This window comes from Pinus tabuliformis, chromosome X (assembly GCF_031772625.1).
Source record: "Pinus tabuliformis cultivar Carrire ecotype Pingquan chromosome X, CPIR1, whole genome shotgun sequence".
Classification (NCBI taxonomy): domain Eukaryota; kingdom Viridiplantae; phylum Streptophyta; class Pinopsida; order Pinales; family Pinaceae; genus Pinus; species Pinus tabuliformis.
Genome location: NC_142308.1, coordinates 1,651,700,616 through 1,651,844,794, shown reverse-complemented (window position 1 = coordinate 1,651,844,794; position 144,179 = coordinate 1,651,700,616).

The following is a 144,179-nucleotide window of genomic DNA, read 5'->3' as shown; positions in this document are numbered from 1 at the left end:
AAGTCTCACCCGAATAAGTATTGGGAGATACTAGAACCAAGTTTTTGCATCCAGAGGCCTGTGTGATGGTTTCGTAAGGTTCTTGTAACTTAGATCTGCCTCCGCGCATACCTACTCCTTCCGACTATCAGCTACTGCAACTCTATCGAAATGACCTTCAAACCTTTGCAAATGTATTTTATTTTACTTAAAAAGCATAAGAGACATAGATTCACTACTTCTATGTAATAAACTGTATATTCTAAAGCCTTTATGACCTAGATCTACCTTCACACATATCTATCCTTTCTGAGCAGTTAACTACAATATATTTATTTAACAACTTCCCCAACTTCGCGAAGGTGGTTAGCTATACTTATTATGCATAAATATTACAGATCCATCTGTTTCATGTAGAAATTAAGAATTAATTCACATAAAATAGATCATATAGCAAAAATACATAACTTAACAGAATTAAATAAACAAGTCATAGATGCACAGATTCGGCTAAAAAATAGTCTTTATTAAGAGGTAAACATTCAAATACAGAATTTGTATCCCTGTGCACCCAGTTGCAGGGGCCCATGCAGTTAGCTGCAGAGTTGCCAAGGTCTCTATGCAGTCAGTTGTAGGAGACTTCCCCTTTTGCCTAAGTACATGAAAGAAACTTTTACTACCTTAACATCTTTCCTGTAAAATTATTTTCTATCAAACGTTATGTCCCAAGACTTGATAAGACTCAACTATATATAACATTTTCATTACAATACCATGGTTCAGACCATGGGTGAGTCTCAAAACGGACCTATCACCTGCCCATACAAGGGACTAATGCCCCTTTGACTCTCACTTAGCTTCGTGCTCCACTTCCTCATTTCGTGGAGATTTTAAATTCTTTCACAAAAAATATTACAAAACATGACTTTAAGTGACAAAATTTGACCCTAGGGATCCCATCCCAGCAGGTCAGCATGTCACTACCTCCCAGAATTTCACAATTTCTAGGCTGAAGCCTAGTGTCGGGCTAGATTGTGTAATTCTAGAGCCCAGTAGTTAGCCCAGTAGGATTGTGGACTTTCTGGATCAAAGGCTTGTTCCCCACTAGAATTATGCAATTTTTAGAGGGAACATCAAATCCAGAGATTTGCCTATTATAGACCTTTTTTGGCACTGCAACCCCAATCATGCATATCCATAAACTAAGGGCTCCGAAGTCCCTAAAAGTGTTGCTTCACACCCTAAAGGAACAAGGTCAGTTGATTACATCATCTCCCAGAAGTTCTCCACTAGAAACTGCTCAGAACTGGTCAAAACTGGACCATACAGGTTGCTCAGTGCTAAGGGTGTTATGCATCCCACCTACCCAGTGTAAAGGGTGCGATGCATACCGAAAAGCCCTTCTGTAGGGTGCGATGTGCGAGAGCAGACAAATGGTAGAGATAGTTTGCAAGGTGGATGATCATAGAATATTCCAGAAACTTCTCCTATGACACTTGCCTCTCTAAATTCGCCCAGGGATGAGGAGGAGATCATCAATCTCCAAGTGGAATCAAGAACTATCAGAGAGAGGACTGATGAGCCCCAAAATTGGGTAACTTATTGGGCTCATTTTGCCTAATTGTCCATGTTCAATCCTCCATTTTTCATATATTATGCATGTTTTTTAGTATGTTTGTGTTATTTGAACGAATAAGGGTGGTCACTCCACCTAGGAGGCTAATACGTGGTTATTTCAGGATTTTTGGACAAATTTTGGAGCAAAACCAAGCAATCATGGGTCAGCTGGCAGCTAAGCTTGAGGTGAGGATTCGTAGGGAGGTTGTCTCTTGCATTAAATGGCCTTCCTCGAAATCTCCACCCTCAACTCCAAGCTCCACAGGCCACCAAAACGAGTTTTAAAGGCAGCCAAGCAGTTTTGGGTAGAGTGAATGTTTACTAGCAGTTGGGACAACTGAGTCCCTTGAATCTAGGAGGGCTGCAAGCACCCTCGTATTGTACAAATAGGAAGGCCTTAGCCTTCGTAGTTTACTTTTGGAACTATTGGTATTTTTGCACTATAGTGCTGTCATTTTGCTCAGCCTGTTTTCTTGTAGCTACTGTTGTACAACTTTCATATGATGATTATTTTTGAATAATGAGAAGCAGATTTACTTGGCACCAGATCTGAGTTCTTTATAGGAGCCTGCAACTCTTGGGGTTGGGCCGAACCCGAGTGCTAAGGCCTCCTTTATGTATTGTTAGTTGTTCTTTATGCATTTGCAAAAACATTTCTGTTAAGTAGATTAAAGTTTGTTGATTAGCTAGGTCACTGTTAATGGTTAGAAAGACTTTTGATGCTCAGATTTAGTTGATAGGTTGTTAACAGGGAAAATCTTCAAAAAAGGGCCATAAAACACCTCTGGTTTCACCTCTCCCTCAGTGGGATCAGGAGCTGGGACCGAGGTAACTTTGCTGCCCACAAAAACATTGATTTTGCTTTGCCATGCAATCACTAGTGTTTGGTTTTCATGTGTAGAAGTTGGTTACAAGTTCAGAATTTTGCTTGCTTATTTGCATGAGTTAGAATACATGGTTTCATTGTAGTTCAAACTTCTGTTCATTCTCTTTACTGACAGCTAGCACAGATTAAGTCAACGTAACTAGGTCTTTGAATTTACAAGTCTTTGTTGCTTCAGATTGGAAAAACAACTTGCAGAGCACCTGTACCACTCCTTCACCTGCTTATTCTCCATCAGCACCATCCACTCTACCCTCTACTCAGAATCCTTGCCTCACGTTGCCATTTTCTCCCATAACCCTAGTTTTGTGTAACATTGCTTCAGTCTTCTTTGAACCAAATCCAGCCATCTACACCTGTCCAGAACTCCATCCACCACGTCCTGGACCATCTCCAACCCTCACCCTACCTCCACACTCACTCCTTCACCTTTTCCTCTCCATCCATCCACCAAAATCTCACTTCTGAACATCCTGTAGCAAATCACAGACATCTTATAGAACCCCTGCAGACTTCCTGTAGAGGCTCACGAGTGAGGTTTCTTGATATCCAACCTCGGTGAAAATCTATGGAAGGGTGTTAGGGACCCCTTAGGCCCTCTCTGAACCTTCTTGACCTCCTCCAAGAATTTCTTCTCGCCCATCCACCTCTGCACAGCCAAAAACAGTCAGATCATATGCATAACAACTCTAGCAACTTATTCAAAAATACAAAAAGATGTTTTTTTTGGATGTTACTATAGAAGTAGCTTAGATACATGTATTTACCTTCTTAGAAGTCAATGGCAGTTGTTTCAGTAGCTTGCATCCTCTTTCTTACATCAGTAGGGTTAGCTGGTAGAATTAGGGTTTGCTAAGATTTACGTTTCCTGTTAGCTTTCTAGTTTCTTTCTGCAAGTAGATTAACCTTCTTTAAGTTAGCTTTCGTCCATCAGTTAAAAAGCTTCTTCTCAGAGCTCATAGAAGTTGGCTTAAGCCCCTAGCGGACTTGTGCCAACTGATCAAGTGACAGCTACGGCAAGAGCTAGTACTTGTGCATACAGCACCGTCGCTTCCAAGTTTGTTACGAACTACCGGATTGATAAAAGTAAAGAAGGGAGTCCCAGGAGTTGTAGCATTATTGCTGCAATACTAGAGCTCACCACTTTTTTTGGCACCGTTGTTGGGGAAGCGTCAGAGTATTTGTGATTGCTGCTTTTCTTCTATTTTCCTACTCTCGCCTTCTGCTAAGTAGTTTATTTCATGTCCAGTCTGCAATTTCATTTCTGCAAAAGTAAATTAGACATTTCCTGCTTTCATAGATTAACCTTTCAATTCTGCAAGTGTAAAATAGAATTTCAATTTTGCAAGTGTAGTCTAGTATTTCCTTCTCGCAACTTGATTTCAGCAAAATAGATTAGTCTTTTCCTGCTTTCATTTCAATTCCACATTATCATTTCTGCAAGATAGATTTTAGTTAGTTACAATTCCATCTATTTCAGTTTTGCAGGTACAAGCAGAGAAAAAAGAAAAAAAAAACCAAAAATCTTTTCATGCCTCATAGGAACAGAGATAATACTAGAAAATTCCTACCCAACACCGCCACCACTTCACTGAGTCACCCTTCTCTCTTCTTTGGTGGCAATGATCCAGAAGAACCTATAGGTGAACCTCCTGAGATATACGAAGATCCTATAACAAAAGAAGAGCAAGAAACAATTCCTTTTGAGACCATGGCTGACAACAGAAATGGTAGAAACGATGACAAGAGAATAGAAGGTAGCTTCCCCATCCGAGAGACTAACAGGGACATGAAAATGAAGAACATAAGTCCCTCAGCCTTACCTCATTTCCATGGATTGACCACTGAAGACCCTGATACCTTCCTGTTTGAGTTTTTTGTCCTTTGTCGAACTTATGACTATACATAAGACGAGCAAAAGTTGAAACTCTTTCCCTCTACCCTCAAGGAGGCAGCATTACGCTGGTTCATGGGGTTACCTGGAAATAGTATCACTACTTGGGCTGAGATGCAACAAGCCTTTAACAACAAATATCAGGATTACTGTAGGTCAAAGGAAACCAAGGGAGAAATCTTTCGGATGACCATGGGAAATGATGAGTCTTTAGAGGACTACGAGGAAAGGTTCCAACTCAGCTATAAATGGGCCAGGTGCACACTTGACCCTGAATCTCTAAAGTTGGTTCTCCTCTGAGGAGTCCCTGAAGACCTTCTAGATACCCTTCACATGCTAGCTAGAGGAGACATCTACCAACTACCTTATGAGGACATAAAAACTGTGTTTAGAAACCACTCTAGGGCAGCCAGGAAAAGAGGTAGGGGGAATCCACTTTTAGCTAGTACTACCTTCTCCAAGCATGAGTTTGCTAATCAGATGGAAGACCTCAAAAGTGAGATGAGACAGACCATTGCCATGCAACTTGATACTTTCCGAATCCAACAAAAGAAAGAGGAAGCTGAGAGGGCTTTGGCCATTTTGCACCGCAATAGAGCGATGACAAAATATGGGGTATCGGTCTGGATCTGATAGCGAGTATAGACGTGTCTAAGGGCGAGTATAACCCAATAGGTCACAGTGTCAGATTGTGAATTCGAAAACACAGGTTCGAATCCCGTTATTCGCCGCACCCCATTGTCGACCAGGCCGCACCAAACAACTCACAAGGGCCCCCTATCCTGGACAAAGACCAGGACAACAAACCTGTCCTAGATGTACGAGGAAGCACCCTAAGAATGAGCGTCCATTGCACTCAGTAGAGGTATGTTTCATTTGTGAGGAGGACCACCGCACAAACCAATGCCCAACCTTACCCGGATTCAAAGCCATGTACCAAGAGACTGAGGCACCCACTGAACCTCTCTACTTCCTCAACCAAAGGAGGCCGCATGGACCCAGACCTTACTAGCATGGGATGCAAGGGACATCCCAAGCTTATTATAGCCCCAACCAATCTGCTCACATGCCTTCTTGGGGTCCCCCTGCTCATCCTTCCTGGTCTGCACCTCCTCTGTGGTCTTATCCAACTCAATACCATACTCAACCCACTGCTCATTCGTTTCACTCTTATGCTTAGCCACAACCTCAGTGGAATGCACCTCAATCGGGGTGGAGGCCCCAATCCAACTCTCCTCCCACCATTCTGCCTTCACCACTGGCTCAGCCACAACCATTACCTCCTACTCCTCTAAGACAACCCCAGATGCCTTCTCAACCGAACCTGAACCCCAACAATCGACAGGCCCAGCAGGTATACACTGGGGAGACAACATGTCCCACCTATGCTGTGGAGATCCAGGAGATCAACCTGCGATTCGGGAAGACCCTTCCAGATCGCCAACCTCCTCCCCCAGAGGACGAGGAAGACAAACAGGAAAGTGAACCCAAAGCCATTCCACCCTTTCCTGAGCGACTAACAGTAACCACACAACCAAACCCAGAGGAGACTGAACTTCTGGGGGAACTGAAATGGTTGTGTGTGAAAATATCACTTCTCCAGGCCATCAAAGATGTACCGATATACAACAAATTGATTAAGGAGAAGTGTTTTAGGCACCCAGGCAGGAGAAAGAGAGATGCCTCGACTATCAATGTCATAGGACAACTATCCGATCTAATGTTGGGGCAAGTAATCTGTCCAAAGTATTTGGACCCTAAGAGTCCTGTAGTTGATGTCCACATCAATGGCACCATTATCCCCCATACCTTGATTGATCTAGGGGCTGCCATTAGTGTGATGACCAGGGACACCATGCTTAAACTCAACCTTCAGAGTTCCTTAAGGAAGACCTCGACAGTCCTACAGTTGGCAGATCGCTCCACCGTGACTCTCGAAGGGATTGTGGAGGATGTCTTGGTATCTATTGACTCTTGGGAGTATCCTACAGACTTCTTGGTTCTTCAGCCAGAGGCAAAGCTTACTGGATACCCCCTCATTTTGGGAAGGCCTTGGTTAGCCACTGCGGATGCTTACATCAGTTGCCGAGCTGGAAACATGACCATAAAAAATGGTCCTATGTCCAAGCAGCTAGTCCTATACCCTCCTGCCCAACCTCTGCTAGAACATGACTTACCACTCTGGTTGGAAGAAGGAGATGAGGATGAGGTCTACTCTGCACCCTTGTGCACAATAGAAACCACTAGGGGAGGTCCTCAAACTGAGGATGATTTGATTGAGACTTTGATTCAAAATCCACCTCCCAGTGCACTGTCCTTAGAGGAATTGGTGGAAGATACCCAAGCCAGCACCTTAGTGGACCTCTGTGTGACTGATCCAACCTCTCCCAGAGTTAAGAATGTGGAGTTTGGTCCCGAAAGAACTTTAAAGATCAGCTCTTCCCTATCTCCTCCCTAGGAGAAGGAGTTGTGTAGCTTACTGAACAATCATTTAGATGCTTTCGCTTGGAGCTATAAGGAGATGAAAGGAGTCCATCCTTCGGTCTGTACCCATCACATCTACATCAAAGAAGATTGTAAACTAGTCAGGCAGCCTCAGAGGAGAATGAATCCAGCCCTTAAAGACATTATCAAAGAAGAACTGCAAAAACTATTGGATGCAGGATTCATCTACCCTATCTCCGATAGTGAGTGGGTTTTGCCTCTAGTGCTTGTGCCCAAGAAGAACGAGAAATGGAGAACCTGTGTAGATTACCAAGAACTTAACAAAGCCACCAAGAAAGACCATTTCCCTTTGCCTTTCATAGATTAAGTATTGGATGGACTGGCAGGGAAGAAGTTCTTCTCTTTCCTAGATGGGTTCAGCGGGTATAACCAGATCCAAATCAGCCTGGAAGACCAAGATAAAACCACCTTCACCTGTCCTTGGGGTACCTTTGCCTACCGAGTCCTTCCCTTTGGGTTATACAACGCTCCTGCCACTTTCTAGAGAGCAGTATTAAGCATCTTTTTTTGAGTTGGTCCATGATTCGGTAGAAATCTATATGGATGACTTTACTCCTTATGGGTCCAACTTCCAAGAAGCATTGACTAATCTAGGAAAAGTTCTAACCAAGTGCATTGAGATGAACCTGTTCCTCAGTCCCGAAAAATGTGAATTTCTGATGACTGAAGGGACTGTGCTAGGACATACCATTTCTCGCCAAGCGTTACAGGTGGATCCTAACAAAATTGCTATCATCCAAAAGGTTCCACCTCCTCAGAAGGTAAGAGATGTTTGGAGTTTACTAGGCTTAGCAGGATATTATCGAAGATTCATTAAAGACTTCCGTAAGCTAGCCTCGCCTTTGTTTGGACTCTCAGGGAAATATGTTGAGTTTAAATGGACTAACAATTGTCAAGGGGCACTGGACGAATTGAAAGATAAGCTGGTGTCCGCCTCGATCTTGTGAGGTCCAAACTGGGCCCTACCTTTCCACATCCACACTGATGCCTCGAACAAAGCCATAGGGGCATCCTTAGGACAAGTTGAGGAGAAACTCCCATATGCCATATACTTCGTCAGCAAAAACTTGTCCAAGGCAGAAATGAACTATACTGTAACTGAGAAAGAGTTCCTGGCTGTAGTCCATTCCCTAAACAAGTTCAGACACTACATCACTGGTTATCAAATATTTGTACACACTAATCATGCTGCGATTAGATATTTAATGAATAAGATTGATGTCAATGCTCGTATTATTAGATGCTTACTTTTGTTACAGCAATTTGATTTGACGATTGTCGACAAGCTAGGTAAGGAAAATGTTGTTGCTGATTTCTTGTCTAGATTGGACTTGCCTGCAGGTGAAGAAGGAACAGTGGATGACCAGATGCTGGATGAACATCTATTTGCTATCTTGGTACTCTCTCCATGGTTTTTTGATATAGCAAATTACTTGGTCTCAGCACAGTTCCCTCCGCATCTATCCTCAAAAGAGAAGAGCAGAATTGTAAGGAAGAGTGCCCCGTTCACTTGGATCGGGGGCAACCTGTTTAAACTTGGCCCAAATCAGATCTTGAGAAGTTGTGTTAGGGAGGAGGAAGTCTTTGACATCCTCCTAACCTATCACGATGGACCTTGTGGAGGCCACTTTGCAGCAAAAAGGACTGCCTTTAAAATTCTACAGGCAGGTTACTATTGGCCTACTCTTCATCAAGATGTCAGAAGATACACCAGCTAGTGTGACTGATGTCAGAGGATGGGGAAACCGACTCTAAGAGATGAAATGCCTCTCCAACCTCAAGTGACCTTCGAGCCATTTTAGAAGTGGGTCATGGATTTTGTGGGTCCTATCAACCCTCCTCCAAAGCAACGGTCTTACATCATTGTGTGCACCGACTATCTGACCAAGTGGGCAGAAACGAAGGCAATCAAGGCAGCAACAAAAGAAAAGGTGGCTGAGTTCTTGAGGGAAAATATCTTCTACAAGTTTGGCTACCCAAGAGAGTTAGTCACCGATCAAGGAAGCCAGTTCACCTCCAACCTGATTGAAGAATTGCTTGTGCGTCACAAGATCAAGCACAAGACTTCCACCCCCTATCATCCTCAAGCAAATGGGCAGGTGGAAGTCACTCTTAGAGCATTGGAAGGGATTTTGACTAAGGTTGTGAGTAGCAGCAGAAAGGATTGGGCAGATCACCTGGTTGAGGTCACCTGGGCCTACAACACCACATGGAATACTACAACCGGTTTTCACACCTTATGAGCTGGTCTACGGGAAGAAAGCTTTGTTTTCCATAGAGTTCGAATATAATACATTAAGGGTGGCAGCTCAGCTGGACCTAGATTTCAGCCATGCTCAATGTGAAAGATTATTACAGCTGAATGGATTAGATGAATAGAGAATGCAGGCCCTCCTCCACTCAGAAGTAGTTCAACTCCAGAGGAAGATATGGCATGACCAGCACCTTAATGAAAAGCAACTCCAGTCGGGAGATTGGGGGCTGTTGTATGACTCAAGATACAAGGATTTCAAAGGAAAGCTGAGTACAAGATGGTTAGGACCATATACAGTGGAGAAATGCAATGCAAATGGTTCAGTCCTTATCAGGACCATTGATGAGGAAGCCATCCCCATGCTTGTCAATGGGCATCGGCTGAAAATCTACAAGAAACCCCTTTAAAGGTAGGAGTTCATTGAAACTGTGGAAAAGTCAGTGTTGGTAATAGAGCAGGGTTCTGCCTCTGTTTCGGCCACACCTTGATCATCAAAAAAAAAACAAAGAGGAATAAAAATATCCCTGGACAAAAACCTCTCTGAGCCGGCCAGGGTAGGCAGTGAGGGTGAAAACCTTAGGGAGGCGCCCCTGCTGTCTCTCAGAAAATAAAGAATTTGAATAAAAAGATCCTTGGGTGAAAACCTCTCTGAGGTGCCCAGGGAAAATAGTGGGGGTGAAAACCTCATAAAGGCACCCCTACTGTCTTTCAAAAAAAAAGGAAAAAAGAAAAAGAAAAAGAAGAAAAAACAAGTCTGATCTTCGAAATTATTGCAGGTTGCAAGGATTATAGTGGAGATGAAGAAGGTCGCACAAAACAAGGACAGGGGTCCATCCCAAGCTACCAGACACTCCCTCCATGGCCACTCACTTTTTCTAGGATTTGGACACATTCGGGTCAAGATTCAACCTCCTACAGGAAGTTTCAGGGCTTTCTACAGGAAACATCTTGTAGAACCCTTGGGCAGGAAAAAATTGATTCTGGAATGGGATTTAAAGCTTGAGGTTTGGTGATGAGGACTGCAGCCACACCTCTCTTCCATCCATCACTGGTTTCATCACTTTCCATTGCCATGCAGTGATCTGGTCATGAATTCCTACACAGTCTTGCAAAGAGCTCCTTAGCACACTCAAGCGTTCAAAAGCTCGCACACTCTACCTGTCAAAAGCTTAAATAGGACCCTTCATCCGTGACTATAGCCTTGCCCGTTTCAACATGCAGCCCAGGAGGAGAAGCAGCTACAGGATGTCCTACAGGAATCCTGTAGCAGCTGATCCGCCTAGAATACACACTATGGAGTCAAGAACAGTTGAAATCAACACAGGAGGCATGCAACCAGCTTCGTATAAATGTGAACACCTCCTTGAAAGCTAAGAAAAGCAACATTCACCACCAGAAGACCGGGTCCTGAAAGCCTTGCATCTAGCATCAGCCAATGAACGAAGGAATTCCAACGCCTGTGAACGAAGCAGCAGTCAGCAAAGCCATCGTTTCACGTCCAGAAACCTGCGAAACATGTCCACAGCCACACAGGTAAGTGCCTAACCTTATTTCGTCAAATTGCATAAGATATACTATGAACACTGCATATCTGTGAATGGCGCGGATTGAACGAATGCAATGGCCAGTCAACTGGCCACCCACAGCCAGTAGAATTTCCTCGTGGGATCCAAACGAGCTTGGTTACACTCGATTCCGCCAAAAGGACGTGGCGCTGACACGTGGGAAGTGTCCAGTCGGGGAAAATCAACAGATTTGCAGTGAAATCGGCGGACTGACAGGGATGACGACGGGTAATGGCGGAGATAGACATTGGCGGTGAGAGACACGCCGGGGAATGATGGCCATGACGTTGTCTAACGACTTGGCCTGGACACCACACCCCCGGCGCCATGAATTGCGCCGTATTCCAAAATCATTCGGCTAGAGCACTCACATTAACTACTGTCATTTACGCCTACAACCGATTTTCAGCAACGTGAGCGTCCTCCTCCTTTGCAGTTCGTTAGCCCAAGTTTCTCGGCCCGGTTCAAAATCTTTCCGTGTCCCAGGCTTGCTCAGAAGCACCGTGACGTCCTCCAGAAGCCGGAAAAGCTCTCTACAGGAAGGAGCTCTACAAGAAGCACAACATTCCCTCCCGGAGCAAAGAAACCCGTATCTTCTGCGTCGGAATTGGAAATTTCGAAGAGAGGTAGGCACGAAAACACCACTCCCATGCTTGATATTTCAAAAGGTGGTGAATTAGCTTGTTTGAAGTGGGAAAAATTAAAACCAGTCTGCCTGTGGGTCAAGAATAGTGGTTTGCTTATATGATACACGAAATTTCTTTCAAATGATGCTGCATCACATTTTCCTCCACGGTTCCTGTTAGCCAATTCTCTCCATGAACGATAAACCGTTGTAAGGCTCACCTGGGCACATATAAAAAAAAATTGTGACTATTATGTGGATGGAATAGAAAAACAGGCTCTGCACCCTATCTATGAGAGACTAATTTCCTTTTAACTAGTTGAGTTTTGGGCAACAGCTGTAGTATAACCAAGAAATTGGTGAAAGGGGAGATACAAACAGCGGAGAAACCCTGTCCTAAGAATCAAAGGAGGAAACCATATCAGAATTTCCATTCTAACCAGAGCTCAAGCCAAAAACATAGTGTTTTCATCATGCCAAGAGGGTTTATCAGAAAGGAACCCTCAGATTCCAGAAAATTGAGGGAAACTCCCAAGGTGGTAGAACTGTTTACCCATGCCGATTGGATGACCTTCTGTGACAGAATTCAAGGTCACGATGATGAAATAACATAGGAGTTCCTAAGGTACTTGCAGCCCAAATCAAAAACACTAGCCACTGTAAATTTTAGAGGATTGACCTTGAAACTCACCCCACAACTCATTAGTCTGGTCACTGATTTGCCATTGGGGATACCCTGGGATAAAGAGGAAAGGAAATTGGGCCAGAAGGCCAAAAAGGAATTCTTCCTACCGGAAGAACAGTTTTCAGAGGATAAGAATGGGGTCTGGAGAGCCAGCCTTCAGCCATTTTGGAGCGAGGTCAGCCTTCAGATTATGAAATATATTACCTGTGAGGGGCGATTTAGTATTGTGTATGGTTATCACTTCCGCTTGTTAACTGAGCTCAGGGATAAGATGGATTTGCCCTTAGAACAAAAATTGAGCATCCCATACTTCCTCCTACAGTCATTGATTGAATGCGGCACAAAACTGAAGGAGGGGACACCATACCAGCTGGCTCATCATGGGCTTATCAAGCTCCTAATAGAAGATGCCCTCCATACTTATACTGTCCCTATCTCCTGGGAGATTTTCCGTAACATGTCCAAGGATGATGATATTCAGACTCTAGCCGAAGAACTCACTTCATCCAGCAGTGACGAAAAGGAGCATATTGAGGCAGAGAGAAAAACTAAGGGTAAGGAATCTAAGGGTAAGAAAACCTAGGGCAAACCACCACAGGAAAAGCCACAAGTAAAGCAACAGGAAAAGCAAGAGGAAAAGCAAGAAAACAGACAAGCTGCTGAGGCCAAAGCTGTGGGTGGAGTAAAAACACAAACGCCAAGGGAGAAGCAGTTGCAAACCCGGGCAAATAGGACTGAAAAAGTCAAAACAAGTAAGAGCACACCCAAGGCAACCACAACACAAGTCAAAGAGAAGGCACCCCCATCCAAGCAAGCCAAATCAGTAAAAACCGGTTCTACAGGAAGCCAGAAAACGGTCACTACAGGACTTTCTACAGGAAGTATGGGAAAAGGGCAGTAAAAGGAGAAATCGCCCGAGATTTTAGCTAGGGAGGCAGCAGCTGTGCTGGCCACCCTAAGCACATCTCCCAAGCAGAAGGAGAAGTGAAAGAGGGAGCTTCCACTATATTTTAAGGTGAGAAGGAGCGTGAGGATTAAAACTGGCAGACCCTAGCCACCGTCCAAAGAACCAATCACCATTGTAGACACCCCTACCACACAAAAGGAGAGGTCCCCCTCCAAGGCATCCATCACTTATGAGCGGGGAAGCCCGAAGACATCCACCTGGAGGGAGAGAATGAAAATGTTGGACACAAAAGCCTCTCTACAGGATGCTGAAACGATTCTACAGGAAACATTGGCCAGGCTCGAGAAGACCGAAGAAATGGAAGGTGAGGTAGCCAAATCACCACAAAAGGAAGAAGAGGTAGAGCACATTATGGAACCTAGTCCCCAGCCCAGCTTGGGCTCCTACTATAACTTCTTGGAGGCCGGAAAGATCATTCCTCAAAAATTCGCAGTGCCACTTTTCCTTGCACTAGAAGAAGAGAGAGTGAGGATCCACACTTGGATGAAAATTGCTAAGTCCAAGGGAGTGGCAAATATAGGTCCTCTGGAGGAGCAGCTCAAGGAGGCCAGAAGAAAATTGGCTATGGTACAACATGTGGAGAGCAACCAACGGGTCAAGCTACAAGAAGAAAATGAGTTGCTCAAACGACAGCTACAGTCACAGGGGCAAGGGGAGGAAGACAGGCCTCATATCTTGGGAGAGAAACAGCAACAGGAGGGGCCCACAACAGCCACAAATACCCCTTATGAACAACAGAGAAAGGAAGGGATGTCGACTGAAGTTGAGGCACTGAACCAATAGCTATAGGAACAAGAATTGCAGATACATTCTTTGAAACAACAGGTGCAAGAAAAGGAGGACCAACTGGCCTGCATGGCCAGATGGGCAATGAAGGCTCTGCAGTGCAGGCAGCCTACCAAATCCTATGCCCTATACCTCAAGGACCAATGGTTACAGTTTCGAATCAATACCTTGGCTCAAAGGGGCATCACCCCTTTTCAAAATTATCATCAGTTTGCAGCTCTATGTGGCAGTAGTTCATCTAAGGATAGGGCCAAATTATCAGAGTTCTACTTGCACAACTTCGCCCTTCCGGACATGAACGCATGGGATCCCAACACGGTGATAGGAGATGTCTAGCTTATGGCCATGGCCTCTTGGATGAGCCATGAGGAGAAGAGAGCAGCAGAGGTCCGCAGTATCATAGGCAGAGAGCTCAGTGAGCTTCTCATGATCAGAGTTGAGCCGGATGACCCCTCAGCAGTGATAAGCACCCACCAGCACTTGGCCAATAGTCCTCAGGAGCTATCGGAATACATTGAGCAACAGGCTCAACCCATTGCCCACTTTGAAGACATGGAGAGGCTGTTGGGAGAAAACTGCATGCATGCCTGCACAAGGTGGTGGAACACACTGCCTCACAGCTTGAATATAAGGGAATACCACTCTCCCACTAGGATGAGGGAGGCCTTGGTAAGGGTACCTCTCTACAAACAATTGATGCAGAACTTGCAGGCCAATTGGATTGGCTTGAAATTCAGTCCTCCTTTACTTCTGGGATTGCTAGAAGGAGTGAAGGAAGAGGAGGAAGGTAGACAATGGGAGGAAGTGGAAAGCAAGGCAGGATTCCACGACCGGGAAGAGGATATCATAGCAGAGGCATGGAACCTGAGGGAGGCGGTCAAAGCCATCAAGGATGATGAGCTAGACTAGTTGCTCAGAGGATGAGCAACCGATTTAGCAGGGGGGTGATGATGAGCCCCCAAATTGGGTAACTTATTGGGCTCATTTTGCCTAATCGTCCTTGTTCAATCCTCCATTTTTCATAGATTATGCATGTTTTTTAGTATGTTTGTGTTATTTGAACGAATAAGGGTGGTCACTCTACCTAGGAGGCTAATACGTGGTTATTTCAGGATTTTTGGACAAAGTTTGGAGCAAAACCAAGCAATCATGGGTCAGCTGATAGCCAAGCTTGAGGTGAGGATTCATAGGGAGGTTGTCTCTTGCATTAAATGGCCTTCCTCAAAATCTCCACCCTCAACTCCGAGCTCCACAGGCCACCAAAACGCGTTTTAAAGGCAGCCAGGCAATTTTGGGTAGAGCGACTGTTTACTAGTAGTTGGGACAGCCGACTCCCTTGAATCTAGGAGGGCTGCTAGCCCCCTCATATTGTACAAATAGGAAGGCCTCAGCCTTCGTAGTTTACTTTTGGAACTGTTCGTATTTTTGCACTATAGTGCTATCATTTTGCTCAGCCTGTTTTCTTGTAGCTACTGCTGTACAACTTTCATATGATGATTATTTTTGAATAATGAGAAGTAGATTTACTTGGCACCAGATCTAAGTCCTTTATAGGAGCCTGCAGCTCTTAGGGTTGGGCCCAACCCGAGTGCTAAGGCCTCCTTTATGTATTGTTAGTTGTTCTTTATGAATTTGCAAAAACATTTCTGTTAAGTAGATTAATGTTCGTTGATTAGCTAGGTCACTGTTAATGGTTAGAAAGACTTTTGATGCTCAGATTTAGTTGATAGGTTGTTAACAGGGAAAAGCTTCAAAAAAGGGCCATCAAACACCTCTGGTTTCACCTCTCCCTCAGTGGGATCAGGAGCTGGGACCGGGGTAACTTTGCTGCCCACAAAAACACTGATTTTGCTTTGCCATGCAATCACTAGTGTTTGGTTTTCATGTGTAGAAGTTGGTTACAAGTTCAGACTTTTGCTTGCTTACTTGCATGAGTTAGAATACATGGTTTCACTGCAGTTCAAACTTCTGTTCATTCTCTTTACTGATAGCTAGCACAGATTAGGTCAACGTAACTAGGTCTTTGAATTTACAAGTCTTTGTTGGTTCAGATTGGAAAAATAACTTGCAGAGCACCTGTACCACTCCATCTACTTATTCTCCATCAACACCATCCACTCCACCCTCTACTCAGAATCCTTGCCTCACGTTTCCATTTGCTCCCATAACCCTCGTTTTGTGTAACATTGCTTCAATCTTCTTTGAACCAAATCCAGCCATCTACACCTATCCAGAACTCCATCCACCAAGTCCTGGACCATCTCCAACCCTCACCCTACCTCCACACTCACTCCTTCACCTTTTCCTCTCCATCCATCCACCAAAATCTCACTTCTGAACATCCTGTAGAAAATCACAGACATCCTATAGAACCCTTGCAGACTTCCTATAGAGGCTCACGAGTGAGGTTTCTTGATAGCCAACCTTGGTGAAACTCTATGGAAGGGTGTTAGGGACCCCTTAGGCCCTCTCTGAACCTTCTTGACCTCCTCCAAGCATTTATTCTCGCCCATCCACCTCTACACAGCCAAAAACAGTCAGATCATACGCATAATAACTCTGGCAACTTATTCAAAAATACAAAAAGATTTTTTTTTCGGATGTTACTATAGAAGTAGCTTAGATACATGTATTTACCTTCTTAGAAGTCAATGGCAGTTCTTTCAGTAGCTTTCATCCTCTTTCTTGCATCAGTAGGGTTAGCTGGTAGAATTAGGGTTTGCTAAGATTTACGTTTCCTGTTACCTTTCCAGTTTCTTTCTGCAAGTAGATCAGCCTTCTTTAAGTTAAATTTCATCCATCAGTTAAAAAGATTCTTCTCAGAGCTCATAGAAGTTGGCTTAATCCCCTAGCAGACTTGTGCCAGCTGATCAATTGACAGTTGCGGCAAGAGCTAGTACTTGTGCATACAACACCGTCGCTTCCAAGTTTGTTACGAACTACCGGGTTGATAAAAGTAAAGAAGGGAGTCCCAAGAGTTGTAGCATTATTTCTACAATACGGGAGCTCACCAAGGACACTAATCAAAATCCCAGAAGATGACTCACCCTGCTGCAATCATCTATATATGGATCCCTCATCCCAGAGAACCAGAGGCTGGAATTTTGTATCTTGTAAGGAAGTGCTGTTGGTTTCTTGGTGGAATATCATAGTGTTTGGTGATATAAGCTTTTCATGAGGTGAAAGAAGGGCTTTCATGCTGGAGGATGACGCTGGGTCAGAACAATTGGCTGTAATCCTCTTTGCTATTCTTGATATTAATAAAGCTATTCAAGTTTTCCTCCACATTCTTGTATGTTTGATGATATATGCATTTGTGTGGTCAATATATATCTGGTCCTATATTGTTTATGATTGTAGATCTATGTTCTTCGATAGTATTATGTTGCTTTGATTCCACAGGTGCTCTTTGAAGCTGGGTAGACGAAGGAGAAGCAGCAAGGATCTGTCCGAAGGGAGAGGAATCGAGCAAGGAACCAAGCGCAAGACTGAGGTTGGTTTCCTTCATTCCCCTCTTATCTACTTCTCATAAAGGAAAATGAAAGTGGTTTTAGTTTGTTTGTTTCTAAGATAGCTACCAGTCTTAGTGGGACTAGCAGCTCTGAGTGGACACTAGATTTCCCGATAACAAAATGACGACTCCACTAGATATCGCCTCGGAAGTAAATGCTGTATCGACTGACAAAGGCAAAGAAACCAAGAAACCAAGAGGCAAGAAGAAAAAGAAAGGGAAAAATAAGAAACAGGATGAGTCGTCCCCCGAAAAATCTTCTGCAAACCCTTCTGGAGATAGGAAACCAAATCATCCATGCCTTATATGTGATGAGGATCATTGGACAAGAGAGTGTCTGTATAAAGCTGAGCTTAGAAAATTCTTCAAGAATTCAAAAACCTCGGCAGTATTGACTGATCCGTTTCCAAATCCAGGAACAAATCTGGTTGCTACTAACAATGTTTCCCCATCCCAAGTGCTAATGTTGTCAGTTTCGAAGTAGCAAAATGATGCTTTGATATCGACAAGGAATAAAGATTATGGGAATCCACAGTTGTTGGAAAACAAGGCCAATGATCAACCCAATAGTTTGACAACAACTTCGACCGAAGTTGTGCCACCCATCATTCCTGAACTAATGATAAAGCCGCCAAAGGGAGTAGTACACAAATCGACATTTAATCCTCATGCTAGAGCAGCATAACATTATCATATAGTGGAGGATCTGGCCCAATCGCCATCCGCTATGTCGACACTTGAGGTACTGCAAAATTGCCCCTCTCAAAAGCAGGCTTTATTATCAGCGATAGGTGGGATTGACCCAACGAATTCCAATCTTGTATCCTTTAATCACAAAGAATATGACCCTCAGTTACCAGCTCAACTAGCTTTCCTTATTCAAGTGAAATCCCTCAACAAAACTGTTCATTGAACAATTATTGATGAGGGGGAATCTACATGTATTATGATGAGTTGCTGGAAAACTTTAGGATCTCCTCCCTTGTCACGATCTTCGACAACATTAAAAGCATTTGATGGATGAACATACACCCCATATGGGATTTTAAGTAACTTGCAAGTCGAACTGGGAGGTAAAATAGTAGAAAAAGATGTTGAAGTAATTGACGAAAACCTTGATTACAACATCCTACTGGGAAGGCCCTGGATATATGCTATGGCAGCCGTTGTGTCGACGTACTTCAGGAAGATTGCATTTCCATTTTAAGGAGGAATTACAATCGTCGACCAACAGAAATTTCTCCCCAACAATTCAGAACTTACGGGAAGCATTCTGATGATCCACAGAAGCCCTCATTTGCTTCAAAATATCAGAGTAGGCCTACTAAAAGACCCTATATTAATGGGGACTTTTGCCCTACCGCCTCCAATCAATCTGGCGGAAGTGGCAACGGTGGAAACCTGCAATATGATATCTTCTATTCAAAAGATCTCTAAAAATGATATTAACATGGATCATCTGCAGGTATTGCCTCCAAGCCCAATAGAAATCTTGTAGCAATCAATGTTTTCGGCATGGGAGGCAAACCCAAATCAATGCTCATCAAACGTTTGGATAGATAGGTCTAAGGAATATGGTACCCCTTCAGGTCCTTGGTCGCAAGTAAATTATACAGATGAAGGAATTGTTCAGTCAATGATGATTGACGGGGCACCATGGGAAGATCACCACCATCGTTCCCATCTTCTGGACTACAAAGAAGATACTCCTAGTGACCTTCATCATCCCTCAGTCTTTGATTTTCTATCAAATACTGTAAACACGGTGGATTACGAGAGAAACTTGTCCAATATTGAAGAGACTATCGCCATAAATATCTCGACCAAAACAAATGTTGTAGAGAATATTCATGTCGGCAAATCTTGTTCTCCTTCAGAACTTGAAATAGATCACACTCTTTTTCACAAATTCAGAGATGTCTTTGCTTGGTCGTATGATGAAATGCCAGGCATTGACTTGAGCACTGTTGAACACGAAATTAAGATGTATCCAGATGTCAAACCGGTACGACAACGACTATGGTAGGTGCACCCCAAGAAAGTTGCTGCCATCAAGGCAGAAGTTGAAAAACTTCTCCATGCTGGTTTTATTTACCCAGTTCCTCTAACCAATTGGGTATTGAATATTGTTCCTCTAATGAAAAAACAAGGAACGATTAGAGTGTGAGTCAATTATAGGGATGTAAATCAAGCTTGTCCGAAAGACAACTACCTGACACCCTTCATTGACCAGATAATTGATGAATGCACCGAATGTGAAATCTTTTCATTTATGGATGGATTTTTCGAGTATAATCAAATAAATATCCACCCACAGGACCAGTCAAAGACTGCATTTATTTGTCCGTGGGGCACATTTTCATATCACAAGCTACCCTTTGGTTTAAAGAATGTAGGGTAAACATTTCAGAGGGCAATGAATTATGCCTTCCATGACATCAAAAACATCGTTCAACCATATCTCGATGATCTTTTGGCTCATTCGCAAAAGCGGATCGATCATCCGTAGCATTTGAGAGCGATATTTCTACGTTGCCGACACTACAAGATATGACTCAATCCACACAAATGTGTGTTTTGTGTCAATTATGGTCGTTTACTTGGATTTGTGGTCTCAAAGGATGGGATTCGTCTCGACCCATGTAAGGTTCAGGCAATCATTAATTTGCCTCCACCTTCAAATTTGCTTCAGATTCAGAAACTCCAAGGGAAAGCAAACTTTTTGAGGAGGTTCATTCCAAATTACGCCGAACTTGCTAAAGGTTATACTCGTCTATTGAAAAAAGAAGCACCCTTCGTCTGGGATCAGGTCGCGTAAGCTTCCATTGATGCTTTAAAGGAATTCCTAATAAAAGCATCATTAATGTACACTCCTGATTATCAAAAAGACTTTAACCTGTATCTGGCTACAGCGGATACGGCCGTCGCAATGGTTTTAGTTCAAGAAGACAATGGAATTGAACATCCTATATATTATTTGAGTAGAAACTTAAATGATACAGAAAGCAAGTATTCATATGTTGAAAAGATAGCTCTCGCAGCTGTTCAAGTGATACAGCGATTTCGACATTATGTCCTCTTTCGAAAAACTACCATTTTGTCAGATTGCAACCCCATGACTTATATATTGTCGCGACAGTTGCTGGGGGGAAATATTCAAAATGGAAAGCAATTCTACAAGAGTCTGATCTAGAATTTATAAAACCCAAATCAAAGAAATCCCTGGTTTTCGTGGAGTTACTATGCGATCTCCCATTGTTGTTCAACGATGCAACATCAGAAGAAGCAATCATGGATGAATCTTTGTTTCTGATATCTTCAAGCAATCCGTGGTATGCAGACATAATAATCTATCTCTAAACCCAAACATATAGGTCTAATACCTCGCACTCAGAACAACGACGCTTTCGATAAAAATCAAAAGACTACATGATCGTCGGTGATACACTTTACCATCGTGGTGTCGATACAGTTCTGAGGAGGTGCCTCACCCACGAGGAGGCCGAAAAAGTCCTGAATGATTACCATTTAGGCGTGTTTGGGGGGCATCAATCTGGTTACGCGACGGTGAAAAATATTTTATGAGTAGGATACTTCTGGCCAACAATGTTCAAAGATTGCATAACCGCAGTCAGAAGTTGCCATGCATGTCAAATATTTGATCAAAAAACTAGAATACCACCCACTCCTCTGCAACCAGTAGTTGCTGTTGGGCCATTTTCCAAATGGGGCATAGATTTCATGACATGTAACCCCACCTCGGCCGGGGGGCATGGGTATATCATAGTCGTAGTAGACTATTTTACTAAATGGGCGGAGGCGATGCCTACATTAAACAACAGCGGTGAAACGACTGCCCTCTTCTTTTTCAATCATGTAGTCTCCAGATTCGGCATTCCACAAGCCATAGTCACAGATCATGGATCGCATTTTTGCAATCACATGATGGTTGAATTGGCTGCGAAATTAGGTTTGTCCCACGACAGCTCTACTCCATATTATCTGTAGGCCAACGGACAAGTTGAGGCAATCAACAAGGTCCTGAAGCGGATGCTGCAAAGGATGATTGGAGTCCATAAAATGAGTTGGCACCTGATCCTGTACTCAGCCTTATGGGCATACCGGACATCAGTGAGGAATGCAACCGGGTTTACACCCTTTCAACTGGTGTATGGCCTAGAAGCAATCTTACTGGCTCAGTGTGAAATCTCATCCCTCAAACTCGCGGTCGACCTTCTCCCCGAAACTTCAGAAGAGGAGGCTCATTTCTTGGAACTAATCCAATAGGATGAAACCCATCGTGATGCTGCTCTGGCTAATGAAGCCCATAAGAAATGAGTCAAGGCATAGTTCGATAAGAATGTCAAACCCCGTGTCTTCTCAGAAGGTGACCTGGTCTTACTTTATGACCAGGAATCTGATAAATTGGGAGCAAGTAAGTTCAAGTCTTTATGGATGGGCCCCTATATTGTTAAACATGTATTAGCAAAAGGAGCCTATGAGTTAGTAGATTATGATGGGATTCCACTAGCACAACCTTGTAAAGGGTTGTACCTTAAGCATTACTATGCTTGACTCAAGATAGTGACCCCTATTCTTTTGTTACATTTTTGTTTTCGCTAAGGGTAATTGTTTTGGTTAAGTGATCTTTTTCTACATTTGTTGCAGATGTCAGACCTATTAGAATCATTTGTTGGATATGTCAATGGAGTGAGTCGTAGTTCGCGGAACCTATCTTCTGTGGCCTGGGCCATCTTCGATCCAAGCGGCGGGTTAGTGAGTTTTAGAGGGGTGTGTATTGGTCAGTCAACGAACAATATTGCTGAATATAGCAAGTTGATAGAGCTCCTCTCTGATGCCATTACATGTGGCATACACCGACTCATTGTCAGGCTAGACTCACAACTCATCATCCTACAACTCACTGGTAACTACTCCGTACGGAATCCAACTATCTATCGCATGTTCCTAAGGGTCAAGATTTTGGAAAGGCAGTTTGATTCTATTCAATATCAGCATATTTCCAGAAACTTCAACACATTAACAGACTCATTGGCAAATTATGTGTTAGATAGACATTTGCAACATTTATAAAAGAAGCATTTCATCAAATATTTGCATCAAGATCACGTAACCAAAATAAAGCTCCGAAAATCAAAAATATATATATCTATATATATATATATATATATATATATATATATATATATATATATATATATATAAATAACTGTTTATGGTTCATACATAATGTTCTGTAACCAGGAAAAGATCAGTCAAATGACCCAAAACTCAAAATGCTAGGGGGCACCCTAGTCTAATGATGTTGTTGATAACAAGTCATCGCCTGTGCAATCATGTGTAAAAGCCTAGTCAATTGACTCAGCACGCCAGTGCTATGTCACTGCAACCTCAGAGGCAGCTCATCAGTCCTCACATCCAAAATACTGAGAGTAAGGCCTTCGATCTGATCCTGCAATGCTGAAAGAGTCTCGGCCACATAAAGGTGGTGAAGGATAGCCCTCCCCACAGCCTCTCCTGCTGGAGCGACAGCTAGTACTCTCAGACGTACTACTGGCCGAACTGGTCCAATATCTGCATGAGCACATTGTTACACAAAATATTGTCACCGTGACTATTTGCGGTCAATATGGGTTTATCATCATTCATACTGTCCTCCTAAGCAAGTCTCAAACCTCAGCTCTTCATGTCAAGCTTTGACAATGAGAGAAAGACCTTAAAAATCAATAAAGCTCTGGTTCCGCACTTTCTCTCATTGTTGCATGCGGTCCCGCACCCTTTGTTCATGTTACCTGCTGACCTGCCCACTCTATCCATAAAGGAGTGGGTGCAGACCCCTGTGAAAGTCAAAAAGGCGCAAGTTTATTCTTAAAAACTCACTTTGTGTTAATTCTAGATGATTCTAGAAGGAATATTGACGTGGATGGTTTGCTCCTAGGTGGTTCATGCATCCCAAAAGTGAAGGAGCTAATCCCTTGATGAGAGGAGCTATCCCTTTGACGGAGGGCTTTATCCCTTTGAAGGAGGACCTAGTAACTTCCCTTCACTGCATTATAAATTAAGGCATTGGGCTGGTTGCTAGGGAGGTTAGACGCTGAACATTTTTGAGGGTAAATGCTGGTGGAATTGGGACTTCCTAGTTAAGCTTGAGAGGAGAGATCACATACCTTTTGGATTCATTGGGAAGAGAGTGAAAACTTGTCAAAGTAGAGGAGACTTCTTACTAGACCCTGGGAGGAGCTTATATAGCATCAAGGAACAGGTTGTAAAGTTCTTCTTTGATTTAAATTAATACAATCAGATTCATTTTTCTCAACAAATTGTCTTATGTGATTTGTTTCATGAATTCCTTGATCATCAAGTATGCTTTATTATATTGGCTTTTTAGGTGCTATTTAATTTGTGTGCTTGTTTGTGTTTGCAGATTCTCTACAAGGGAGCTCATTTGGATCAACGGAGCGAGGCTTCCACAAACTTGCATTGGACCCAAGGTAGGCCTAAAACACTTGTTTGCCTTTGTTTATAAATTACATATTTAGAGAAAGATAGAATTTGATTGGTTTGTTTGTTGCTAGATATCATTAGATACTAGGGAGGTCGGTCTTGTCCGCAAGAACGACTCATTCTATGTGACAAAATGGTGACTCCACTGGGGACTTGATTTTTTTATTTGCTTTACTTTGACTTGAGAAACTGTGTTTTTGTTTCTATTTTTGGCTTGATGTGTGTGCGATTGGGTAGGTTTAGTAGATCTTGAATTATTTTTTGCTTTTCATACTTTTGGGAGAGGACCACACCTTTTTCTTGTAACACAGTGCGGAGCTATCCACACTTTTGCTTTATACACAGAGCGGTCCCGCACCTGTGTGGATTGCGGGCCTGCGGACCCTGTCAAAAGTTTGAAAAACTTAATATTTTCTCTTTCAGTCAGCTTAGGATTTGTTTAGGTGTTTTTTGCCTCTGCCCAGAACTGCATGTGACTTGTCAGGAACTTTTCTTAGGTTAATTCCATTGGAATTAGGGTTTTAGGTGAAATTCCTAGAAGTTTTGGTTACCGGGCTTGATTTTCATTTTGGTCTTGTAGTAGCTCAGAGCTTAGAAGCTTTAGAAGCCTCAAATCACCTTGGTTTTTACTGGCCTTCTTATGAGTCTGACCATTTACAAAATCTGCCTTTGTTCAGGAATCCATCTTGTGTTTCTCTTTGTGAAACTTCGAAAGGACTTGTGTTAAAAGTTTTGGATTTCATTTTTAGAAAAGAAAACAAAATTGGTTGTTTTTTCACTGATTTGTGATTTTGGACAAATTAGTCCTTAGTTTGCTTATAGCTAAGTAAAACATCCTTGAAAAGACATCTTCTAAGCTTTTACTTCAAATAGTTTTAGGATTTATAGATCTCAAGATTAGATTTTCCATAGTTTTGAGTGTTTTATGAAAATAAAAAAATCTCTTTTGGAAAAAGTTTGATTTTGTAGTATTTGAGTGTTTGAAAGAAAAGGGAAATTTTCATGAGCATAACTAGTTGTCTCGTTTTTTAGTGTATTGGAAAAGACATAAAGTTCTTCTTTGATTTGTTTGTTAGGAAAAGATTTGTTTTTACAAGCATTTGCATTCTCAACTCTTTCCTAGCTAGAAATTCATTGAAGGGAAAAGATTGCTTATCATCTTAAGTGCATTTTTTAGTGATTTCGAGTCGAGTCTTCACACCATAAGTTTCATCTCCGCACCTTTTGACTTAAGAAAAAACCAATAAAAATAATGCTTAAAGTAAAATCTATCTAGTAATCTTTTTATTTCTAGGGCTCTATATCACCAACATAGCTTAGGCTAGTATCTTAGAGTAGGGAGTAATTAACTCTCCAAGATAGTAAAACAAACAAGTAGCTGTATCTTGCGGTAGGAGATAAAATCTAATTGTTACATCTATGCTCTAGGAAAGCTCCTCTTAAAGGAGAAGCATGAGATCATATCTGAACCAGTGTGGGAATCAATCCTTCCTCATTGGGAAAGATAGAAGATATTCACGTATTAAAAACGGTAAACCTCAGATTAACCATTGTCAAGGAGCTTGGGGTCACTTGTTGGTAAACCTTGGATTATGTCAAGGAGCCTTCAAGGGGATTGAGCTTGTTACTCTGCCCTTGCGTGCATATTGGATCGTAGACTGTTCCCCCAGGTATATTTGTTTTTGTTGGTAACCATAGTGACCATATTCTATAGGATTCTTTCCTAATGTGACGGTGGAGGGAAGATCCCACTGTACCTGGAGCAGACGTCAGCTAAACTCACTTGGATTTTTTGGGGGGTTATCTTCACTCGAGACGGTTTAGTGGAGAAACTTGTGCCAGTCTATTCATTAAGCAGGTTTTCGGGGTAACTGTTCCAACTGCCATTTCTATATTGAACTCTGCGACGTTGGATTTCATCACCAACTAGTGTTTTCAGTACGGAAAGTTACTATTTGTGTGTGGTTTGATCTCCTAGATTCTTTAGGCGTGTGATTCAAAATTCTTTGGTTCTTTAGAGGCTTTAGGTGGTTTCATTGAGATTTTTCTTTATTTGTGTGTGAAGTAGTTAAAATATTTAATCGTGGATGAATTACCGAGGAAGTCCTGTAGACTTCGCGGCCAACCTCTTGAGTTTTCACCAAGCCAGGCTGAAGGGTTACAAGCCCTTGTAACTCCTAGAGACAGTAGAGTTAGGTCACCTGAGGAAGGAGAGTCTTCTTTGGTTGTACATCCTGATTATCAAGCTCTAGTAGCAGATTATAATCCGCAATCTGTTTCTATTTCCGAAGTTACTGGTAGTTTTTCATCTACTAGTGATTTAGGTGAGGCTGAAATATCTGAACCTGAAATTGAATTTGTTGCTATGCCAACATCGAGATTTGCCTCTCCATCTTCTAGTGGTCTTGGTTCACCTAGGGTAGAAAGAATAATTACCCAAAATCTTCCTTCTGGACTTATAGCCATTGAAGAACTTGCTACTCCGGAAGAAGAAGGTATCCCTATCCCTGAAAATCAACCAACTATAGAACTTAGGGAGCGTGAATCAATCTTTTACAGTCCACCTAGGAGCAATGCTTGGTATCTTTCATTGACCAATTTTTTGGAAAACCCGAGACTAAGTTTTTCACCACCTCGCATTCCTTATCACCCAACACCTAGGGGTTATTATCCTCCGTTAAATATGTCAAGACAGTTGTCCATGTTTTCTCAATCTCCAGAAACTTTTTTATACGGTGGTCCTTCTGTTCCCTCTGGGTATCAGTCACTTACTAGTACTTTTTCGGGAGCATCTCCTCAACCTATTGAACAAGGGTTATTAACTAGAAATAATGGAACTAAGTCGTTGAGTGTAGAAGATATTCTTATGATGTCAGGTACTATTCCTAATCCTCAACCTCAAGGTGGCTAGTTACCACCTGGGGGCAGCCTCAAAGTCCTCAATTATCGCTTGGGGGGCAACCTCAAGGTACCCAATTTCCACCTGGGGGGCAACCTCAAGGATAGTACATACCTACGGGACAATACGTTCCTCAAGGTCAACCCTAGACTCAATATGTACCTCAAAGTCAACCCCAGTATCAATATGTACCTCAAGGTCAACCCCAGTATCAGTACGTTCCTCAAGGTTATCAACCTCAAGGTCAGTACCCAACTCAAGGTTACCAACCACCTTCCGGTCAATCATTTGTCCAAGGAGCCGAAAATGTACCTTTGAATTATCAACCCTACCCTCAACCCAGTTATGGTCCTCAATATTCTAAACCTGCTATGGGTCCGTACCCCAGAATGAACTTAGTGTGGGATCCATCTCAATCCCAACAGATCTTGCAACCGAATGTGCAATTGTCATCTCAATCTGGACAACCCTTGGTTTCTGGTTCACCCCAGCAACCTGTCCAGTCTACTATTCAAACTTCTGCACCTTCTGTAGTTTCTCAGTCTGGGCCTATTACGCCTCGTACTTCGCCTCAAACGACGGCTGCGACTGCTGCAACATCTGTTCAATCTACCCCACCTACTTCTGGAGTATCGACAACTCCGGTTTCTATTGTTCCTGTATCAACTCCTCAGACATCTTTACCTCAATCTGGATCCACAATTCAGACTTCAGTTCAAATGCATGTAGGACAACCTGGTACAAGTATGGTTGTCACAAGTCAACCTCAATTTACTTATCAACCATACCAGGGACAGTACCAATTCAGTCCTGCTATGCAGTAGCTAGTCTATCAGTATCAACCGTACCCTGGGTATACATATCAACAACCTCAACAACCCTAGTACGGTCCGGTTAATCCTAGTTTTTCGGGAGGATATAATATCCCAAATGCAATTCCAATTCCTAGTTATCATGGATATCCTTCTCCTAGGGATGGTCTCATGACCCAGGGTTTCAGGGACCCTAATCGTTAGTTACCATTCATTGCAACTTTGGACTTGCCTGACTTGTCACGCTTTACGAACGATCCAATTAACTATCTTCCGTTTTAGCCGCCAATGCCAAATAAGTTGCCCAGTGATATTCTTAAGTTTGAAGGCAAATCAGGAGAGGACCCGTTGAACCATGTGATGACTTATCACCTCTGGTGTGCATCTAATTCCATTTTAGATGATTCAATCCGTTTTAAGGCTTTTCTAGCGCACTCTAATTGGTCTTGCGGCCAAGTGGTACATTGAGTTACCGCGAGCCACTTTTTATAACTTTAGTCAGTTAGCTACTTCGTTTTAAATTCATTTTCAGTTTCCAGTCAGATATGACAATGGCACAGAATCATTAACTTCATTAAAGCAGTCAACGTCCACCTACATTTCAGATCACATTCATGAATGGAGACATCGACGAGGTTTAGTGAAAGTTTTTATTCTGGATCAAATCTTAGCTGAATGGTTTGTAAAATTTTTATTACCGAAGATCACTGAGGATGTAGCTAAGGCAGGAGTCGTTAATGAGGAGAAAGTAATTGCTCAAGCTCAGTACCTTGACTTAGTTTATACGCAGTCAGGTATGTTACATGAGAAAATCCCCGACCTTCCTAAACAAAATCAAATAACTGCAGCTCCTTCAGGGTCTCATGTCGCTGATGGTATGATTAGTATGGTTAATACCAAAAGTAAGAAGGAATCTTCTAAGAATTATTCTCCTATCATAAATTTACCAGATTCCCCGGCAAGAGATTCTTCCACGGAAATTTCCGCCAATATTCACGTTGTAGAGTCATCTACAGCCAAATCAAAATCCGACGGTAAGAAGAAAGGGAAGAAGAAAAATAAAACAGATAAAAATTCGAAAGAGAAACCAGAAAAACCAAAATCAACTGATGAGAAACACAAACCTCGTTATCCTTGTCTCATTTGTGACGAAGAGCATTTTACAAGAGACTTCCCTCATCGTGCAGAGGTTGCGAAAATCATCAAAGGTTCCCAAACACCTGCTGTTTTGAAGGATCCTTTTCCTATTCAAGATAGTAAGATGATAGGTTCTTCCTCAAATGCCTCTGAAGAACCCATAATGATGATGTCCCATGTTATGATTGTGACTCGATCGCATGATTATGGAAGTAAAAGTCATGTTGATGGTAAGGAAGCAGAATCTTCTCATTCGAACCCATCAACTTCAACTCCCGGTTCAGATCCACTACAGATCGAGAAACCTAACCCAGACCTAGTAATCAAACCGCCCGCCAAGGGTATACTTCGAAAGTCAACTTTTAATCCACATGTGAGAGCGGCTCAGAACTATAACATTGTTGAAGATTTGGCTATTTCACCTTTAGCAATGTCGGCTTTGGAAGTGCTGCAATCATGTCCATCACAGCGCAAATTGCTATTGTCAGCTATAGGAGCTGTTGACGTTCAGGACATGAACCTTATAATTTTCGATCTAGAAAATAGTACACCGCGCTTACCTCATCAAATGGCTTTCTAGATCCCAGTGTTAGTAAAAAACAGACCTTGTTATAGGACTGTGATTGATGAGGGAGCCTCAACATGTATTATGTCAATACAGTGTTGGAGATCACTTGGTTCTCCTATGCTAAATCAATCCCCGACGATTCTAAAGGCCTTTGATGGCCGTGGGTTTCATCCTTTTGGAATTCTATAGGATTTACCTATAGGGATTGAAGGCAAAATTGTTAATCTAGATGTGGAGCTGGTTGATGCCCCTCTAGATTACAACCTTCTCTTGGGTCGTAGTTGGTCTTACGCTATGACAGCTGTCATTTCGTCGGTCTTTCGGCTTATAAAGTTCCCTCATAATGGAAAGATTGTAACTATAGACTAGCTGACTTACTTTTCATCCAACCCAGCCTCTTCTGAAAGTATTCAGCATGTCGGCAAAACAACTATCCCGTATAAGGATGTTGGAGTAGGACTAGTTAAAGATTCTGGTTTACTGGGAACTTTTCCTTTTCCTCCTATCAACGCATCGTCTTCTACTGCAACCATTCATATGATTTCGTCAGACACTATTGTTTATGATGATCCTTGGATCGTACCTTCTGAATATGAGATAGACTCATTTGGTGATGTTATGCCTTTGAGTCCATATGAAATTGTGTATCAGGCCGTGCAGTCGTTTTCCGACCCTTCTTCAACCAAAATTGACTTAATGAATGTGGTCCATGAGGAATCACTTTCAACATCAAACTCGGATTCAACAACGTTTTCTAAACTTGTTCACACTGATGAGCAAATTCATGAAATCCTGTGTGTCGATGATTTACCATGGGAAGATCTTCATCATAGATCTTCGTTTTTACCTGAGATTGATCATTTTGAAAATGATTTTCCATCTATTTTTACGACTGAATATGTCAAGGAACCTCAGAATCCAATGAAAAATCCTGATTCAGAGTTAAATTTGGGAAACATTTCTTGAACTATTCCTATTGATATTTCAGTTAAGCCTGGAATTGTTGAAAACATTCATATAGGTGCCTCTTGTACGGAATATCAAATTCAAACATATAAGGCCCTATTTCAAGAATTCCACGACATGTTTGCCTGGTCATATGAGGAAATGCCAGGAATTGACCCAGCAAATGTTGTTCATGAAATCAAAACTTACCCGGATGCTAAACCCATCCCGCAACGTTTGCGTCAGATCCACCCGCGAAAACCTGCTGCCATTAAAGCAGAAGTTGAAAAATTACTCAAAGCAGGTTTCATTTATCTGATTCCATTAACGGATTGGGTATCAAATATTGTTCCTGTTAACAAAAAGCAAGGGACAATAAGAATATGTATCGATTATAGGGATATTAATCGAGCATGTCCAAAAGACAATTACCTAACTCCCTATATCGATCAAATCATTGATGATTGTGCCGGCAGTGAAATATTCTCCTTCATGGATGGATTTTCTGGATACAATCAAATAAATATTCCACCTACTGATCAACCTAAAACGGCTTTCATTTGTCCATGGGGGACATTTGCTTATTGCAAATTACCTTTTGGGCTCAAGAACGCCGGGGCAACTTTTCAAAGAGCCATGTCTTACGCGTTTCATGACATCAAGCACATTGTGCAACCCTATCTCGATGATTTACCTGCACATTCATTACATCGAGCTGATCATCTCATCCATTTACGAGCAATCTTTATGAGGTGTAGGCATTATCGAATTAGGTTGAATCCACACAAGTGTGTTTTCTGTATAGAAACGGGTCGGTTACTGGGGTTTGTTGTTTCGAAAGCCAGCATTCGCGTCGATCCCTCGAAGGTTGAAGCTATTGTCAAATTCCCTCCTCCTTCGAGTCTTCGCCAACTCCAAAGTTTGCAAGGTAAAGCAAACTTTTTACGACGATTCATTCCTAACTACACCAAGATCACAAAAGGTTTTACCCGGTTGTTGAAACAGAATACTCCATTCTTTTGGGATGAGATAGCTGATAAATATTTTGATGCATTGAAACACGCGTTGACCCATGCACCGTTATTGCATCCTCCCAACTACAACCAGGACTACTTCTTATATCTCGCCGCCTCGCATTCCACCATTGGAATGGTGTTAGTTCAAGAAGATGAATTCGGTAGTGAACATGTGATATATTACCTTAGTCGCACTTTAATTCCAGCTAAGCTAAAATACTCACATGTGGAGAAATTGGCATTGGCAGCTGTTCAAGTTGTCCAACGTTTTCGTCATTACATTTTACTACGCAAGACTACAGTAATTTCTAATTGCAACCCTATGATCTATATTTTGACCAAACAATTGCTAGGGGGAAAGTACTCCAAATGGATTGTGATCCTGCGGGAGTTCGACTTGGAATTTGAAAAGTCTAAGTCGAAGAAATATTTAGTTTTTGCGGAGTTAATGTGTGAATTCCCGCGTGCTGACACAGAAACTATGGCGGAGGAGCCCATTGCGGACGAATCCTTGTTGCTAATCAGCACTTTAGATCCATGGTATGGGGATATCATAGTTTATCTCTAGACCCAATCCTTTCGACCAGAAATTTCAAGGTCAGAACGTCGAAAAATACGATTCCAGTCCCAACAATTCAAAATTATTGGAGATACACTTTATCGTCATGGGGCGGACTTTGTTTTTTGACGTTTTTTAACTCATGAAGAAGCTGAAAGGGTTCTAAATCACTGTCACTCTGGAGCGTGTGGCGGTCATATGTCTGGGTTTGCCACAGCCCAAAAGATATTGCGCGCTGGCTATTTCTGGCCATCTTTGTTTAAAGATTGTATTAACGCGGTCCGAAAATGCCACAACTACCAAATTTTTGATCGAAATATGTGCGCTCCACCTGCTCCTCTCCACCCTATAATTGCCGTCGGTCCTTTTTCAAAATGGGGTATCAATTTTATTACATGTAACCCTCACTCGGCCGGGGGGCATGTGTATATCATCCTTGCGGTAGATTATTTTACCAAGTGGGCCGAGGTGATGCCTACATTTGAGGAAGATAGCAAAACTGTTGCGATTTTCGTGTTCAATCATATAATTGCTAGGTTTGGTGTTCCACAAGCGATTATCACTGATCATGGGCATCATTTTCGAAACATTATGATGACTAAACTTACAGACCAACTTGGCTTGCGTCATGACAGTTCAAATCCATATTATCCACAGGCTAATGGTCTGGTTGAAGCCATCAACAAAGTTCTAGTCATCATGATCCGACGAATCATTGGGATTCATAGGTCGAATTGGCATAAAATGTTATTTTCAGCGCTTTGGGCGTATTGAACCTGAGTAAAAACGTCAACCGGGTTCACTCCTTTCACCCTAGTTTATGTTCTGGAAGCTGTGTTACCCATTGAATGTGAAATCCCGTCATTGCAAACGGCCATCGAATTAATTCCAGCCACTTCCAAAGAGAAAAAACGTTTGTTATACTTGGCTCAGCTAGATGAGAATCGACGTGATGCTGCATTAGCGATCGAAACTCATGCCAAACGTATTAAAGCTCAATATGATCGAAATGTTACCCCTCGAAATTTTTCAGAAGGAGACGTAGTCTTATTGTATGATCAAGCAAATGATAAATTAGGCGCTGGAAAATTCGTACCCATGTGGCATGGTCCTTATGTTGTTAAGCAAAAGCTGGCAAAAGGGGCCTATGAATTGGTAGACTTTGACGGGGTCTCTTTAGGTAAACCCAGAAATGGTCTTTACCTGAAAAGGTATTATGCTTAAATCTGGGTGTGGAGATTTTTTAGTTAGGTTAGTTTTCTTTCTAGCTGGTGTGTTTTAGTTTTAAAAGTGTGCTTAGCTTAGAGAGTGTTTTTCATCATTATTCCTGCTTATCTTGGTTTTACGCTTGATATTGCAGATGTCGACGCCTCTCCAAACATACATTGGTTTTGCTGATGGTGCTTGTCGTAATACACGGAACATTTCTTCCACAGCTTGGGTTATCTTTTCGCCCTCTGACAAGTTGGTATCTATGCATGGGGTAAGCCTCGGTCAAATAACGAACAACATTTCCGAGTATAGTGCAGTGATTGATTTATTATCTAAATCTATTTCATTTGGGATTCGGAGTTTGATAGTGAGGTTAGATTCTAAACTCGTTGTATTATAGCTTAATAAAGTATATGCCATTAGAAATCCAGTGTTATTAAGATTATTTTTGAGAGTGCGTCTCTTGGAACATGAATTTGACTATATTGAATATCAGCATATTCCAAGATATTTAAATACATTAGCAGATGCAATTTCTTCTCGAATGTTAAGTAGACATTTGCAACAATCATACAAGTAAATTTAAAAACATTTCATAACATGTTTTACAGGATAAGCCGATAATAGTGATATAGTATAGCGTAGAAGTGTGTCAAATATACATCGTCTTCGATCATAGGTTGAAAAACACCTTATAATCGGCAAAAATGATATTACAAAAAGCAAAAAATGTCATATGTGTCTACAATAGGCGATCATCCTATCATTGGTGATGATCATGATAAGAAACCACAGTACGGGCCACCCTACAAAGGAACCTCCTGAAAGGTCCTGGGACCCCAATCACATAGCGCTGTAGCCTAAGAGGAATGTCATCTATGCTGGTCTCCAGAATGTCTACTGTCAAACGCTCTAGATGACTCTCCAATTCGGCCAAGGTCTCTGCTGATTCGTCCTGTGGGACTGGTGCTGCTGCAGCTGGTTGTTTCCTCTCATAGGGCCGGAGAGCGGCTGGTCGCCGTGGACCTACATCTGCATTTGAAACTTTTACTATCAATTTTTGGATGAGATAAAAACAAAAAAATTTAAATTAGAAAATGTTGAAAATGATTTTACCTGAGTCATCCCATTGCTCTCCTGGTGGAAGAGCCATGTCTGGGTCACCACGAAAATCTACCCCAGCGTAAGGAAAGTCCTGAATAGGAAAAACTTGGTTCTCCAACCAATTGAAATACTCAGGAGTGAATCGAACGACCTTTGTCCCCTCCTCAGGATGACGGGCCATAACTACAACCCATCGCATCAGTTTGGGCTCTCGAGGAAGTCCAGCTCCGACAGTGAGATGCTGTGGGACCAACATTGGGACCCTCTCCAGACCAAAGCTCATGACTAAAGCACCATATCCAAAGGTCTTTAGTTATCTGTTCTTTGCTCTAGTTAGTTGGCCTTTTATATTAGCCAACACAACATCGCACCAATTGAAGATGGTGCCTCGAAAGTAGTCTACTGCCATCCGCATTTGGGATCCAATGGCTATATGTAGTGTTGCGCTTCCACAGAGTCTGGTAACAGTAAACACAATCACTTTCAGTTCAGGAAGGGATATGGTTTTGATATCTATCCCTTTGTCTCTAGTCTGGTCATTGCAAAACTCTAGCCGGAGGCTATCAACAGACTGGCCACCTGGCCTAGTCCCGAATAGAGTCAAGTGTTCACCTCTCTTAGGCAAACCAGTCAAAAAGTAAATGTCTGTCGGCTCCATTTCGAGCTGGTGACCACCAATGAAGAAGCACTGCTCCTGTATGCTCCACCTATCTACTAGCCACTGCAAAAGTCCACCTGGGCCCTCATGCCAGGTATGGACCAGAATTTGTATAAGCCGCATGCATTCAATGCATCAATCGAAGGTTTATGATTTATCGCGGTGAGATCTACATCCTCATGCTACCATTCTCACCAATCAAGCATGATGTATACCCTACATTCAATAAAAAGGAGAGTTAGAATATCTAAAAGCAAAATTTTTGGGTGAAATTTGAGAAATTTAGGCTTCAAAACCCTTGCTGCGGGGAACGCACCCTCTTTGTTAGAGACAATGCGTGGGTCTGCACTTTTCCTTCACGGCAGGTGTGGACCCCTGACTTTTTTCCTTTTACGAAAAAGTTGGGGTCCGCAGGTTACCTGTGCTATGCCTGCAGACCCCCGCGCGTGGGTTTCTAACCTAAAAATCCCTTAAAAAATGAAATCAAAGCCTAAAAACAAATTTGAAATGGATGAAATGAAAGAGTAGGATGATGTAGATTACCTGGAGGAGACGGCGTTCGATTCCAACGGACGGATTTTCCGCAATATTCACGGGAAGTTTCTGACCAAAAGCTCTATTTTCTCACCCAGAACTCAAACGGTAAAAATGAATTTACAAAAGCCCTTTTTATAAGTTTTTTGAATAAATGAGTTTTTAATTTGTTTATGTTTCACTTTAAAGAGGTAACTTTTGCAGCATTTTTATCTATTTTAAATAGGTATGTGTAATGTTTGAGTTTTTGTTTAGGATAATGGATTTTTCAGGCAAAATCGGTCATTTTCGACAGAAAAACTTTAGAGTCACCTTTAAGCTCTTTTCTGACTCCTAAAACATGAAAAGATTGCCGAGTTTTTCTTTTTAATCTCGTTAAAACGGAACTAAAAAGATGGTCCACTTACAGGGCTTTTCTGACCGTAAAAACATGAAAAGATTGTCGGGTTTTTGTCGTTTCAAATTCGATATTGGTTATAAAACGACGTGTCATTGATCGCTTTTTTACTTTTTCATATGAGAGGCACTAATTATGAAAAGTACTCCTTGGTCGTAATGATCAAGCAGTTATCTCAAGTATTATTTTATACTTTTTCGGGCTTGGGAGACACAAATTTATGAAAAAGGACAACCATGGAGTCTTCTTAAGTTTTTTCAGACTCTCTAAAATTGAAAAAACGCTGAGTTTCTCCTATACTGGACTCGTTAAAATTTAACAGTAAAGGACCTGTTCAATTACAAACAGGAACGAACCACTCCTTCTTAGGGTTCGAATTTAAACTAAGTTGGACTCATCCGAAGGATGAGCTTATAATTAAGCAAATGTTATCCTCCTCAAGCTTGTCAAAAATAAAGAGGTACTTGCCAGAAATGGTGGGGGAAAAGAGAGAAAAATAAGCCTGTTTGTCATACTTTGTAACCACTCTTGAACACGACACTTTTATTCACCTGGGTTGGGAAATCCTTTGCCTAATAGTTGATCACCATATTGAAAGTCTTCAGCCGGTTTCTGGGTATTAACTTTGGGTCAATTGTCACCAAACCATCTGTTGTGTCGTTATGTGTTCAAGAGGTCAGTGCAAATAAACCATTCATCTGCAAAATATCTGTCATTTATCTTGACCATCCCTGAGTCAGTCCTTGCAACTAAATTTCTTCAAACTTTATCTATGATTTCGTGTTGTGGGCTTGCCTATGACGGATCACTTTCTATCGACTTCAGCTCATTATCTAGAAATCATCAGTACCTTGGGATCTGCATGCCTCAATGGCAAGTTTCTCGCCTTCGACGATAGATTGCATCATTGACCTTCAATCAAACGATTTTGTGACATGTTCGACATCAACACATCTATTCACATCTCATGGATTGTACTGAGTACTTTGAGAGCCATTGACATTACTGGTGGTTTCTCTCACACTTGTTAACAGTTTACATCATTGACTGGTAATCAAGTGGTTTCTACCATGTTCAACTTCGACACATTCATTCGCATGGATAGAATCGTACTATTTTGGGAAGTAGAAATCAAGACCCTGGATCTAGTTTCCACCATCCAGGCTGCAAGGAATTTTGTATTCATTATACAGTGGACTATTCATAAACAGATGGTTGCGTCCATACTGTGTCTACATGTGTCTATACTTGTGATGTATTACAAGATCATTCCTATATCAGAGCAGTAGTTAGTTTTCTAGTCAGTTTTGATCTGAGTATGGGAATGCCTACCTCAGCGATGGTATGATCTCATATATATATTTTGCATTGAATGTTTTAAAAGGTTCCAACTGGGCTCTCCACAAGATGATCCTCAAAGTGATAAAGTACCTCACTCTTCCTAGATCATAAATGAAATCCTCATCTACTACAGACTTCGCACTTTAGGGGGCAATCTATTACACAAAATATTGTCACCATGGCTATTTTCAGTTAGTATGGGTCTATCATCATTCATATTGTCCTCTTAAGCAAGTCTCAAACCTCAGCTCTTCATGTCAAGCTTTGAAAATGAGAAAAAGACCTTAAAAATCAATAAAGCTCTGGTTCCGCACTTTCTCTCACTGTTGCCTGCGGTCCCGCACCCTTTGTTCATTTTACCTGCGGACCTGCCCGCTCTGTCTCTAAAGGAGTGGGTGCAGACCCCTGTGAAAGTTAAAAAGGTGCAAGTTTATTCTTAAAAACTCACTTTGGGTTAATTCTAGATGATTCTAGAAGGAATCTTGATGTGGATGGTTCGCTCCTAGGTGGTTCATGCATCCCAAAAGTGAAGGAGCTAATCCCTTGATGAGAGTAGCTATCCCTTTGAAGAAGGGCTTTATCCCTTTGAAGGAGGACCTAGTAACTTCTCTCCACTGCACTATAAATTAAGGCATTGAGCTGGTTTCTAGGGAGGTTAGAAGCTGAACATTTTTGAGGGTAAATGCTGGTGGAATTGGGACTTCCTAGTTAAGCTTGAGAGCAGAGATCACATACCTTTTGGCTTCATTGGGAAGAGAGTGAAAACTTGTCAAAGTAGAGGAGACTTCTTACTGGACCCTGGGAGGAGCTTGTACAGCATCAAGGCATAGGTTGTAAAGTTCTTCTTTGATTTAAATTAATACAATCAGATTCATTTTTCTCAACAAATTGTCTTATGTGATTTGTTTCATGAATTCCTTGATCATCATGATAAGTATGCTTTATTATATTGGCTTTTCAGGTGTTATTTAATTTGTGTGCTTGTTTGTGTTTGCAGATTCTCTACAAGGGAGATCATTTGGATCAACGGAGCAAGGCTTCCACAAACTTGCATTGGACCCAAGGTAGGCCTAAAACACTTGTTTGCCTTTGTTTATAAATTGCATATTTAGAGAAAGATAGAATTTGATTGGTTTGTTTATCGCTAGATATCATTAGATACTAGGGAGGTCGGTCTTGTCCGCAAGAACGACTCATTCTGTGTGACACACATGAGTTTTGATTAGTCCTAATAGAAGAAAGCACAAGAAAATTATAAAAAGAAATGATAAACAGAGATATGGTCAGAGAATTTACTGATATCACCCCACTTCTCACCAACCAGCAACACCAAATCCGGGTCACCCCGGAAATCCATACCAGCATATGGATACTCGGAAAAAACCATCTGCTCGCGATTGAACCACTCGAAGAAGGTATCAGAAAAGGAAACCTCGGGCTGACCAGCATTTCGGGCCATAAGGTCGACCCATCTCTGCATCTGTGGCTCAGTCGGTGGAGGTAAGCCAAGTGAAATGTACTGCGGCTGCATCAGTGGGATCTTTTCCAAGGCGAAAGCGGTCAAAATAGAACCATAGCTGAAGTTCTTGGATTTTTCGCTTTTTACCTTGGCCAATTGTTCTTTCATCATGGGGAGTACTGCGTCACACCAGTTGAACACCTTTGGTTCAAGGCATTCCAAGGCGTACTGCATATAAGACCTGTTAGCCACATGAAGAGCCGCACTACCAGCCAATCTAGCAAAAGTGAATAGAATGGTCCTCAAGGACCAATAATTGACATCTCGAATGTTGATCTTGCCATCCCTACTCAGCTGAGATCCCTCTCTACAATACCGACGAATATAATCTCTCACGGATTCACCCTCGCAGGCGGAACCTGATAATGAAAGAGGGGCACCACACCTCGATAAATCGGTCAAAAAATAGATGTCCATGATAGTCAAGGGGATAGATTTGCCTTTGATTTGAAACACTTGGTTGGTAGGATCCCATGCATCGAGAAGATATTGCAACAAGTTGATTTGTTTCCTCATGCTAGAGATGCGAAGAAACTTGAACAGGCCACATTTCTGCAGTGAAGTTACCGTAACCGGATCATGTAAAGCAAGCATGTCCTCTTCTTCATGCTCGCGTTATCGCCATGTAACAACCATTTTTCTCCGATGAATCTCTGCAAAACAAGCAAGAGAAGAGTCAAGGTCCTGATTTGGCAAAAAACAGGCAAAAATTCCATGAGAAAACAGTGCAAAAATTTCCCTTCTCGCGCCCATCGCACCCCCAGCAGTGTACTGGGTGAGATGCATACTGACTGGCCAATGGCCAAGCCAGTATGCATCGCACCTTTCGATATAGGAAGGGTGCAATGGAGCCAGGGTGAATTTTTCAAACCCCAGAGGCTCAGAAAAACAAGGAAACATGCACAGAATTCAAAAAGGAAGGAATGCAACTGAAGAGCTCAGGTTTAGCTCCTACTTGGTCTAGACGGCACCGAGAATCGTCCACAGAATCTCCCAGAATCAGCAGGTGAAAATCAAGGGGGAAAAGCACCTCCAGAGCTCCAACAAACTAAAGTTTAAATGAAATGGTAAAATGAAGGGTAAAAACCACTTTTAAATTACTTTTCATGTAATTCAAGTAAAATATTAGTGTTTTAACTTATTTTTGAAACATATATTGTTCATTTCTAATTGGTTTGATGAAGCAATTGTACAGGTAGTACAGCCTTTGAAGGAACAAAGTGATTAGCGGTGAAATTAAATCGACGACCATTATCATGAGCAGTTTTTATGCGAAGTTCAAGCTCGTTAAAAATTAAACCTCAGCAATGAGCAAACGTTTCCCCAGAGTTTAAGCTCATTAAAAAATGAACCAATTTCCGGTAAATAACCATTGTGGATGCATTATCATCAACTTTTGAACACTGGTCGTGTTCTCATCATCACCTCCACTTTGTTTTAGTTGATCATTCACCTCCGTTTGATTGTTTACCCCTTTTGAGGAACAGCTGCAAAGCGTGATCCTGTTAGCCATCCTTGTGACACTACTGTGATTGGAAAATTCCAAACCTTACCTGGAATCAGCTGCTACCCGAAATTATCACTCGTTCCTCAAAAAACAAGTCTCCTTTAAGCTCTTTTCACTTGACTCGTAAAATATGAAAATATTTATGAGTGATTGGCCTCTCCAGCTCCTTAAAGCGACCAGAAGTGTTATCCCTCCTCTAGATTTTAATCTTTTTGGACTTGAGGGATTATTATGTAAAAAGATCGAGTGCTTGTTTTGTTCGGCTCGTTAAAATTACCAAAAATTCATCCCTTTCGTATTATTTTATACTTTTTCAGGTTTAAGGGATTATATGACGAAAAAGGATTATTGGAGTTTCCTTTACGTCCCTTTCAGACTCTCTAAAATTGAAAAGGACCGAGTTATCTTTGTCGTTAAACTCGTTAAAACCGAATAGCGACAAACTTGTCCATACAAACAAGAATGAGTTTCACTGTCGCTAGGCTCGTTAAAACATAGTGACGGGTTTGCCCAAAGGGAAAATTCTAGAACAAGCATATGTTATCCTCCTCAAGCTTGATAAAAATAAAGAGGTACTGGTCAGCAATGACTGGGGGAAAATTGGGAAGAAAACTTGAAGAAAATTTATTGGTAGCAAGTCGCTCTTGAACATGACACTTTCGCTCCACGTCCGAGTCGGGTTGGGTTATTCCGTTCATCGGTCATATCACCATTGGTCCATTGCACCATCCATATTTGGGGTTAACACTACCAATCCATGTCAGTGTCGCTGGTATGTTCAAGAGAAGTCACTCAGAGAATTCACCTGTGTCTCATCCGCTGCAATACATTCGCGCTCCATTCTTTCATGACCGCCACCCTGAACCTTGTATCATCATATCGTTTTCACCTACAAAATCATTTACTCCATTCTGTGTTGTAGATGTAGGATTCATTAAGGCCCTCCTACGATGAGTCGCTTCTTGTTGACATCAACTCATTATCCAAGAAGTCGACTTAGGAACAACCCTTTCAGTACTTTGAATCTTGCATGCCTCAATGGCAAGTTTCTCACTTCCAGCGACAAGTTTACATCAATGGCCTTCGACTGAAATATTTTGCGTGGTGTTCGACGCCAAGTCCCTTTTTCACACCATGTGAATTTTACTGTAGTACCTTGAGGGTCATCATCATTATCGGTGATTCCTCTCGTGCCTGTTAACAGCTTACATCATTGGCTTGTAATCAGGCGATGTCTTTCCATGTTCGACTCCAGAACATCTTTCACATGGATCGACTTATACTCCGAGTGAAGATTGAACGAGTTTGAAGACCCCGGATCTAGTTTCATCCATCCAGGCTACGATATATTCAGGAAAATAAAGACATCAAATGTACATCATTGCTGTGCAGATGATCATCCGAATCAAAGGATGATGGCTCTATTAGAATCATCAGTCTGCCACACGGACGGTTGTCTGTCTTATTTACATGAAAATGAATTTATAAATTTGTGCATGGGAATGCCCGCCTCAGCTAGATCATGAAAAGTATTATTAAGATAATGTATTGTATTGTATCTTATTATAGGTCGCCTTCCAGCTCGAAAAAACTTCGGATCCTCATGATAAAGAATTTCACCCGACATCAAAAGATTAACAACCTCATGCTTTAGGGGGCAACTGTTGTAGAAATTTTTGGGCACTACAACCCCAATCATACATGTCCATAAACTAAGGGCTCTGAAGTCCCTAAAAGTGTTTCTTCACACCCTAAAGGAACAAGATCAACTGATTACATCATCTCCCAGAAGTTCTCCACAGGAAACTGCTTAGAACTAGTCAAAACTGGACCATAAAGGTTGCTCAGTGCTAAGGGTGCGATGCATCCCACCTGCCCAGTGTAAAGGGTGCGATGCATACTAGAAAGCCCTTCTATAGGGTGTGATGGGCGAGAGTGGACAAATGGCAGAGACAGTTTTCGAGGTGGATGATCATAGAATCTTCCAGAAACTTCTCCTATGACACTTGCCTCTTTGAATTCGCCTAGGCATGAGTAGGAGATCATCAATCTCCAAGTGGAATCAAGAACTATTAGAGAGAGGACACTAATAAAAATCCCATAAGCTGACTCACCCCCTTGCAATCATCTATATATGGATCCCTCATCCAGAGAACCAGAGGCTGGAATTTTGTATCTTGTAAGGAAGTGTTGTTGGTTTCTTGGTGGAATATCATAGTGTTTGGTGATCTAAGCTTTTCAGGAGGTGAAAGAAGGGCTTTCATGCTGGAGGATGACGCTGGGTCAGAACAATTGGTTGTAATCCTCTTTTCTATTCTTGATATTAATAAAGCTATTCAAGTTTTCCTCCACATTCTTGTATGTTTGATGATATATGCATTTGTGTGGTCAATATATATCTGGTCCTGTATTGTTTATGATTGTAGATCTCTGTTCTTCGATAGTATTATGCTGCTTTGATTCCATAGGTGCTCTTTGAAGTTGGGTAGACGAAGGAGAAGCAACAAGGATCTGTCAGAAGGGAGAGGAACCGAGTAAGGAACCAAGCACAAGACTGAGGTTGGTGTCCTTCATTCCCCTCTTATCTACTTCTCATAAAGGAAAATGAAAGTGGTTTTAGTTTGTTTGTTTCTAAGATAGCTACCAGTCTTAGTGGGACTAGCAACTCCGAGTGGACACTAGATTTCCCGATAACATTGCCTAATTCAAGAATTTTAGCTTGTGGGTGGGAGAGAAACAAGTTGGCATGCATAGGCTGGCAATCCACTAAGACTCAGCTAAAGCCTATGTACTTGATAGTGGAATACATGCTGCTAAGGATGGCTAGTAGGGAGGCTCCAAAACGAAGCTAAGGGAAAATTTTGGAGGGTGGTTGTAGCCGCTACAATAGGCACCAATCCTCATTTTCCCAGATTGGAAGAAGGAATTTCATGTGCATGTGGATGCGTCTTGTATAGCATTGGGAGCAGTATTAACCCCACTAGGGGCATGAGATATTGATCACCCGATTTCCTTCACCAGTCATAAACTATCTAAGGAAGAGAAGAACTATTCAACCACATAGCACGAAGGATTGGCCATGGTTTATGCACTACATAAATTCAAGCATATCTGCTATGTGTGTGTTGGGCAGCGGATCCCCCCATAGAATGTTTTTGGGGCTTGAAGCCCAAATTTTGGTCAAGTGTAATGTAAAGACCCCGCGAAATGCAGGCGCAGAGTGCGAGAGTCTAGGGTTGTCTGCCATAAGATAATGTAATTTAATGAAAAGTTTGCTGCCTGCCCATGGTTTGCGGACCATGGGATTGTATAAATAGAGTGAGGCTCTAAGTGTAAAGGGAGTCTAAGTTTTGACAAGTAACAGAGAGATGCAAAGGCATGGCTAGAAGATAGAAGGGAAATTTGAAGTGTATTGGGTTGTCGTGGTAGGTATAGGCTCTGCATCTGAGTGCGCAGAGGCCTAGTAGAGTCTGCAGCTGAGTGCATGGACCCTTGGAACTGAGTGCGTAGGACAGAGTCGGGTCTGTAACAGAACTTGAGTATTAATAAAGATAAGATTGATTCAGATTATTGTGCATCTATTTTTAGATCTATATTTCTATGTTCTGGTTATCTTTATGCATTTATATTGTTTTCGAGTACTCTTGCTAATCTGGAAGTTGAAAAAGTAATAAGAATATTGGGCCTGCACAAACTAAGCACTAATATAATAGCACATTAAGGATCAGATCAGATTCATATGAAGGTGCACATGGTTTGCAAAGAATAGGAAGCTGCGCAAAGCAGTGCAGCGTGCAGATTAGGATTACGAACCTCCAGAACCCTCATGAAGACATCCCTAGGGTGCGGAAACCTAGTGCCAGCACCCTCCCATAGTACTTCGAGTGAGACCTCATTCCATGCTCCACGGACTATTACCAAAAGGGCCAGTATTACTAGGATTTTCTTGGCTAAACTCATTGCTGAACCTGGGTCAGGCCCCACGTAGCCAGCAAATGGTTCTGTTGCCGAGACTGGGATCTACCTAAGAGATCTCTGATGTCGTGACACTGGAACCCAACAAAGAAGGAAAATGAAGAGTGGTTGGACAAGAATATTCATGAGTTCATGACACATGAAAACAGAACTCTGCAAGTATCTGAGAAAAGGTGGCTGGATTGCTACGTGTATACGGAAATCCACGAGATCTTCCTCACATCCTTTCCTTCTAAATTGTATGAGTGGATCGCGAGGTTAGCCAACAGCCAGAGAAGGTGTGAGCTCGACCAACCGATAGTGTGGACTCCAGAATTAGTGTGTAGATTAGAGGCATCAGAAGATAAGATCGTGCGAGCTGTGGACCATTGGCTCGACTAGACAATAGGGGGATTTATCACTGAGTTTGCGATAGACACGACCGTGAGCTACAATGAAGTAAAACAACATTTTCTCAAGGGACCGTGAGGTAAGTACATTAAATCTTTGAATACTTGGATTAAGATGCTGTCATGTGAAAATCGGGTTATGCAAATACATTAATGTTTGGAATGACATGGAGTGGAAAGATCTACAAAGGTAGCAGGGAATTAGGAAACAGTGCCTTAATTTCACCATCATGAGAGAGAGAGGAAGAGCTCGCTCGGGTCTCTTCGAGAAGTGTGGTTTGTTTGAGAAGGCAGCGCATTCCACAGTTACCACCTCCACCTATGTAGCCAACACTTCACCTCCTTCACCTCCATCTCCACCCACTCCACCTCCACCAAATCCATAGTTCAGCATGGTGAGCGCAATCAAGCTACCCGTATTCAGAGGAGTAGGGAATGAGGATCCAGACTAGTTTTGGTTCATGGTAAGAGCGGTGTGGGAAGTGCAAGGGTCATGAATGACAACATTAAGAAGGCTACATTGGTAAGCGCACTGCAGGATTGTGCATTGACATGGTATATCAAGCACTCTAATGATCACCCAAATGCAAGAATAGCAGAGATCCAAAATGCACTGAACAGAGAATTTAGCCGACTAAAATCAGAGACACAGTCAATCATCGGGTTTAAAGAGATCATGATGCTTCTAGGCGAGACCCTGTAGGATTTGGATCAGTGGCTGAAGAGTACGCTCCATGAGACTAATATGACACATGGATGTGCAGCATTGCACATGGTTCGTGGCATCTCTGACACCACACCTGAGGACGACACTGTCACAACAGAAACATTCTACCCAGGCCAAAGTGTTGCAAATGGTGATGAGGTTGCATGAGACACCAATACAAGATCCAGGGCTGGGATTTCAACAAATCCACACGCAACTACAGAATCTCTACCTAGATATGCAGAGCTTGAAGCAGGATAGGGCACCACGGCCAAAAGCACACAAGGAAGTATGGTGAATAAAATTCAAGGGCCAGGGCCATGACAAGGACCACTGTCCAGTATTCACAACCTACTTGGTAGGAGGGGGGCCAATGCCATTAAGACTAGAGGCACAGGTAGGTCCGAGTGCGACACCTGCGCTATGGTGTGCGATCTCTCAGATAGGAGGAAAGCACACGACAGATGATTGTTGTTTGTTGTAGAAGTATACACAGACTCCCTAGCAGTTGTTTTGTAATTTTTGCAGGTCAGTAGGCCACGATGAGAGTACTTGTCATAGCTACGATTTAATGATGGACAAGACCCCCACATACAGGATGTAGACAGAAATGCGAGCCCTTGACCCAGCTGCAGGGATGGTGTGCAAAGGATTTCAGGGGCAAGGTCGAGGATGAGGAGGAATGGGGCTAGGAAGGGGACGCAGATAGTTAATTTGTTACAATTGCGGAGCACCAGGGCACTACGCCCGCAATTATACCAACCCAATGAGAATATCATGTTCATACTATGCTCAGTTTGATCATGAAATGGTAGATTGTCCTACGTTGATCACACAGATGCACAAGAAATGGGTAATCCAGCCTCCTCCGACTCAAAATATCCAATGATGAGGTCTGAACCACATGAAGAAGACCCAAATTTGAACATGGTACTCAGAAGTGGTGTTACCATAAGGGAGGATAAGGGGAAGCAGCTCAAGGAAGATACATGGGTTCGCAAGGCTCCTACAAAGGAACCTGAGTTTGACCTAGAATGTGCAAAGGAGATGATCATGGAAGTTAAGAAGAGCTTCACGGAGGCCTCCACTTCAGGTAGTAAGGATCAACCAGAGATAGGGATGGATCCTTCTATGCTTACTACCTTTTTGGAGACATGCATGAAACTGCTACGTGACAATAAGGTAGTTAAGGGACTATAGGAGTTGATCACTAGGTGCACAAGATTAGGGGAACCATGCGTAGTACAAAAACTAGGAAAGCATGCATTGCACACTGGGAGGGAAATGAGATTGAGAGCATAGATTGGCGAGTATGAAATGGATCAGGTAATCCTAGACCTGGGTTCGGACACGAATGTGTTACCAAAGCAGACATGGTAATGCATGGGCAGGACCGCATTACAGTGGTCCCCTATTCAATTACGAATGGCAAACTAATAGAAGATTTTGCCCATGGGGAGGTTGCAAGGGGTAATAATTTATATTGAAGGCGCGAGAACATAGATAGACTTTGAAGTAATAGAGATTGTGGATGACAGTAATCCTTATCTCACATTGCTAGGAATAGACTGGGCCACTGATATGAATGGAATCATCAACCTAAAGAAGCAAAAGATGATATTCGAGAAAAAATCCCTTCGCGTAGTTGTTCTGCTAGACCCAACTGAAGGAGCGCACTACATCGATCCAATGCATGACTATGAAAGCAATGATGAGCTGGATTGTATTTACCAGATAACGGCTCGAGACCAGGATCAGGTGAACCCGACTGCAAATGGGAGAATCTCATGGGAGCGCGACATCTCCTGTACTTTGGATTCAGTTGAAGAAGTAGAATGCTAGAAGAACTAGTTGCATGAAGTCACAACGATGAATTGCAACATGATGATTAGATCATTGTGTTGTGTGACAACAGAGGCAAAGAAACTACCAACATATGATGGGGTAACAACGATGGATGAATTCCTGGAAAAATTGAAAGTGCAGTACCAAAACAGTAGCGGTATGGTGCACTGGAATAGGCACTGCGCGTAACACCTGCATGATGGTGGAGTACACATTAGGAGACCATTGTAAACTGGCACAAATGTAGAAGGCAGATGCGGTTACGGTTTGGAAGTCCCTAGCGTCCAACAAGAGCTGGGTAGCCAGAACAAAGCAAATTGCTCGCCCACTTGTGTCGATGGGTGCAAATGTGTGCTGTGCAAGCACATCCTAGACTAAGGATCAAAAATTAGAACCAAACGTGGCGAAAAAAACCACAAATATTCCATGACGGAGCATTCAGAAAGATATGCAAAGTCATGAAGAGAGTTCACTAGGCGAGACGAACTAACTAGGACCTCTGCGTACCAGTGGTTCAATGGGCCTATAGGGCCATAAGTAAAAACTAGAGAATGGAAATGAACCCAACACTGATGCGAAGAGATGAAACCATAAGAGTAGAGAAGAATCCCCATACAACAGTTCCCACAGTTGGGACAGTAAGCGAGCACCCGGGTAAAGGAATTATGCAGTTACAGGAGACTATTTGGCGAGGGAACTTGAAACTTCATGAACTCGACGTATGAATGAGAAAGAAAAGCATGAAATTGGATAAAGAAATCAGGAAACTGGAAACTGAAGTCGCGCAAGCATGCTGCGCCAAAAAACTAAGCATGATGGGGCAAGGTATAGCCATCCACACTACAGCATTAGAAGAATTTCTGACCCTGCTACCATGGTTGCGACCGCACTTTACTAGACAAAGTAAATAGGGGAGCACACCATCCAAGGAAGAACGCGGTGCACTAATGGACATGAGGTGATTGAGGGGTGCCTGCAGCCCAAGCTAGCAGGAAAACTGAAGCCTTGCATCGGTGGTGCGACCACCTGACTATCCGTAGGAAGCACAGTCTTAGAGCTCCAAGCAGGTGAAAGAGAGCGTGGGACTATAAAAGAGTCTAGGAGATGTGTGAGACAGAGGTTGTGCATCGGATTGGGACATCAGAGGGATCGCGGCCTCTCATAAGGGGTTGCGCTGCTACATGGGTAGGTTAGGAGATGACCATTGGTGTCACTGTTCATGACAAGAGGTCCTCGGGGCAGCAGACCAAGGAAGTGGATAGGGAGGAGGACCACTCGGATCTGAGTACGGCATCAACACAACTCAAGTGGCCATGTTCCCCGGAGAAAATAGTCCCCAGGAAGAAAGGAAAATCCACAAAGACATATGGCGACCTGATCACACTCACAGAAGGTGATCTACTGGATATCAACAAAATGATTCGAGAAGTCATGGAGGATGCGCTCCACGAATTGCGGATGGAGAATAGCACTATGTTGGGGGCATTCAGCATGCAACTACAAGATTTACAGGTGTTAGCTACCTATACCAACAGGTTTAATTTTTCATGATTGGCAGGGGAAATGCCAATATGATCTACTTTGGTGATGCAAAGGTCTCATATTCTTGTGAAAGACACATATCTACAGTTGGTTGATGCTGTCCTACTTCTGAATGGGTGATCCAATAGTCTAAGTTGGGTCATGCCATGTTTCAATTTCTGGTTGTAGATTAGAGAAAGAAATCTGTCCAAACTGTTCAACCTTGGCAGATAAAGTAGTTAGGTAGAGAATGAAGGTTCCCAACTGTTTAATCTGCGGCCTTGGAAGTAATAAGGCTAGCCTTAGATAGAAAATCAAAAGGAAAAAGCCAAAGGAAAAGAAAAGGCACATGAGGGTTTGCAAGTCTAAGTGCACCCTCCTTGAAGTAACAAACAATGCTAGGCAACAGAATGGGTAGGTAGATGGGGTCGCAGAAGCATGATTTATGACATTTCACTAGCCTAAGCAAAGGAAAAACATGGTGTCAGTGCACATCTTCCTATTCAGCAGTTTTGTAGCAGCAAGATGAAGCATGTCTAACTTCCCAATCATCCCCCATCACATTCCTTGCTAACATCCCAATACCACCTTTGTTCATGAGAGAAAACAAACTCATTGATTGATTCTTGTTGCATGAAAGAGCCACATTTCCTGTGTAAAATTCTTTTCATTTTGATCTACTCTCCTAACTAAGTTTTTTCCCTAACAACTTAGTCTTTGCCTCCTCCCATTCCTATTCCCCTCGAATACTAACTACTAACTCTATCTATGCTTAATTCCCTATGTTCCCCTTTCCCTATTACTATAGCACTATGGTGTATAAAACCCCAAAAATATGTATATTCCCTCCCCTTTGGCATTATAGCCATATGCTCAAATATTGGAAAACCATGCAGAGATAAAGTCTTGTTATATGTGGTTGTGTAAAGTCAGGGATTAAACTGACCCCTGGTTGGTTTAATAGCCTAAGCCCTACCCTTTTTCCCCTTACAAACACTTTGAAATGTTTTACCCACATTATCTGCGAAAAACCTTGTAAAAACCCACATTTTCTCTAACCCGCGCTATTTGCAATAAACACCAATAAAACCACTTGTGCCCCTTATCCAAAGTTTTGTTGTAATGCACATTGAATACAAAAAACATTGAAAAACCCATATTTTCTTTGGTTTCCAAAGTCCCGCCCGGGCGCACATTTCGAGAAATACAATTTTTATTCCCCGCCTCGTTGTCGTATCGTCCTTTCATATTTATAACCCGTCGACCGTCGGATCTGGGCTTTCCCATCCGACGACCCATATCAATATTGGGCCGCCCCCGATGTCCGGACTATAGCACCCGAAAAGTGTCAAAGGGTGATGTCAGGGTAGTGCCACGCGTCTCTCCCAGGTTATATCAGGAGGCCGCATGCCAATACCGCCCCCGTACAATAAGCGGTCCGAAATTACCGCTTACCGCTTTCGTTTACCGTCACGCCTACGTCATGCCCAAGTCATGCCAACTCAGCGTCGCGTCAGCACCCGGCCCGCCATCGCTCCGACCTGTCCGCCACCTCATCAGTCCCCGTCGACCACTCACAGGCCGCCACGTCACCTTTCCGTACCCGACCCCACCCGATGACGTCATGCTGACGTCATCCAAAAAAAGCGCCAATAGCCCAAAATGTCCATATTTTCACCAAAATTCGCGTTTTTTCTCACTTTTGCCAAAAGAACTATTTGTGCTCTCTGCATGCAATTTACGACCATTTCGCCGCCAACCTGCAGAAATCGATTTAAAGACCGTGGGCGCCCTCAATTTGCCTGCACTTGCCACCATTGCCAGAGTTCACCAGGTATTTATCCAAGTTTCCCCTCCGCGCCTGGTTTTTTGTATAAATTCACCAAAACAAGTGAGAAAAGAGAGAGAAATCACTGTAATTACCAGCAAATCCCCGGTGACCACCATTTATCTTCAGTTATAAGGTCGAAATTCACCTACAGAAGTCCACATTGAGCCAAGTTTCCATAAATTTACAGTCAGTTTGCGCATTCATGAACTTAAAACCTCTGCTGCACTAATTCACAAGGAAAACAGCTTTGTTAGTCCCAGCATTTGCTCATTAGACTTTCTTGAGATCATTTCAATTTGTTCTCACCATAATTCACCCTGCTTCCCCTACAAATTGCCTTACTTCTGCAAAAAATACCGCTCTATGTTGCTCTACCCAGTGAAACAAGTTCTAGTACAATTCAGAGTACTAATTAACCATGGAAGCACCAGTGGCACTAAACATTCCACCCTTGAATGCCCCACACAGAGAGTTGGAATGGCAGGCCCTGGGTGATAGAGATTACCAGATGATAGAAACACTCTCAATGCACACCAAATATAATATTCATGTACTCAATGAGCTGAAGGCCAAGCACCTCAATGGAACTGATATTCTAGGGATTTTGGATTCTAATTTGCCATTTATAACCTCCCTCAAGTCAATGTCCTTCCAGATTTAATTCACAGATGCAGTGCCAACTATGACCCATGTCAAAGAGCTGTCCTCAATGCCTCGGGTTCAGTTTTGTTCCATGTCACCCCTGAGGATATAAATCAGATGCTGAACTTTCACTCTACAAAGCCATTGACTCCTCTTTCCATGATGGACTTGCTAAAGAAAGGAGGCAAGTTGTCTAGTGCCCAAATCTTAAAGATTAATCAGCTATTCATTGAATCAGGCTCTCAAACTGTGAGGACCCCTGTTGTGGGGAAAAGTATCCAACACGGAATGACCCTATCCCACTCTAAGGGTGATAGTTCCTTAGCAACAGCTGAAGCAAATCTATCTAAAGTTACTTCTTTATGACATGCAAGAGATGAAAGGAAGAGATCCACTTACCGATGTCTTGCGCAAATGGTCGATCCAATCTCCTCTATTTTCCGCTCGCTCCCAGCTCCAAGTCTTCTCACGGGCCCAGCTACACGAGATCCTGCGAACAAGACAAGAAAAGGAAACTACAAGAAGCATGCATTCATAATTGATTCAAGGATTAGCATAAATCAAATACGCAAGTAAGACAATACACCATTGAAACACATGCGAATAGAAGAACCTCAAATGCTTTATTAATATAAGGAAGTAAGGTTCAGGCGGTGATACAACCATAAGAGGTCCAATCCAGCATCACCTTCCCAACGGAAAGAAATCTCCTCTTCACCTCCCTCAAGCAATCACCCAATACTCTCAACTGTAAACCAACAGCAATTCTTTCCACAAAATTCCCGCCTCCAGATCCCATGGGATGAGATCCTTATATAGATTTTTGGAGTGAAGATAAGTCAGCTTGATGTGTGACTTGTTGTCCTCTTCAACTCCAGTTGTTCTTCAATCCTTGAGTCCACTCGGAGTTTCTACCTTCCACTTGGAGTTTTAGAACCTCTTTACTCATCATTAGGCGAATCTTCTGATCCAAGTGTCATTTTGGAAGCTTCCTGGGCACTGGCACATTGAGAAAAGATTCCTCCACATGTCAAAGTACGCCCAGTGCAGGTAGCCTTTGTTGCACTTGCTATGCAGCGCAGGTACACCATAGAGCTTTTGACATTCAGCGCAGATGCTTAGTGGAGCAGCTGCTTTGATCCGAAATTGACCTGTTTTTGAGTGTTTTTCAGTGGAGAACTGATCTGAAGTGCTGTGGTTTGCTGACCTTGTTCCTCTAGGGGTAGGAACAACATGTTTAGGGAATTTGGATCCCTCAGATTATTGACATTTCATGCTCCATGCTGTAAGGCACAAAAATGTCTATAACAGTTGCCCCCTAAAGTATGAGGTCGTTTATCGGGTGAAATGATTTATTAGGAGGATCCGAAGTTCATTCAATCGTCGGGAGGTGACCTGTAACAAAATACAATACAATACATTATCTTTTCATACTTTCTTTTCATGATCTAGCTGATGCGGGCATTTCCCATGCTCAGCTTTATAAATACATTTGCTGTACATAAACAGACGATCGTCTGATAATAGACTGATAATTCTCTGCTTTTAATTATCATCCTTTTAGTAGGATGATCATCTGCTGCACATGTCTATGTTTTTATCTCCTGAATATATATCGCAGCCCGGATGGATGAAACTAGATCCGGGGTCTTCAAACTTGTCCGATCTTCACTCTAGTACAAGTCGATCCATGTGAGAATTTCTTGAAGTCGAACATGGAAAGACATCGCTTGATTACCAGTCAATAATGTAAACTGTTAACAAGCGCGAGAGGAATCACCGATAATGATGATGACCCTCAAGGTACTGCAGCACAATTCACGTGGCGTGAATAAAGGATCTGACGTCGAACACCACGCAAAGTCTCCCGGTCGAAGGTCATTAATGTATACCTATCGCCAGAAGTGAGAAACTTGCCATTGAGGCATGCAAGCTTCAAAGTACTGAGGGGGTGTTCCTAGATCAACTTCTTGGGTAGTGAGCTGATGTCGACAAGAAGTGATCCGTCAAAGGAGGGCCTTAATGAATCCCACATCAGTGACACGGAACGGAGCTAGTGATGATGGTGAAAACGATCTGTGAAATATGATTCAGGGTGGCGGTCATGGAAGGACGAAAGATGATGTATGGTAGTGGATGGGACCCGGTTGACACTTTCTGAATGACATCTCTTGAACATATAACGACACTGATGTGATGGATCGGTAGCATTACCCCATGTATGGATGGTATGGCGAGACCATGGTGAAGGGACCGGTGAATGATAATAACCCAACCCGATATTTACGGAGGAAAAAGTGTCATGTTCAAGAGCGACTTGCTACCATTAAGCTTTGAGGTTCTTCCCAATTTTTCCCCAGTCATTTCTGACCAGTACCTCTTTATTTTTTCAAGCTTGAGGAGGATAACATATGCTTGTTCTATAACCTGCCCTTCGGGCAAGCCCATCACTATGTTTTAACGAGCTTAACGATAGGGAAACTCGTTCTCGTCTAAAGACAAGTTTGTCGCTATCTAATATTTTTAACGAGCCCAGCGACAAAGACAACTCGGTCCTTTTCATTTTTAGAGAGTCTGAAAAGGGTACATAAAGTGGACTCCAGGGGTCCTTTTTCGTCATCTAATCCCTTAAGTCCGAAAAAGTATAAAACAATACAGAAGGGATGAATGTTCGATATCTTTATCGAGCCGAACTAGACAAGCGCTCGATCTTTTTGTGCAATAATCCCTCAGGTCCAAAAAGATTAAAATCTAGAGGAGGGATAGCTCTTCCGGTCCTTTTAACGAGCTGGAAGGCCAAAACTCGGCAAACTTTTCATATTTTACGAGTCAGTGAAAAGAGCTCAAAGAAGACTCGTATTTTGAGGAACAAGTGATAAACAGGGATAGTAGCAGATTCCATGTACAGGTTCGAATTTTCCAATCACGGCAGTGTCACAAGGATGGCTAGGTGAAATCACTCTTCGCAGCTGTTCCTCAAAATAGGTAAACAATCAAGGGGATGTGAATGATCGGCCAAATGAAAAAGTGGAGGTGACGGTGCAAACACGACCAAGGCTTTTTATGGCTGATGAATTTACAGTCTCAAATGGTTATTTACCGGTTCATTTTTTCTGGATGAGCTTGAACTCTGGAGGAAGCTTGCTCACATGCTTATGTTTATTTTTTAATGAGCATGAATTCCGCGTTAAAACTGCTCGGTTCTGCGTTTATTTTTTAACGAGCATGAACGTTGCCAAAACTGCTCGTTTATTTTGCATGCCCCCAGCATCATAATAACGCATGTCTTAGGAGGGTGCCCCCCAAGCTTCATTGCATTCAACTTGGTGGTTGGAATGAAGGTTTACCTTTGAATTTTGAAAAGGGGATTTGTTTCATTTTTTAATGAGGTTGACATAGTAAAAGAACTATCCTCATGACTCCTTGTTTCATTTTTTAACGAGGTTGACACGAGATAAGAACCGTCCTCGGGGCCCACTGTATTTACAGTATTTCCATTAGGGCGATGATCCATGCTGACAAAATGTTTAGGAATCTTCCGAATCCATTAGATATAGAAGATTTCATATTGTAGGTTTCCACTGTGGCCACTTCCACCAGATTACCCGCCGGCGGTAGGGCAAAAGTACCCATTAAGGCAGGGTCTTTTAGGAGACCTACTCCAATATTTTGGAGCGATTGATTACTTTCATGGATCATTGTGTTGCTTCCCGTAACTTGAGAACTGTTGGGGAGAAATGTTTGTTGGTCGACGATTGTAATTTTTCCTTGAAAAGGAAATACAATCCTCCTGAAGTAGGTCGACACAACTGCAGCCATGGCATATATCCAAGGCCTTCCCAGTAGGATGTTGTAATCGAGGTTTCCGTCGATTACTTCCACATCAACTTCTACTGTTTTTCCCCCCAGTTCAACTTGCAAGTTACTTAAAATCCCGTATGGAGTGTATGATCGTCCATCAAATGCTTTTAATGTCGTTGACGATTTTGACAAGGGTGGTGAGCCTAAATTTTTCCAGCAACTCATCGACATAAGACATGTAGATGCCCCCTCATCAATAATTGTTCGATGAACAGTTTTGTTGAGGGCTTTCACTTGAATAAGGAAAGCTAGTTGAGCTGGTAACTGAGGGTCATATCCTTTATGATCAAAGGCCACAAGATTGGAATCCATTGGGCCAATCCCACTTATCGCTGATAGTAAAGCTTGCTCTTGGGAGGGGCAATTTTGCGGTACCTCAAGTGTCGACATAGCGGACGGCGATTGGGCCAGGTCCTCTACTATATTATAATTCTGTGCTATTTTTGCACGAGGATTAAATTTCGATTTGTGTACTACTCCCTTTGGCGACTTTATCATTGGTTCAGGAATGATGGGTGGCACGACTTTGGTCAAAGTTGTTGTTGAACTACTAGGTTGTTTATTTGCCTTGTTGTTCAACTGCTTTGGATTCCTGTAATCTTTATTCCTTGTCAAAGCATTATTCTGTTGCTTTGAGGTGGACAACATAAGCACTTGGGATCAGGAAGCATTTTGATTAGCAACCAGATTTTGTCTTGGATTAGGAAACGGATCAGTCAATACTGCTTGGGTTTTTGAACTCTTGAAGAGTTTCTTAACTTCAGCTATATGTGGACAATCTTTCGTCCAATGATCCTCATCGCATATATGACACCCTGTCGGGGGTTTCCCTTTCCTTTTCTTTTTCTTCTTGCCCCCTGGTTGCTTCAGTTGTTTGCTCTTGTCGGTCGACATGGCATTTACTTATGAGGCAAGAAGTTCCTCATTTGCATTTTGACTAGAGATTTTGCGTTTGCTAGTCACGCCATTACTGGCGTGAGAGTTAGTATTCGATTTAGGAGGGGGAGGAATTGAAAATTCAGGTCTAGGGGCGTCAGGTATTTTGTCGTAGAGCGTGCCCGACTGAGTATATACTAAGTCTAAGTATTGAGCACGAGCAATGACTTGCTCCTCTGTTACGACTCCTCCCTTGGCCACATCTTCCGTTATAGCCGGAAGTAACGACTTTATAAACCATTCAGCTAACAGCTGATCGGGAACGTAAGTTTTCACCATCCTACGACGACGTCGCCACTCATGTATATGATCAGATATGTGAGTGGTCGTTGTCTGTTTGAAGTTGGTAAGGAGTTCTGTTCCCGTTTCATACCTTATCGGTAATTGAAAACCAACATGAGGTTGACACAATAAAAGAACTATCCTCATGATTTCTTGTTTCATTTTTTGAAGTTGGTAAGGAGTTGGTTTCCCCAGCGAAGTCGCCAGTCTGTTGTGGGGAAAAGTATCCAACACGGAATGACCCTATCCCACTCTAAGGGTGATAGTTCCTTAGCAACAGCTGAAGCAAAGCTATCTAAAGTTACTTCTTTACGACATGCAAGAGATGAAAGGAAGAGATCCACTTACCGATGTCTTGCGCAAATGGTCGATCCAATCTCCTCTATTTGCCGCTCGCTCCCAGCTCCAAGTCTTCTCACGGGCCCAGCTACACGAGATCCTGTGAACAAGACAAGAAAAGGAAACTACAAGAAGCATGCATTCATAATTGATTCAAGGATTAGCATAAATCAAATACGCAAGTAAGACAATACACCATTGAAACACATGCGAATAGAAGAACCTCAAATGCTTTATTAATATAAGGAAGTAAGGTTCAGGCAGTGATACAACCGTAAGAGGTCCAATCCAGCATCACCTTCCCGACGGAAAGAAATCTCCTCTTCACCTCCCTCAAGCAATCACCCAATACTCTCAACTGTAAACCAACAGCAATTCTTTGCACAAAATTCCCGCCTCCAGATCCCATGGGATGAGATCCTTATATAGAGTTTTGGAGTGAAGATAAGTCAGCTTGATGTGTGACTTGTTGTCCTCTTCAACTCCAGTTGTTCTTCAGTCCTTGAGTCCACTCGGAGTTTCTACCTTCCACTTCGAGTTTTAGAACCTCTTTACTCATCATTAGGCGAATCTTCTGATCCAAGTGTCATTTTGGAAGCTTCCTGGGCACTGGCACATTGAGAAAATATTCCTCCACATGTCAAAGTACGCCCAGCGCAGGTAGCCTTTGTTGCACTTGCTATGCAGCGCAGGTACACCATAGAGCTTTTGACATTCAGCGCAGATGCTTAGTGGAGCAGCTGATTTGATACGAAATTGACCTGTTTTTGAGTGTTTTTCAGTGGAGAACTGATCTGAAGTGCTGTGGTTTGCTGACCTTGTTCCTCTAGGGGTAGGAACAACATGTTTAGGGACTTTGGATCCCTCAGATTATTGACATTTCATGCTCCATGCTGTAAGGCACAAAAATGTCTATAACAACCCCTCCTATAGGAAATGTCTATTTTAATGAGTTGGGCAGGCTGCTTGTGGATTTGATCAGTTATGTCCTGGGTTATAGATTAGCTGAGGATGCTGATGAAACCATTCTGGCAATGATGTCTATCTTCTCCCCTGGAATGCCTCCTTCTGTGCACTATGATTATGCTGCATACATCGCCAATAAGATTCATGAGCAATTTATGAATCTAGAGAGGGAAAAGGTGTTTAGATACACTTCATACATCTATCACTTGTTCCTATTTTATCAACCTGATGGTTTCCCTATTTCTCTCAAGAAGTTTGATGCTCAGGGAAACCCAAGGTCTGTGGTAGTTTGGACTTCAGTCTTTCACCACACATCTTATTCACCATACAGCTACTGTGAGTTCATAGACCTCTTTATCCATCCAGTTATGTCCTTGCTATTGGGTACCCCTCCTCCAAGATTGACAGATGAGATGCAAAGGATTCTCCAGCTCTCAAAGCCCTACAGCATTGGGGATTGGTACTTTTACCAAAACCATACAGTGATCAGAATATATGGCTGTGAATTGGCCCCATATAGGCTGCCAAGATATGTCCCTATGAGACTCTTTGCCTTAGAATATTTCAGGCAATTTGGAAATGCAGACATGGTCCATTTCCACAGCAAAAACAAGAAGGTCCAGCTCAAAATCAGAAACCAGTTAGGCCCATTTCTTTATAACAAAAGAGAAGAAGGATGGAAAGAAGCAGATAAGATCCTAGAGGGCCTCCAATTGCAAACCAGTTTCCTCTGGTCACCCTATGACCCCAATCATTTCATTAGTCTTAGAAGGGTCAAGTTTAAATTGGCTAGCTATGATCATGTCAGGCTACCCCACATTGAGAAATATGCCAATTTGTTAAGATGGAAAGAGGGCACATTAGAAGAAGCAAGTCCTAGAGAGGAAATACTACAAAGAGAAGCAAAGAAACTTGAGAAAGAAGCTGACTTGGAAACTTGTGGGCAGGTTTCCCCTTCTTATCAAAGGAAACTTGGAGCAGCTGCCTCATCCTCTACAGCCCACCAGCAAGCAGCTAAAACTACTCCTCAGGCAACCAGCAAGGGTAAAGAAAAGGAGATGGAGCAGGAACAGCCACCCCCTACAGCAGAACAGCAAAAAGAGCAGCCAAAGTAGCAAGAAGAAACAACTGAGGCCCCAATATCTACAGAGCAACAGGCTCAAGAGAGTGTGCCTCCTAGGCAAGAAACAGTAGTGGAGGCCTCGGTGCTCCAAACTCCACTGAATAAAGAAAGAAGCAGGAAGAGGGATAGAGAGCAGGAAACTCCCCTCACCACATCCACAAATCAAGGGGAGAAAAGGCAGAGACTAAATCCCCTATCTGAAGAAGAAATGCCTATTGGGCAATCCTTGGGTATGGGCCCCCCTAGCATGGAGGCATCTGCCAGTTCCTTTCAGTAGGAACAAGAAAGAACCCTTAGAGAAGAGGTCAGTTCCTCCAACCAGCAAAGGAGAGCTGAATCAGACATAAAGCAACAATTTATTGACATCAAGAAGAGAAATGAGCCAGTCAGGCTCCAACTCTATAATGACTTGCTTAAAATGGCCCCTACAAACCAGCAGAGGCTTATGTCAGCATATGACATAACAGAGGGGAAAATGACTATGAGTCATTTCATGCCCACTATGCTGCAGCCACAGTCAGCTGCAGATTATATAAGAACTAACCTTGAGGTTCTTGCAAAAGACATCCACCCTATGGACCAGATAGAGCTTCATAAGCAAACGGGTGAGATGGTCTATTCAACTCTAGCAGACAAGACCTTCCTGGCACATAAGTTGCAAAATAGCCTGCACAATACAACCGCCCAACTTGAGTTGGAGAAGGAATCCTCTCAGGCCAAAGACAACAGGATCAGGTCTCTGGAGGACATTATTATAGAGCTTGGGCATGACCCAAAGGATCCCAAAGCTGTACAAGCACTGCTGAAAGAAAGAGATGCAGATATAGCAGCTTTGAGAAAAATGGTAAAAATTCCAGCAACCCTTCACCCTCAAACAGAAGAGGTTACTCAGCAGAGGAAGGACCAAGATGTAGCAGCCATGCTGCTAACACTACACAAACAGTTGGTGCAGACAGAGGGAAAATTGGTAGAAACAGAGGCTGCATTACAGGCAGCCCTGCAGCAGAGAGAAGGAGGCCCAACATCTCAACCCCCTCAGCCAGTGATCAACCTTGAGGAGCCCCCTCAAATCGTCACTCCTCCCATAGGACAGACAGCTGAAACAGCTCCATCAACATCAGCACCAGCAACAACATCAGAACAGGCTCCAAGCCTTGACATGTAGAAGATGATGAAAGAAATTCAGGTTCTAGAGGCCCAGATGGCAGAGCTGAATGAAGCCAAGGAGAAATTGGCCACAGTGAATGAAAAATATGACAAATCTAAACAAAGTGTAGCAGAAAAAGCAAGAGAGGTGAAGGCTCTTAAGGAGAAGATAAAAGAGCTGGAGAAAGAGCTTACCCTTGACAAGGTTGTGGCTGAGATCAAGAAAGTTTTATTGGCCGATATTGGCCAATCAATAACAGATCAATGGCAGTACATAGAAACTATCCATGAGCACATGGAGCTCATAGGCAGGGCACACAAGGAAAGCCAAAGAGCAAGGGCATCTCTAGGCACTATGCCTGAGATAGCCAATAGGATTATCAATGTTCTCAATAACCGCACAGGTCCTCAGCTGGCAGCAATAGGAATCACCAATAGAACTGACACCATCTTGCTGATAAAGAGGGTCCTCACTTTGAGAAATCTGGTGCAGACATTGGATAGAAGGTGCCAGGAGATGCAAACAAAGGTAAACAAATTCACTGATAAATTCACAGCATTGCACAGCCGAGGCCTTCCCAGCTTACTAAACAGCGCAGGAAGGCTACTATCCCATGAGAACTATGAAAAAAGGGTAAATACATTTGCCACCAATCAGATCACTGCAGGATCAAGTATCCCAGAGGAAGCAGGGCCTGCATCTGGGCAGAGCCTCTATGAGAAAGTAGAAAATTTGTTTTTTATCATGAATGAAATCAGGCATCTGTTTGAAGTGCCTCCTAATTACTTCAAATATACTGAAGTAGATGAAACATTAGGCACAATTTTGAGGCATCAATTGCCTACACATGAATGGTGGACCAGCATGATACAGATATTGCTGTGAGCCAACAGGTCTTCATCAAGTTTTTTCATAAAAAAATATAAGTCATCATGTTCAGACAGTTGATACATTCGCCATGACAGTAAAAGAGTGGACTAAGCCAACTCAGCAAACCAATTCGGCCACCAAAACAACCCTGACAGATGCAGATGACAGGGCCGAGAAAGCTACAGCACGATAGAGCATTAAAGGCACATCATTCAGAATTAATGCAGAGCGCTCAACCGACTCAGTGGCCTCCAAAAGTCAAAAAGGTTTCTGACAGAACTAAAGGGCATTCATTGTATCTTTAGAATATCAATAAATTTCTTATCTGTTATTCTGAAAGTTGGTGAACGCATTTATTAATCAAATGAATCAGCGATTCAGATATTTTGTAAAACCGATTGTATATATTTCCCCTCGCCTAAGCTTGCAGGGGTTGTTGATTTTCTTTTGAAAAGAACCTATGCTGTAAATTTCAGAGTTTTAATACAGAGAGATGATGGAATTTCCAAAGTTCTGAGTTGTTTGATGTGTTGCGGTGTGATGGCTTACTGCTACAGGATTCCTGTGTATTTCATGGCACAATAAGTTTTCTCAAACTCTTTTGTTATGTATTTCTTTCTTTCATAATCTGTTCATGCTCTATATTTCACAGTTTAATAGCACAGAAAAAGAATAGTTTCAGGATTTGTTCATTAAAATACCCTAAACTCAATCTATGCTGTTATGGATGTTTTCCTCTAAGTATTAGTTATGAAAGTGTAATTCTTAACTGCTTCACCTTCAGACTAAAACTTCACAGTGACTATTATTCAGGAATTCAAAATCTGCTCCTGGGTGATGTCTCTTTCTCACATCACCAGCTTAGTGAAAAACTCTTAATTGCCTTTCACTGGCTAAGTATATTTCATCATCACAATTTTAAGTTTGTTCCATGACATGTCTAAATGGCCCTACAGTTCTGAGCAATCTTACTCAATACCTCAAACAACCCATAATCACAGACTCCATTGCCCAATGGACTGAAACTATCTGAAGATCTAATCTTAGATACTGAAAGACATCACTCAACCAAAATTTAAACCAAACCCTCACCTCATAACTAGCCTAAGATCCTCAAGAACAAAGTTAAAAACTAAAAGAGAGAGCCCTCTCTGATTACAGGTTGGCTAGAACCTGTAATCCAAAGCTTGGTTAGTGGTTACCCCGGCCGTATTCCCTCAGGAGTCAAAGGGAACAACCTGGGTGTTAACATAAATGGCGACTCCACTGGGGACCTGAATGAACTTTATAACCCCCTGTCTGATTCTTAATACTGTAGATAAAGCCTGAGTGATAGCCAGACAGCCTTAGAAACTGCCTCTGCTTTGCATTTGCAGGAGTACATAAAAGCTGCTTCAGTCAATCTTTATTCAGTATTAAGTTCCATACAGATGTCCTATGCCTGATCAGTCCTTGTCAAATATCACTATCTCCGAGAGAATTCTCCTAAAGAAAATCACAGAAACTGGTTCCTAAGAAGAAAACTCGCTACACAAGGTCAAACCCAGACCTAGATCCATCACCCGAATTCCAAAATCCAAACTTGATTTCAAGAAACCTCAAGAGACACAAATCAGAAGGGACTCTATCAGATTCAAGTTCTGAAGCAGGTCTTCAAACTAACATTCCAACCCCTGCTAAGGTTTCTCCACATCCTCACACCACTGTCCCACAACCTCCTAGTTCTTCATCCACTTCACAAGGTATCTTTTCAGCCACTCCATCAACTACACATACCCCTCTCATCCCCTTTCCCCCACTTGTCCCATTCATTCCTGTTATCCCTATTGTCCCACCAAACATGGCTAATAGATATGCTCCACTGCAGCTACCTGCCAATCCAGGGCCTATGCCTCAAGATTACCAAAGCAAGATTTCATATTTTGATGGTACTGGCTCTTATCCAGCCCTTCAACATACTAAGAAAATGCAGGACTACTTTGAAAATTATGAAATAGATGATGATGGGGTTAGAATGAAAATTTTTGTGCAAAGCCTAACAGGAGATGTAAGATCATGGTTTAGGTCACTCCCAGCAAACTCTATAGCTGACCCAGAAGCCCTGTATCAAACCTTTATCAACAGATGGGAGAAGAAAAAGGATCCACTTCACATTTTATCAGAATATAATACTATCAAAAGAGGTCCCCAAGAAACTGTCCTGGACTATTGTGCTCGTTTTAACAATGTCTATAATGCTATTCCCCAAAATCTTAGACCCCCACCTGATCTAGCTCTATACACCTTTCCTGATGGGTTTGATTCAAATATGGCATACCAATTGAGGGAAAGAGCTCCCCGGACTTTAGCTGAAATGCAAGACATATCAGTGAGTGTAGAAGCAAACCTGATAGCTAGGAGAAATAGGACCAGAACTGAAAGAAAGACTACCTTCAAAGAAGAGCCTTCAGGTTGGGATCAAAAATTAGATGCAATAATCACTGGCATGCATAGGTTAGGTGACAGAGTGGAATCAGTTGAGAGGAAGTCATCATGGGAAGCACCACAGAATAACCCTATGAGGAATCCCAATTTTAGAAGAAATCAAAATCCCAATGTTGGCAAGGCCAGCCCTGAACCAGAGATAAGGCCTCCGTTCCAAGAAAACTATGCTGAAACATCTACTTCTAACGAGAAGATAGATGATACCTACATCAATTTGATGGGCCTGAACGAGGATCAGCAAGTTTTTCTGAGTCAAGAAGATCATGAAGAAGAAGACATAAGCCAGTTCCAAACTAAATCAGGTGAATCATTTGATTTCAAACAAGGCTATGACACAGCTGTGTTTGAAGTTCATAAACAATACAAACTAAGAAGCAGAACTGTAAATGTGCCACAGCCTGAGAAAACAAAGGATAGCCTACAGCCTAGGAAAGCTATTGTCACTGAGCCTACTAACAAAACTGATTCAATTGCAAATGAAGTAATAGTTGAAGAGGTAACAGAACCATTTCCCTCAAATCAACAACCAAGGGCTACACCTCCTTTACAACACAATCCAAGCAGCACTTTCCAAAATATGAGCAAAAAGGACAAGCCTCAAGATCAAAATGAGAGTCAAGTAGAAACCTCTAAAAATTCAATTGAGAGAGAGAAGGTTGTTAACCAGAACACCAGGATCCAATCTGAAAAACCTTTTGACTTAGAAGCTGAAATTGGAAAATTGCAGATAGTCATTCCTCTTTCAGAGCTAGCCAAGCATGACATTTACAAACAACAAATCAAGAAGTCCCTTCAACTTACTCATAATAAAGATGATGTCAATGTATTGGATGACACCCCAAAACTACTTTTCGGTCCAGAGGTTGATGGAAAGACAGCAGTTACAGGAATCTTACCTTTTTATGTCAGCTTGCATGTTCATGATAAGATATTACACAATGCAATGTTTGACTCAGGCGCCTCTCATAACCTGATGCCCAAATTAGTCATGGAGAGGTTGAATCTAGATATTACAAGACCATATAAGGACCTATTCTCATTTGACTCCAACCAAGTTAAGTTTTTAGGCTTGATAAAAGATCTATGTGTGTCTCTAGTCCAGTACCCAAACAAAACAATCTTAATGGACGTTGTAGTTGCTGATATCCCACCCAAGTATGGAATGCTGTTATCAAGATCATGGGGGGCTAAACTCCAAGGTTCCCTGCAATTGGATATGTCATATGCCACTATCTCTGTCTTTAGGCAACCCAAGAGGCTATACAGAGAGTCACTCATGAAATGCATGGTGAGAAGTGAAGAAAAACCTCAAAATTTCCCCATTTCTCCAGTCCATTCAGATATGGATTCCTTTATTATGTTCAATGATGATATAAGTCCAATGAGTGGTAACAAATCTATCATACTTGAACAAGATCTACACATGAGTGAGCAATCTAGTTCCCAAGTAATCGAGGTTGTGCAATCAAGTGATGAAACTGTTCTAGAAGGCAAACCAGGTGAAAGACAAGAACTCCAACTTATAATCCCAAGTCATAGAGAAAATGTTGAAAATCCCATAAATCAAGAGATCGTATGGTTTCTTGAGTTTGATGGATCAGTCAACAAATTAGGGGCAGGAGCTGGAGTGTGGATTCATAACAAACAAAGCAATCATGCAGAAGGTCGAGCCTATAGGCTCAATTTCAGATGTACTAACAATATGGCAGAGTATGAGGCTCTTCTTCTAGGCCTCAAACTGGTAAAATCATTTCAGGCCAGAAAAGTTTCAATCATGGGAGATTCAGACCTTATTATCCAACAAGTGAAAGGCAATTTTGTCACAAATGACAAAAGACTAAGATCATACAGGGCTGCTACTATTGAAATACTCAAAGCTTTCACTGAATTTCAAATGACCAAAATACCTAGGACTCACAACCTTCATGCACATAGTCTAGCTACATTTTCCAGTACATGCAAATTGCCTTTTGAACCCAACCACTGCTTTACAGTTGAGATAAAACACAGACCTTCTGTCCCAAACAATGTCAAAGATTGGCAAGTGTTTGAGGATGACACACAAATAAACAGTTTCTTAACCTTGCAGCATGAATTTTCAGGCTTGAACATTGATGTTGATTCTGTGAAAGACACACAGCCATTGAGTGAACAAGACCAAACAAAAATATCACCCAAAACAGCAAATCAAATACTTTGTCCAACAAACTTTGACAAGGAAAAAATACAACAACTTGAACAATTACATTTTGATGAAGTAGCTGGTACAGAGGCTGAAATCATAGAGCTGAGGGATAACTTTCTACCAACAGGCCTAACTCCATTGGAGGAAATTTTTGATTCAAATGATGTTCCGAGAAAACCAAAAATGCAACCCCTTAATGCTGCCATTGAAGAATGCAACATTGGAACTATTGAAAAACCCAAGATAATAAAATTGTCTGCCTCTTTACCTCCTGACCAGAAGCCTAAATACATTGACCTCTTTAAAGAGTTCCAAGATGTGTTTGCATGGAGTTATGAGGATTTGAAATCCTATGACACCTCTGTCATTTAATACACTATCCCTCTCAAGCCCAATCAAAAGCCATTCAAGCAAAAATTGATAAGAATCAATCCTATGCTCCTCCCTTCAATTGAGAAAGAGGTACAAAAAATGTTTAAAGCTGGTATCATAGCACCAATCAGGTTTTCAGATTGGATTTCAAACTTGGTCCCCACCAGAAAGAAAACTGGGGAGATTAGGGTTTGTGTTGACCTAAGGAATTTGAATCAAGTGTCCCTTAAGGACAATTATCCCTTACCAAAAATGGATCACATTCTCCAAAGAGTGGTGGGGGCTTCAAGAATCTCATTACTAGATGGATTCTCAGGCTTTAATCAGATCCTAGTCCACCCTGATGATCAGGATAAAACAGCTTTCACAACCCCATGGGGAACTTTCAAATATGTTAAAATGCCTTTTGGATTGAAAAATGCAGGAGCTACGTTTCAGAGAGCAATGGATATTGCTTTTGCTAAAGAGATTCATGAGTTCCTTGTTATTTACTTAGATGACCTCACACCTTTCTCAAAATCTGACCAGGAACACTTAAAACACTTGAGACAAATATTCATAACATGTAGGAAGTATGGAATTTCCTTAAATCCCAAGAAGTCTCTATTTGGTTTGGAAGAAGGTAAGCTATTAGGTCATATCATTTCAAAGGATGGCATTAGAATTGACCCACACAGAATACAGGCCATCTTGCAAATGCCCCATCCAAGAAACATTAAAGAATTACAAGCCTTCTTGGGAAAGATCAACTTTTTAAGGAGATTTATCCCAAACTTAGCAGAATTGATCAGATTACTAAACAATATGCTGAAGAAGGATTCAAAAGTAAAGTGGACAGTAGAAGCAAATCAAGCTTTTGAAGGTATTAAATTGGCCCTTACCCAAACCCCAGTCTTAACAAATCCTCAATTTGAAAAAGAATTTATCATTTTCTCTTTTGCCTCCCAGCATACCATTGCTACTGTCTTATTGTAGAAAGACGATCAAGGGAATGAAAAACCCATTGCTTTTTTTAGTAGAGCCCTTAGAGATGCACCTTTGAAATATCAGATCATGGAAAAACAAGCTTATGCTTTGATCAAAGCCATCAAAGACTTTAGGATCTACATCCTATACTCCCATGTTATTGCTTATGTACCAAATCCCATTGTGAAAGACATACTAACTCAAGAAAACTTAGAGGGCAGAAGAGGGAAATGGATTGCTAGTATTTTAGAATTTGACATTGAAATAAGACCTACAAAACTTATAAAAGGGCAAGGTTTGGCTAAATTAATGTCTGAAACGAACTTTCAAGCCTTGGACATTAACCAACTGGACAATGAACCGGAGCTGGCGACTCCAAAGATCAATGTAGCCTTTGAACAATCCCTGTGGTATTCTGATATCTGTTATATATTGCAAAACCTGTGTGCTCCCCCAGGATTGTCCAGAACCAAATCTAGATTTTTAAAAATGAAGGCTTCAAGATTTTGTGTTATAAATGGCAATTTACTATGGAAAAATCATGAAGGTATACTGTTGAACTGTTTGAATATGGATGAGACTAACAATGTTATGAAAGAATTCCATGCAGGTGATTGTGGTGGGCATTTGTACTGGAAGTCCACTGTGGATAAGATATTAAGGGCAGGTTACTATTGGCCCACTGTCTTCTCTGATGTTAAAAAATTTACCACTTCATGTCACAAATGTCAAGTGTTTGAGGGAAAAAGAAAGTTACTACCACTTCCCTTAAAGCCTATTACAACAGAAAGGCCCTTTCAGCAATGGGGTTTGGACTTCATTGGGGAAATTCATCCTTCATCCTCAGGCCAACATAGATGGATTCTAACAGTTACAGATTACTTTACTAAATGGATTGAGGTTGTTCCATGTAGACAAGCAAATGATTCAACTATCATTCAGTTCCTTGAGACTAATATCCTCTCTAGATTTGGTTGTCCTAACAAGATAATAACAGACAATGCTGCTGCTTTTAGATCCAAAAAGATGGTGAACTATTGCCACAAATTTCACATTACTTTGGGCCATTCTACTGCATACTATCCTCAAGGCAATGGGTTAGCTGAATCATCCAACAAAAGTCTTATCAACATCATTAAGAAGGTACTAGAAGAGAATAAGACAAATTGGCACAAGAAGCTTGTAAATGCCTTGTGGGCAGACAGGCTAACAACCAAGAGATCTATTGGGGTCAGCCCATATGAATTGGTTTATGGAATGGAAGCCAAATTCCCTTCATCATTAGGCGTCCCTGTCATGAAGCTACTTCAAGAAAGTCAAGCTGAACCAAATGACATGCAAAGAAGATTAAACCAGATTATATGTTTGTAGCAAACCAGAGATCAAGTGTATAACAGAGTTCAAATCCTACAAGAGAAGCTGAAGAAAGCCTTTGATAGAAGAACCAAGGCTGAAGATTTCTTCATTGGGGATAAAGTGCTTAAATGGGATTCAAGAAAAGAAGATAAGGGTAAGCATGGCAAATTTGACTCCCTTTGGAGGGGGCCTTTTGTTATTCAAGCACTACAAGGAAATAACACTTATTTCTTGGAAAAGTTGGATGGCACTAAAGCTGAAGAGGGCCCTGTAAATGGTTGGATGTTAAAGCATTATTTTGACTACTTTCCATGTATATAGCATGGCTCTGCCCTGTACATTATCAATTGTATATAGTTTTTCTTCCAGCATATGAATAGTTCAGTTTAAAGAAGTTTTGTAAATAAGCAGAAATAGACTTTTATTTCAGAGGTTCCACAATGGTGGCAGATTCCAGTTTTGAAGTCCAAAGAGGAAGTTTTCAAGTTTTGGGAAGAAGTCAAAAGCCAAGGCAGTCTGACCTGCTGTTCTTGGTCTTTCAAGAAGAAAAACCATCCCTAAGTGGAGCCACTGTTAGCTACCTATACCAATAGGTTTCATTTTTCATGATTGGCAGGGGAAATACCAATATGATCTACTTTGGTGATGCAAAGATCTCATATTCTTGTGAAAGACACATATCTACAGTTGGTTGATGCTGTCCTACTTCTGAATGGGTGATCCAACAGTCTAAGCTGGGTCATGCCATGTTTCAATTTCTGGTTGTAGATTAGAGAAAGAAATCTGTCCAAACTGTTCAATCTTGGCAGATAAAGTAGTTAGGTAGAGAATGAAGGTTCCCAACTGTTTAATCTGGGGCCTTGGAAGTAATAAGGCTAGCCTTAGATAGAAAATCAAAAGGAAAAAGCCAAAGGAAAATAAAAGGCACATGAGGGTTTGCAAGTCTAAGTGCACCCTCCTTGAAGTAACAAAAAATGCTAGGCAACAGAATGGGTAGGTAGATGGGGTCGCAGAAGCATGATTTATGACATTTCACTAGCCTAAGCAAAGGAAAAACATGGTGTCAGTGCACATCTTCCTATTCAGCAGTTTTGTAGCAGCAAGATGAAGCATGTCTAACTTCCCAATCATCCCCCATCACATTCCTTGCTAACATCCCAATACCACCTTTGTTCATGAGAGAAAACAAACTCATTGATTGATTCTTGTTGCATGAAAGAGCCACATTTCCTGTGTAAAATTCTTTTCATTTTGATCTACTCTCCTAACTAAGTTTGTTCCCTAACAACTTAGTCTTTGCCTCCTCCCATTCCTATTCCCCTCCAATACTAACTACTAACTCTATCTATGCTTAATTCCCTATGTTCCCCTTTCCCTATTACTATAGCACTATGGTGTATAAAACCCCAAAAAATATGTATATTCCCTCCCCTTTGGCATTATAGCCATATGCTCAAATATTGGAAAACCATGCAGAGATAAAGTCTTGTTGTATGTGGTTGTGTAAAGTCAGGGATTAAACTGACCCCTGGTTGGTTTAATAGCCTAAGCCCTACCCTTTTTCCCCTTACAACCACTTTGAAATGTTTTACCCACATTATTTGCGAAAAACCTTGTAAAAACCCACATTTTCTCTAACCCGCGCTATTTGCAATAAACACCAATAAACCCACTTGTGCCCCTTATCCAAAGTTTTGTTGTAATGCGCATTGAATACAAAAAACATTGAAAAAACCCATATTTTCTTTGGTTTCCAAAGTCCCGCCCGGGCGCACATTTCAAGAAATACAATTGTTTATTCCCCGCCTCGCTGTCGTATCGTCCTTTCATATTTATAACCCGTCGACCGTCGGATCTGGGCTTTCCCATCCGACGACCCATATCAATATCGGGCCGCCCCCGATGTCTGGACTATAGCACCCGAAAAGTGTCAGAGGGCGACGTCAGGGCAGTGCCACGCGTCGCTCCCAGGTTATATCGGGAGGTCGCCTGCCAATACCGCCCCCGTACAATAAGCGGTCCGAAATTACCGCTTACCGCTTTGGTTTACCGTCACGCCTACGCCATGCCCATGTCATGCCAACTCAGCGTCGCGTCAGCGCCCGGCCCGCCATCGCTCCGACCTGTCCGCCACCTCATCAGTCCCCGTGGACCACTCACAGACCGCCACGTCACCTTTTCGTACCCGACTCCACCCGATGACGTCATGCTAACATCATCCAAAAAAAGCGCCAATAGCCCAAAATGTCCATATTTTCACCAAAATTCGCGTTTTTTCTCACTTTTGCCAAAAGAACTATTTGTGCTCTATGCATGCAATTTACGACCATTTCGCCGCCAACCTGCAGAAATCGATTTAAAGACCGTGGGCACCCTCAATTTGCCTGCACTTGCCACCATTGCCAGAGTTCACCAGGTATTTATCCAAGTTTCCCCTCCGCGCCTGGTTTTTTGTATAAATTCACCAAAACAAGTGAGAAAAGAGAGAGAAATCACTGTAATTACTAGCAAATCCCCGGTGACCACCATTTATCTTCAGTTATAAGGTCGAAATTCACCTACAGAAGTCCACATTGAGCCAAGTTTCCATAAATTTACAGTCAGTTTGCGCATTCGTGAACTTAAAACCTCTGCTGCACTAATTCACCGGGAAAACAGCTTTGTTAGTCCCAGCATTTTCTCATTAGACTTTCTTGAGAGCATTTCAATTTGTTCTCACCATAAATCACCCTGCTTCCCCTGCAAATTGCCTTACTTCTGCAAAAAATACAGCTCTATGTTGCTCTGCCCAGTGAAACAAGTTCTAGTACAATTCAGAGTACTAATTAACCATGGAAACACCAGTGGCACTAAACATTCCACCCTTGAATGCCCCACACAGAGAGTTGGAATGGCAGGCCCTGGGTGATAGAGATTACCAGATGACAGAAACACTCTCAATGCACACCAAATATAATATTCATGTACTCAATGAGCTGAAGGCCAAGCACCTCAATGGAACTGATATTCTAGGGATTTGGGATTCCAATTTGCCCATTTATAACCTCCCTCAAGTCAATGTCCTTCCAGATTTAATTCACAGATGCAGTGCCAACTATGACCCATGCCAAAGAGTTGTCCTCAATACCTCAGGTTCAGTTTTGTTCCATGTCATCCCTGAGGCTATAAATCAGATGCTGAACTTTCACTCTACAAAGCCATTGACTCCTCTTTCCATGATGGACTTGCTAAAGAAAGGAGGCAAGTTGTCTAATGCCCAAATCTTAAAGATTAATCAGCTATTCATTGAATCAGGCTCTCAAACTGTGAGGACCCCTCCTATAGGAAATGTCTATTTTAATGAGTTGGGCAGGCTGCTTGTGGATTTGATCAGTTATGTCATGGGTTACAGATCAGCTGAGGATGCTGATGAAACCATTTTGGCAATGATGTCTATCTTCTCCCCTGGAATGCCTCCTTCTGTGCACTATGATTATGCTGCATACATCGCCAATAAGATTCATGAGCAATTGATGAATCTAGAGAGGGAAAAGGTGTTTAGATACACTTCATACATCTATCACTTGTTCCTATTTTATCAACCTGATGGTTTCCCTATTTCTCTCAAGAAGTTTGATGCTCAGGGAAACCCAAGGTCTGTGGTATTTTGGACTTCAGTCTTTCACCACACATCTTATTCACCATACAGCTACTGTGAGTTCATAGACCTCTTTATCCATCCAACTATGTCCTTGCTATTGGGTACCCCTCCTCCAAGATTGACAGATGAGATGCAAAGGATTCTCCAGCTCTCAAAGGCCTACAGCATTGGGGATTGGTACTTTTACCAAAACCATACAGTGATCAGAATATATGGCTGTGAATTGGCCCCATATAGGCTTCCAAGATATGTCCCTATGAGACTCTTTGCCTTAGAATATTTCAGGCAATTTGGAAATGCATACATGGTCCATTTCCACAACAAAAACAAGAAGGTATAGCTCGAAATCAGAAACCAGCTAGGCCCATTTCTTTATAACAAAAGAGAAGAAGGATGGAAAGAAGCAGATAAGATCCTAGAGGGCCTCCAATTGCGAACCAGTTTCCTCTGGTCACCCTATGACCCCAATCATTTCATTAGTCTTAGAAGGGTCAAGTTTAAATTGGCTAGCTATGATCATGTCAGGCTGCCCCACATTGAGAAATATGCCAATTTGTTAAAATGGAAAGAGGGCACATTAGAAGAAGCAAGTCCTAGAGAGGAAATACTACAAAGAGAAGCAAAGAAACTTGAGAAAGAAGCTGACTTGGAAACTTGTGGGCAGGTTTCCTCTTCTTATCAAAGGCAACTTGTAGCAGCTGCCTCATCCTTTACAGCCCACCAGCAAGCAGCTAAAACTACTCCTCAGGCAGCCAGCAAGGGTAAAGAAAAGGAGATGGAGCAGGAACAGCCACCCCGTACAGCAGAACAGCAAAAAGAGCAGCCAAAGCAGCAAGAAGAAACAGCTGAGGCCCCAATATCTACAGAGCAACAGGCTCAAGAGAGTGTGCCTCCTAGGCAAGAAACAGTAGTGGAGGCCTCGGTGCTCCAAACTCCACTGAATGAAGAAAGAAGTAGGAAGAGGGATAGAGAGCAGGAAACTCCCCTCACCACATCCACAAATCAAGGGGAGAAAAGGCAGAGACTAAATCCCCCCCCTGAAGAAGAAATGCCTATTGGGCAATCCTTGGGTATGGGCCCCCCCAGAATGGAGGCATCTGCCAGTTCCTTTCATCAGGAACAAGAAAGAACCCTTGGAGGAGAGGTCAGTTCCTCCAGCTAGCAAAGGAGAGCTGAATCAGGCATAAAGCAACAATTTATTGACATCAAGAAGAGAAATGAGCCAATCAGGCTCCAACTCTATAATCACTTCCTTAAAATGGCCCCTACAAACCAGCAGAGGCTTATGTCAGCATATGACATAACAGAGAGGAAAATGACTATGAGTCATTTCATGCCCACTATGATGCAGCCACAGTCAGCTGCAGATTATATAATAACTAACTTTGAGGTTCTTGCAAAAGACATCCACCCTATGGACCAGATAGAGCTTCATAAGCAAACGGGTGAGATGGTCTATTCAACTCTGGTAGACAAGACCTTCCTGGCACATAAGTTGCAAAATAGCCTGCACAATACAACCGCCCAACTTGAGTTGGAGAAGGCATCCTCTCTGGCCAAAGACAACAGGATCAGGTCTCTGGCGGACATTATTATAGAGCTTGGGCATGACCCAAAGGATCCCAAAGCTATACAAGCACTGCTGAAAGAAAGAGATGCAGATATAGCAGCTTTGAGAAAAATGGTAAAAATTCCATCAGCCCTTCACCCTCAAACAGAAGAGGTTGCTCAGCAGAGGAAGGACCAAGATGTAGCAGCCATGCTGCTAACACTGCACAAACAGTTGGTGCAGACAGAGGGAAAATTGGTAGAAACAGAGGCTGCATTACAGGCAACCCTGTAGCAGAGAGAAGGAGGCCCAACATATCAACCCCCTCAGCCAGTGATCAACCTTGAGGAGCCCCCTCAAATCGTCACTCCTCCCACAGGACAGACAGCTGAAAAAGCTCCATCAACATCAGCACCAGCAACAACATCAGAACAGGCTCCAAGCCTTGACATGCAGAAGATGATGAAAGAAATTCAGGTTCTAGAGACCCAGATGGCAGAGCTGAATGAAGCCAAGGAGAAATTGGCCACAGTGAATGAAAAATATGACAAGTCTAAACAAAGTGTAGCAGAAAAAGCAAGAGAGGTGAAGGCTCTTAAGGAGAAGATAAAAGAGCTGGAGAAAGAGCTTACCCTTGACAAGGTTATGGCTGAGATCAAGAAAGTTTTATGGGCCAATATTGGCCAATCAATAACAGATCAATGGCAGTACATAGAAACTATCCATGAGCACATGGAGCTCATAGGCAGGGCACACAAGGAAAGCCAAAGAGCAAGGGCATCTCTAGGCACTATGCCTGAGATAGCCAATAGGATGATCAATGTTCTCAATAACTGCACAGGTCCTCAGCTGGCAGTAATAGGAATCACCAATAGAACTGACACCATCTTGCTGATAAAGAGGGTCCTCACTTTGAGAAATCTGGTGCAGACATTGGATAGAAGGTGCTAGGAGATGCAAACAGAGGTAAACAAATTCACTGATAAATTCACAGCATTGCACAGCCGAGGCCTTCCCAGCTTACTGAACAGCACAGGAAGGCTATTATCCCATGAGAACTATGCAAAAAGGGTAAATACATTTGCCACCAATCAGATCACTGCAGGATCAAGTATCCCAGAGGAAGCAGGGCCTGCATCTGGGCAGAGCCTCTATGAGAAAGTAGAAAATTTGTTTTTTATCATGAATGAAATCAGGCATCTGTTTGAAGTTCCTCCTAATTACTTCAAATATACTGAAGCAGATGAAACATTAGGCACAATTTTGAGGCATCAGTTGCCTACACAGGAATGGTGGACCAGCATGATACAGATATTGCTGTGAGCCAACAGGTCTTCATCAAGTTTTTTCATAAAAAATATAAGTCATCATGTTCAGACAGTTGATACATTCACCATGACAGTAAAAGAGTGGACTGAGCCAACTCAGCAAACCAATTCGGCCACCAAAGCAACCCCGACAGATGCAGATGACAGGGCCTAGAAAGCTACAGCACGATAGAGTATTAAAGGCACATCATTCAAAATTAATGCAGAGTGCTCAACCGACTCAGTGGCCTCCAAAAGTCAAAAAGGTTTCTGACAGAACTAAAGGGCATTCATTGTATCTTTAGAATAGCAATAACTTTCTTATCTGCTATTCTGAAAGTTGGTGAACGCATTTATTAATCAAATGACTCAGCGATTCAGATATTTTGTAAAACCGATTGTATATATTTCCCCTCGCATAAGCTTGCAGGGGTTGTTGATTTTCTTTTGAAAAGAACCTATGCTATAAATTTCAGAGTTTTAATACAGAGAGCTGATGGAATTTCCAAAGTTCTGAGTTGTTTGATGTGTTGCGGTGTGATGGCTTACTGCTACAGGATTCCTGTGTATTTCATGGCACAATAAGTTTTCTCAAACTCTTTTGTTATGTATTTCTTTCTTTCATAATCTGTTCATGCTCTATATTTCACAGTTTAATAGCACAGAAAAAGAATAGTTTCAGGATTTGTTCATTAAAATACCCTAAACTCAATCTATGCTGTTATGAATGTTTTCCTCTAAGTACTAGTTATGAAAGTGTAATTCTTAACTGCTTCACCTTCAGACTAAAACTTCACAGTGACTATTATTCAGGAATTCAAAATCTGCTCCTGGGTGATATGTCTCTTTCTCACATCACCAGCTTAGTGAAAAACTCTTAATTGCCTTTCACTGGCTAAGTATATTTCATCATCACAATTTTAAGTTTGTTTCATGACATGTCTAGATGGCCCTGCAGTTCTGAGCAATCTTACTCAATACCTCAAACAACCCATAATCATAGACTCCATTGCCCAATGGACTGAAACTGTCTCAAGATCTCATCTTAGATACTGAAAGACATCACTCAACCAAAATTTAAACCAAACCCTCACCTCATAACTAGCCTAAGATCCTCAAGAACAAAGTTAAAAACTAAAAGAGAGATCCCTCTCTGATTACAGGTTGGCTAGAACCTGTAATCCAAAGCTTGGTTAGTGGTTACCCCGGCCGTATTCCCTCGGGAGTCAAAGGGAACAACCTGGGTGTTAACAACAGGTACAACACCCCCAAATAGGCACACTAGCCCAGCATGTCGCAGCAGGAACCGATAAGGCCGAAAAACCATTGCACGCCCGTATGGGTAACATCTTCATCTTGCCTGAAGGCGCGTTAGCAGCAGTAAGTGAGGATGATCAGGCTGCGATGAGCAGCATGATAGGCATAGGTCTGAACTTGGCTGCTCTACTACGTGAAATACTGTATCAGGTGCAGGATGGGGTCATCGCTGAAGTCTGCATCGGGGAAGGCCGAGCGATATAGGTGCTGAATGAGCAGAAAATCAACATGGACCAGCTCAACATCCAGAGGGATGAGTTGGTGGTGTAGGCTAGCGGATTGGAGCAGGTAGTAGAGGATGCATGTAGCAGCGTTCCAGAGTTGGCCATGCCAGAAGATCTACCAGCAGAAAAGCGGGTCCATAGATTGGCGGCCGGATTCCATAAGGCTTAGGAGGAAACGACAAAGGTTCAGTTGGAGCTGAACCTGCAAATCTCTGAGCTGGGATTAGAGACGCAGCCCTCCACACCCCTAGAAGTCAGAGATTAGTATGCCCACGCTATCCATATGGGGTTGGAACAAATTGGCCAGGCGACACAAGGATGCACTGGAATGTTGGAGCAAGAACTAACCATAATTATGCACCTGCAGGAAGACCCAAACCTCAACACCTACAGATAGAGGCACGCGAGTTACAGCAGGAGTATGAAAACGTCTGGGGCACCGTGCAGATGGTTGCCCTTACTCAAAGACTCACCAGACTACAACAGGAAAGGGCACTGAAGGACCGATTAGACACCGCGCATGAAAAGGAAGCCCTACTTAAAGCATGCATTCAGCCATGGATCGATGAAGTGTTCATAGTCACAGCTGCCATTGAATGGAAGTTAGAACAAATGCATGAACTGTATACAGTTGGATAGGAATGTCACCCTGCTCATGAAAGTTCAGAGATACACATGGAACAAGTACAACAGGGGCTGGAACAGTGTGTTGCAGACACCCAAGCTGCATGAGACCTGCTACATGAACTTCGTGTAAAGATTGACGCACCAGCAGAGTGACTCGAGATGAGTCACGATGATTATGTTGGGGGCCTGTTGGGCAGCGGATCCCCCCTTAACATGTGTTTTGGACTTGAAGCTTAAATTTTGGTCAAGTGTAATGTAAAGACCCCACGAAATGTGGGCGTGGAGCCAGAGAGTCTAGGGTTTTCCACCCTAAGATAATGTAATTTAATGAAAGGTGTGTCGGCCTACCCATGATCCGCGGACCATGGGATTGTATAAATAGAGCGAGGCTCTAAGTGTAAAGAGAGTCTAAGTTTTAACAAGTAACAGAGACATGAGAAGGCATGGTTAGAAGATAGAAGGGAAATATGAAGTGTATTGGGTTGTAGTTGTAGGTAGAGGCTCTGTAGCTAAGTGCGCAAAGGCCTAGTAGAGTCCACAGCTGAGTGCACGGACCCCTGGAGCTGAGTGTGCTGCGCAGAGTTGGGTATGTAATGGAACTTGAGTATTAAAAAATACAAGATTGATTCAAATTATTGTGCATCTGTTTGTAGATATATATTTCTATGTTCTGTTTATCTTTATGCATTTATATTGTTTTTTAGTACTCGCGCTAATCTAGAAGTTGAATAAGTAATAAGAATATTGGGCCCGCACAAACTAAGCACTAATATAATAGCACAGTAAGGATCAGATCGGATTCATACGAAGGTGCACATGGGTTGCGAAGAATAGGAAGCTGCACGGAGCAGCGTAGCGTGTAGATTAGGATCACGAACCTCTAGAATCCTCATCAAGACACCCCTAGGGTGTGGAAACCTAGTTCCAGCACCCTCCCATACTACTTCAGGTGAGACACTAGTCCACACTCCATGCACTATTTCTGAAAGGGCCAGTACTACCAAGATTTGCTTGGCTAAACTCACTGATGAACCTGGGTCAAGCCCCATGTAACCAACAGTGCGCACTTTAAAATGTACAAAAACCATTCTGCTTTGAAGTACCTGGTCAATAAGCCTGTGTTGGGGGGGGGAATCTGTAGGTGGTTGGTCATTTTCTAGGAATATGATTTTGAAGTGATAGTGAAGCCCAAGATATGAAATGCTTGACTAAAGGACCTCAATTGAATCGAGAATGACGAAGAGCCCACCAATATTGATGAAGGATTGCTTGATGCACAACTCTTTGCTGACAGGGTTGCAAATGATCATCTTACAAACATTATTTAGTTTTTATCTACTAGCATAGCTCCTGAAGGTTACATGTGATCCAGGTGGATCCAACTTCATTGCTCTAGGAGGATCTAGGTGGATCTTCAAAAAGTACCTGTGGCATGGTAGAAAGGCTCAAAACTCAAAGTGGTAAGATCTAGATAAACTTAGCATTGTATCGAAGTTCTCGTCATCTTGATTCGAATAGTGTGAACGAAACTCAAATCTGAGTTCATAGGAAGAACTTAGAGCAAGTCAAAGATCAAGTTTGACTTGTCCATATGGCAAGAGGAGATGACGTGGGAAAAGTCTCAGTGAATGGGGAAGTGCCATGTGGCAGGCTGCAATTGGTGCTACATATCGCATATTGGAACAAGAGGAAGAAATAGCTTAATAAAAATCGGCCCTAGGAAAGAAAAGTTGCGATGCCATAATCGCATATCGCAATCACAAAATGCAAGTGTTAAAGAATGGGTCCCCGACAGAACCATGGTTGCAATGCGATAAAATCACAATTGCAAATCGCAGCGAGAGCAGTCATATGGAATACCATGCTGACCTTCGCCGATTGAAATTTACGATGGGGGCTTCTGGACATAATACTCTATGCATTATGTCTAATAATTTTGGTGGTTCCGTAGAGCATCTAATATATGGGTTGTGCATTCATCCGCTGATTGTGATTTGCAATAAGGTTCCCGGATGCTATATTTTATATGTCATGTTTAATACTCCTAGTGGGTCCACCGTATCATAGAGTGTCTGTTTTTTGGGTTTGGGTCTGACCGCCGATTGCGGGGAACACTGATAGTCATGCCGCCGAGTTAAAAACATAGTTTAAAGGAGTTTCACCATATTTGTAAGGTTTTTTCCATGTCTTATTTAGGCCCGAGAACCTCTGTTGGGAATCAAACTTTCCTGCTTAACTTGGTCTATTTTTAGAACTGCTCAGGTATTGAGGATTTGCTGCCAACATATATATATATTGGACTGTCTGCATCATAGTAGGGGTAGGACTAGCCAATAGTTTAGAACATGGTACACAATAGCAAACCCTAACCTAGCAGCAGGGGCTGAAACCTCACCTTGAGTAGCAAGGAGGTTCTGAGAAGGTGTAGAAGGCCTAATTATCGAAATTGGGTGTTTGGATAGGCATTTTTGCATGATTTTTTGCCATGAAGTCAGTGGTACTGTATGTTTCTAGAGCTGGGCTCTCCATTTTCCAGCTATCTTCCAAATTGTAGGTATAAGGATGTTAATGTAAAAATATGCTTGTACATCCCTCTTTCCATGCCATTTAATGAATGAAGGCCTCCCCACTATTGAGTAGCGCCTGGAGATGTAGTCCAAATTGAATGAAATCCATAATCAATTATTTGTGTCTTGATCTCATGCGTGATTATGTCTCTTTTATCTTCATTTATCTACTTATGTTCCATGGTTTTTAAGTGCTCTGTTATATGTAATTATGATGCATATATAAGAAAAATATCCCGGATCAAGTGGTATCAGAGAAGGTATTAGTTGATGCGAATTGCATGACTACGCTAACCAGAGATCAACCTTAAAGGACATGCATCATGAAGATGAGACATGGAAGATGTTGAAGGTCATTGGGAAGAGAAGTTGTCGTGTGGTTGTTAAGAATTGTGAGCATTAATTATAGAGTGTGCAACCATGGAGAATGATAAAGAAATGCATGAGACCTTTCTATGAATGTCTAAAATAGTAGACATCATGTATGAAGCATATGAGAAGTGAAGAGAGGAGGAGACAGAGAGATCGGAGAGTAATGCATCATCCACATCTTCTGGTGCTTATGCATTTTATTCTTCGCTTTCCTCGAATGAGGAGATTAACCAGATACTTCAAGAAGAGAACGCTCAATTAAGAAGGCTACATCAAGAAGAGAAAGAGGAGAGGAAACAATTGTAGCTTCAGTTGCAAACCTAGGATGAGGCCATGGAATAGTTGAACCACAGCGACTAGAGTCTTCAAGCAAAGCTTGCTAGATTAAGGAGGCTTCTACAGGAAGAGGAAGAGGAGAAACAAAGGCTACTATAACAGCTGCAAGCCAAGGATGAGGCCTTGCAAAAGATGCAGCGCGACCCCTGTGAGGTAAAAATTAATTCTTTGACTCTGTGTATTTTTCCTAATGTTGATTTCACAATTTTTGAAAATCATACCATAGGAATCGACTCCAAAATGTTAAAGAGAATGGGGTATGAGCTGAAGGGCCTTGACACTAATGGCCAAGGTATCATAAACCCCATCAAAGTAAAGGAATTACCATGCCAGGAAGGACTTGGGTATGTCAGGAAGGAAGTTGGGCAATGCACCAAAACAGTCAGTGAACCACCAACAACAGATGATGAGAAGCACCCATTAGTCCTTTCCAATTTGATAGTGGTGGTAAAATATATTGATTTCCCTTCAGTTTGATCTTCACATAGTATAATTTCTGTTGGAAATGTCGAGATACCAATTATAGGGAAAAACATGAGACTCCTTACCAGGACAAGGTAGAAAGAAGAAGAAGGACTTGGTGTTAAAATCAAAGGCATAAATAAGCCATTGAAGGTTGATCAAAGACCTTGATTCGCAAGGTTGGAGTGCACTGAAGGACAATGCTCAAAGATATTAGAACCTTCCACATCATTGTTTAAACTATCAAGGCAAGAGGATGATGGGAACACATCACCATCAACCTATGGCAGTATGCATTGTAAAGAAAGAGCTGAGGCAAGCTCTTGTTCCCATGATCATACCAGAGACCAACAAGAATGGTATAACCAGTCTCGGTATTCTAATGTTCATTTTGATAACAACCGTATTGTTAATAATGAACAAAAATCATGGAATAAAAGAAATTGCAGTGTTTATGGATTGCATAACCATATGCTTGTTGAGTGCTGGAAAAAAATAGCAGCATGGAAAAAGGTGAGGTGTGAAAGATCCTCTCAACAATAGGCGAAGAAGAAGTTAAAGTAGATCTGGATGAAGAATGCTTATTGTAGTCATTGGGATAGAGGTGGTCATCAAAGACCCACGTGTTGGAGGCTCCATCCAGAGCAATGTCACAAGGAAAAAGCATCTGTGCATGAACCGAGTGAAACAATTGTTCGACCAATGAAGGCGCCATAAGGAGATGACCTAGTCACTTTGATAAGTGAGAGATGGTTCTTCTAGGTGTGGTACAATTTCATGGCCTTATTTTTGCAAATCATGTGTTGCATTTTAAAGTATAAAAGTGATAATGTGTTTTCCATTACTTGTTGAAGCAACAATGATGTTTGGCCTTATATTGATAGCTCGACTATTCTTTCCATTTTTATGTAAACTTGACCACAGTGTATGTGTTATAAACTCGTGGCAAGTATGGGATGCTTGGCTCATTTGTTGGTCACATAGAGAAACATGTAATTTGGAAGATATTGTACTATAGGTTTGCAGGAGATGCAGGTGTTGGTTCATCGCTTATGGCTCCAAAGGACAAAGGTGAAGGACAAGGAAGGATGACCTGTAGGACACTTGCAACACATACAAAGTATAGAGTAGTTACAGATTATTTAATGCTTTTGGAGGACCAAAACCTTCTCTTAGTGGGGAGAATTGATCCAGGAGGATCCAGGTGGATCTTCAGAAAGTACCAGTGGCATGGTAGAAAGGCTCAAACCTCAAAGTGGTTGATGGGCTTCTGGACCCAAAAATCTATGCATTATGTTCAATAATCTCGGTGGGTCTGCAAAGTTCTTGATGTATGTGTTTTGGGTTCATCTGCTGCTTGCGATGTGCGATTGGGTTCCTGGAAGCAATATTTTATATGTCATGTTTAATACTCTCGGCAGGTCCACCATATCGTAAAGTTCCTATTATTTTGGCTTGGGTTTGACCGCCGATTGCAGGGAACATTGATAGTCATGCCACCAAGTTAAACACATAGTTTAAAGGAGTTTCACCATATTTGTAAGGTTGTTTCCATGTGTTGTAGCGGCTACAACGAACCTCCAAAATTTTGGCCTACACCAATTTCGGAGCCTCCCTTGGAGAGATCCACTTGATGAATCCACACACTCAGGTTCACTCTGTGAGCTCGTGTGAGTCTTAACATTCGCCTTGCTTGTTTATTGCACTCAAGTCTCTGCATGTTGATTTCTAAGTCATGCTTGTGACTGTGTTTTTGTTATGATCAAAGTCTTTTCTTTCATATGTGTTTGTTGTGTTCACCATGAAAGCATCTGTCACACTCACGCACAGAGTCACATTCACTATCACGCAAGCATTGTCTCGATCATGAAAGATCAATCACGAGTGTTGCGGTTGTCGCTTGTACCGTCAGTCAGTCATGTTGAACATGTGTGTCTAGATGGTTCGGTCGTTTCTTCATCAAGTCATGCGAGTGTGTGCTTGTATGATCACCTATGCATATTTCTATTGTTCACACACTTGGTCATTTTTCCTGAAGTTTTGATGACCAGAATCCTCACTGACAGCCAGAGCATCACCCTGCTTTCGACTTGATCAACTCTTAACCAGACCAAAGTAGAAGCACCAAGCTAGTTCTTTCAAGCAACGCTGCCTGCAAGCAACTCAAGCAGCACTCATGTTGTCCTCCCAGATAGTCGACCGACTGTTCATATCAGAAATTGCGTAGTGCTCATGAGCAGGCCTCCCGCTACCCATCAGTCAGGTCCACTCTGAAATTGCACAGAGATGATGAACAGGTCAAACTTTCAGACTTAGTGTAGTTTTCCCAGCCATCATCTTCCAGTAGAAGACTGCCTGTTCCCTCCAGGAATTGCACAGTTTCTACTGCCAGTGACCCCAGTAGCCAACTAGTAGTTCCCTCTGGGAATTGCACAGTTCTGGCTACCAGTCTCCTGAGCAGTTCCCCAGAAAAACTACGCAATCCTTGCCTACTGACCCTTCATGTAGCCCAGCCTGTTCCTATGAAAAATTGTGCAAACCTAGTTGTCCAATTGTTGAAGACTATTCATTACAGAAAATGCGCAGAGCATGCCCACCTTGCCCTCCTACAGCCTGGACTATCCCTCCCAAAATTTGCGCAAATTTTTCCTCCTAGCTGAGCCATACCTTGCAAACAGTCACTGTCGACTTAGGTTTTTTGTCTCCATCCCTTAGTGACTCTTGTGAAGTTTTCATCAATAGTTTCCCGAAGCCATCATCCCGCATCATAGCCCTGTTGCGTCTCCCAGTCACCTGCATTTGAATGATCATGTGTCATGGTAGACTAGGACGTTTTGGATTTGATGTTGTCTCGTCATGAGTGACCATAGGAACAAGTACACCAAGAAACATGTCAAGACGACGAATGAGATGAATGAAGGGAGCACATACGGATGGACAATTTCACCAACGGATGAATTAACGAAGCATGCGAAGCGGATGAATGCGACGGACATGCACCTTCACGAACAAGTGAGCCTGTGAAGCCTTCTTGCATGAAAGCAAGGAACAACATGCTAAATATTCATTAAGTGAACCAACGACCATCGAACACTCTGCGCACTTCACCATGCAAAGGTGAAGCTATGATACACCTTGAAGACATCCATCACTCAACAACACTCTAGCTTGAAATGCACTCTAGCTGCAGCACGAATGCACCTGCATTGTCATGTCAATTCATGACGAGTCAATTCATGAGTCACGTTGGCCACATCTCCACTATGGGCTTGTTTTCAATCAATGTGATGTAATGTGGAAGTCCAAGAGACCCACTCATTGAACATAGAGTCATGTAAGTCAGAAAGTCATGGAAGTCGAACAGTCATACCACAAGGGTTAGTTTCACCCTTGGCTATAAAAACTACCCTCATTTGTACATGAAAGGACTTTTCACCTCATCTCCTCCAACGCCATGCTGATGGGGTTAGTGATGTATGGTGTAATGATGTGTCTTGGAACTTTCACTTAATTCAAAAGCCTGTCAACAGGATAACATGTTTTCACACATGATCTAGGAGGATCCATCGATCCAATTGTACAGTGGTTCAAAGTGTCGTCATCAATGTTTATGGATGTCGTTAGTTTCATCGTTGCTTCAATTCAGCGTCGACAGATCGACAGTGTTGGTTATGATCGGTGTTGGCAAAGGCAAAGATGCATCGTCCGAGTTGTCATTGCAAGGATAACTGAATTCGATGATGTGTATGGGTTGTCTCATTGTGACAAAGATGTAATTTCGGATTTTTTATTCTAGACCCTATATCCTAAATCCTACTTCTTCATCCTATGTACTAAATCCTATGCTAATCCTGTGCCTAAAGCTCTAGACCTATGTCTAAAACATTTAACCTATTGGACCCCATGCTATAAATCCTAATACATCAAACTATGTATTAAAAGTTACATTGAAAACCATTAAACCTAACCTATGTATGCCCTCGGCCTATTTGTATTGTTAATACATCAAAACGTTACAAATTAAACATTACAGTCCCTAAACCGCAATGTAACTACGTTGGAGATTGACAGTCATGTGAACAGGTAGTAAGGTTACGGTTATGGTAACCATGGGTGCCTAACTGCATCAGAACCACAATAGTGGTATGCAAGCAGAGTTTACAGTTGGTGAAACCGCGGGCTTGGAGACTGTCAATAGAGACCGCACCGGGAGGATAGCTGCCTGCAGTTCACCGTAACCGCTGGAGCAGCTGTCACATGACATGCCGCAATAGTAATAGCGACTGCTGGAGTTATCCGTTAGGTGGCAAGTCAAACCACTTGATCACATGACATGTCTGCCCTTTGCCCGGTTAGCACTGACTGTTAACGGTCTATGGGCTTATCCAAAGTTATTTGTGGGTTTTTGTTGTGATTTAATTCAGATTTTAATCCAAAGACCATGACTATGACCCTAAGGTGGAAGTTTTCCATTAAACTCAACCAATTAGACCCTTCAAGACAAATGATTCATTCCAAAGATGGACATAGGTGGTTTTTATGTACTTACAGGTCTATAAAGGCAAAATTCTTCATTGAAGACAAGGATGAGTGTTTTCAGCTTTTGTATGCAGGTTCTGGAGGTTAGAGGCGGATTTTGTTTTCTGAGTTTTGGGAGCATCGAGAGCCGGATTTGGAAACCGTAAGCGGTGTTGGAAAGCTGGTTCAGAAAGATATCTAATGAATGATGTCATAATTTCATGTGTGCAAGTTTAGTCTGACTAAATCACTATGTAATCCACTTCTTCTTCTCATTCCTAATAAAATGGTCACCCATCTTGAAAGTGGACTCGGAGATGTAGTCCATTAGGGACGAACTCCGTAATCAATATCATTGTCTGGTATATCTATTTTTTTTCTATTTTCATTTCAGTTTTGCATCTATATTATGGTTTATCAGCTGTCGTAAAGTGTTTTTCTCCAGCAGTTTTCGTCATTTTCCGTGCTTTTGGTTTTCATTCAATTCACTAATGGCTAATCAACTCTACATCAGTAATTAATATATGATCATATCAGATCATATAATTTGGTATCAGAGTAGGTTTTTGATTGTAGAGTTTACATTGAATGTTAACCAAGTCTAAGTCGCAATGAGGAGAAGGAACCCTTGAGCGGATCAATCCAGAGATTGGAAAACGACGAGTTGTTTAGAAAGAAACCATGTTAGGATCTGATGCAGGTGAAAAAACTAAGACTGAGATGAGTGAGGAATAGTTTCAGCAATCATTCTTAACCATGCATAAGATGTTAGGAGAATTGTACGAAGAGAAGAAGGTGAGAGATGCAACATCCTCTTCAAAGGCATCGAAGAAGGACAAAGGTAAAGGAAAGAATGATAAACCTCCTTCACCTCCACCATTTCCATCATCCTCTTCTTCTTCTTCTTCTTCCAGTGCAGAATCTAAAATGGGAAAGAAACCTAAGAAATCATCTCCTTTGAAACTTGATGTTAAATTTGAGTTACCTGTTTATGATGGCGAAATGAATCCTGAAAATTTAGATAATTGGATAAAGCAGTTAGAAGTTTATTGTCACATTCAGAACATTTCTAAAGATAAAACTAAAATTCAGTTAGCTACACTTAGAATGGTGGGAACAACTTTAATCTGATGGGAAAGCAAAACCTAGTTAGATGTTAAGCGTACAGGAAAAGTTATCGCTTCATGGTCTAAGCTTTTGAAAGCTCTTAGGAAATAGTTCTATCCTTTAGGATACATGCAACAAGCTATTATTGATTGGAGCATCTGAGGCAAGGTAAAGGGTAGAGTGTTCAGGAGTTTACTCAAGAGTTCAGGAAGAAAGTGTTTGCTCTTGGTATTTCATTGGATACATGAGAAACTTTGTTAAAATATATCGGTAGTTTACTTTCATATTTGCAGCATACTTTATTAATGTTTAATCCTGATGATTTTGATGAGGTGTGTTTTCATGCCATACATATTGAAGTAGGTGGTAGATCATTCAAGTTGTTGTCTCAGTCATCCAAAGAGATGGAAAATAGAGAATCCAGAGACAGTAAGGGGAACATTTCGAAGAGAAAGAAATCAACAATTGTTCAAAAGGAATGACCTACTTGTTCTCATTGCCAGAGAATTGGTCATGATGAATCGAAGTGCTGGAAACTTCATCCAGAACTTAAGCCCAAAAAGTTCCTTAAGGCGAAGGATGAAAAGAAGGCTAATGCAGCAATCCAACAAGACCTTGGTTCAGATTCAGGTGATGAATGGAAAATAACTGCCATGGTTACGATAGGTAAAACTTCTGATACTAGTTCAAGTTCGAAATCTAATGTATCTTCTTCAAATATAAATCCTCCACATGAGGATAAACGAGTTGAAATCTTCCACATAAGGATAACTGCTAAGCATACAAAGATTGACATAATGTTTGACAGTGGATTGCAAGCAGATTTAATATCTAAACATATAGTTAATCAGTTGGGATTGGAAACACATAATCATCCAAGACCATACCCATTAGGTTGGATTAATAAATCAACTCAGATACATGTCACAAAGTAGTGTCAGTTAAAATTTTCAATTATATCTAAGTATATCGATGAAGTGGAGTTAGATGTGGTCCCAGTAGACATTTGTGGAGTTGTCTTAGGGAATCCTTATCTTTATGATAGAGATGCAGTCTTTTACAGAAGAGAACATAAATATCACCTAAATAAAGAAGGGGTTGAATTTATTGTTAGGGCACATAAAGTCAAATCAAACTTGGATTTAATTGTTTCAAATCAAGTTAAGCAGTTTATAAGTTCAAGTAAGTATGTAATCATAGTTATTAAGGAACAAAATCAGGTTGATTGTTCAAATTGCGAGATTCAGTTTATAGATCAATTGGTTAAGGTGGTTAATTATTTTCCAAGAAGTCTTATTCATGAATAGGATTAGCAACATGATATACATTTAATGTCCTACAAGCATCTTAAAAATGGAAAGAATCTCAATTCATTCATTCAACTGTATTATAGAATCTATCATCATCAACAGTGTATTGCAGTGAATGGTACATGTGAGTTTAATCAGAGACTTGTTTCAGATGGTATGTTTATTGTCAGTTTCAGGGGTGCAGGTCAGTATTGGGGAAAGTCAATGTTACATTTCTTTGGTATTGCATCATCATTTCATGCTTTTAGAAGTAATGACACCTCTCTTCAAGTGGAGAGGAATGGTCCAGAAGGATCCATCAATCCAATTGTATAGAGGTTCAAAGTGTCGCCATCAGTGTTTATGGGTGTCATTAGTGTCGTCGTCACTTCAGTTCAACTTCGACAGATCGATAATGTTGGTTATGATTAGTGTCGTCAGAGGCATAGATGCATCTTTGAAGTTGCCATTGCAAGGATAACTGAATTCGATGATGTGTATGGGTTGTCGTCATGGAAGAATATTGGTATCGTCATTTGTCGATGATGTGTATTGTATAATTTTCGCATTGTGACAAAGATGTAATTTCAGATTTTTTATTCTAGACCCTAAAAATCCTAAATCCTACTTCTCCGTCCTATGTAATAAATCCTATGCTAAACCTGTGCCTAAAACCCTAGACCTATGTCTAAAACATTTAACCTATTGGACCCCATGCTATAAATCCTAATACATCAAACTATGTATTAAAAGTTACAATGAAAACCATTAAACCTAACCTATGTATACCCTCGGCCTATTTGTATTCTTAATACATCAAAACATTACAAATTAAACATTACAGTCCATAAACTGCAATGTAATTGCATCGAAGATTGGCAGTCATGTGAACGGGCAGTAAGGTTATGGTTATGGTAACCGTGGGCAACTAACTGCATCGGAACCACAAGAAAAACAGTGGTATGTGAGCAGAGTTTATAGTTGCTGAAACCACGAGCTTGGAGACTGTCAGCAGAGACCGCGCCGGGAGGATAGCTGCCCACAATTCACTATAACTGTCGGAGCAGCTGTCACATGACAGGCTGCAACGATAACAATGACCACCGAAGTTATCCATTAGGGGGCAAGTGAAACCACCTGATCAGATGATGTGTCTACCCTCCACCCGGTTAGCACTGACCGTTAACGGTCTACGGGCTTATCCAAAGTTATTTGTGGGTTTTTGTTGTCATTTAATTTGGATTTTAATCCAAAGACCATGACTATGACCCTAAGGTGGCAATTTTCCATTAAACTCAACCAATTTGACCCTTCAAGATAGTTGATTCATTCCAAAGATGGACAAAGGTGGTTTTTATGTACTTGCAGGTATATAAAGGTAGAATTCTTCATTGAAGACGAGGAGGAGAGTTTTCAGCTTTTGTATGTAGGTTCTGGAGGTTAGAGGTGGATTTTGTTTTCTAAGTTTCAGGAGCATCGGGAGTCATTTTGGAAACCGTAAGTGACGTTGGAAAGCTGGTTCAGAGAGCTATCTGATGACAGAGGTCAGAATTTCCTATGTGCAAGTTCAGTCTAACTAAATCACTATGTAATCCACTACTTCTTCTCATTCCTAATAAAATGGTCGCCCATCTTGAAAGCGAACTCGAAGACATAGTCCATCAGGGATGAACTCCGTAATCAATATCGTTTTTTGGTATATCTGTGTTTTCACTGTTTTCATTTCAGTTTTGCATCTATCTTATGGTTTAGCAGCCGTCGTAAAGTGTTCTTCTCCAGAAGTTTTCCTCGTTTTCTGCACTTTTGGTTTTCATTCAATTCACTAATGGCTAATCAAATCTACATTAGTAATTAATATATGATCATATCAGATCAACACATGTATTATATTTGTTGTAAGACTAATCTTTAACACTTGTAATGCATGTTTCTTTAACCTGTGTTCTACATATGAACTGATTCATTTGTTGTAATGCATAATATATTAATGGAAATGTGTTGTATATGCTGCTAATGATATCCCGTCCATGTCAAATGCTCTGCCATACATCAGACAAACCTTTCACATGAACCTTGTTGTAACAACCATTTTACTCGTTCGGACTGATCTGTGAGTGTTGTACATGTTATCTTACCCCATATGTTGTGACTACCACATCCAGGTGGACTACTTCGCTGGAAGTTGTGTATGTCCTTTGTGTTGTGTGTTCCTATCTGAGTTGGGACTGATCCCTTTCAACCTAGAACTCACCTTCACCTTTTTCCACTCACAATGAAAGAACCATTGACACAAGTACACTTACACTCACCAGGCATGTGAACTTTACTTCTTGAAGACAAAGTGAACCACTCTCCTGTGCTGACAAGCAATAGTTGAGGAAAATCCTTAAGATAATGGAAACCATGACATCATACTAGATGGTACTCCCACACCAAACAGTGTAAGGTCTAGTTGGGACTTCACACGGGGTGATCCCCTGAATGTTGGTAGGTCAAGCACCGTCAACATTTCTGGCACTAGAAGGAGGGAAGCGAGTTGTACATGGCTGAAATTCCCCTCACATTAATTCAACAAACATCTGGTCAAGGCAGTAACTTGAACTCTCTCTCACCTAAACGACTCAATGGTTCGTTACTCCTCTCCTCCTAGTGTTGAGAATGAGACTTCAAATCAACACCTTCACTCTATTCATCCCATCACTCGCTAGTTTGTGAAAGTAGTCGAACTGATCCCAAACAGACAACATCTTCGATGTGCAGCAAGGAAACCATAGGCCACTCCCACGAGTGTTTTTGTATCGGTAGTGGAAGAAGCAACCCTTGCGACACTTGAAGGTCTAGGAGAAGCTATCGAGGATGATAAGAAATCTCCCACCCTCCAGCAAAGTGAACAAGGCACTACTATGATCTCGGGATTAGACTTGGGTATAAGAGGTAGAGGAGAAGGCAGTGGAGGAGAGGCAGAGACAGACCAATAGACTCAGAGTCAAACACATCAGACTCTGAAGGAGAGGAAGAGCATGAAGAAGATGAAGAGATGGCTGACGCAAATCTTGAATGGATGACTCAGGGACCATTGTATCTCCCAACTGTTCTACACAAGAAGCCGAAGGGAGCGGAAAGAATGAACATCAAGTTTAACCCTGATAGTGCGGTGAAGGTGAAAGACCACTTAGAAAACTCCTACCTACATCTGCAGACCCTTCAGGTACTTTATGACGATGTAGCATGTAGATTTTTTCCATGTACCTTGAACGATCAGGCAGTTGCTTGGTATCGAAACTTATACTACTACTTCATTCAAGCTTAGAGATAGTCTTAAGCGCTACTAAAGGCAAAAGGAGAAATAGAACAACTAATACTACTTCTTCTGAACTCAATATAGAGCTAAGGCTCAAAAACTAATAAGGTGCCCAAGTCAGGCCTCTTTCTTACCTGATGGACCTTAACCTTATGGCTAGTACCTTATGGACACAACTGGAAGTCTTTAGTGCTAGTCCATATGGCAAGACCTTAAGGCTAGTAGTATTTACTGTATGGCTTTAACTCAAAGTATAAAGTGCTTGTGCAACCTTCCACCTAACTCCATACAGAACTGGGGTTCTTTCAAATTTTTGTTCCTTGGGAAGTTCGCTAATGACAAGACCCTAGCCATGCTACTCAAAGAGGTGGGAAGCCTTAAGATGGAGTAAAAATAAAAAGTGAAATATTTCAGTCAGAGGTTTATGTGTATACTGAATAGGTTCCTAGCAGACACTAAGCCTCATGACTTCACCACCACTGGTTACTACACGTCGGCACTGCCAACCAGCATTGTGCAGTTTTTCAAGTGAGCTGTGAGACCAACCCTATTAGAAAATTGTGAAGAGGCTATCAGTGTTGAGAAATATCAACGTGCAGTTGGAGTCATCAAGGGTGATCAATCGATGAAGGACTCCAAGTATGTGAGAAGACAGTCTCAAGAAATGGTGAGCAAGGGTAAAGACAAGGAAGCAACCATAATTGAGATCCTCACTGACCTTGTTAAGAGCTTGTCCACTGAAATGTCCAAACTCAAAACCATAGACCAGATAAATTTGCAAGCAGTCACTCGCCTAGGCAGAGACAGGTAAGCAGCAACTACTTCATTCCAAAAACTACGCAGAAGGCTGTGTTCCAACTTGAATATTGTGTAGACCCGAAATTATGTTATTTCCATGAAGAACATCATCCTGAGAACTCTTTTCTAGGCTAGAAGTGAGTCACAAATACTCTTTACAGTCATACACTTGAGGTGGGAAGCAATATGCTGGAGCAACCAGAAGACATGTACAATGATGAAGAGGTTGCACCTGATGATCCACCAAGATCTGAATATGTGGTGAACACATATCAGTGCTCGTAAACAATGGCAAAGATGAACACTGAGAAGAAACCTCAGAAGAAAATTGACCATTAGAGTCTTAGAAGCAAAGGGGATCCCCCGCATTGAAGGAGATGCAAGACAAGGTTAGACTGCTGATAAGGAAGACCGATCCATCGGCTCCCTCAAAGCAATAAACACAAAGCAAGTCCGGTAAGAAAGTGGTGGATAAGAGCAAATCCATGAGAAGTAAGTTGCAAAACACTTCACTAGACAACATGAACATTCATTACACCTGTTAGGATCCTATAATTTATAGGATCTCAAGGTGATTGAGTATTTCATAGTTGGCAGTTTTCATATTGTTCATAGATTTCAATATTCAATTGATTTCACCAAAAAAAAAAAAAAAAGAGGGTATATAAAAATAAAAAAAGAGAGAAAAGGAACAAAAGAGAAAAAAATCAGAAGAAAAGAAAACCCCAAATGTTGTTAAATTCGTACAGTCTAAGCATGATTGAACAAATTTCAATTTCTGATGATAGGGTAGAAAATAAATATCTGCCAAACAATTTAAGCTTGACAAATCAGTAATTAGGTAGAAATGAAATTGGTTCAACTGTTCAATCTGGACCAATGGGAGAAATAAGTGATACAGTAGGTTAGAAATAAAAAAGGGTGAAGAAAGGGTCTGCAAGTCCAAATGCACCCTGCAAATGCAAAAAGAGAGAAAAAATGTTAGATTAGAAAAATAAGGATTGGTAGGTTAAGAATAATTTCAAAGGGAAAAACACATTAATAGTTCTTTAAGGTTTGATCACATAGCTCAATGTTTTTTCCTAATGTTGGGAAAAGAAATTAAAAATGGGAAGGGGTCTTATGTTATTTTCCCTAACCTTATTCTATACCCTTATATTCAATACTCTTCCCCCCTATTAATTCTCCTATCCCACCACTCATGTACCCATCGCATCAAACATAATCCACCCCTTACCTCTCATCGAATCTCCACACCCACCATCTGATCTGACAGCCCATAACATTTGCTAGCCCCCCCCCTCACCCTCCGAACATTAAATCCAGAGGGGGTGTCCAAAATCAGTGGTTTCAAACCACTGATGTGTCATACTCTCGGGATTTCTCAAGCCCCCTCGCTCATTCCGCTTGCCGCTCCTAGGGGCCCCTGAAAAGTGGTTTCCACCTTCTCTAAACCACTTCCCATATTCTAAACATTTACCACTCCTGCCACCTCATGACGCCATTTCGTCCCATCCTCCTATCAACCCCATTCTTTCCGCTGTGCATTCAATTGGCTGGACCATTAGCCAACGGACCCGTGCCACTTCAGGCCAATCTAACGAGAACACAGTAAAACTACAATTGCACCATTTCATGCCATTTACAAATTTTAACGTTCTCTATCTACTTACAGGTGCAATTCAAAATTCATATAGACATACACAGAGAAAGCAACGAGCACACTTAAATAGTAGTAAAGGTGCAGAAAACTCCATTTTTCTACAATTATCAAGCATTACCCTTATCGAAGCTCATTTCCCATTCATTCCTTTTTTTTCTCCCTCACTGCATTCCCATTTCTTCTGAACCCTTTCTGTTGCAGTTCAATTGCTAATCCAACACAGTTTAGGTTTAAAGGGTTTTTGCAGAAGGCATCCATACCACCAAAGAAGAAAGAACAAGAGGTGTTTAATCTAATGGTGCACCCACCACTGGATTTGGATCACATACCCCTTGCAGACAAAGACTTCAAAATAGTTTAGACACTCGTAGAGTTTGATTTATTTGACATCTACTGTTGGTGGGAGGATAAATTCATAGATGAAGTGGATGACATAGGGATCTGGGACACTAATTTATCCTTCTATATCTTTCATAAAACCCATAGTTGCCCAGAAATAATAAGGAAATTCCACTTATGTTATAACCCACAACAAAGGGCAGTGATGGCCCCAACAGGACTCATATTGTTTACCATTGATGCCAAGTCTATTATGTAGATGATGCAGGCTCCTATCATTGAATGAACCAATCCCTTTCCCATAAGATCATCAGTGAGATGTATTAGAGGCTAGACTTTACCAAAAGAGCCAAAATCTTAGAACTCTTTATGACTAAGAAAACCCCACTGCCAAGCAATAATCCTCCTTATTCCTCCTCTACTTTTCCTGATAGAGCCAGAAATATAATCACTATTCTTTCTTATTTAATAGGATATTATTCAGATCAGTGGCTTGATGAAGATATTATACGTTTCCTTTCCATATTATCAACAGAATCAAAGCCCTCTATCCTATTCAATTTCAGTCAATTTCTAGCAGATGCCATCCATGACCAGTTTGTAAAGTTCATCACAGAGGAAGTGTTTCAATACTCCTCAGTTATGGTATATATGTTTGTTTACTTTCAGGGATACATATTTTAGTTTACAATGATCAAGTTGAATGAAGAAGGTGAACCCCAATCTGTTATTTTCTGGACAACCTTAGTGATGAAAAATCAGAAGGATTTCAACTACAAAACATTTGCATAAATGTTTGTTCACCCAGCTATGATCCTCCTCAGTGGGACTATAGAACCCAGAATCAGTGAATAAATTAAAAGGATCATGCAGTTGACGGATCAAGAAAGAATAGGAGATCGGTACTTGTACCAAAATTATACTGAATTCAGAGTATATGGATGTGAGTTGGCCCCTTACAAGATGCCAAATTTCCTCCCCACAAGGATCTTTGCACTTGAATCTATCAGAAAAATGATCAATGCAGATGAAATACATTTTGTAGCAGCAAAGAAGAAATCACAATTTAGGATCAAATCTCAGATTGGTCCTTTCATTTGCAACAACAGGGCAACAGGTGAGGAGGTAGACAAGAGATTGAAGGAAATGAAATTCACTCACAGTTTTACATGGTCCTATGACCCATGGGGCATCATCTCCAAGAAAAGGGTAGAGAACAAGTCAACACCCTACATTCACACTCAAAGGCCTGAAATAGAGAAATTTATGAACCAGATTGAGTGGATGCCTGACACACTGCAAGAGGCTGAGGAAAAAGTAATTTCTTCTTCAAGTGCATAGACCCCAAGATAGCAGGAAAGGAAGAGAATAGAAGATAGATCAGACAAAGGCAAGGAACAAGAAGAGGGAGCAACTGGGAAAAGGCCAAGAGAAGATCAGTCACCAGGGACTGATACTTCTATGAAAGAATTCAAATTGAAATTTAGGAAAAGGGCCAGAATGCACATGGACATAGACAAGGAATCACCACAACAGACAATCATCAATCTCAGTGTTATTACAGATTCATCCCCAACAGGAGGTCAACCTCTTCCTACCACTCCAATTTTGGAAACACAACAGTCTCTTCAATTTTCCACATCTACAAATGTAACTGGAGAAAAGGAGGAGACTGTCTTTGACATTTTCAGGGAGATTAAAATCAGGAATGAGATATTGAAAAAGAGCACTTATGCTCAATTTTGGAAAAAGAGTGCAACTTCTCAAGGAAGACTTCATCAACCGTTGATTCAAAAAAAGGCACAATGCATATGGAATTCTTGGAAGCACAAACAAAAAAACCTAAAACTCTATCCGATTACAAACATACCTCTTTTGAGTTTGATGTCAAGAACGTTCATCATATTGATCAGCTGGAAGTGCACAAGAAAACATGTGAAATGATTTCCTCTACTCTAACCAGTACTTCCATGAGTTTTTTTAAAATACAGGTGGCCTTGTAAAATGCTCAATCTCAGCTAAAGATAGAAAATGTTTCATCTCAATCAAAGGACAACAAAATTAAGTCTTTGGAAGACTTAGTAGTGAGAATCGGGTATGATCCCTCATATGTGAAATCAGTAGAAGAGATAATTAAGAAAAAAGAGATGGATATAGTAGATTTGAAGAAGTAACTCAAAATTCTTGCAACACATGATCCCTTGACCAAAGAGATAGAGGAAATAGAGAGTTAGAAGGTCGAAATGGTGAAGTTAATAATAGAGAAATCTCTCCAAATCAAACAAATGGAAGTAGAGATGGAGAAAATGATACAAGAGAAGGAAAAGACATCACAGATGGCCAACACCACTATGGAGGCTCTTCCTATTACAACAATTCCTATAGCCATTCCAGCCACTACTGCCACAGGGAAAGGAAGCAGTACAAAACAACTAGCCAGATCCATGGAGAGCATGAATCTTCAGAATGCAGAGATCAAGAGACCAGAAACCCAAGTTAATGTTCTGCAGGACTTTTACACTAAAAATTGTCACCTTGACATTCTGCAATCTGTGTGAGACCATTATTACTCATACTTTCCTCCTTTCCAAGTCTAAAGTCTCAGTTCTTCATATCAAGCCTTGAAAGTAAGAGAGAAGCCCTAAAAGTCTCTAAAACTCTAGTTCTGCACTTTCTCTTAGTCTTACCTGTGGTCCCGCACCTAATGGTCATGTCCCCTGTGCACCTGAATGCTTTGTCTCTGTGTTATGGGTGCGGACCCCTTTAAAAGTTAAAAGGCATGAGTATATTCTAAAAAATCACTTTTAGTCATTTCTAGAAGCTTCTGGAAGGAATCTTGAGGTGGAAGGTTCGCTCTCTTAAGGTTCATGCATCCCATACCTTAAGGAGCTAACCCCTTGATGTGAGGAACTTATCCCTTTGAAGGAGGACTCTATCCCTTCATAGGTGGACCTGTAACCTCCTCCTCTACACTATAAAATGAAGCATTGGGCTGGTTACTAGGGAGGTTGAAAGCTGAATATTTTTGAGGTGAAATGCTGCTGGAACTTAGTCTTCTTAGTTGAGCTTTTATGAGGAGAGATTACATACCTCTAAGATCTCATTTGGAAGAGTGCAAGGCTTGTCAAAGTAAAGGAAATTCCTGTTTTGGACCCCAGGAAGAGCTTGTTCAACATCAAGGCTGAAAAGGTTGTAAGGTTATTCTACTTCAAAGTTAATACAAATAAGTTTGTTTTTCTCAATAAGCTGTTCATTTATGGTTATTTTATGGATTCCTTGATCACCATAATAGACATGATTTATGATATTTTCTATGCAAATGCTATTTGATGTTTTCTTGTTTGTGTTTGCAGGTCTTTAAAGGATAACTCTTTTGGACGATAGAGGGATGACTACAACAAACAAGCATTGGATCTAAGGTAGGATCGTAACACCTGCATAGTCTTTATTTGTAAATTGCATATGTCTAGAGAAAGATAGATTTATTTATTTGTTTGTTGCAATATTATCTTGTGATACTAGGGAGATGGGTCTTGTCCGCAAGAACGATTTATCTCGCCAAAAAATTTGTGACTCTAATGGGGATCGAACCCAGAATCTCTGGTTTCGCAGAATCCACCTCAAACTGCTGCTGCAACTTTTGTTCAACCTACCACACCTCTTTCTGGAGTATCTGTAGCATCGGTTTCTACTATCCCTGCATCAGTACAAACTCCTCAAGTCTTTGTGCCACAGTCATGACCTACAGTTCAGACTTCGGTCCAAATGCCTGCAGGACAAGTTGGTCCAAGTACGATTGCTACAAGTCCAACGCAATTCACTTATCAACCATACCAGGGGCAGTATCAATTCGGTCCTACTACACAAAACCCAGTTTATCAGAATCAACCATATCCTGGCTATACTTATCAACAGCCTCGCCAACCTCAGTTTGGTCCAGTTAATTCTAGTTTTCCAGGAGGTTATAACATTCCTAATGCAAATCTAATTCCAGGTTATACTCCTCCTAGAGCTGGTCTTGTTACTCAAGGTTTTTGCGACCCTAACCATCAGTTACCATTTATTGCAACTTTAGATTTACCTGATTTATCGTGCCTTATGAATGATGCGATTTACTATCTTCTGTATTGGCCGCCAATGCCTAATAATTTTCCCAGTGATATCCCAAAATTCGAGGGTAAGTCAGGGGAGGATCTGTCAAATCACGTCATGACTTATCACCTTTGGTGTGCATCTAATTCAATCATTGATGATTCAATTCGTTTGCATCTTTTTCAACAAACTCTCATTGGTCTTGTCACAAAATGGTACATTGAGTTACCACAAGTGTCTTTTAATAATTTCAATTAGTTAGCTACTGCTTTCTTAACTCATTTTCAATTTCCTGTCTGATATGACAATGGCACAAAAATGTTAACTTCACTAAAACAATCCACATCCACATATATTTCTGAATTCATGAATGGCGACGTAGAAGGTGTTTGGTGAAAGTTTTTATTCTGGATCAAATTTTAGCAGAATGGTTCGTTAAATCAATGTTACCTAAAATCACTGAAGATGTAGCTAAGGAAGGAGTTGTCACTAAAGAGCAAGTCATTGCTCAGGCTCAGTACCTTGACATTGTCTATACGTATTCAGGTACTTTACACGAAAAAATCCCTGATCTTCCAAAAACTACAGCTCCTTCAAGGTCTCATGCTGTTGATGGTATGATTGGTTCAATGTTATGCTCTTAACCTACAAAGTAATACCCAAACATAGAATTTGCGAAGAAAAGATACCGAGAACACAGAATATGCGAAGAAAATATACCCAGAGCACATAATAGCAATGATTTTATTATTCAGAGAGAAATGTTCACAGGCCTCTTCGAGGGGGCAACCTCCAATAGAGCAGAGCTCGATTACAAAACAAGACACGATACTCCTCGCAGGGAGTCTCTATCCTTTATATATGACTCATACATGCAATACCACGGGCCAATACCGTGGGTTTTATTAATACCATCTATCTAATACTACCGCCCATTTACCATCTATCTAATACTACCGCCCATTTGCAACTAACTGTGGTCCCGTCATTAATTGCGGGTTAACCACTTACAAATATTAATATGGGCTTTATTGACTCTTGACTATGACGTGATCCCATGACATAAATAAGGGGGTTAGGGTGGGACCCTAACTTGCCCTCCCCCTTAAGACTAGCCTTGTCCTCAAGGCTAAATCTGCGGAAACTGCTGAAGAATAGTGGCTAGTTCCCAAGTTGCATCTTCCGAAGAGGTGTCTTTCCATTTGACGAGGACCTCCTTAATCATGCGGCCGTGCAGGTGCTTGTCTCCTGTGTCTAGAACCTGTTCAGGTTGAAGCCAGATTGACCCTTCTTCGTCCAATTCAGGTAGACTGGTTTGAACTCGGCAATTATTCCCAATCACTTTCTTGAGGCACGATACATGGAAAACTGGGTGGATTTTTGCTGTAGGTGGCAAAGCCAACTTGTAAGCCACTTCTCCAATGCGTTGAAGTACTTGGTATGGTCCGTAGAATTTTGGAGAGAGCTTTTGACAACCCTTGTCTTTGAGTGATGTTTGCTTATATGGTTGCAGCCTCAAAAAGACCTGATCCCCTTCTTGAAATTGGCGCTCTGAGCGATGTTGGTCAGCCTGTTGCTTCATACGGTTTTGAGCTTGATGAAGATTCTTGCGCAGATGGGCAAGCATGGTTGCGCGGTGTTGTAGGAGTTGATCCACGGCTTGTACTTTGGAGCACCCCGTGAGATAAGAAGTAGGGGAAGGCGGAAGTTGTCCATAGACTGCTTCATAGGGAGTCATTTTGGTGGTGGCATGATAGTTGGTGTTATACCACCATTCCGCCAGAGGTAACCACTGTACCCAAAGGTGTTGCTTTTCTGAAGTGAAACACCTAAGGTAGGTTTCTAGACATTTGTTGACAGCTTCGGTTTGACCATCTGTTTGCGGATGATATGAAGTACTGAGTTTGAGTTGAGTGCCTTATATTCTGAAGAGCTCCTGCCAAAAATTACTGGTGAAGATTGGGTCGCGGTCGGACACAATAGAAGTGGGCATGCCATGCAATTTGAAGATCTGATCCATGAAAGTTTGAGCAACCAAAGTTGGTGTAAATGGTTGGGGTAGGGCGCAGAAATGAGCATACTTCGACAGTCGGTCCACAACCACCATGATGACTGACTTGTTCCCAGACTTTGGAAGACCTGTAATGAAATCCATGGAGACATCCGTCCAAATTGACGCCGGAATGGGCAATGGTTGTAATGTGCCTGGTGTGTTGACGGTTTCCCCTTTGTGGCGTTGACAGACGTCACATTCTGCTACGAAAGTAAGGATGTCCTGTTTCATGCCGGCCCAAAAAAATGATCTTCTGGTGCGAGCATACGTCTTCTGAAAGCCCGAATGTCCTGCAATGGGAGATGAGTGCAATTCTGCCAAAATGCGACTTTTGAGGGTGGATGTTGGTGATATTACAACTCTGTCCTTGTAGCGAAGAATATCATTCTGCCACGAGTAGCCCTTGCTGGAATTAGGATCTACCTGCAATTGAGAAATGAGTTGGGAGAGCCCGGGATGTGAAAACCATTCCCTGCGAGCCTCTTCAATCCAGTCTGGAATGGGGAGGGAAATTGCGAGCAGAGTACTTTCCTCCTCAAATTGGCGTGACAATGCATCTGCTACCCTGTTGTCTTTCCCTTTCTTGTAAATGATCTCATAATCATATCCCAGCATTTTGGCTAACCATTTATTTTGTTGTGGGGAAGATAGGCGTTGCTCCAAAAAATATTTAAGACTGTGATGATCTGTGCAGATTTGGAAACGTCGCCCCAACAAGTAAGGTCGCCAGGTCTCGACTGCATGTAAGATGGCCATCATTTCCTTCTCGTAGGTAGATTGGCCCAGATTCCTCCCACTTAGTTGTTGGCCAGTGAAGGCCAATGGTCGCCCTTCCTGCATTAAGACCGCTCCAATACCTGTTCCCGAAGCATCACATTCAATGACAAATGATTTGGTGAAGTCCGGTAGTGCTAAGACGGGAGTGGAACACATGGCGGTTTTGAGAGCAGTAAATGCCTGTTGTGCTTCCTCGTTCCAGAAGAAGGAATTTTTCTTTAGGAGTTGCATTAGGGGCTTCGCTATGCGGCCATAGTTGCGGACAAATTTACGATAATAGCCTGTGAGACCAAAAAATCCTCTCAAGCTTTTCAAGCTCTTAGGTTGAGGCCATTCTTGCATTGCCTGGATCTTTTTGGGGTCCACCTTGACACCTTCACGCCCCACAATGTGGCCCAAATACTCAAATTCTTCCATGCCAAACGAACACTTAGACATCTTGACAAATAATTTATGCGTGCGGAGCAGTTGCAAGAGTAGATCTACATGCTGAAGATGTGTCGCCCAAGTGCCACTATAGATGAGGATGTCATCGAAGAAGACAAGGACAAATTTTCTGAGATATGGTTTGAGGAGGTGATTCATAAGGCTCTGAAAAGTAGAGGGGGCATTACAGAGACCAAATGGCATGACCAGGAACTCATAATGGCCTTCATGAGTTCTGAAAGCTGTCTTGGGAATGTCGACTTCCTTCATGCGAATTTGGTGGTAGCCTGAGCGAAGATCCAACTTAGTGAAGAATTGAGCCCCATTGAGTTCGTCCAGCAAATCGTCAACCACCGGGATGGGAAATTTATCTTTGACTGTTAACTTGTTGAGGGCCCTGAAGTCGGGACACATCCGCCACTCCCCATATTTCTTGAGAACCATGACTACTGGGGATGAATAAGGACTAATGCTGGGACGAATGACACCTGCTTCCAACAATTCCTTGATGATTTTTTCTATTTCATTCTTTTGGGTGAACGGATATCTGTATGGCCGCACATTTGGGGGTTGGGCCCCTGGAACCAATGTGATGCTATGATCATGTTCCCCTCGCGAGGATGGAAGCTCATGAGGCTTGTCAAAGACCATCCGATGTTTATTTAAAATCTGTTGAATCTCAGGATGAATTGGCAGAGACATGGTGTCTACTACCTGGATGGCATTAAATTGAGCTACCACTCCATGATGGCCCTTTTTTAACAATTTTTCCATCCTATGCGAGCTGATGATAGAGGGGGCTCCCGCCTGTAGTCCACGGAGGGTATGTGTGGAGTTGTTCTGCTTAAAACTCATATATAACTCCTGGAAATCCATGGTGATTGGCCCAAGAGTGCGGAGCCATTCCGCGCCTAGGACAATGTCGCAACCCCCCATGTGTATTGCAAACATGTGGGTTTTCAATTGATAATCCCCCATTTGAATTTTGACATTTTCACAGCGACCTTCACATTTCATTGTGCCCCCATCTGCAATCTGGACTTGGAAGTTAGAGACTGCCCGGACGAAACTGCCCGGACGAAACAATGTGCTACTTCAGCGATCTTTTGATGGATGAAATTATGGGTACTTCCACTATCAATCAAGACTACCACTGGGCGATGTTTAAGAAAACCCCTGATTTTGAGAGTTTGAGGGGAAGAAATTCCTGCCAATGCATTTAGCGAAATAATTGGTTCATCAGATACAAGCTCCTTTTGGTTATCTTCTTCGATCGCCTCTGGTTCCTCAAGTGGTGGATCTTCCTCGGTGGAGCTGTAGTCAGTGGCATCTATTTGAAAAAACTTGTGCTCTTTGCATTTATGACTCGGGGAATATTTTTCATCACAGTAGTAACATAGTCCTTGCTTCCTTCTTTTGGCCATTTCCGCAAGGGACACCTTTTGAATCTTAAGTGTCTGAGTCGTATTGGGAGCCTGTGAGGGACGACCTTTAGCGGGGAAGTTGGGGCAGCTGGATTGGGCTGTTAATGCACGTTCCACCTTACGGGCTACCTGGCAAGCCTCTGTCCATGTGGGAGGGTGGTGGAGTAGAACCTGAGCTTTGATGGCTTCTTTAAGACCGTTGATGAAGCATTCCATGTAGAACTCATCTGTGAGACCCCTAGTGCGGAAGGCTAAGGCTTCAAAAGCAGTAATATATTCCTCCACTGTACCCGTCTGTCGGAGCTTAGTGAGACGCCCCAAAAAAGAGTCTTCCTGTTCAAAGCGACTGCGAAGAGTTTTGGCAAATTGGGCCCAATTCTGAAAATGTCCATTGCAACGCTGATGCCATTCCTTCCATTGCCATCGTTCATTGTCCAAGTACATGGTGCCCACCTAAGCTTAGTCCCCTCATCTATGATATGATTCAATTGGAAATACTGCTCCATTTGTGCTAGCCATGCAGACGTGTGAGAACCGTCAAATTTATGCATATCCAACTTGGGAGGTCGCTGACTGGGTGGTGGATGGGTGTGCCAGACGTGATGAGAGTGGCTAGACTCACCCTCATGGTATTCATGGCCATTATACGCCTCCTCGTGGGCTGGCTCCTTGCCCTTTGGGAGTGCATCATGTATCTGGTGACTTATTCCTTTAAGCTCAAGTTCGATATTCTTCACCGCAGTTTGGAGGGAGTTCACATGGTCTTCAATTTTGTCGATCCTTTCATTGGCCATCGCTTGAGCGTGAGTTTCTACCATACACCAACCTGATGAAAAATTGGGACCGCCTAAAAAAAATTTACTAAGAAATTGAATGGTACCACCTTGCTCAGCTCGTCGTCCTGATTCTTCACCAATAAGCGCCCCAGAAGATCTCAGACTTTTTTTTTTTTTTGGAAAACTCCTAACGGAGTTTTACTCCTTCCTGATCAATACTGCAGTCGCCAAATCCTCAGAATGTCAATGCCGCCAAAAGTCCTGCGAAAATTATATCCAGGGACAAGAACCCTTCACAACTACTCCGATCTGGTGGATCTGAGAGATCTGAATGGTGGAACAACTGCTGCTGCTGATCTGATGGAGCTGCGGGACTGATGTCGGCTGCTGCTGCACTTGCTGATCTGGAAAGGGAACTATGGTCTTGAGGAGTGTCAGGTGCTACAGATCGCAATATACATAAGGGTCTGACAGTAGTACTCGACCCAATGTTTCAGGGCTCTAACTAAGGAGGATTGACCGTACCCTTAGCCGTACAACCCGACTACCCTATCGTACGGGCGAGTAATCTCTCTGAGTGCTGTTCTCGGTGTACTGTAGCCACAAGACGGCCGAAGGTTTATCTATGGTGAGGTTTCAAGGGAGCTAGGGGGCTTCCTATATACCCAGAGGGTACGTGGAAGACAGTCTGTGCGCGGTTCTGTCTAATGCGCTACTACTCGAAGGGGTACCCACAGGGGTTACAAGGGAGTCCAACAGACGTGACCACCTCTTGTATTTCTTGCGTGCATGCCTCCCCAAAACCACAAGTTTATGCGCTTAACGACAGATCCCGTGGTTTAAAGACGCCGGAACACGTCTCTAGCCAAAAAAAAAAAATTGCTAAAATTTGGAGATCCCACCGAGCCCTGCAAAGTGCTCTGATACCACTTGTTATGCTCTTAACCTGCAAAGTAATTCCCAAACATAGAATTTGCGAAGAAAAGATACCGAGAACACAGAATATGCGAAGAAAATATACCCAGAGCACAGAATAGCAATGATTTTATTATTCAGAGAGAAATGTTCACAGGCCTCTTCGAGGGGGCAACCTCCAATAGAGCAGAGCTCGATTACAAAACAAGACACGATACTCCTCGCAGGGAGTCTCTATCCTTTATATATGACTCATACATGCAATACCACGGGCCAATACCGTGGGTTTTATTAATACCATCTATCTAATACTACCGCCCATTTACCATCTATCTAATACTACCGCCCATTTGCAACTAACTGTGGTCCCGTCATTAATTGCGGGTTAACCACTTACAAATATTAATATGGGCTTTATTGACTCTTGACTATGACGTGATCCCATGACATAAATAAGGGGGTTAGGGTGGGACCCTAACATTCAATTAGTATTAAAAGCAAGAAGAAATCTTCTAATGAATCTTCTCCTACAATAACTTTACCCAATTCCCCGAAAGGAGATTCTTCCACTAAAGTTTATGCCGACGTCCATGTCGTAGATTCATCCACAACCAAATATGGTAGTAAAGAGAAGGGGAATAACGAAAACAATCAACATTCAAAAGATAAAACGAATAAAAATGAATCTACTGATGAAAAATGAAAACCCTGCTATCCTTGTTTCATTTGCGATGAGGATTATTTTACCAAAGAATGCCCACATCGAGCAAAGTTTTCCAAATTCATTAAAGGTTCTCAACTACCTGCTATCTTGAAGGATCCTTTTCCTACTCAAAAAGTAAGGTGGTTGCTTCTTCCTCAAATAATTCAAAAGAACCCATTATGATGATGTCTCATGTCAGGATTGCGACGCGATCGCAAGATTATGGTAGTAAAAATCCTATTGATGGTAAAGAAGCAGAATCTTCTAATTCAAAAACATCAATGACACCTCCTCCTAGTTCTGATCCACTGCAGATCAAAAAACCCAACCCTGACTTCGTAATCAAACCGCCTGCTAAAGGTATATTTCGAAAATCAGCTTTCAATCCAGATGTGAGAGCTGCTCAGAATTATAACATTGTTGAAGACTTAGCCATTGCCCCTTCAGCAATGTCAGCTTTGGAAGTGTTGTTATCATGCCCAGCATAGTGTAAATTACTATTGTCTGCTATAGGAGCCTTCGATATTCAAGATTCAAACCTAATAATATTCGATTTAGAGGATAGTACACCCCGCCTACCTCATCAAATGGCTTTCCAGATTGCAGTGTTAGTCAAAAACAGACCTTGCTTTCAGACTGTGATTGATGAAGGGGCTTCTACATGTATTATGTCGATCCATTGTTGGAGATCGCTTGGTTCTCCCACACTCAATCAGTCTCCGATAATTCTAAAGGCTTTTGATGGCCGAGGTTCCATCGTTTTGGTATTTTGTAGGATTTACCTATAGGGGTCGAAGTCAAAACTATAAATCTAGATGTGGAAGTGGTTGATGCCCCTTTAGATTACAACCTTATCCTGGGTCGCAGTTGGTCTTATGCTATGACTGCTATTGTTTCATTGGTCTTTTGGCTTATAAATTTTGCTCCTAACGGAAAGATCATTACAATAGACCAGCTGACTTATTTCTCATTCGACCCAGCCTCTACAAATAGTGTTCAACCCATTGGTAAAATGACTATCCCTTATAAGTATGTTGGTGTAGGTTTGATTAAATATTCTAGTTTACTGGGAACTTTTTCCTTCCCTCCTCCTAACGTATCGCCTTCTATAGCAAATATTCATATGATTTCATCGAATACTGTTACTTTTGATGATCCTCGAATCGTACCTTTCGATTCTGAGGTGGATTCATTTGATGGCATGATGCTTTTGAGTCCCTTTGAAATTGCATATCAAGTTGTATAGTCGTTTTCTGATTCTTGACCAATCTCGAGGATAGTTTATTCCTGTCTCAACCTCATTAAAAAATTAAACAAGGAGTGTGGAGCATAGTTCCTTGTCTTGTGTCAAGCTGGCTAAAAAAATGAAATAAGGAGTCTAGAGCATAGTTCCTTGTCTTATGTCAAGCTCGTTAAAAAATGAAATAATGAGTCTGGAGCATAGTTCTTTGTCTTGTGTCAAGCTCATTAAAAAATGAAACAAGGATCCCCGAGGATAGTTTGTTCCTGTGCCAACCTCATTAAAAAATGAAACAAGGAGTCATGAGCATAGTTCCTTGTGTTGTGTCAAGCTCATTAAAAAATGAAACAAGGGTTATGAGGATAGTTCTTTTATTGTGTCAACCTCATTAAAAAATGAAACAACTCCCTCAAAAGTGAACCTTCATTCCATCCACCTCATTGAATGAAATGAAGTTTGGGGGGAAGGTACCTTGATTTGTGTCATTATGCTGGGGGCATGCGAACTTATAAAAAGCATAGTTTTTCATTTCAAGCTTGTGTAAACATGAAACCGAATCCAAGCAGAGTTCTCTGTGGTTCAAACTTGTTTAAAACCCAGACCTGATTTAGATTGTCGTTTTTATCTGCTAAAATCTGTTAGATGAGCCTTGGTTGTTTTCATTCCATCGCCACTATCTCTTTGGCCGATCATATGCTTTCACTTGGTTTTTTTTCCTTTCCTGAGGGACCGCAACAATGAGTGGTTTTATCAGCTAGCCTCTTGACCATTATATGTTTTGAGCAGTTCCACCATTGCTGGAACCAGTTTCTACCCTTTATACCACTCGTTCCTCTAGGATGAGTCTTCTTTAAGTTCTTTTCTGACTCGTAAAATATGAAAAGATTGCCGAGTTTTTCCCTTTTTGACTCGTTAAACAAATTAAAAAGGCAGTCCACTTTCAACTCTTTTCTGACCGTATAAACATGAAAAGATCGATGGACTTTTGTCATTTTAGTTTCAATACTGGTTATGAAACGACGTGTCTTCGATCACTTTTCTACTTTTTCGGATCGAGGACACTAATTATGAAAAGTACTCCTTGATTGTAATGGTCAAGTGGTTCTCTCGAGTATTATTTTATATTTTTTCGGGCTCGGGGGACATAAATTTACAAAAAAGGACCCCTCTGAAGTTTTCTTTTCCATGTATTTTTCAAACTCTCTAAACATGAAAAAGACTCTGAGTTTTACCTATGTCAAACTCGTTAAACCCTGACGCCATTGGACTCATCACCATGACGAGACTAGAGTCCTCTTTAAACCCTTTTTAGACTCGTTAAATATGAAAAGATTGTCGAGCGCTTGTCCTTTCCAGCTCATTAAAGTATTGGAAATGTCATCCCCCCTGTATTATTTTATCCTTTTTCAGACTTGAGGGATTATTTTACGAAAAAGTACCCCCATGGAGTTTTCTTAAGTTTTTCTTCTGACTCTCTGAAATTGAAAGACACCGAGTTTTTCCTATACTGGACTCATTAAAATTTAACAGTAAAGGACTTGTTCAATTTTAAACAGGGACGAACCACTCCTTCTTAGGGTTCAAATTGTAAACTAAGTTGGACTCATTCGAAGGATGAGCTTATAAACAAGAAAATGTTATCCTCCTCAAGCTTGTCAAAAATAAAGAGGTACTTGCTAGAAATGGTGGGGGAAAATAGAGAAAAATGAACCTATTTGTTACACTTTGTTTTGTAAAAAGCCATTAACCACTCTTGAACACGACACTTTTTGTTCACCTGGGTTGGGAAATACTTTGCCAACATTTAATCAAACCACATTGAAAGTCTTCAGCCGGTTTCTGGGTATTAGCTTTAGGTCATTTGTCACCAAGCCATCTACAGTGTCGTTATGTGTTCAAAAGATAAGTTCGAACAAACCATTCATCTGCGAGATATCTGCCATCCATTTTGACCATCCTTGAGTCAGTCCTCGCCAATATATTTCTTCGAAAATTGATCTATGATTTCATGTTGTGGGCTTGCCTACGACGGATCACTTTCTATTGACTTCAGCTCATTATCTAGGAAGTTGATCTAGAAATCGTCAGTACCTTGAAAGATGCATGCCCTAATGGCAGTTTTCTCACCTTCGACGATAGGTTGCATCATTGACCTTCGATCGAATGATTCCATGACATGTTCAAATTCGACTCATTTATTCACATTTCATGGATTGTACTGGGTACTTTGAGAGCCATTGACATTGCTTGTGGTTTCTCTTACACTTGTTAACAATTTACATCATTGACTGGTAATCAAGTTGTTTCTACCATGTTCAACTTCAACACTTTCATTCACATGGATAGAATCATACTAGTTCGGGAAGCAGAAATCAAGACCCTGGATCTAGTTTCTACCATCTAGGCTGCGAGGAATTTTGTTATTCATTATACAGTAGACTATTCATAAACAGATGGTTGCGCCCATACTGTGTCTACACATGTCTACACTCTTGATGTATTACAAAATCATTCCTATATCAGAACAGATTAGTCATTTTTCTAGTCAGTTTTGATCTGAGTATGGGAATGCCTACCTCAGCGATGATATGTTCACATATATATATATTTTGCATTGAATGTTTTTACATTTTCCGACTGGGGTGTCCATAGAATGATCCTTGAAATGATAAAGTACTTCACTCTTCATAGATGACAAACTCTATCTTCATCTATTACGGACTTCGCAATTTAGGGGGAAATCTGTTGCACTAAAAATTGTCACCTTGACATTCTACAATATGTGTGAGTCCATTACCACTCATACTTTCCTCGTTTGCAAGTCTAAAGCCTCAGTTCTTCATATCAAGCCTTGAAAGTAAGAGAAAAGCCCTAAAAGTCTCTAAAACTCTGGTTCCGCACTTTATATTAGTCTTACCTGTTGTCCCGCACCTAATGGTCATGTCCCCTATGCACTTGAACTCTCTGTCTATATGTTATGGGTGTGGACCCCTGTAAAAGTTAAAAGGTGTGAGTATATTCTAAAAAACTCACTTTCAGTCATTTCTAGAAGCTTTTGGAAGGAATCTTGAGGTGGCAAGTTCGCTCTCTTAAGGTTCATGCATCCCATACCTTAAGGAGCTAACCCCTTGATGTGAGGAACTTATCCCTTTGAAGGAGGACTCTATCCCTTCATAGGTGGACCTATAACCTCCTCCCCTGCACTATATAATGAAGCATTGGGCTGGTTACTGGGGAGGTTGAACGCTGAATATTTTTGAGGTGAAATGCTGCTGGAACTCAGTTTTCTTAGTTGAGCTTTTATGAGGAGAGATTACATACCTCTAAGATCTCATTTGGAAGAGTGCAAGGCTTGTCAAAGTAAAGGAAATTCCTATTTCAGACCCTAGGAAGAGCTTGTTCAACATCAAGGCTAAAAAGGTTGTAAGGTTCTTCTACTTCAAAGTTAATACAAATAAGTTTGTTTTTCTAAATAAGCTGTTCATTAATGGTTATTTTATGGATTCCTTGATCACCATAATAGACATGATTTATGATATTTGCTATGCAGGTGCTATTTGATGTTTGCTTGTTTGTGTTTGCAAGTCTTTAAAGGATAATGTTAGGCCCCTATACTACTAGTGTAACCCCTTATTGTTATTATTATAACCCACTTATTATATTGATGTACCCATGTAGTGCCCATATTGTTACTATTGTGCCCCATAGAAGCCCACTATTGTTATTATTGTGCCCTTACATTATTATTGTTATGTCGGCTCTGATTATGTTATGACCTCTTAGACTCCTATATATAGAAAGGAGGTCTTTTCATTTGTATCATCCAAGAATTGTTCATTTATGTAATGTAAAGGAGGTTGCCCCCTCAAAGAGGCTAAATTCTAACACGTGGATCTCTCTTTTCTATCTTTTTTGGAGCTGGTTTCATAACATTTGGTATCAGAGCTTTGGATTCTAGGGTTTCGCTGCTCCAAACAAGTCATTGTGGAATTTTCGCTATAACTTTTTTTCTGTGATTTTTCAAAAGTCGCAAAAAAAACCCATTTGAGAAGAAATCGCGCTGAACCTTGGGTCTGAATTTCAGAGCTGTTTGCATGATATTTGCGGATAAATGATCTGAAGAAGTTGGTCTTTTTGCAGACTCCTGAATTACATTCAAAACAGGTGACCTGGGGACAATCGTCATAACTTTCTCTCTGGGGATCAGATTTAAATTTCGTAAGAAGGTACAGAAAGAGGATGGATTGTAGCTTCTTATATGCATTTTTCAGATCCAAAGGTTGAAACAGTGACTCGTGGCACCTCGTACAAGTTCACTCTACTGAACTAGTCTATAATCAGGTCATCTTGGGAGATTGTGCATAACTCTTTCTTGGAGAATCCAATTTGGATCAGACTGGTTGCATTTGAAAGAGGACATAGAGGGCTACTACAGGTCACAATTTTAGAACTTAAAGATCCGAAAGTACAGAGTTACAGTCATTTCAAGGTCGAGTTCCTAAAATCAAGAAAAAACAAGATGAGGAAGTTTGATGGCAAGGATCCGGTAAATTGGATACTTCAGATGGAGCAATATTTTGATTTACATGGTGTACAACTGTTACAAAAGGTATGTATTGCATCTTCATATTTAGAACCAAATCAATTTTTATGGTACAAAGGGCTTTGTTCTCGTAAACAACTTGTTACGTGGTCAATTTTCACAGAGGAAATGATAGCACATTATGAGGATACAAAGAGCAACACCTTCTTTAGAGCAACACCACAACAATTGGAAAGAGTAAAAGGGCTTTGTGACATAGTGGAAGGCAAAATTATGGAAACCAGGAAGTGTACCCCTCACAACTATAAAGATGGAAGTGTTGTTTCTCCTAGCCTTCCACAACCTACAAGGGTTACACCACAACAATTGGAAGAAAAAAGAGAAAAAGGGCTTTGTTACAATTGTGATAGCAAATGCACTAAAGGTCATAAGTGTGCTGAGAAGAAATTATTTTACATAGAATATGAAGAGGAGGAAGAAAAGGATCAAGAAACAACAAAAGAAGAAGATATACGTCAGGACCTCACCCCAGAGAAAGAAGAAATGAATCAGACCATATCTTGTAAAGCATTGGCAAGAATTACCACTCCTCAAACTCTCAAGATAGAAGGACATATCAAGAAGAAAAAGGTGCAAGAAGTGAAAGATAACATCGAGAAAGAAGAAATGAATCCAACCACATCTTGTAATTCATTGTTTGAAATTACCACTCCTCAAACTATCAAGATAGAAGGACATATAAAGAAGAAAAATGTTCAAGAAGTGAAAGATCACATCGAGCATCAAGAAATGAATCCGACCATATCTTGTAAAGGATTGGAAGAAATTACCACTCCTCAAAATCTAGAGATAGAAGGACATATCAAGAAGAAAAAGGTTCAAGCAGTGAAGGATCACATCGAGCATCAACAACAAGTTCTCCAACTTTTAAAGGATAACACCACTTCGGTGCAAAACCAAACAAAACAACAGGTAGATCAACATCGTAGTGAAAAATGTTTTGATGTAGGTGATTGGGTATTTTTACTGCTACATCTCAAGCAAGCTATTTATGAGAAGGAAATGTTGGCAATACTACATGCACTTAAAAAATGGCGACCTTACCGAATGGGAAGACTCTTCAAGGATGAGGATGTGGAAGCATTGTTTTGTGCTATTTATATTATCCAACTAGATTGGATAAACAAAGCAAGGGATGAATGGAAGAAGGATGAAGAAGTATGGCCACTTATTCAAAAGTTGCAAAAGATCCCAATTCAAACAATATTGCCAGAAATTGAAGAGGAAAGAAAAATCATATTGGAACCAGGAGTAGTCATAGAAACAAGAACCCGACAGCTACAAAATCGATCAATTTCATAGTATCTCATCAAGTGGAAGAACTTACCCGCTAAATATTCCACATGGGAGGACAAGAATTTTATACAGAAGCATCAAGAACTACTCAAGCATTGAGGACAGCGCTTTTTGAAGGAGAGGGGCATGTTAGGCCCCTATACTACTAGTGTAACCCCTTATTCTTATTAGTATAACCCACTTATTATATTGATGTACCCATGTAGTGCCCATATTGTTACTATTGTGCCCCATAGAAGCCCACTATTGTTATTATTGTTACATTATTATTGTTATGTCGGCTCTGATTATGTTATGACCCCTTAGACTCCTATATATAGAAAGGAGGTCTTTTCATTTGTATCATCCAAGAATTGTTCATTTATGTAATGTAAAGGAGGTTTCCCCCTCGAAGAGGCTGAATTATAAGGCATGGATCTCTCTTTTCTATCTTTTTGTGAGCCGGTTTCATAATAGATAACTCTTTCAGAAGATCGAGGGATGACGATAAGAAACAAGCATTGGATCTAAGGTAGGATCATAACACCTCTATAGTATTTATTTGTAAATTGCATATGTCTAGAGAAAGATAGATTTATTTGGCTGTTTGTTGCTAGATTATCTTGTGATGCTAGGGATATCGGTCTTGTCCGAAAGAATGATTTATCTCGCCAACAAATTGGCGACTTCGATGGGGATCGAACCCAGAATCTTTGGTTTCTCAGAATCTGCCTCAAACTGATACAACTTCTATTCAACCTACCACACCTCTTTCTGGAGTATCTGTAGCTCTGATTTCTACTATCCCTGCATCAGTACAAACCCATCAAGTCTTTGTGCCACAGTCATGACCTACAGTTCAGACTTCGGTCCAGATGCCTACAGGACAAGTTAGTCCAAGTACGATTGCTACAAGTCAAACGCAATTCACTTATCAACCATACCAGGGGCAGTATCAATTCGGTCCTGCTATACAAAACCCATTTTATCAGAATCAACCGTATCCTGGCTATACTTATCAACAAACTCACCAACCTCAGTTTGGTCCGGTTAATCTTGGTTTTCCAGGAGGTTATAACATTCCTAATGCAAATCTGATTCCAGATTATCCTGGATATCCTCCTCCTAGAGTTGGTCTTGTCACTCAAGGTTTTCGCGACCCTAACCATCAGTTACCATTTATTGAAACTTTAGATTTACCTGATTTATCATGCCTTACGAATGATCCGATTTACTATCTTCCGTTTTGCCCGCCAATGCCTAATAAGTTGCCCAGTGATATCCCGAAATTCGAGGGTAAGTCAGGGGAGGATCTGTCAAATAGCATCATGACTTATCACCTCTGGTGTGCATCTAATTCAATCATTGATGATTCAATTCGTTTGCGTCTTTTTCAACGAACTCTCATTGGTCTGCCGCCAAATGGTACATTGAGTTACCACGAGCCCCTTTTAATAATTTCAATCAGTTAGCTACTGCTCTGTTAACTCATTTTCAGTTGCCTGTCAGATACGACAATGGCACAAAACTGTTAACTTCACTAAAACAATCCACGTCCACATATATTTCTGATCATATTCATGAATGGTGACGTAGAAGGCATTTGGTGAAAGTTTTTATTTTGGATCAAATTTTAGAAAAATGGTTCATTAAATGTCACTGAAGATGTAGCTAAGGAAAGAGTTGTCACTGAAGAGCAAGTCATTGCTTAGGCTTAGTAACTTGACCTCATCTATACGCAGTCAGGTACTTTACACGAAAAAATCCCTGATCTTCCAAAAACTACAGCTCCTACAGGGTCTCATGCTGCTGATGGTATGATTGGTTCAGTTAGTATTAAAAGTAAGAAGAAATCTTCTAAGAATTCTTCTCCTACAATAACTTTACCTGATTCCCCGAAAGGAGATTCTTCCGTTGAAGCTTCTGCCGATGTCCATGTCGCAAATCCGGTAGTAAAGAGAAGGGGAAGGACAAAAACAATCAAAATTCAAAAGATAAAACGAATAAAAATGAATCTACTGATGAAAAAAAAAAACCTCTCTATCCTTGTTTTATTTGCGACGAGGATCATTTTACCAAAGAATGCCAACTTCGAGTAGAGTTTTTGAAATTCATTAAAGGTTCTCAAATGCCTGCTATCTTGAAGGATCCTTTTCTTACTCAAGAAAGTAAGGTGGTTGCTTCTTCCTCAAATACCTCAGAAGAACCCATTATGATGATGTCTCATGTTAGGATTGCGACACGATCACTATATTATGGTAGTAAAAATACTGTTGATGGTAAAGAAGCAGAATCTTCTAATTCAAAAACATCAATGACACCTCCTCTTGGTTCTGATCCACTACAGATCAAAAAACCCAACCCTGACTTAGTAATCAAACTGCCTGCTATAGGTATATTTCAGAAATCAGCTTTCAATCCACATGCGAGAGCTGCTCATAATTATAACATTGTTGAATACTTAGCCATTGCCCCTTCAGCAATGTCTACTTTGGAAGTGATGCAATCATGCCCAGCACAGTGTAAATTACTATTGTTTGCTATAGGAGCTGTTGATATTCAGGATTCGAACCTAATAATCAGCGACCTGGGAGGCGAACTAGGTGCAAGAAGCTTCAAGATTTGTTGTCGTGAGATCGTCACGATGGGGAACAGGTGTGGCATGGGCCGCAAGCCACTTATCGACACATCTCGACACAAACTCCTCCTCGTCGAGCTTTAGTCTCTATCATTCTATATTACATAAAACATAAAAAAATATGAAGCATATATAACAAAATTTCAAAACCCTATTCTTTGTGAGGGCTACAAGAACAACAGTTTAAGCATAAACAGATGAAGAACCAAAAAATAAAATAAATCAACAGAAGTCGTTGACTTGGTTTGGTTGCTCTGCCATTTTATGGCTTATTGGGTTAAAAAAAAAAATGTAATAAATATGCGGCCCCCAGAAAGTAAGCATCCTATATTACCTTCAAAAAAAGTCAAGTTAAAAATCCTAACAATTTTTTATTTATTTTTAAGATGCCCATAGGCCCTAAGGGTTGAACTTGCTCCGATACATATGTAATTGTACAAAGTAAATATAAAGTTAATTTTATAATTATAATCATAATCAAACAAATAAGCGCATACTTATATTACCTATGATCGAAGTCTGCCAGATGACAACAAGGTTTTGGGGATGACTCTCCACCCAACCGTAGGCTCAATTGTGCAAGGATTTGCTACAACTAGCCACCCTCGAGCCCTCAATCAATGTACTACTCCCAATGACTCCTAAGCCTTAGAACACCATTCTCCCAAGAGAATGAAAGATAGAAACTTAGAAAGATGGAATGCCTCCCATCGTCCTCACCTCTAATAAATAGAGCAAACATTGGATGGGGAACCACATGCACACACTCCATGTGTCTACATGCGACTTTGATTTTTAGCTTTCTTTACTTTTCTTTCGATTTTTTTAGTTTTCTTGTTTTATTTCTTTTCTTTTTTAGCTTTCTTGTTTTATTTTCTTCTTTTTCCCGTTTTTCTTGTACTATTTCTACTTTTTCTTATTTAGAGAATAACCATTTTTATTTTTATTATTATTATTATTTAATTTATCTATTATTTTGTATATATTTTTAATATCATTTATGATTTATTATTTTTACTATTTAAGTGATTTATTAGTTATTATTTTTATTATTTGTTATTTTTATTATTTTTTATTATTTTATTATTTATTATTTATTATTAAGGGGAGGGATATTACATCTTGCACGACCAACTCCAACCCCACCAAACACACAGTTGGGGCTCCTTCCTCACCCAACTAATGCTAATGAAACTTGTATAGAACATTGTACCAATAGTGGCAGTAGTAGTAGTGACAATAGTAGTAGCACTACTAGCACATCAAGTGGTCCGCGTATAGATGGGTTTTGGACTTTGTACTTCGACGGATCAAATACATAGGACGGATCAAGAGCTGTGTGTGTTCTGATTGTGTTGTAGCTCCGATACCACTTGTTATAGCTCTGATACCAATTGTTGTAGATCTAACCTAGAATATTATAGATCTGATATAAAGATATAAGACAATGCAAATAAACCCAGAAATAATATGAAATGATTCTTTATTGATATCAAACCCTTAAGGTAGGGCAACACCATACATTCACTCCTTAAGGAAGGAGAACACTCCACAAGCCATATGCCTGTTCATACAATAATTCTTCACTATCTCCCAAGTGGAGTCTCTAGCCTCTATATAGGCCTCATACATACAATACCATGGGTCATTACCATGGTTCCCTCATACCATCAACTAATACCATGGGCCCATTACATTATTATTAACTACTTGTGGTCCCTTACATGACATGGGTTAACCACCTTATTTATTACTATGGCCCATCCCATTATTACATTATTACCTTGGGTACCCCATATTATCCCCCCTAGGTATATAACATTCCACCCCCCTAAGCATGTTTCGTCCCCGAAACATGGGAAGAACATAAATAATAAGATCTACTCAAAAGAGTAGTCCACTGGTACCATGCACGTGCATCTAGCCATCCAAGAGAAAGGTGAACCCTCGATCTCGTTGGTGCCTCGCTCGCTTGAGATGGAAGTTGACCGTGGCAGCTCTTCTGTGTTGATGTGTAATGGGTGGATCTTCTCTCCTCGCTATCTGTCATGTGACTACTTGGTTTCCATCTTGATGGTTGTCTTGTGGGGTGATGTGGGTGATGATATGTTGAAGTTTTAACCCACGATGTCTTTTTCTTTAATTCACCCTGCTGTGGTGCCTGTTGTGGTGTCTTCTTTTCCAATAAGACTTCAACCACTGAACCCTCATCAGATGTGTCAGCACCTGTTACTTTTTCGGCTTCAGCCTTTGTTTGTGTTTGATTGTCGACCATCAACTACTCATCATCTAATATGTCAGTCCCTGTAACATCTTCTGCTTCAACCTCCTTGGACTCTACCTGCTTATTAATGGAAATATCATGTAATGTAATTTCCTTCTTTTTATACCAGAGCTTCAGGAATTTCTTCTGCACATTAATATTTATAGTACCTACTAATTTCATCCAAGGGTATCCCAAAACAACATCCATGTTATCCATATCTAAAGCATAAAAATCACCATGAAACACATACTTATCCATAGAAAGTTTCAAATCCTTATAAATTTGAACAACCTCATCATCAACTTGTGTACTTTCAATTTGTTTCGCTGGAACTTGCAATTTTTTTGACAAGTTGACATTTATGAGATTATGCTTGCAACTAGGATTTATAGAAACAATGACCTTCTCTTTCTGAATCAATCCATGAACCTGCAATAAGGATATACTAGTAGGAAATAACCCCACATGTTTCCCCTTATCTTGTTTTCTAGTCTGAGACCATTTGTCCATAAGGAGTTTTTCCATTTCTTCATTCGAGAATTTGGAGAAGGCTATAATGCCGAGTGAGTTCCACCATATGGCGGCCTCTTCTTTCAAAAAAAGTGGTACCATAAACTGCCATCTCTCCTCAAATATTTTCTTTAGGTTTTGTATGAATTCTTCAATAGTAGGGCTATCATCTTTTCCAGTAAAATTTTCCATGAAGAGGGTTTGAAAAAATTTCACTTACTTTGGTGAAACTTTGAAATTGTCACAGTTTCGTCAATATTGCTCAGAATCTCTATTATAACCTATTTTTAGAAATGGAACAATCATTCTGCATCTGCCCATGTGGTAGAAATCTTGATCCAGGTGCTTGCTGCTACTCTCCTGCCATCACCAAAATTTCTGCAAAAAGAGCTGATTTTAAATCAGCGATATATCCCTCATCCGGACTCCGATTCAACTAATTTTTTTTTTGAAATTAGGTAATTTTTCTCAAAAAATTCATATCTACAATTATATTTTGTAGATCTTGCACCAGGACGTCTAGATCTGCGCCACAAAATTGCTGCCCTGAAAATTGTCTGCAACCCACTGATTTTTAGATCAGTGATATCTCCTTCATCTGGACTCCGATTCAACCGATTTTTTTTTTGAAATCGGCTATTTTTTCGCAAAGAATACAGATCAACCATTAGATTTTGCATATATTGCACCAAAACATACAGATATGATCTGCAAACTCCCCACCCAAAAATCCCTGCAAAAAATAAAAAAATAAAAAAATTCTCCACTTTTGTGCCCAAGAAAGTGCTCTGATACCACTTGTTGTAGCTCTGACCCAAGAATATTATAGATCAGATATGAAAATATAAGATAATGCAAATAAACCCAAAAATAATATGAAATGATCTGATCTGATCTGCAAACTCGCCACTCAAAAATCCCTGCAAAAAATAAAAAAAATTCTCCACTTTTGTGCCCAAGAAAGTGCTCTGATACCAATTGTTATAGCTTTGATACCAATTGTTGTAGATCTAACCCAGAAATATATGATAATGGAATTAACCCAAGAAATAACAAGATAAAAATAGATATAAATGCTTCTTTATTGATCAAACCCTTAAGGTAGGGCAACACCATACATTCACTCCTTAAGGAAGGAGAACACTCCACAAGCCATATGCCTGTTCATACAATAATCCTTCTCTATCTCCCAAGTGGAGTCTCTAGCCTCTATATAGGCCTCATACATACAATACCATGGGTCATTACCATGGTTCCCTCATACCATCAACTAATACCATGGGCCCATTACATTATTATTAACTACTTGTGGTCCCTTACATGACATGGGTTGAACACCTTATTTATTACTATGGCCCATCCCATTATTACCTTATTACCTTGGGTACCTCCCTTGGTACCCCATATTATCCCCCCTAGGTATATAACAGATTGACCCTTGCAACAGGAAGCATCTAGTGTCAATCCACTTGGAGTTTGAGTACTCAAACAATGTAGCAGAATATGAAGCACTCATGTTGGGTTTGCAGAAGACCATCAGCCTCAAATTGGTCATGCTTAAAGTGGTAGGTGATTCAGAAATAGTGGTATGGCAGGTATGTGACACCATTCACTATTTATCACCACATATAAAAAACTACCAAGAAGAGGTATGGCGACTAATCTCAAACTTCCAAGCATTTAATTTCATTGTTGTGCCACGTACACATAATGCAACTACCAATGCACTAGCAAATGAAGCCTCAAGAATGTCACCAATTAGGGATAGATTCACTATTGAAATTGTGTACAAACTGTCTATCCTGGAAAACTTAACTAACTTAGTGTGTTTAATGATGATCAAAAGATACTACATTTTATGGTCAACACTGACTTTTTCAAATATGAAACAATAGATGACGATGACCACGAGCACTCTCTGCAAGCAGGAGTTGTTGACATGAAATGCCACATTATCACAAAAGGTGTGGAATCACTGCAAAAGCTATATGAATTACAAGAGTGGTTGCAAGGGCCAAGGAACAACAAAACCCATAGTTCCACCATGAGGCATGAACTAATAAACCTGGGAATAGAAAATGATCCAAAGTTTGTTAATATTGGTACATGTTGTACACAACAAGAACGACAAGCCTTGATCTACTTGTTCAAATAGTACCGAGATGTGTTCACATGGATGCATGATGACTTGAAAACTTATGACACATGGATCATCCAACATTCATCCCAGTCAAGGAAGGGGTCAAGCCATTTCAACAAAAGCTAAGAAAAGTACATCCGTTGCTTGAGTCCCTCATATAGAAAGAGCTTACTAAATTGTTGGATGCACGGATCATATATAAAGTTTGTCATTCCACTTGGGTCTCCAACCTTGTGCTTGTAGGAAAGAAGTCCAGGGAAATCTGCTTATGTGTCAATTTCTGGAATGTTAACTACGCCTCAGACAAAGACAACTACCCCATGCTATCTATGGACCATATTTTGCAAACAGTATCTGGGGCACATATGTTCTCTCTCCTTGACGGTTTTTTAGGATACAATAAGGTTCTAGTAGCATAACCTGACAGACTCAAAACTAATTTTTGTACCAAGTGGGGTGTGTTCACATACAAACAAATTCCATTTGGGCTTGTAAATGCAGGCACAACATTTCATTGCACTATGGACATTGCATTTTGCAGACTGATTGGGTAGATTGTGGTGGTATACCTCGATGATGTGACTATGTTCTCAAGAAGATGAGAAGACCACATACACCATATTGAGAAAATTTTAGAGCGATGTCGAAGATACAGGATTTCCCTGAATCCCAAGAAGAGCGTATTCATCGTGTCAGAGGGGAACCTCCTTGGAAACATTATTTCCAAGAGAAGGATCAAGGTGGATCCACACCAGGTCCAAGCTATCATGTGGATTCCTCACCTAGTCAACAAGAAAGCTATGCAGTCCTTCCTGGGCAAGATAAACTTCCTCCGAAAATTCATCTCGTATTATGCGCAAATAGTCAAGTCGATGAAATATATGATTAAGAAACATGTAGTGTACACCTGGAGAAAGAAACAAAAACATGCATTTTCCCAAATTAAGCAAGCCATCATCGAAGCACCCACTCTTTATAACCCTGATTTCAAAGAAGATTTCCTGCTATACACCTTCACTTTCGATAACTCACTAATTGCAGTACTCACTCAGAAAGGTGAAGCTAATGATGAACGTCCCATCTATTTCATGAGTGCAAGCATGCAAGGACCAGAGCTTAAATGCATAACTGTTGAAAAACAAGCTTATGCAGTTTACAAGGCGGTGAAACACTTCAGGCCCTATTTGCTAAAGAACCAATGCATAGTCTTCATTCCCCACCCAACAGTTCATACATTGCTAGTACAACAAGAGTTGGGAGAACGACGTGTGAAATGGATGACAGGTTTGCAAGTATATGATCTTGAAATCAAGCCAGTACACATAATCAAAGGATATGGACTTTGCAGACTTACAATTGAAGTAGTACACGCTTTGGAGAATGAAGAAGAGCTTTCCGGTTGGGAGCAGGAGATTGATATGTATGAAATAAGGCAAGCAAACCCCATGCAAAATGGAACCTCTTGGTATGAAAATGTATGCCAGTACCTTGAGCATGTTACTGTATCCTCTCACTCTTTTATCAAACAGAAGAGGGAAATTCACCTGAAAGCCTTAGCATATCAATCAGTGCACGAAGTTCTTTATAGAAATCATAGTAATGGAGTTTTTCTTAGGTTCCTGGAGGTGCATGAATCATATAAGATACTTCAAGATCTACATGATGGACCCACTGAGGGTCACTTTGCAGGAAATACCACGCCACACAAGGTTATGCAAGCCAATTTTTACTGGCCCACATTATTCAAGGATGCACATGCCTATGCCCGCAAATGCCTAGTCTGTTAGTGATGCGCTGATAGAACACGAATATCAATAGCCCCACTACAACCTGTTTCAATGACTAAACCATTCCAACAGTGAGGCCTGGACATTATTAGGGAAATTTTCCCTCATTCATCAAAGCAACACCGCTATATCCTAACAGCAACTGACTACTTTACGCAGTGGACAAAGGTAGTTCCGCTCAAACAAGCGAAGACCAAGAGGTCATTAACTTCCTCCAACAGAATATCATCTCACACTTTGGCGTTCTGGTATCACTTGTTTTTTATAATGCAACTTATTTTTCATCTTTGAATCTCTATGACTATGCATTATAGAATGGTATTTTGTTGGGCATGGAATCCCCCTGAGGCATGTTTTAGGGCTCAAAGCCCATGTTTTGACCGAATGATGTTGTAAAGTCTGAAGAATTGCAGGCGCGGAAGTATGTTAGAGTCATAGGGTTGTCCACCCTAGTTTTGTAATGTAATGTCAGCCCACCCATGGTACGCAGACAATGGGATTGTATAAATAGAGTGAGGCTCTAAGTGTAAAAGTACCAAAGTAGTAGATGGGAAAGTAGAAGCGAAGAGAAGGAGTCTAAGTGTCTAAGTGTGTCTTGGGTTGTAGGGTAGGAGAAGGCTCCGTAGTTAAGTGTGCAGAGGCCTAATAGTCCGCAGATGAGTGCACGGACCCCTGTAGCTGAGTGCGTAGGGTGGAGTCAAGTTTGCAACAGAAGAAGAGAATAATAAAGAGAAGTTTTATCTTAATTTCATGTATTTGTTCTTGGGTTATTATCTGTTTAATATAAATTGCAATTTATACTATTTATTTACTATGCGCACTTGTATGAATGATTTATATTGCTAAGTATAACTTAACGCATACAAGTAGGCTAAGTTAATCATATAACAGTGGAATACTAGTAAGGACTTGGGTAATAACAGTGTTCGGCCCTCGAGTAGGGCTGCGCGAAGGCAACATTTTAGGCTGTGAAGTATGGGTAAGTGCACATAGTGACGTGCGCAGGGTCGAACGGAGGACCACTTGAACTCATCAGACATCTCCAGGGTGCGTAAACCTAGTTCTAGAACCCTCCCATACTACTTTAGGTGAGACGTCAATCCGCCCTCCGCAGACTGTTGCCGAAAGGGCCAGTAGTACGGGGATTTGTTTGGCTAAATCACCTCTGAACCTGGGTCAGGCCCCAATAAACCAACAAATGGTTCCATTGCCAGGACTGAGATCTGTTTAAGAGATGTCTGATGTCTTATCACTGGAATCTGACCAAGAAAGAAATTGAAGAGTGGCTGGATAGAAATATTCACGAGTTCGCAGTGCAGGGAAAAAGGAATCCATGAGTATCAAAGGAACAGTGGTTAGAGTGTTACTTATATACAGAAATCCATGGAATTTTCTTTGCATCCTTCCCCTCTGAGTTGTATGAGTGGATCACGAAGCTAGCAAATGACCAAGCAAGGTGTAGGATCAACAAACCCATTGTGTGGAATCCAGAGTTGGTGCACAAACTAGAAGCATCGAAAGATAAGATCGTGCATGCAGTGGACCATTGGCTCGATCAAATTATAGGAGGGTTTATCATTGAATTCATGGTATACACGTTAGTTAGCTACAGCGAGGTGGAATAATGCTTCCTCAAAGGACCACGAGGTAAGTACATTAAATCTTTGAACACTTGGATTAAAATGCTACTGTGTGAAAAGCAGGTTATGTGAATAAATTGATGTTTGGGGTTACGAAAAGTGGGAGGATCTATAGAAATGAAGGTAGCGCAGAGATAGAAAATAGCCCCTTGATTTCACCTCGACAACAAAGTGAGGAAGAGATCGCGAAATTTTTACCAAGAAGTGAGATCGGTCTAATAAGAGCCCACACCACCTCCACCACCACCACAGTTCAATATGGTGAGCGCAATAAAGTTTTCGATGTTCAAAGGAGTAAAGACAAACTAGAACCGGAGATGGACCCATCAATGCTTACTACCATTCTGGAGATATGCATGAAGTTGCTGCTCGATAGCAAGGCTGTAAAAGGACTGTAAGAACTCATCACTAGGTGCACTGGGTCAGGAGAATTGCACATAGTCCGAAAGCTCGGGAAGCACACAACACGAACCAGAAGGGAGATGAGATTAACTACACAAATCGGGGAGTATGAAATGGATCAAGTGATTGGAGATTTAGGATCGGACGTGAACATTCTGCAAAAATAGACATGGGAGCGCATGGGCAGGTCCACGTTGCAATGATCTCCTATTCAATGACGAATGGAGAACCAGCAAAAGATACTACCGATGGGAAGATTGCAGGGAATAATGGTAGATATCGAAGGTGCGAGCGCGCTTGCAGATTTTGAAGTGATAGAGATTGTCGATGACAATAATCCCTATCCCGCACTACTAGGAATAGATTGGGCCACTGAGATGAATGGAGTGATAAATATAAAGAAGTGCAAGATGATTTTTGAGAAAATGTCACTACACATAGTTGTACCCTTAGACCCTACGGAAGGATCGCGCTACACAGAGCTAGTGCATGACGACGAGAGTGATGACGATATAAATTGTATCTACAGGATAACCGCTCGGGAATAGGATTGGGAGAATCCTATAGCGGATGGCAGGATTTCATGGGAGCGTGAAAGCTCCTGCACCTTAGATTCAGATGAGGAAATTGAACGATGGCAGAATCTATTACACAAGGTAACCACGTTCAATTTCAACATGATGGTAAGATCATTGGTGCTGCATGACAATAGAGGTAAGGGATCTGCCTATGTATGATGGGTTGACAGCGGTGGATGAATTCCTGAACAAATTTGAAAGGGAGGTGTCGGAACAACAACGTTTTGACTCTCTAAAATGGGTACTGCCCACTACACCCACAAGATGGTGGGGTATGCATCAGAGAAGTTTTGAGAACTGGCGTGACTGCAGAAGAATGATTCTTATACGGTTTGGAAAGCCTCAGCTATGGATGGAATTTGGGTATGATGGATGAAACAGCCTAAGTGCCCACCACTTTAGATGGGTATAGGCATATGGTACACAACCCGCATGAATGCACACCATCCTCACGATCAGAACCAGGACCAATAAGCAGGAGCGGGCAAGACAAGGGCGTGAATGATGAAGTATGATAAGACCAATCACGCTGAAGATTATACGAGGGAAAGCCTTTGACAAGGTGTGCAAAGTGTTGAACACGGTCCACCATGTGAGACGCACTGACTGGAACCTGTGCGTACCAGCAATTCTATGGGCTTATAAGAGCATGTGGAAAACCCTGACCAATGGTTCTATGTGCTTATAGGAGCATGTGAAGCCTAGTTCACTCATTGCAGCACCCGTAGATATGATGGTCCGTGAAGCCTGGAACGAAGGAATCACACAGCATCAAGAAACAGAACACATTAGACTTGAGGAATAAATCTGACAGGGAAACTTTAGAAGGAAGAAAAGTGTTATGACGGACGCGGAGGTCAAAAAGCTTGAAGGCGAAATATAGGAAGTATTTCACATCGAAAATCATAGGATGGTAAGGCAAGGTACATATGATCATACTGACAAGTTTGAGCACTATCGCCATGAATTGGTTAGTCTGTTGCCTTGGCTCGAACCACATATTGCTAAACGTAGTGACCAGGGCAGTGCGTTGCAAGTAATAAAGTGCGTGAGGCCACCCACAACAATGGAAGGTGGGGATTCTCTGCGAACCATGATGGAGGATGGGATGGAGCTCCACATGGGTTGTGCGACTACTTTACTAGCCACGGGAAGGACAGTCTTAGCACTCCAGGGAGTTGAAAGGAAGTGCAGGACTATAAACTATTATGCCCGGGAGCTGCACGATATTGGGGATGTGCACAGAAGGCTACGCTGTCATGCATATTGGCCAGAAAGTGACCATTGAGGTCACTATTCACGATGGGATGTGTGACTTGAGGCCAAATGGAGCGGCCAACGGGCATTTAAGACGTGATTTATGGGCAAGATTTGGGAAAAACTACTGCCAAGAATGCATTAATGGATCAGAATTGGGGGGAATGGTCTAATTCGAATTCAAAAGGTGCTATAAAACACAAAGGGTTTCCCAACAAACAACACTTGGTCATTTGAGAATTGAGTGATTACGCAGAGCACTAAGCATTGAGAGCTGAGTAATGATTGAGCCCCTAAGTTCACGAGTGACAGAATACAACCTAGATATGGTGACAACAACTAAGGATGGTTTGGGAATTGAAGAGGTACCCACTGGCGAGGCCACACAGACCACAATGGTGGAGGATGTTCTAGAAGGCACTGGGGTTGTGGCAGAAATCCCCAAATCACCACGAACATCGAGGCCCAAGAAAGATAAACAAGCAATGGCCCTCGTATGTGTGTTCCCGAGGAACCCACTACGTAGCAAGTTATCAATGGCAGAAAAAGGGAAAGCTGTCATGATCAACACAGATGAGGAAGAAGAAGATTTGCAGGCCCTGACCATCACAACAGAAGAAGACGAAGATATGGAGGAGGATATTCAACCTACACGCTCTGCAATGAAACTGCCTGCATATGTCCCTCTACGGAAAGGGAAGACTAAAGTGCTTAAGGACCTGGATGAAGCCAAGGGTTCACTCTAGATCCTGCTCTTCCTAGACAGCATAGTGTTTAAAGGAACGCACCTGGGCCGTGTGCCAACCATGAAGTTTGAAGATTGAGACGTCATTGACCGCGAGAAGTTCCCTCACTTAGAGACCAGGAAACTCATGAAGTAGAACACTAAGGGGGTGGTGACAATGTTAGAGCCGCAGAAGTGGCTCTACACTATGGAAAAGGCCGACTTGCTGCACTTACAATGGGTACTGCATTTCCATTGCATGCCCATCACCTTTTTTTTCATCAGGAAGTTGCTCTGCCTAGTGCATGATGGGTATCTATGGCTAGAGGAGCCTATCCCCATCATGGCAGACATAATCGACCGCATTTCTCAGCTCCCCTACAAAGGAAAGGACCCCGCAACCATAGCCAAAGGAAAGGGCAATGTATTGGCCCTTGCTGAAGCCATGAAGACAAAATACAAGCTGGAGAAGAAGAAGAGGGGTGATGCCATCTCTAGCATCAAGGAAAAAGGGGTACACATAGAAACCCAAATCCTGGCTGGAAAATTTATGAGGAAGTGTTGCACCGATGAGGTACCGACACTGGTGGTCGCACTGGCCGGGCAGTGCATGGAGGGGGTCCAGTTGAACTGGTCTGAATTCCTCTCCATGAAATTTTTGAAGAACTGTCATGAAGCCCAGGAGTAGGGTAAAACCTTCCACTACACATGCTTGATGTTATCCATAATGCTCGTAGCAGGGGAGCTGTCGGAGGATAGTCAATTCCCTAGCATTGACAGATAATTATCGGAGGCCGCAAAGTATGCTTTGCTTTGGGCCACAAAGGATGCAAACGAATACACAACGCAAAAATCTTCTGGGTGCTCATGGAGACGAGAATCTGGATGTGGATCAATCAGAGGCTGTGCCTGTCACCCACGGTGTACAATATTCTATAGAGTTTAGCAAACTTTAAAACTCATATGCATAACATTTTTATTAGGGCGTGTAAGGATCTGGTGAAGCAATGGATGAAGCTATCTTTTGTAGCCACTGACGACACTATTTTTACTGTCTTGGAGACATGGCCTCCAGAATGGCACGCCCAGATCTGGCAGAACTTGAGAAGGTGGCAGCGCAGAAGAAGAAGGATGATCTGAAGCTACGCATCACACAATTGGCTAAGAAAAGGCGGAAGGAAACAACAACAGCTAAGGAAAGGGCAACGCATGAAGCGACACAAAAGGCTGTCGAGCAGAAAAAGGTTGCATAAGTAACAACAACAACACAGGGGGTAGAAGAAGCAACAATGAAGGTGGATGAGGACCAAACAATGTCCTCACAGGGGCAGGAGGCAGAGGAAGCAAAAACAGGAGAAGGGAGCATGGAACGAGGGACCGCGTCCACACAGCAAGCAACAACTTAGTGCACTACCGACATCAGCACAGTTCAAGGACAGTTGGAGGATCTCTGTGCCAAGATCACCGCACCAATAGAGTGACTCAAGGGCAAGTCACGATGTTTGTCTTGGGGGTATGTTGGGCATGGAATCCCCTAGAGGCATGTTTTGGGGCTCAAAGCCCATGTTTTGACCGAATGATGTTGTAAAGCCCCTCGAATTGTAGGTACGGAAGTATGTTAGAGTCATAGGGTTGTCCACCCTAGTTTTGTAATGTAATGTTTCGACTACCCATGGTCCATGGACCATGGGATTGTATAAATAGAGTGAGGCTCTAAGTGTAAAAGTAGTGAAATAATAGATCGAAAAGTAGAAGTGAAGGGCAAGAGTCTAAGTGTCTAAGTGTGTCTTGGGTCATAGGGTAGGAGAAGGCTCTGCAGCTGAGTGCATAGATGCCTAGTAGTCCGCAACAGAGTGCGTGGACCCTTACAGCTGAGTGCATAGGGCGAAGTTGAGTCTGTCACCAAAGAAGAGAATAATAAAGAGAAATTTATTCTTAATTCTGTGTATCTGTTCTTGGGTTATTATCTATTTGATATAAATTTCAATTTATACTGTTTATTTACTACGCGCACTTGTATGAATGATTTATATTTCTAATTATAACTTAACGCATACAAGTAGGCTAAGTTAATCACCTAACAATGGAATAATAGTAAGGACTTGGGTAATAACAATGTTTGGCCCCTGAGTAGGGCTGCATGAAGGCAACATTTCATGCTGCGAGGTATAGGTAAGTGCACATAGTGACATGTGCGCATGGTCGAACCGCAGACCACTTGAACTCATCAGACATCTCCAGGGTGCAAAAACCTAGTTCTAGCACCCACCCATACTACATCAGGGGAGACCTCAGTCCATGCTTTTTGGGCTATTGCCGAAAGGGCCAATAGTACCAGGATTTGTTTGGCTAAATTATCTCTGAACTTGGTTCGAGACCCAACAAGCCAACATATTGTGTTAAAGCATTCATCGAATTACTATCCACAAGGAAACAACCTAGTAGAGTCTACAAACAAGAACCTCATCCATATAATCAAGAAGACCATTTTCTTTAAGCAATGTAACTAGCATACCACCCTGACAAATGCACTATGGGCTAACTGTCTAACCCCTAAGCCCTCTCTGAACACTTCACCATACTTCCTGGTTTATGATAAAGAAGCTATCCTCCTGCCAAATATAAAACTTGCCTACTTTTTAGCTTTCCTAGGAACCCCAAGGCAAGCCTTGCCAGCTAGTTCGGCGTAGGATGGATGTCCTCCATAAGCTCTAGGAAGAAAGGATGAAAGCAAAAGAAAAATTCACACTCCATTGTGACTATATCAAGAGGTGGTTCAAAAAGAAGTCTACAGGGAATGCTAGCTTTGATGTGGATGACTTAGTTCTGAAATGGGATAAGCCCCATGAAGACAAAGGCACACATATAAAGTTCCAGTCCCTGTGGATTGGTTCGTACATAGTTCACACGAATCTTGGATCATACACGTATCATTTGTGATCACTCGACGGGAGGATTGACAACCTTCCTGTCAATGGCCAAGATCTCAAGAATTATTTTCAATAGGCCGGGTTGCGCCCATGCCATGTACATAGTCTGCCTACTACTTGTTGTTTTCATTTGGTTTGTTTTCATTATTATCTTTACTTTCGCTTTATTTGATTCTACTTACTATTTTTGTTCACATTCATTTCTTTTTGTTTGACATATTACTATTTTTGTTTTTGGAAATGAGTGTTGCCAACTACTGTGTTCTGGCTTTTGAATAGAGTATGTGGCTCAAATTTGAAGAGACTTGTGACACTGCAACACTTGGCCCGTCTTGTGTCCATTTTCTCTATGCTTGGTTAAAACCTTCGGCCAATGAAGTCCTAACGAAAAATACGAACCATCTCTAAGGGAAGCTCTAGTCCAACCGTGAGCCTGTGTCCACACTGGGAAGCCCCATACCTGTACTCAGCTTTCTACTCTGTGTGTTTAAGCTAATCCATCTGGTAGAGATGGAGAAGGGGAAAAATCTAAACAAGAAAACCTATGTTAGAGGTCTTACATGCTTCTCTGAAGGGACAACTTCTTCTGCTTTCAATAAGTTGGGATCCTTCTTCTGCCCCAAGAGTAAATAAGTGCCTATGCACAGTTCTCTTAAAAAAAATATAAAATACAAAGGCAAAAGAAGAGAAAGGATTCATGGGCATAGAGGTAAAGCATGCAAATCCACTGGGGTACTGACTAGGCTCGCTGGTAGTGGAGAAATGTGTGTGTTCCTGCGTGACTCCATTGGGGTACTGTCCAGGCCTGTTGACAGAGGAGCAACACTAGATATGAAAAATTATATCTGAAAATCTTCAACTCTAGAGCTAAACTACCCTTCTCGGATTCAAAACATTGAGATCTAAGCTGAACTTTTTGTGTTTGACTGAGTTGGCAAAGGGTGAACCATGTATGTCAATGGGGTAAGTGGAGAAACTAAAGTAGCCCGCATAGCAATTCAATACTCCCTAAAGGACCAAGGCCTTGTGCCAACAATGAACCAAAACAGAGAAGCTAGAGTTCTACTAGTGTGTCGCCAAGTGTTGTAGTGGCTACAACCACCCTCCAAACTTTTGGCCTGCACCAATTTTGAAGCCTCCATTGGAGAGTTTCACTTGATGACTACACACACTGGGGTTCACTCTGTGAGCTCGTGACAGTCTTAACATTCACCTTGCTTGTTTATTTCACTCAAGTCTCTGCATGTTAATGTCTAATTCATGCTTGCTACTATGTTCTGGTTATGCTCAAAGTATTTCCTTCGTATGTGTTTGTTGTTCTCACCATGAAAGCATTTGTCGCACTTACACACAAAGTCACATTCACTATCGCACAAGCATCATCTTGATCATGAACGATCAATCATGAGTGTCATGCTTGTTTCTTGCACCGTCTGTCAGTCATGTTGAACATGTGTGTTTAGATGGCTCAGTCGTTTAGTCATCAATTCATGCGAGTGTGTGTTTGTATGATCACCTATGCATCTTTCTACTATTCACACACTTAGTCATTTTTCTTGAAGTTATGATGACCAGACTTCTCATTGACAGCTGGACCATCACCTTGCTTTCAACTTGCTGAACTATCAACCAGAACATCGCGGAAGCACCAAGCTAGTTCTTTCAAGAAGCATTGCCCGCAATCAACCCAAGCAGCACTCATGCTAGCCTCTCAGACAATCGACTGGCTTTTCATCTCAGAAATTGCACAGTGCTCATAAGCAGGCGTCCTACTACCCATCAATCAGCTCATTTCAGAAATTGCATAGAGATGATCAGTAGGTCAGCCTTCTAACCTTAGTGCAGTTTTCCCAACCACCAGCTCCCAGCAGCAAACTGCTTATTCCCTCCAGGAATTGCACAGTTTCTTCTACCAGTGACATAAGCAGCCAAATGGAAATTCCCTCTGGGAATTACATAGTTCTAGCTGCCAGTGACCCCAACAGCCAACTGATAGTTCCCTCCGGGAATCACGCAGTTTTGGCCACCAGTGAGCCCAACAACCAACTGGCAGTTCCCTCTGGGAATTATGCAGTTCTGGCAGCCAGTCTCCCGGGAAACTACCTAGAAAAAATACGCAATCCCTGCCTACTAACCCTTCATGCAGCCCAACCCATTACTCTGGAAAACTTTTCAAATCTAGATGTCCAGCCCCTGCTGACTATTCATTCCGGAAAATCTGCAGAGCGTGCCCACCTTACCCTCCTGCAGCCCAGACTATCCAGCCCAAAATTTGTGCAAATTTTGCCTCCTGGCCAAGCCAAACCTTGCAAACAGTCACTGTCGACTCACATTATCTCCCTACATCCCTTAGTGACTCTTGCACATTTTTCATCAACAGTCGCCCAGAGCCATCATCCTGCATCACAGCCTTGCTGCCTCTCCTAGTCACCTACATTCAAATGGTCATGTGTCATGGTAGACTAGGAGGCTTTTGATTTGATGTCATCTTGTCGTGAGTGACTGCAGGTACAGGTAAACCAACAAACATGTCAAGATGATGATTGAGATGAACAAAGGGAGCACATGCAGATGTACAAGTTCACCAATGAACGAATGAACAAATCATGCGACGAACCTGCATGTTCACAAACAAGTGCTAAAGCGAACCAGGTACCATCGAAGACTCCACACACTTCACCATGTGGAGGTGAAGCTATGATACACCATGAAGACATCCATCACTTAGCAACACTCTAGCTTGACATGCAGTCCAGCAGCAACACGAATGTACCAACATTGTCATGTCAAGTCATGTCGAGTCAAGTCATGAGTCATGTTGCCCACATCTCCACTATGGGTTTGTTTTCAATCAATGTGATGTAATGTGGAAGTCCAAGGGACTTCCTTGTTGAACATAGAGTCATGTCAGTCGAAAATTCATGGAAGTCGAATGGTCATGAGGGTAGTCAAACAACCACAAGGGTCAGTTTCACCCTTGGCTATAAATACCCCCCTCATTTGTACATGCAAGGAATTTTCACCTCATCTCATCCCACATGGCCAAGAGAGTCTGTAATCTTTTCTTTTAGGAGTAAGTAGTGGCTCCAACTCCCCATTGATGGGATTAGTGATGTAGGGTGTAACGACATGTCTTGGAACTTTCGCTTAATTCAGAAGCCTATAAACTGGCTAGCATGTTTTCACACATGTATTGTATTTGTTCTAAGAGTGATCTTTAACACTTGTAATGCATGTTGCTTTAATCTGTGTTCTACATCTGAACTAATTCATTGTTGTAATGCATAATCTATTAATGGAAATGTGTTGTATATGCTGCTAATGCTGTCTTGTTCATCTCGACTGCTCTGTCCGACATCAGACATACCTTTCACATGAACCTTGTTGTAACAACCATTGCACTCATTCGGACTGATTCGTGAGTGTTGTATGTGTTATCTTACCTCGTATGTTGTGACTGTCACATCCGAGTGGACTGCTCTACTGGAAGCTGTGTATGTCCTTTGTGTTGTGTGTTCCTAGCTGAGTTGGGACTAATCCCTTTAAACCTAGCACTCATGTTCACATTTTTCCCCTCACAGTGAAAGAACCATCAATACAAGTACACTTACTCTCACCAGGCACGTGAACCTCACTTCTCAAAGAAAAAGAAAACCACACTCATGTGCTGACAAGTAAGAGTTGAGGTAAATCTCTAAGATAATGGCAACCGAGCCATCATATCAAATCGGACTCCCACACTAAATGGTTTGAGGTCTAGTTGGGACTTCATACCAGGGTGATCCCCTGAATGTTGGTGGGTCTAGCACCATCAACGCTATGTCTTATTTAGGCTAGAGAACCTCTATTGGGAATCAAGGCTGCCTGCTTAACTTGGTCTATTGTTAGAATTTCCTGGGTATTGAGGATTTTCCGCTAGCATATATATATTAGACTGTCCACATCGAAGCAGGGGGAAGACATGCCAATAGTTCAAAACATGGTATGCAACAGTAGACTCTTACCTGGTAGCAGTGGCTGGAACCTCGCCTTGAGTAGCAGGGAGGTTCCAAGAAGGTGCAGAAGGCTTGATTATCCAAATTGGGTGTTTGGAAAGGCATTTTTGCATGATTTTTCGCCATGAAGTCAGTGGTACTATCTGCTTCTAGAGTTGGGATCTCCATTTGACAACGATCTTCTAGGTTGGAGGTATAAGGATGTTTATGTAAAAAAATTCTTGTACTTCCCTCTTTCCATGTCATTTAATGAATGAAGGCCTCCCCACTATTGAGCAGGGCCCGGAGGTGTAGTCGAAATTGGATTAATCCCATAATCAAATATCTTTGTATTCATCTCATGCATGATTACGTCTCTTTTATCTTCATTTTATATGCTTATGTTCCATGGTTTTTAAGTGCTCTGTTATATGTAATTTTGATGCATCTATAAGAAAAAAATACTGGATCAATATGACACAATAGGAGAAGGAATTAGTTGTCAGTGTTGCATATTTTTTCATGATTGTAGGGAAATTATATAAGATGGGGTGAGCTAAAGTTCTACACCGATATGTGCCCAAATATGAAAGACAATATTCTAGCCGAAGCACATGGTGGTGTCACTGGAGGACACTATGCACGCAACGAAACTATGCAGAAGATTTTGTAAATAGGATTATTGTTAAAATTGGAAACCAAGGCAAAACTTCATGTGGGTCATCTTATTCATGGCTAATAATATTTTTATTAGATTCCTGTTGTCGAGAGGTGTAAGATTGATATAAATATCATCCGATTCTGATAAGTATTCATGGAGATATGAATTTATTTTGATTATGGAATTATTATCAAGCCGACCTACAACTCATGTAGGCTCAGAAGCCCAATAGTCGCATCTATTCACCCACCAACGTTTTGTATAAATATAAGATGACTTTTCCTCATTTAGACTCACTCATCTCATCACATCTCTCTCTCTCTATTGCACAAATATGAGTCTCTTCTCTACTGTGCTAAAATGGGTCTCTCTCTCTCTCACATGTGAAGCTGGAAGCTGTTGAATTTGAAGTTGCAACTGCAGAAGTAAAGATTGACTTGCATGGCCTAGAAGATCTCCTCTTTGGAACTGCGCTGTAGTTTCATCTAAATCTCCTTTGAAAGCCGCAACGTTTGGTGGTGGAATGAATTCAATCCAATGAACGGTTTGCAAGATATCGACTGCCCTAGTTTGAAGCCGGAAACCGTTGAAACTGAAGCTGCAACTGCAGAAGTAAAGATTGACTTGCGTGGCCTAGAAGATCTCCTCTTTGGAACTGCACTGTGGGTTCATCTGAATCTCCTTTGAAAGCCACAATTTTTGGTGGTGGAATGAAGTCAATCCAACGAACGTTTTGCAAGATTTCGACTACCCTAGTTTGAAGCCGGAAAATGCTGAAACTGAAGCTGCAACTGCAGAAGTAAAGATTGACTTGCGTGGCCTAGAAGATCTCCTCATCTGAACTGCGTTGTAGGTTCATCTGAACCTCCTCTGGAAGCCGAAACTTTTGGTGGTGGAATGAAGTCAATCTGACGGTCGGTTTGTGAGCTATCGTCTGCCCTAGTTTGATGATGAAGCCGCTAATGCTGATGCTGCTGATCTAGGGTTTGCTACTGCTGATATGAATCAGATTTATTGTACTATTTCTCTCTGCTGAATTATTGAAGATAAAAGAATATTTGATCAAAGGGTTTCCCCACACATTGTGGGGTTTGTCCCTGGCTAGCCGCCACATCTTGTGTCTCTTGTCTTGGCTTGTTTTTTGTCGATCGTTTAATGTTCTATCTGCACTTTACTTTATGTACATGTGATTACTAATTGGTGGAATATAATAAGAAAAATAAGTAAACTCTTATAAGCATAGAACATACCATAACTTAACATGGTATCAGAGCTGAGGTGAAGACAAAGCCCAAGCAAGAGCAAGAGCAATCATTGAAGAGAAGATTGGCAAGGCTATCCTAAAAGAACTATGGGATCCTCAACACTCTTTCTTGCCGAAGACAAGCTCCGTGAGAAAGCTGACTATCATGGATGGAAGATGTCTATCGATCTAACCCTTGAAGATCAAGGAGTGCTGGACCATGTAAGAGGCAATATTGTTGAGCCTTCATCAAATGCATCTGTTGATGCCTGGAACAAATGGAAAAATGGAGAAGTCAAAACAAAGAAGATCATCCGGGACTCTATCGACAAGCGCTTGGTGGCCTACATCTCTGATCTAGACACCTCCAAGGAAATCTACGACAGACTGGTGAGTTTATTTAAAGTTAATGATGCAAATCAAGTTTTGTTTCTTAGAAATAAGTTGAGGGAAATCAAGAAGGGTAAAGATGAAAGTATGCAAGCATACTTCTTAAGAATCACCGAGATCAAGAACGATCTCCTATCTATTGGGGAAACTATTACTGACAGAGAAATGGCACTCACAACTCTTGAAGGATTGCCATTTGAATGGTATGTGTTCAGGATTACTCTTTTGAACTATAATGTAATTCCTGGTTTTGAGGAATTAATGGCTAGATGCATTCAAGAACAAACAAGGGTAGAAGAGTAGGAAATACCCATGCCTAAAGGTCCTCCTGCTGCCTTTTCTTCTCATGCAAAGAAAAGAAATAATTCCGAGACTAAATCTAAAGGAAAGGCTGGACCTAAGGCTAGAAGAAAATGACGATGTTACATTTGCGATAAAGCAAGTCACTATGTATGAGATCATGAGCATCATGATGAATGAGATCATGGACATAAAGGGCAACATGAGACCATGCACATATAGGATAGCATGATGATGAGGCACACTAGTTTGAGCAGCATTATGATGGATAAAATCATGGACATGGGCAGCATGATGATAATCATGATTAGAGAAGCATGGTACAGTATGCAGTGGTGCAACTCGAAATCCTTCTGATGGCAATCAAAGGAATGACAAATTCAACAGCAAAGGTAAGAGGAGAGCTGGGAATCAAGGAAGAGGACAAGCATTCAAGAAGGCTAGAAATTCTAGGATGTATTAAATGCACCTGACCTCAAAAGGAACCTGGTGTCCATCTTGGAAATGGAAGACAGAGGCTTCAAGGTAACCTTCAGCAATGGCAAGGTATGTATATGGAAAAATAATGTTAAAGATGCCTTTACTCTTGGGTTTAGTGTTGATTCATTATATCAGGTTGATGGAAGTCCGCTAGGTGTCATGTCTTGTGACACAACTCTTTAATCCGAACTTTGGCATCGGAGGTTTTCCCACCTTCATTAAAAAGCTCTACCCAATGTAAGACAGATGGTAACAGGGATGCCCGAATTCCAAGTAGAGAAAGAAGGTGTATGTCTGGGATGTGCCAAAGGAAATCTCAAAAGGGGACCATTCCCCTCAAGCCAAAGCAAGACCTCCGATATATTACAGTTGGTTCAATCAGGCATACCTGAGGTTGGCATTAAGAGGGAGACTACTACACCACATACTCCTGAGCAGAATGGTGTGGTGGGAAGGAAGAACCACACAATGATGGAAGCTGTCCGAGCCATGCTACATGATCAAAGACTTCCAAAGTTTCTATGGGCTGAAGCTGCAAACATTGCATATATGTACAAAATCTATGCCCTCATCAAGCATTGGGTGCCAAGACTCCTGAAGAAAAATTCACCGGTAAGAAACCTGATGTTTCTCATTTTAAAATTTTTGGAAGCCCTGTATACTTTCATGTGTCGAAAGAGAAAAGAAATAAATCGGGAGCATCTGGAAAGAAGGGAATTTTCGTGGACTATGGTGAAAATACTAAAGGCTATAGAATCTATGTAGCCGGTCAAAGGGAAGTCATAATTAGTCATGATGTCACCTTTGACGAAGATATGGCTCTAACAAGGTGATCAATCTTCTGACTTTGAGGAGCTCTCAAGAAGCCGACACCAGGGAACCGCAAGAAAAGGATGATGAATCAATGCCTAATGTAGAAGAACCCATGGATCCAATTGATCCTCCTCCATATGAGCCTTCCTCTTCTAGGAAGAGGCCTTCATGGCTTAAGGGGTTACTTGATGATGCTGAGGGACATGCTGCACCCCGAGGAACCTTTCGTGAAAGTAAGAAACCTAATAGGTATCAAGGATACCTGACCATCATGAGCACGATCATACAAAATGAGCCTTCGTCATTCTCAGATGTCGTCAAGCATCAAGTATGGAAGGATGCTATGACTGAAGAATATGAGTCTATCATAAAGAATGATGTTTGGGAAGTAGTTCCCAGACCCCAGGACAAGACTGTTGTTACTTCAAAATGGCTTTACAAGATAAAGCATGCAGCAAATAGAAGTATGGAAAAGTATAAGGTTCATTTTGTTGCTCGTGGTTTATCCCAAAAGGGAGGTATAGACTATGATATTTGCACCTGTTGCCAGATATACGACCATGCGCTTGATCTTAGCCCATGTGGCTTCACAAGGATGGAACCTACATCAGATGGATGTTAAGACTGAGTTCTTGCATGGTTCTATCAAAGAAGAGGTCTATGTGGAGCAACCTGAAGGATTTGAGATTTATGATTGAAAATCTCATGTATGCAGGTTGAAGAAGGCTCTCTATGGGCTGAAGCAAGCACCCTGAGCATGGTATGAGAGGATCGATAGCTACTTGATGAAGCTGGGATTCACTAGGAGTGAAGCTGATCCTAACCTTTACTTTAAGGTTGAAGATGACAAGCCTCTCATACTGGTGTTGTATGTGGATGACCTATTTCTAACAGGTGCAAACCCTCTCATTCACAAATGTAAGAGGGAGATGGCTTCTGAATTTGAAATGAAGGACCAAGGACTTGAAGTGTGGCAGAAGCCAAGGGAAATTTTCCTATCTCAAGGAAAATATGTGGTAAAGATATTGGAAAGATTCGGTATGATGGAATGCAAGCCTGTGACTACCTCGAGGATCTTAACTTTTAGAAGTTATATGGTAGTGATGTCGGACCAGACTTGGGAAATGCCTCTGAGTTTCAAAAACTTATTCGCATTGATGTTCTTGGTGAACCTCTGTCTGAACATATGTTTTGCAGTTAGCATTGTGAGCTCATATTTGGTTGAGCCTCACTAGATTGATGCCAGGAATCTTCTGAGATGTCTAGGACACAATCTCTCATGGATTAAGATACACTGCCGGAGATGTGAGACTACTTGGATATACTGATGTTGATTGGGCAGGCAGTGTGGTGGACCGTAAGAGCACTTTCGGGTAATGTTTCACCTTGGGATCTTCTTCGATATCCTGGATGAGCAGGAAGCAGAAGTCGGTGGCTTTGAGCACCGCCGAAGCAGGATATATTGTTGCTAGCATAACCTCGTGTGAGGCAGTCTGGTTGCGAAAGCTCTTCAGTGAGCTGTTTGGATTTACATTGGATACCACTGTGATTCTCTGTAACAACCAGAGGTGAGATTCGATTATTGATGAATCCCGTATTCATCAATTGCTCCAGCAGATAGACATCATCTGGGATATGGTAAGTCGATGAGCAAGGAAGCTCCATCACATTAAGATGATGTACAGGTTGATACACCTTGTCAAAGCCCCGAGGAAAGATCTAATCTGTGATTTTCCCAAACGACTTGGAGTTGGCAAGAAACCCTTGTACAAGGGTCCTGCATGTTGCATACATTGAGCTCCGGGAGCTCTGAGGGCTTGCGGTTCCTACTGGAGCAACATATGACCACAAGGTGACTCACCCTCCCCTGGTGGTGCACACTGGAACAAGATGATTCACTCTCTTGTGGGACAAGATGATTCGCTCTCTTGTGGAACAGGATGATTCGCTCTCTTGTGTAGCAGGATGATTAGTTCTCCTGTGAGGCCTGGATTGATGTGTTCTCCATGGCAGCCTGGATTGATGTGTTCTCCACGGAAATTGTAGCAGGATTGATGTGTTCTCCTGTGAGACCTGGATTGATGTGTTCTCCATGGAAATTGTAGCAGGATTGATGTGTTCTCCTGTGAGGCCTGGATTGATGTGTTCTCCATGGCCATTGTAGTAGGATTGATGTGTTCTCCTGTGAGGCCTGGATTGATGTGTTCTCCATGGAAATTGTAGCAGGATTGATGTGTTATCCTCTGAGGACAGGATTGATTAGTTCTCCTGTCGAGGCATCCTATCCATGCAGTCTGGGACTCATGGGAAGTACCTATCATCTGATCAATGAGCAGGGATATGAAGTTAGGGACCATAGTAGTACCGATGGACGCATCGTTGTAACTACTGTACTCCCTATGCAAGGATGACCTCCATTGATCTGGGATCAATGATACTAGTCTAGGACCAGTGGTAGGAGTTGTACCATACTATGACGCTGACTTCGGGTCGATTGAGACTGGTCTGGGATCAGTGGTACATACTCTGAGACTGACTTTGAGTCAGTGGAGGATGATATTGGTCTGGGACCATTGGAGTTGTACTCACTATGACGCTGACTTTGGGTTGGTTGAGACTGGTCTGGGACCAGTGGTACATACTCTGAGACTGACTTTGAGTCAGTATGATACATCCTCGATCATTTCTTCTTCTTCATAATTCGGACAAAAGCAGAGCAGAATAGAACAATGCAAGAGCAGAGCAGAACAGAACAAAATAGTACAAATCAGTGCAGGGCAGAACAAGACAAAGCAGAACAGGCAAAATAGAGCAAAGCAGGGCAAGGGTCAGGTTGTACAAGGCAGTGCATTTGATGGATGAATAGTAACGACCGATAGAGAGATTGCAGATGAAGTTCTCCATGGTTGAGAGGGAGTGTTAAAATTGGCAACTAGGGAAAAACTTCATGTGGGTCATCTTATTCATGGTTAATAATATTTTCCGACGGCCAATGTGCGACGTCGCATATCGCAATATCGCATAAGCAGCACACAATGATTTAATGACTCATGCGATCCGCGATGCTGCGATCTTGTGATACCTGTGATCTGCGATAAACGCGATCTGCAATCTGCGATCTGCGATAATCCGATCTGAAAAAATTTGCGATGACATATCTAGGTAATGTGTGGACACAATGCTGCCATAGCCCATCGCAAATTTCCTCGGCTCAACATTCAAGAAAAGCTATCGATAGACCAAAGTTAGGCGCGCGCCTTAAAAGAAATTAATGAACATATGCCAAAGTGTTAATGAAGGACGATTTTGTGTTTTTCGAAGAGTCAGTTCACGATGGGTGTCATGATTTTATACATTCATAGAGGTTAGAGCTTTCGTATCAGTATTTATTATCATTACTCTTTTCCTTTGCGTGAACTGCAGGAATGAAAAACAGGAAACAATATGAAGCAATGAGCAGGAAACATCTAAGGAAAAGGGGAAAGCGTCAATGCTCGGAGAATAGAGAAGAGATGCCTTCACGAACAGATGCCGCATGCAACAGAACCATAGATTCCAGAGTATCACTCAACAGATGCTGAGGTTAATAGGAGGTTCAACATTCAGGGTCAGAAAGCTCACAAAAGCAGCGTGTTTACCAAAAATCCTGAAACTTCTACCCGGTAAAGGAAAAAGGCGCTAAAGAAGGAAAACGCACCAGAAAAGCCCGGAATAAAGAACAGAGGCAGTTTTCAGAGAGCAAAGTCTCTAACTTGCTTAGTCATTCGCAAGTCTGGAAACTGAAATAGCAAAAGCAGAAGCAGTTTGAGGGAAATTTGGGTTGTTGCCAAGTACATACGCAGTAAATTCGCCCAACCAGAAGATAATTCTCAAAAATATCTTCTAGTGTACTAAAAAGTGGTGCCAGCGTTTGCCATTCTGTTTGCGTAACTCGAACAAAAGCAGAAGGCAACCAGCCGACTCTTCCCAGGCGAATGTTGAATGCTCGCAACATTTAAGGAGAAAATGTAGAAATAGTTATGAATTAGATTCAGTTTTTAGAAATAGTTTTGTTTTAGAAGAAGGGCGGTCATTTAAACCGTATCCTAAATTTATGTAATTAAGTTAATTAGTTAGCAGTATTTAAACCCTTCTCATGCATTTGGAGAAGGGTCCAGAAATTTGTCAAAAACTTGTCCTCAGAACATGCACTTTTGCACCCTCGGAGGGGGTTTTGATGAATGGATGGATCAAGGTTTATTAATGTTTGCATTTGATATCTGCTACTGATGTTGCACTTCTGTACTCTTAGTAGATGTTGGATCAAGGAGAGATAAATCATTGTTGCTTGAAGCTTATGAGTAGGATCAGTCATAAATGGTACTTTTATCTCTTAGCCATTTCTGCTTATATTCTTAAAAGGATATACAGTTTTAGTTGTTTATATGTTATTGCATGAATGTGTGAGTTTCCATTTGGCACTTTTGTACGGTGGTGGAGCCATTTATTTATGTCTGATATATGAATAACTTATTATGCGATATGTTGTTCACAACTGTTTTGCCTAACTTTTTATGCAAAGTAGTTCATCTTAATTTATTTCTATTCTTATGATAGTTGAATGATCTTTATTACCAGTTATTGTTTGAAATATTTTTAGATCGCATAATAGAAGAAATACACCCCGGGTTAGCATAGATTAGATGTGTTGTTTTTTATTAGATTACAATAGCATAGATTTAGTTTAAAAGTTTGAATTAGATTAGCTTTAAGTATTCTTAGATCAGCAACATCCAACTCTGCACACACACACACACCCTTAGACTGGGAAACTGGTCCCATTATCCCCAGTCGGACCCGCTATACCAAACGGATAAGGAGCTTCCAACCAAGGTCCGGACCGGGTGGGTATCCCCCTTGTTGTCGACCCGATTTTCGAGGCTTCAACATATCTGGCGCTAGAAGGAGGGCCGAACTATGAATGGCACCTAAATCAAAATCTAAATACCATTCTGAGAGTAAATCGCCCTCATCAACTCCCCCGACTTCCCCAGTACGCTTAAATCCAGAGTAAGAAGTCGCTCGAGTATCAACCACTGCTACACAACCTAATATTTCAGACCAATCTACCATTGAACCCCCTGAAGTTCAAACTCTGATTCACAAACTCCAAGGATTTTCCATTTCTATTCAGAGGTCTGATAAATCTCAAAGCAGCGTGACTTCGTAGTACAATCCTGCTCATCCCCTGACCAGATTAAAGAGTGAAAAATTTGGCATCCAGCCAACTAAATTGCCTCTCCCCACCAGGAAAAGAGCGAGGAAAACACCACAAGAGTCTGACAGTGAGACTCTTTCATCTACATCCTCCATTTCAACTCCCTCACCGCGAAGTCAGACACCCACATCTTCATTCCAAACCATCATCCATCCGCTTACTGGAACTCCCACAACCCCTCTTCAATCATCTACGATCATAGTGTCCTCATCTTCCCAGCCACAGGGATCATCTTCTGCACTTTCATTCACTAGCAAATCAACGATGGCCCAGTCTCCATGGAATAATCCTGGGGCAGTTTTAATGCCTCCACCCTTGAGTCAAATACCGGCCCATCCTGAGAAATGGCTACCCAAATTCAATCCAGAAGCAGGCATGCTAGCTGAAGAACACATTAACAATTTCATTCTTTCTGTCAATCTCAACGGAGTTACTAACGAAGATGTTGTTGTTCGGCTTTTTCCCTACACAATGCAAGGAACAGCCAGGTCATGGTACTTTTCATTACCCTCCGGGTCTATCACAAGTTGGGACATTTTCCAAAGTCAATTCCTTACCAAGTTTGGTGATGACAGATCAACGGCAACGTTAATCAATGACCTATCCAATCTTAAAGCCGAGGCTAGAGAACCCATCAAAGATTTCAATTTATGGTTCAATAAGATCCTCAACAAGATTCCCACTGCTTCCCAACCCAGCGAAGAAGTACACTGTGAATGGTATATTACGGCCTTACCATCAAACTTAGCAATCTTCGTGGATAGGGAAAATAAAGCAACCTTAGTTGAAAACTTGAAAACGTGAAGGAAGACTCCAAGAAGAAACAAACGAAAGACCCTTTCGATTTGGAAGGATTGCAAAAAGTATTAAAAACCATGTCGAATGAGATGATTGACATAAAAAAACAAGTAGCAGAAACTTCTTCGAAAAAGCCCTACAAGCTTTTAAAAGAGGTCCTTCAATGGATGTGAAACCACCCAACGCTATTTCAAATGTCGAATCCGAAGAAGAGGAAGAAGAAGAAAGTACCACCGAAGGGCAGACTGATGACGAAGAAGTTGTGGAATTACAAGGAATGTGGGATTTCATCCTCCCACAAGAAGAAGATCAAGAAGCATTTCCGGTTAGCACTCGAAGCAAAAATCAACTTGATCCTCCCCAAACTACCCCTAAGCAAAAGAGCGCAAGCTCTGCAATAAAAGATAAAGTCGCAACAAAAAAAACGACCACTAAAGTGACTCAAATAGCCCGGTCCAAGCAGATCAGACAACTCCATCAAAAACACTAATAGTGTCGGATGAAATGGAATACAATATTATTGACGACATGAAAAAGACTAGGGCTAATATTACCCTTTACGAATTGAGCAAATTGAAACATCAACAGAAGATAATGATGAAAGAATTACATGTCGTGCCTATTACATCTTTGCCTACAGCTATAGCTTCCCACAACATGGGAAAACCTCCAACCAACACGATTAATAAGATTGATCCAAATGACATCGCCTTGATTGGAGGGAGATCAAGGTCTCACACTCCCCCTTTCCTTCTCACTTATGAAATTTTCAATAAAAACGTGCACAATTGTTTGGTAGATTCTGGTGCTTCAACGAATATTTTACCCAGATCAATATGTGCCAAGTTAAATGTTCAACCACAAAAATCCGCAGTGCGCATAGTTCAGCTTGATCGATCTCAAGTCGAAGTGATTGGTGAACTTAATCAAGTAACCATAAGATTGTCATCCAACCCAAAGGTATGTCAGGTTATTGACATTCTAGTGGCTGATATCCCAGAATTATATGGCTTGATTCTTAGCAGGGATTGGTCCGAGAAACTCCATGGATACTTTTCAACCGACTGGTCACGCATGTGGTTACCCTACAATGGTAAACCGAATCAAATAAAGGTTGAACGAGAATTACACCAGAAGTACATAGTAACGGAATTGGAGGGATAAAATGAATCAATAGCGTATAATAGCAGTATCATAGGCAATTACTCAGTAGATTCTTTTCTCGGCAATTTCAATGCTCATACATCACCTTACTTAGAAAATTCAGTTTTGTCCCAAGTCGAAAATTTTTCCCAAACTGATAATTCAAAGTGTGTTAATTTTGTAGATAAACCTATAAATACATCTTTGTTTTGGAAATTATATTTTGATGGCTCTAAATCTAACGAAGGAGCAGGAGCAGGATGTGTTCTGATTAGTCCAGAAGGAAATAAGACCATGCTTACGTGCAGACTCGAATTCGATTGCACAAACAATACAGCAGAATATGAAGCCTTGGTGCAAGGCCTATACAAAGCAATTGGGTTGAATGTCAAGTATCTTCAAGTCTTCGGAGACTCTGAGATCGTCGTCAAACAGGTATGTAATACTATTCATTGCCTATCAAGTCATTTAAAACACTATCAATCTTTAGTGCAAGATCTGACTGAGCATTTCATATCATTCAATATTTCTTCAATCCCGAGACTCCAAAACGCAAGCGCAGACCTTTTGGTTAACATAGCCTCTAGGCTTATTCCCTCCGAAGAGTTTAGTCCAGATAGATTCTCAATAGAATTAATCTTTAGACCATCCATCCCTGACAACATTACAAATTGGAGAGAATTCAACGACGATCCTGATATTGTAAATTTCCTCACTTCCGAAGGATCCTACTCCAATCAGATAATTG